General features: G+C 29.9%; 1 protein-coding gene across 6 annotated transcripts; it reads left to right on the top strand.

The window, feature by feature from the left end:
• The first annotated feature begins 1,050 nt into the window (after positions 1–1,050).
• LOC129917253 (H2.0-like homeobox protein) lies at positions 1,051–106,582 on the top strand. Of its 6 annotated transcripts, none has more exons than XM_055997674.1 (5): positions 1,052–1,203; positions 2,943–3,507; positions 57,315–58,392; positions 65,073–65,338; positions 105,911–106,581. In XM_055997674.1, exons 3-5 carry the CDS (start codon positions 57,333–57,335, stop codon positions 106,433–106,435), a joined length of 1,851 nt encoding a protein of 616 aa, XP_055853649.1. In that variant the 5' UTR covers positions 1,052–1,203; positions 2,943–3,507; positions 57,315–57,332; the 3' UTR covers positions 106,436–106,581. The 6 variants fall into 6 exon arrangements, with proteins under 6 accessions (XP_055853652.1, XP_055853649.1, XP_055853648.1 ...); XM_055997673.1 differs by having other exon boundaries at positions 2,682–3,507; XM_055997675.1 differs by lacking the exon at positions 1,052–1,203 and adding an exon at positions 2,263–2,377.
• Positions 106,583–116,027: the final 9,445 nt, after the last annotated feature.

The following is a 116,027-nucleotide window of genomic DNA, read 5'->3' as shown; positions in this document are numbered from 1 at the left end:
ACTATATTGTGTATGATGTCGGTTGACTCGTTTGGTTAAGTTCTTAAACGTTCGTTTGCCTTCGTCCCCTTTATTTTTTTTTAATGTCTTGTGTGGGTTCTCAATCTCTGTCTCAGCTACTAAATAATAAAAATCTTCTTTTCCACTTCGCTAAATTGCTCTCTTTTATAACTCTCACGCCAAAACCTCTCTCTTTTAAACATTTGCATTCCTCAATTTATATGCAGTTAAACAATAAAATACAACAAAATCAACAAAAGAATTAAATCCCTTAAATACTTAAACATGGCAATGCTCTCAACCAATTTTAAATTCTTCATTTTTCTGCCACTTCCCCCGCCCCCTTCCCTACACTCTCTCTAAAAACAACCAACTTAATAATAATAATTGTATCTAGATACATCATCCATCAAGGCAAAAGGCTATAGGGACACACAGCACAGGAATGGCAATGGCAAATGGAATAATACCCTCTGCTGTGTGTTATTATATATCAACATTCAACACACTAAGTATCTCGTTCCTCTCTTCTCTCTCTTGTGTGTCGAAGTTGGATTTCAATTATACCCAAAGAGGATATAAAGCAGGGCACAACGATGACGACGAAGACCAAAGACGATGAACGATTATGGGGCAACAATGATGATGAAGTTGTATATTCCGAGAGAAAGAGAAGGACGAAGGAAAGACGCACTATAAAACACAAAACGGAACGAAACCCCAAATATCAAATCCTGAGCTCTCGAAACAACGAAGCAACTATAAGACTCCTATAATGCTTCCAGCAGCATTCTTCAACTTGCGACAGTCACTTCTGCCACACAAATTCTTACTGCTTACTCTGATACTTCTTCTGCTGCTGCTTTCTGCTGTCTCACTGATATTCAACTTTGTATGAGTAATCAATTTATATACAGCGAGAGATGTCGACGAGATACAAATACACCCTTAAAATATGAATCCTATAAGATATTTTAACAGCAAGCAGAGAAGCAATAATAATAAAATAATAGGCCGTATATTATGTTTGCTTTCCGAATGAGCAGGCAAATCGTTTCAGTTGTAAATTGACGTTTGAGTTAGCTGCCAGTTCGGTTCATATTTATAGTCAATTCAGTCAAGATACTTTACAAGTCTCGGAGAAAATTTGCTATAAGAATCTCTCGCACACACAACAACAAAAACGATATAAGTGGATAAAAGGTAGAAGCAATAAACGACGACCTAAAGAAAAAGGAAATCAAAGCAAGAAGATTGTTTGAGAGAGTGGAGAAAACTATTAAAGAGGGTTTTCTCCACCCCCAACCGCACACACCATCATCATCACCATCATCATCCAACAACAACAACAACACAGAAAAACCCCCTCAACACACTTTTCAAATTCAAAAAGAGTATCTTTTTGCTTGATATGTGTTTTGTATGTTTTGTATCTTGTATCTGCCTGCTGCAATGCACATTTCAAATCACATGTGGGGAGAACAGACAACACTGAATCAGCTGTGTTGTGTGCTCTGCTCTTTCAAAAATTGAGTTAGTATTAGTGTGATTCACTCTGTGTAGTAAACAAAAAAAAGTATCTTCCAGATACATTTTATATTAGATGAATTTCCCATTCAGATTTTTGTTCGTTGGCTTGGCCCCGGTTGGTTCGGTATATCCAATTCGATAAGAGTGAATGAATCAGTGTTTGTAGTAGGTATAAATGTATCTTGTATCTCACTCGCAAAGAGATAGATACTTTATGATATTCGAATTTAATAGTCGTGCGCCAACATAATCGCTAATAGTCTGTCGCTTGGAGTAATTGGTGTAATAAGTGGACTGTGTTGTGTATCTAGTTGTTCTTCGGGGCTCGGGTTCGCGTCGTTGTGTGTATATTTTGTATCTATTAGATACTCTATCTATCATTCAGTTGTATTATTGTTATTATATTATATTATTACTATTTGAAAGGGGGGTTTTCTTCTTGTCTGGCAATACTGCATCAACATGTTGATAATAATGTAAAAAAAATGTTGCTAAGATATTTATAATGTTGATATGGTTAGTGTTTGTGTTTATGATGTTGTTGTTCGTTGATGTTGATGATGATGATGATGATTGTATAGCGATGATGATGATGTTGATGATTATATTTCGTTTTTATTATTATTACGGTTTTTGTGAGACGAAACAGCGGGTGTCAATTGTGTGCTAATTGCATGTGAGAGATTGTTTTTTGATCTCATTTCGTGTCTAGAGAGTGCGGTGGTGCTACCGTTGTTGGTCGTTTTTCGTTCATCATATTTATTTGGTCGGTCGTTCGGTTGGTTGGTTGGTTTGTTGGGTGGATTGGATATAAACGCGGATGACAGACAGACAAACAGACCAAACGGTTGTTGTTTGGTTTTAAGATAAATTTTTTCATCTTTTTTTTTGTTGCTGTTGTTGTTGGATGGTTGTTGGTTGAAGTTGAGAGTTCACTGATATTAGAGAGAGAGATAGTTAGTGTGTGGTTGGGGGTTCTATTTTTTTTTTTTTTTTTTTTTGTTTGTGGTGTTTTCTGTTGGTTCCTCGTCTCGTTTATTATTGTGCGTTCTTGTTCGTCATCATAATCATCATCGTCATCATTGTCGGAATCTTTATTCTGGAAAAAGATACAACAACAATAAAGTTTTTTTTTATTACGAACCACACAGAGAGTGTGAGGTTTTTGTCCCCTAGAATTTTTTTTTTTTGGATTTTGAAGAGAATATTGTGTGTGCTCAATTAATTTTGGGTTTTTTTTTTCTGTTTCGGATTCACACTTTTGTTGTGTGTCATTTTGAGTGATTCGTGTGTTTGTTAATCAACCCATCAAAAAAGTTGAGATACAATTTTTTGTGTGCCTATGCCTACATATGGATGGATTCAATGGATCGTTATAATTATTTTTTTTTTTTGTATTTATTCTTTAATAGAGAGTTGTTTGTACTATACAATAGCTATAGAAACAATGTGACGGCGGCGCCGGGAATTAATGAATAATTACATATAAATGTTATTTTTTCACGGATAATTGATTGTGCCAATAAAAATTGAAAAAAAAAAAAAAAAATTAAGTGGTTTAATAATAATAATAATATCTGTGGTGAGAAATTAATTTTTCAAAAATATTTAAAAAAAAAATACAGATAATTTAATAATAATTGTATTTGTGGTTGGGGAAAGAATTGTATTTTTTTCTTTTCTGATTGTTGTGTTGGATTTTTACCTACCTGCATAAAAAAAAATGAAACATTAAATTGATGCTCTCTCGGATATATTAATTTATAAAATCAATAAAACGATTTATATGTTTGCGCGCCCAAAAGAGGATTAATTTAAAAAAAAAGAAGCAAACATATTACCAACTCAATAATCAACGTTGGACAGAAATTAATAAAAAAAAAAAAATAAACAACATAATCGGATATTTAATTTTGTTGATTCCAGAGTGGTCTTTGACTGTGTGATTTATAATTTTTGTTTCTCGCAGTAATTAAGGTGAGTTTTTTTTTGTGATTGCTGATTTCTTTTTATTATAATCAGAGGTTTATGGACCTTTTTCATTTTTTTTTGTTGTTGTAAAATGTTTGTGGCAATTAATACGAAAGGAAATAAAAGTATGTTTTCAATGTTCCGACGGCAAAAGTTTGTTTTTGAAAATTGCTGGTTAAGGTTATCCCATACTATGTTATTATTAGCTCATGAACTATTTTCTATTTAAATTGGAATTGTTTAGTGAATAGAACCCAATTTTGAAAGTTTTTTTTGTGACATTCACCGATAGCAATCATTACCAATTATTGATAGATGCCATCAAAATATAAAGATCAGGCAATATTCTCGAAGATTTTAGCAGCTCATTTTAAAACTCTATTGTCGACCGAGTGAAATACCTACTTTCACATTCGTATTATACAGAAGACATACATTCATAACCTTGAGAAGTGAACTAAAAAAACTCAACACATCAGGAAGTGAACAATTTTAACCATTTATAAAACTACACCCCGGATCTACCCTTCAATTTTTACCAAAGCATTCATTTTCACAGTTTTTAAAAAAGTAGGTATTAGGTATAATCAAACTCAAAAACTTTAGTGAAAATAATATATTCTGAATTTCCAAAAAGAGATATTTGCTGGGATTCTCTGTGAAAGACTATAGGTACAACTGAATTAAAATAATTAATGTTCTGAGCGTTTTCCAAACCTTACATTTGTACCTACTAGATTCAATACAAATCAAAAGGCAATAATAAAAATTTAACATTGATAAAAAGATTTTTTGATTGTTTTGTTAATTTTAAATATGTATTTGATACAAGCCGTAACAAACAATAAAGGATTATTGATAAGAAGACATCGTTTGTTAACAGCATTAAATGTTTACTCAGTAATACGAGTACCAAAAATACATATAAACATAAACCATAAAAATACATTTGGGGGCCTCTGTTATTCGTTGTCTTTTTAGTTATGATACTTTTGATATCCTTTCATGCGCAATCTTTACGGAAACTCTTATTTAAACCGAAGACGCCTCAAGACTTTGTAACGAGCAAATTAACAATTTAAATGCTACAGTTATTCTATAACCTAATTTTTACTAAGTACGTTCAAAAAAGAATCGCAACGGCAAAGTTAATGATATAGAATTTGACAAGTGTATGTAATGTAGATGAAATTTTCTGAAAAGCAACTGATCAACACTGAATGAAAAAAAATCTTTTTTCTAAATCGTGCTTTAAAAAAAAAAGGAATTACTACTGTTGGATTAAAGAGCCCAATCCATAGAATCCGTTGCGTGCGGTACGTCGAAGTTTTCAACTGACAGCTCGATAAAATACACACCTTCTTATGGGAAGCGACCCATAAGCGACGGATCGGAATGATGCCGACGGATTCGACGGAAGAAGTAGCTCAACTTTCTACTTTTTCACCCGTCCTATCTTTTGACCTTGTTGGGTCACCCCTTTCTGTCCCATCCTTCAATTTCAACGTGTTGATTGATGCAACGCACGCAACGGATTCTATGGGTTTGGGCCTCAATTTTACTATATATTTTTTATCGTTTGAGCACTACAGGGAGAAAAAAGAGTACCTTAAAACATGATGTCCACTTTTAATCCCACCTTTTTAAAATAATATGATTTTCGCTTGAAATAAGCGGAATCCGCTCAAAGTGAACTTCATTTCATTTTAATAGGAATTTTCATCTTAAAACTTCAGCTTTGTTTTTTATCATACCAACTTTATACTGCGAAATACCCTGGTGGCAAAGCACTCGCCTAGTGACCTAAGAAATGTTGGATGGATAACCAGTGGCTGTCAGATTTTTTTTTTATTTATTAGAATGTCTGCACCCAAAAATGAGAGGATTTTTATCTTCAATTAACTGGATTTCATCCGCTTGTTTTTAGGTTGTCTTTTATCTCCATATACGAAAAACTGTTCAATAAAATTTGTTTTCCAAGTGTTCGAAATAAGGTAGGCCCTTATTGTTGTGCCCTGGGTTTGTCGTTTGTGTGAACTGTACGACATCTCCAGATATGCTATAAAAGATCATGCTATACAATAAAAAATGGTATTTCAAATCATGCTTTTCCTCAAACTAATAAGCTTTTGTGTTTCAAATCATTCTTCAAATTGATTTTTTTTATGTTCGTTAAGGATTAAAAAATCGTAGCTTTTTCAATCAAGTGTCGTAAAAGAATTTGAAATCAAATACATAAATGATAGATTAAATAAGTAATACTCATAAGTCTCTTCTGGATTCAATTAATTTCAACTGAAATATTGGTGATTTGTTTACTCGACTATCTTTTTTATTACCTATTTATGCTTAGAAAGTTTTACAAGCATTTCCATCTACCTTCGATGTACTTCGATGTCAATCTGAAAGTTTTCGTAGCATTTCCAGATTCAGGTGCTCAGAACTTGTTCGATAATAGGAATCAGGAACAATTTTTAAATCAATAATTTAAAAAACTCTATGCAATTTCAAGCACAAATAACACACTAATCGATCGGAAACCAGTAAAAGAATATGTTTTACAAAGTAGTCACACAAAAAACATTGAAATTTTCGTAGCTTTTTTCAAATTTTGAAAAAATTCCAAAGAAACATAATTTGGTTTCTTTGGAAATCTGGTTTCTAGAAGATAAAATTTTCTAGAACATAAACGCAGATGCAGTTGGGAAAACTTTGTGAAAATTGAGCCAAAGGCCTTCAGCTTGAGACTGGTGCCAAATCAAAGCTGAAGGCTACTGCATACACAGAATAAAGTGTGTGAAAAAAAGTTTTCCAAAACGAAGTAAAAGCAATTTCCCTGAATTGAACTTTCAAAGCATACATAGGTACAATAGTTTGAACTCGAAACTCTTGTTAATGCCATTATAGTTTCTTATAATGTTAACAAAAGCGTTACAAAATATTTGTATCATTTCGTTGTGATTAGTCGCTGAAATGAAAAACGTAGGCGTATACATATAATTGAGTGAATTATTTAACGATTGTTGCAATTTGACTAATAAGAATGTTCTATCTTGTTTTTGTATGAAATCTTTTCTGAAAACAAAAGTATTGGTGATACAAATTTAAGTACCTAAGGAAGCAAAAAAAAAACAAACAAGACAACTAAATTTAAAAAACTGACCACTTGATTAACATAGGAATTTACATCAATTCAATTTGTTGTTTGTTTGACGTTTTGAAGTATGCACTCATTTGTCATTATTGCGAAAAAATGTTGACAGTTGATTGCAATCTCAGTTATGAATTTCATCAGAAATTATGCTGGTAATAATTGAGTATTACGAGTTAGTACCAGTACCTATTAAAAAAAAAACCGCTGGCGGCATCATTCACAATTTGCAACAATTAGCAGTGAATAAATATTTTCCGTCGGCAAGTCATAGTTTACAGTGGAGTTTCTAAAAAAAAAATTCTCAAGACAAGCACAAAAATTAAATCAAAATCTTCAAAAAATTAATTTTAAATTTCGACCTAAAGAAAGGTAAAACTTTAAGAAAGCAAATGAAAAAATTCTATAATCTTACAAATGATACAACTTGCGTTTTGTCGCAAGACAATTATCATACGAAATACGGAGAAAGCACACACAAATTTAATTAACAGATTGAATAATCTGACTAAACCTCAAATAGCTGTAACCGATTTAGTGCGAGCGATTGTGAATGTGTGTGGGCAAATCCATCCATCTGCTGCGAAAATTCAACAACGGCATTGTTTTGGTTACACCGCAATGAATTCTCCTTATATGTAGCCTCAACATCACGCAGTCAGATTTAATAATTGATTCCATAGAAAATCCACCTCCTACTCCCCTCCTCTTATTCGATTGACTCCCCCCCCCCTCCCCCTTCAAATAGGTCCATATGAGATAATCACTCTGCACTCCCTCTAATCACATTCACGATATACAAAATTTACAACCTCAATTACTTCAGAGTAATCGAATTGACAAATGCCATTTATTTGTCAACCAACCACACAACCACAAAGGGTACCTACACGACAACACTCAATCCCCCACAATCGCAACGCATCTATATACTTTTTGCACACAAATTCAAGCGGCGAATTAATCCGAGACTCTTGAAAAAAAAAGTAGTATCTACGAACAACACAGCTCAGGAGCATATCCGTGTTGTTTCTCTCTCTTTCTCTATTTGCATGAGTATTGAGAAGAAAAAATACACGTGAAACGTAATCGGCCAACACAGCGATAGTCGTGGCGAGACGATGTCGAAGTGGAAGTTAAAGTCGAAGTCTCTTAAGTCGTCCCGCCGCCGCCATCCACCACCACCAAGGCTCTGCCAGCTGCCTGGCCTGTCAGTCTTTAAGAAGCTTCGCCGACAAAATGCAATGAGCAATCAACGGCGAACGACTTAAGAAGTCTTACGGCTTAAACGGTCAAAGACAAGACGCAAACCAAACGAGTACGAACGATCACGACAACGATAGCATTTGGAATCGCAGGCAGAACCTACATTCCCTGCCTCAGATATTATCTGCCTAGCTAACAAGATAACTAGTTCCAGTGCGCTCTTCTAGCCCGCACCTTTCTGCTTGCTGCCCGCCACCGCAGACATTTCGCTAAGTGACTTCATTCAGTATCAATTAACTTTTGCGGCAGAAATAGAAATCCTCGTTCCACACCGCGCCACACCGTGCGCCATGCCGCACAACGTGAATCGCATGCCTCATAATGCAAATCACGGGACGACACGGTGCGTGGGGCCGGGCGGTCGGTCGTTCAGTCGGCAAAGCGGACTTGGGTATAAATGCGGGGTGACAAGGGCACAAATAAATCAACATGCATATTTCATTAGGTAAATTGTCGGTCTGTTGGAATCCATTAAGCGAGAGCAACAAAAGCCAAAGCTAAAGCGAAAATAACAACAACAACAACAACAACAAACAAACTACCAACAACAACAACCAACAACAAATTGAAATAAAATCGAACGGCAAAGTTATATTACACGCCATCAATCAAAAGCGTTTTTATTGTGGGAATTTAAGCATTTTTTTTTCTCCTTCGTCCTTCCCTTTTTTTTTTGTACTGGGTTCGGTTGGTTTTCTGACTTTTTTCTTTGTTGCTCTTTTTTGTTTTCTCCTTTTTTGTCGGTTGTATCAGTCATAATGACGCGCTCTCTCTCCATTATACGACTCAATCCGGTGCAATTAATCTACGTGCTATAAACTATTCGTTTAAAAAAAAAAATTATATAAAATATATATAAAAGAGGTGGAACTCAAGACGTCCGGAGAATGGGCAGGGTTGTGGAAGCTGGAGATTGCAAGGCAAGGCAAGGCTGTCGCCTTTCTTGGGAGAATTGATTTTTTATTCAATGTTTTTTCTTTGTATTCAAAATGCCAGATTCCTTGGGAGAACAGTGGGGTGGTTGGAGGATATAAGTGGATTTGTTAATGGATTCGGAATGGAATAACTATACGGGATTGAATTCGAAGAACATTTGAAGAAAAGCCACAAATCCTAACCATTTGGCTAAATTATACATAAGGTGTAAATTTTTACCAGTTTAAAAGAGAAGCACAACACCAGGAGCAAATTCTGTATAATCTTTGTATCAAAGAACAAACTGATTAACATAATGTAAAGCGAACTCCAATTGCTTTTTTTTAAACCTGCCTGGTTTGATTGCCCTAGTCTAGTCTTTCTTTCTCTAGCCCACCCTTAGTTCTAAAATTATAAAGGAATTTTTTTTTTTTTTTTCACCTCAAAAGTAACAACAAATATTTTTTTTTACTCAGTGTAAAAATTGTTGGTTTTGCACTGTTGTTCGTTTGCTCAACATTAGCCTGGATAGTGCAACTTTTTGTTCTTTTTTTCACCATATATTTTTTTTTTCAAAAGATACAATAAAAAAATGAAAAATTATGATTTTTATTTCCTATGAAAAAATCGTTAGTTCAAAAACGTATTTTGGTTGCCCAAGCTTAGCCTAGGATAGCCAACTTTTATTTTCACCATCCTACCCTTAGATTTAAAATTATAGAAGCATTATTTTGTATACACCTCAAAAACTACAAAAAAAAAATGTGTTTGTTCAGTGTAAAAATTGTTGATTTATCACTATGGTTCGTTTGCCCAAGAATAGCTCAGGCAAAACCATCATTGCTTTTCGTCATCCCAACTATAGTTATAAAGGCCAACTATAGTTTCATTAATTTTTTCGAAAAAAGTACGCATACGCCACAGTGACCTTTTTTTTAAATTTATAATTTGGAAAAAGTAAATCCTCTGGTGTGAACACTTCCCCTCAAATGTTATTTAAAGTTTTTTATTTGACTTAGAATTCTTATTTGAGTGAATGTAGTCCATATAATATTCCTGTTCAGAAGCTTAAGTTGATTTGTTTTATTTCACCTTAAAGACAATTAAACAAAACACAAATATTTTTCAATTGTAAAAATCATTGATTTTTTTTTTTTTGTTTGCCATGCTTAGTATAATTAATGTATCTTAACTTTATTCAAAAATAACAACAAATATAAAATGGTGTGTGAGGTGATTTCTATTTCAGTAGGTACATAATAGTACTTTTTAAATCTTTCTCAACTTACCATGCTAATTCCAACAAATTCTATGACATGACAGTAAAAAATATGACAGTAAAAAAACATTTTTTCAAGTTATACTAACTTCTTAAAATCAATAGTTCCAACAACTAATATCACTATTTTTCGTTAGCTCACCCTTAGTTAATTGGAAAAAAGTGTAAATTTAAAAGTGATAATTTTTACACTGACAAAAAATTTGTTTTATTATTTTTAAAAGGTTACCTAATAAATTGGAAGTATGTTTTTTTTTGTCATAATTTTTGAACTAAGGATGGGCTTACTAAAATTACCATGGTTAATTGAGAAAAAGTGTAAAAAGACAATTGTTTGGGTAACTTTAAATCCAACTAATTTTGTAAGAGATAAAAATAAAAAAATAAAAAAATTGTGTTTTAGCATTTTTCTCAATATTTTTGAGATTATTTAAAAAACTGATTTTAGTAAAAGTTAGTAGCTAAGTAAATATTTGAATTACCTAAAGCTTTTGTATTGAACTGTTTTCAAATACCTACCATTTATCTAAAATTTTCCCACCATCATATGCTGCTAATAATTATTTTTTCAACTTTAACCTTTTGAAAACCGGATTGGCACTGGTCTATCAGTATTTTCCTTACAGTTAAAAATGTATCAATGTTAAAATTATGAAAGAAAAATAGCGAAAAAATACTTCAACTTAAGGGAGGAAATCCCTCTGGACGACAGCTTTTTCAATAATTTTTTTTGGAAAACCGAAAGTATTTATTGAAATTTGGAAAAGTATATGATATTATTCACATTATGAAGTATTGACACAATTTTTTGAAGTAAAAAAATACAAAATGGCGGCTCTACAGCTCTTTAAAGTTGACGCCTTGAGTTTGCGCCGTGCAATACCAAGGTTCAGAAAATTATTTATAATCAAAATCATTTATTTTTTCAATTAAATATATTTATACGCATTGCATGAACCTAAATTTAATAAAGAAAAGTGTAAAATAAAAATTAGAGACCATAAAAACGAAAAAACACAATGTTTTTTTTATAAACAAATTGTAAAAAAAAAATATTTATTGTAAAAAATTTATTGAACTTTTAGGTTCATGCAATGACCAATGAATTAACGAGTAATTTACAATTTATTTCAAGTCGATAGCTTCATTAGTTTTTGAGTTACGTTGCATGGAGCGGGAAAATGCGTTTAAAGTTTTCGTTTTTGTACCGTGGTAGGTTCGGAGCGCATGGGTTTAGGGAATATCTATAGACTTTTGAGGCTTCATTTAAGGCTAACACCACTGAAAATAGTTTCTTCGATTGTTAAATGATTTAATTAGGCGACAAAAAATAATGCAAAAATAAAAAATTTCAGAGGGATTTCCCCCCTTAACCAAAAAAAACGATGCTATTTAGCTTATATGTCACTTCCAAAACTATATCGCTCTTGTATTTGAACTGCTATTTAGAATCATACAAATGGTTATTCGAAAGTTATTTGAAATTTTGGTTTTGAAACTTTCGATGTGTTGGTAGTTTGGCCCTTAGTACATTGCAAAGGTGTAATGTGGATCCTAACTTAAAAAATATGTGGTTTTAGAATAAAATAAAAAATTTAAATGTAAGATCATCAAAAAAAAAAAGAAATCATGTGTGCAATTCACACGTGGTTGAAGTGAAACCTTAAAAATCATTTAAAAAAAATCGAAAAATATAACTTTTTTTTATTCCATCACTTCTTTTATATGACAACCTACAATAAATTTTATACCATCTGAAAGCTTATTGTTTCAAAATATTTATATCGAGATCGACCATGTCTATTAGACTGATTCAAAAAAAAAAATTTTTTTGTTCAAAGCATTACCGAAAATATTGTTGGAAATGACGAAAAAAAAATACTGTAAAAGTTTCAGCCCTTAATATTAACATTAAGTACCGCCGCATCGCAAATTTCTATTTCCCATATGATTTACATGGGAAAGATTGTGTTTTTGAGTTTAGAATTTTATAACTTTTTAACGGTTCATCGAAAAGGCTAGATTTAATCATTTTCTAAATTTTATAAATACAATTTTGTAGAGCGTTCAATTTTATACAAGAAAAAAACTCAAAAACACAATCTTTCCCATGTAAATCATATGGGAAATAGAAATTTGCGATGCGGCGGTACTTAATGTTAATATTAAGGGCTGAAAGTTTTACAGTATTTTTTTTTTGTCATTTCCAACAATATTTTCGGTAATGCTTTGAACGAAAAAAAAAAATTTTTTTTGAATCAGTTATGGTCAATTGATTTTTCGTGTCGCTTTTTCGTTTCATCTTGTTTCAAATCACTACGATACTAAAGAAGTTTTCACTTCAAAAACCTTAAAATGTCACTAATATTTATAACAGTGATTCATAGTGTTGTGGAGCACTCTATTCTCTAATAAAGTTCCGTTACCCTTAAACTAGTAAACCAAAAAAAACTTCTTTTATTCATTAGTAACAAAACCAACAACCAACTACTTTCAATTATAATTTATTCATCAAACAATGTATCTTGTTAATTGAAGTAATCTCTTTATGGTTAAAACATTCTGCAAAACAAAACAAAGCACAAACACACACACATATCCATATCTTACAATCTGTCAGAGCAGAGCACCTATAAAGACATGTACTTAGCAGTCAATTGTTGGCCCATTACCAATTATAACCTCCATCACCATCAGTCCCCACTGTTTCGCAAAAAAAATATATCAAGAAAGAGTGCTCCATAACAATAAAAACAACAACAACTGTTGCTAAAAAAAAAATCTTTTTACGCTAACGGGAACGGGTTCGCCTTCGCCAAACATCATGATTTTATTTTACGCTTTTGTAGAAGTCGGAGTCGAATATATCTGTATCTACTTTATATCTCTCTGTATCCATGGCGTCATCTCATCACGAGAGGAGGTTGAGGTTTTATTATGCATTTAACTCGAAAAGTGCCGGTGCCACCAATGGAATCGTATATATAAAAATGTAGGAAGGTAGAGAAGCACGTTTAGCGGCTTTTTTTTGTATTTTTAACCGTCAGATTGAATTGAATTGTGTTTTTTTGTTTGTTTAATATTTGTTTTAATACCTTCTTCGCCATTTAATTTTTTTTTAATTGTCCTTTTACATGCTCTTCTTTAGGTATTTAATGTTTTAATAAGGGCAAGTCGTGGATTTGTTAATAAAAAATACATTTCGGGATGTCTGTAGGTTCTCATTATTGATATAGAAAATCAAGTTTAATTTCCTTTTTCCTTATAATTATTCAATTTTATTTTAAATGATTTTCTACAAGAACTACTTTCACAGGAATTTCAAAATACTCGTCTGTTGTTCAACATTTTGGAGATATCAGCCTTACAAGTCCATATTTTTATATTTTATCAAACTTGATTAGTAAGTTACTTATATTAAAGGTAGTTGGTTTGGTACCTGTGATGAGAACAAAAATAAAAAAAGTTTATAAACAAAATGGAGACAACATTAAAAATTTAAAATCTTTAAAATTTAAATAGGACAACGAATGTAAAGAGGAAATAGATTTCAACATTTCTATGCATTTTGCAACTTTGAACTTTAATTTTGCAAATTTCATTTCACCAACCACAAATCTGCAAAGCACAAAGTAGATGGCGCAAAGATCTGCCAAATTTGTATAAAAAAATCTTTGATTTCGTTAGTTCAAACAAAAAGGAGCTTAGGAATGGTCAGAGGCGTACGTTGAGTTGCTGGGGCCACGGGGCAACACTAAATTTTGGGTCCCCTTTAATATTAATATTTGCCCCTTTGATATAAAAAAAAAAAAAATTAAAAAGTACGTATACGCCATACTTCTTTTTTTTTGTGAAGTATCATTTGTTAATCGCTAAGATTTTTAAAGTAATATTTGTTGGGGTCCTTATATAAAATTTAATTTTTCTTCAAAAATGCAATTTATTTTTTGGGGCCCCTGAGGTACCTATTAATTTTTTTGAGACGAAATATTATGTATTATACTAAAGAAAGTAATTTGTCTCTTTTTGCTTCGTTACTTTTATAATAAGTTGCCTTCTCTGCATTGGGTCCAGTCGGGGCCCTATCGTCGGTCGGGGGCCCCGGGGCACCGCCCCGCTTGCCCCAATAGCGTGTACGCCACTGGGAATTTTATTCAAATGTCGTATAGTTTTGTATTAAAGGGACGACCATAGTTACTTATTGTAACATAAGTCTCCTCTAGCGTTGAAAAGCAAACCACCTTATTCAAAATAAATTGTCATTCAAAATATGATAATGTTTATTAAAGTTATTTTAAATATATAATACAAAACAATTGCAATCACAATCGCAAGTTAAAAGAATGATTAATTTTAAAATTCGATTATTTTCTTCTTAAAAAAAATTGCAGCTTAGCTACATTTCAAATAACTATGACCAAAAAAATAACAAATGATAAAGTAGAGTACAAAAATTAACAATATTGTTATTAACTTCTTTAAACAATAAAAAGGAGCTGAAACAATGTAAATACATTGTTAACTATGCAACTTTTCAAACTACGGCTGAAAATAAAAGGTTCCATTATTCGTTGGTGAAACGCCCGCACTTTTAACTTTGAAAAAAAAAATATCAAAAAGCTGGGACTTTTAAATTTTGGTGAAACACTTTGCACTTTTACTTTTCATGAAAGTATTATTTTGTAAAGTTGCAAAGTGCAAAGTGGTTGGTGCAATTGGGCCTTGGATTAATTTGACATCAGATTTTTCTATGAAGTGCAATAATTTTCAAACTGAATTTTTTTTATTATTTATTTGTATCGAAATTAAATACAGCAACTTAAGATTTGCCTAACCCTCTACCGCATACTAACCCATATATGGTTTATTGATTTCATATCGATTTATTCTTGTTATATTGCACCAAATGTCAAAAAGAAAAAACTTTAATAAGACTATTTTTTTATAATTAACCGGTTTTTCAGTAAGAGAGTCGTGATTCTGAAATAAACTCATTGTTTCAAGAGCATGTCTAAAGTGCAAATCAGTGAATAAAAGTGTGAAATACGTAAGTTGCATCCAATTAAAAATAAGTTTCGTATGAATTTATTATACTTTTATATGTTTAAGAAGTTTGTTTTTTGTTTTTTTAATAATTTTTGTCTTTTTTTTGCGTTTTTTCCAAAACACCATATATGGGTTATCATGCGTTAGAGCTGGGCAAATCGTTAATTTCAAAAGATCGAATCGTTCAAACCAAAGATTCGGTCTTTTCTATCAATCGTTCTTTCGTTCATTTATTCGAAACCATTTCTTTTTCACTCATTTCGTTCTGAAAAATGAGAGAAGAAACAAGAAATCGCATATAACTTTACATATTAACATTTCAATGCAACCATATAAAACAATTTTTCGTTTATATTTTCTATGAGAGTTTTTTAAAAATTTAATTATCTCCACTTTTTTTTTGAAAATATATTTTTGGAAAATTTTAATGGTAACTTTGATTATCAGTAAGGCATTATGTCTCCGCCAAGTTCAAAACGTCGAAATAGATACATCAAAAATAAAAAGAGGTCAAGGTCAGATATTCGATAGAAATTCCCAATCGAATCCGATTCGATTCAAACTCTGAACCTGCTTATATAAACTTGTATCAGTTGTATGCATGGAATCGAAATGATGATTGAGAATGAATGGAATGAACGAAATCCGAGTTCTGAGAGATTTTTTAGATGACTTTTGATTGTGAACGATTTGGATGAACAAAACGTTCTTTTCCACTTCGTGGTTTTTGATTGTAAACGATTTGGATGAACGAAACGTTCTTTTCCACTTCGTGGTTTTTGATTGTGAACGATTTGGATGAACGAAACGTTCTTTTCCACTTCGTGGTTTTTGATTGTAAACAATTTGGATGAATGAAACGCACTTTTCTACTTCGTACTTTCTTATTTTATGAACGAGATTGATATAAGGATTGATTGATTTGGTTTATAGTGATTGCAATCACTCAGAATTTTCGGTGAACGGGTCAAAAAGACCGAATCAATCACGATTGACACAGCTCTATCATGCGTTGGCGACTTACATTACTGATTTTTGTGGGAATTTTTTTTTTTTTTTTTTGTAAAATAAATTGGAAGACTTTCTATGGAAAAAATAAGTGTGTTAATGCTAAAACTGGTGATGGCTTTCGAAGTGATGACGATCTAGCTTCAGATTCTGGCCCTTTTTAACATCAAACAAGCCATCTCCGAGCACTTTTGCAAATCTGTAACACCTAAAATGTCACGAAAAAGATGATGCCCTTCAGCTTTGGCATGTGATCAAAGCAGAGATGGAACAAAACAAAGCTGAGGGAGTTATATACAAGTCACGGAAGTCCAGCCCCATCTAATCCCGAAACTCCAATTCACTCACAACAACCAAGCGCAAAAGCCGTTGAATTCAGTACTAACTGAAAACATCGACCATATCCCTGAATGGCAAACAAAAACTCCAATATATCAAATTTCGGGACTGAAAACGTATTGTGTACATGTAGAAAATGGAAGGTGTTCTTCTGCAACAATGATAAAAGAAAGAGTTTGAATAAATTCCATGAATAAGGAAAGTCCAATGTAATAAAAACATATTTTACAAAACATACCTTGAATGCATACTAACCCATATATGGTTTATGTTTCTAAAAATTTATATATATGTAAAAAAATAAAAAAAATTATGTAATACCTTTTTTCAACCCCTAATAAAGCTAAAAAATTGTTTAAAAAATTTTTATATCGTTTCGTTCATAATTCATGCCATAGAGGGCTAAGGGTCTTTAATCTTGACTATTTTTACATGCTATATAGGTACTATTGGGAAAACAAGTTTTTGAAAACGGTTTGGTGAAACTGTTTTAAATGTTTTTAAAAATGTCACACTAACTTTTGTTGATATATTTTTTATATACCTACAATCTTTTTCTAAACGGCTCTTATGATTTTCAATTTTTTTTTTTTGCAAAAATTCCTTTTATATAAGAAATCAAAAGATATGCGACCTAGTTTTGTGATGAAAATCATTTGAAACATCGTTAAGTACTTAAAAAATAAATGTTTTTTTTTACATCTCTTATAAAATTCTTAAAAAAAAATAAAATTCTTTAAAAAAATCAAACTATACAAAGAATTATAGATTAGCTTTAACATTAGAGCTTCTTTTGCTAAAGTAGCAAATAAAGTGGTAGATACTTTTTTGATAAAAAATATAGTTTTTGAATCGTTATTAAATAAAAATATTTTTCTTAAGATTGTAACATTAACCATTTAATAATTGAAATTTTTAAGGTTGTAGAGTTTTAATTTTGAGTGTGTGGCTTACACAAAGTTGCATAGTGTATTTTCCTTTTCATACTTTTAGAATTTTGCAGTGCAAATTTTTGTATTTTGAATGTCTCCTAAACGTAGGGTGGAAAAAAAAAGAATTTTTGTTTTTATCCATTTCTCGGGGGGAATTACGATTTCCGCTTGAGTTTAAAAAAAAAAAAAAATAATAATAATTTTTGGGGATTTTAGAAAAATATGATATTTTATAGTAGTTGCTATAAAAAAATTGTTTTTTTTTCTAATCAAGGGACACGGTAGTGCCCAGCCAAGTTCTCTAGCAACTTTGGCACTACACCCTTATTTACAGGAAACAACTCAGGCCATTGTCGACCACCCTCTAACTTCCACACCAAAGATGCTAGAAATTTCAAACTCGCTACATTTATTGAGCTTGTCAAAACCAAACTCTTCACAAAATTTCAGCCTTTTACGATGAGTAGTTTCTGAGATATAGGGCTTCAAAAATCGCAAAAACCGTAACTGACTGACTGACTCACTCACTCACTCACTCACTGACAGATCATCAAAATTATGGAGAACTTCCCGTCAACGTAGAAACACGGTGATAGGGCTTGTGGTCTATACAAAGTTAAAAATCGAAAATTTGAGATTTTCAATTCAGGGGGCGTGGCATCCGCCCATTTCCGCTGAATTTTCATTAAATATAATAGAGCACTTCTGACTATCGTAGAATCTTGAAATTTGATAGAATGGTAGAGATGGTAGTTTATACAAAGGAAAAAATTTAAAATTTGAAAATTTCAGCCAGGGGGCGTGGCAACCGCCCATTTTCACTGAATTTTCATCAAATATAGAGATTTTCAATTCTACAGCCATACCTTGCAAAAAGTAGTTAAATCACAACAAAAACATTACTGTTAAAAAAGGAGCCAAGTTCTCCTATGTTGAAATTATGCTGGCACAAAAAGTACTGAGATGTTAAAGTGTACCAAGTTCTAAAGCTTGGGTTCAAATTCGTATCAATAAAATTTTGATTGTTTACTTGGCAATTTTTGAAATAACTTTAAAAATCGATGGTTAAGAAAAATTGTCAAGAGAACAATCAAAATTTTATTGATACGAATTTGAACCCAAACTTTAGAACTTGGTACACTTTTACATCTCAGTACTTTTTGTGCCAGCATAATTTCAACATAGGATAACTTGGCTCTTTTTTTAACAGTAATGTTTTTGTTGTGATATTTATTTACCTGATAATTATTCAAATGATCTTAGAAACAAGTGGCAAAAGCTAACAGATAATAAAGGTTATTTCTTCTTCTAAAACAGAAAGATCACAAAATCTATGGTCTTGGGCCTTGTCAACTTCCTTCAAAGCTTATTTTTCATTGACCTTAGCGCAAGAACGTTCAACACAGTCATGGACTTAATTTTATTTGCATTTGCGAATTTTTTATCAAATCGAGATTGCCTGTTTAATTAATCGTTATTTAATAATGTTTTAAATACTCGCATATTATGTGGGTTTTATTTTTTTATTTTTTGCATTAATGGAAATCTCTTTCCAGCAACTGGATTTATTAGTTGCAATCAGGATTGCTGAGTGTTGTTGTGTTGCGATGAAGTATCACGAAGTTGCACTATGATGAATGCTATAGGAAAATATTTTTTAAAAAATACATACCTACTTCCACTGCGGTGACGATTGACGGCTGGTTGCTAATATGTCGATTAATTCTCAGATAAAAAAGATACATTGCTTTAACGTTCATATAAACAGAAAATAATATTGAACAAAAAAAAAAAAAAACTCTATTAGAGTGCAGCAAAACAAAATTGTCGAGACTGATGATGCTATAGAGTTTGTGTTGTGATGTAAAATGGATGCGGTGGGTTTGACTATATTGAAAGTATATTGGAAGCTAATGGGACAACGCAACGCGAGACGCGACATATTATAACGTGCTGACACTTGGATGCTCCTGTGATACATCAATTGATTGATGCTTGTAGTTTTGCGGCATTCTTGGTTATACCCAGACACAGTCTATAAAAGTGGACTTGTTATTAACAAGGCCTACCTACCTACTACACAACTTCTACCCCACTATAGTATGCGTGTTTGTGATGGCTGTGATGGCGTGGCTTGTTTTAACTATGAGTTAATTAATTTATTGGGATTTTTCATCTTCTTCTTGTTTTATTTTTATCGATGATGTCAATTTTGATTGACAGATTGGAGAGATGAAAATTAGTTGGAGATTTAGAGATTTTTGTTTTTATTCTAAAAAAAGGATTTCTAAAAATAGAAGAAATTTATTGACTCCTAGAAAGACTAAGGACTACTTTTAGGAAAATTGATTTGTTCTGTTCGGCTTATTGAAAGGGAAAATCAGTTTTTCCATTAAAAATTTCAATGAATCAGGCTATTTAATCCAACATATTAGGCAGTGTGCGAATTGCGTTAAAATGTTGGGTAAAGTTTGACGTTTGGTGAATAAAATGGGTTAAAATTTACGGAGCAGGGTAAAATTTGACACTAGTGGTTAAAATTTGACGTTTCTCTAGATAGAAAAATCAAGATAGAACTGAAATTGTTTTTGTAAGAATGCGTTGATTTTTTAAGAAATGTAAAAGTATTAATTAATTATTAATTAACACAAAGTACTTTCTCAAATTATTATTCATCTTGAAAAATTGAAAATAAAAAAAAGTATGTGAAACTGAGAATTTCTTACATTTTCATACTACAATATTTAACTTTATATATTTTCAGCTGGGTTTTATTATAAAAAATAATTAATTGAATATAAGAAAAAATATTTTTGAGGGTAATTTTGTTTTATCTTGAGGGAATTAATTTAAATCAAAGCAGTGCCAAAAAAAGTCCCATTTAACACATTTGTAATCAATTCGCACAGCAAAAAAATAAATTTGATCCCTTTTTCAACCAAACGTCAAAATTTAATCGTGGTAAAAAATTTAACCAACATTTTAACGCAATTTGCACACGGCCTTAGTTAAGCGGCGGCGGAGTACAGTTGGCCGGTATGACTTTTTTACTTGCAAAAATTACCTATATTTTCTAAACGAATAAAGATATCGCCACAACTTTTTTCTACTCTGAAGAGAATTTTCACGGTATAGACAAAAAATTAACAGGGTGTTTCTGAAAGTTCAAGTAAGAAGTTTGAATTAAGGTGATAAACATAATATACATATACATATAATCTGCAAAAATCAATTTCTAAAGTAATTTGAGTAAAGTGACGTAATGAGGAAGTAACGAAACGAACTAATTCGAGAGAAACAGTGGACAAAAAAGTATTTTTTTTATTTTTTCTTATTTTTAAAGCGATTTATATTTTTTTTATTTTTCAATATACAAGAGTACCTACATTTATAATGTATTTTAGTGATATTTATAACAAGTTGAACAGTGGAAAAACATAAAGGAAAAGGTAATACAAAATAACATTGGTATGTTTAAACACTTGCTTTCTTGAAAACTACACGGAGATTAAAAGGGCCCATCTTTAATCTCACTTGCTTAAAACAATAAGATTTCCGCTTAAAATAAGTGGAATCCCTTTAAATTAAAAAATTTTTTTTTTTAGTTGCAGTTTATCGTGCTTATTTCCAAAAGTGATATATGTAGGCTGATTATTCCACAAAAAAATAACATAATTTTCCACTTAAACTAAGTGGATTAAAAAAAAAAATTGTCCGCTTAATTTAAGACAGAAGTCATCTTGGCCATGGAAAACCATGGAAAAATCCGCATAATTTAATACGGAATCCCCTTGTTTTAAGGTGGTCTTTTTTCTCCGTGTGGGAAATTTATTACTTATTTTTCTTTTTTATTAAATTTTCATTCAAATTAATGACGTTCTCAAGTAAAAGCGCATGAAAAATAATTTGGTATTATACCAAATTTATAAAACTGAAAAAAAAAAAGAATTTTTTTTCCACCCTTTTATTTATTCCAATAAATTTACATTAATTTTGTATCTGCAAAGCCTTTAAGGCTTGTCTGCAGAAAACTGTACACATTTTAAAATTCATTTAGAACAATTAAAAATTTTAAACAAATAGCTAATTTTTTTTTACCGCAATATCGTTTCATTTTGACGTGAATTAAGAAAGAACTGCTATATTATATGGTTTTGACAATTTTGATCATTATCAAAAAAAAAATCAATTTTGAAATAAAAGTCCCTGTTTCGTTAATTTATCACTGGTTATAAACATCTCGAATCATTCTCTCCCACAAAATAAATCGATTTTCGTGATCTTATTCAAAAATTCTGAATTTGAACGAAATTTTGCTTAATTTAATTAATTTTATAAAAATTCTAAAATGTGTATCGCTAGTAGGTACTTAAAGATACAGTAAAGAACAGATGCACAAAAGAACAAATGATCGATAAGAAATTCAACTGTCTATATATTAGTTTTTATTTAGGTTCTTATTAGTTTTTATTTCTGTCTTAAACATGCTTAATTTCTCAGGAAGTATATTTATTTACCTAAACAATAAAAAACTTTGAAGCGTAATAAATTATCTATTTCTAAAAGATGTTTACTCTACAATAATCTATTATACCTTATAGCTTTAGGAAATGAAACACAATCAACTCAATTAATTTTCCATTTCAAAAAGTTCAATGGATTATAATTTTTTGAAAGAAAAATCCCTTTTTGTAAAAAAAAAACTTTACAAAATAACAATTCAAAACTCAAATAAAAAAAAAAACCCATTGACATAATGACATATAAAAAGATAAAACCCCATAATTCCCCATTAAAAAATATCAAGTTCAATCAAGTGGATAATAAATCCTGACATAAAATATATATATATACTCTCAACTCACCTACATACAAAATTATAATTCTCCGGATATTCCTTATTTCTTCTTCTTCTTTCAACAAAAAAATTTAAGTATCCTGGTATTGGTATGGAATGGTATTTGTGTATGCCTGTGTGCATAGTCATTCATCCTTCTTTTCTATCTCATTCAAGTATCTCAATTTTGTTCCAAATAAAACGATTAAATGCGACAGCAAAATTTTGTATATAAATTCATTTCCAATTTCAAGAAATGTAGGAATGCCGATGCCAACTGCTGAAATACCAACTTGAAACTTTTTCCTTTAAAAAATATATCAGGACATCAGGAACTTGGTATCTATTTTATTTGTATTTTTTTTTTTTTGTTGTGATGAGTGAGCATTCGTTTGTACGGTTATCTGACTTACAACCCTTACGTATTTTATACCCTCCCCAACATCTCCCCTATCCTCATCATCATCTTCGTTTTTGTCTGCTTTTGAAAACGTTTTACCAATTAGGTTATGTCTAAATCTTTATATAGAGAGATGCTTAATGTACCTACTCTAAGTTGATTCATTGCTTCAGTAAGGTCCTTATCAGGGTTCCTCTTCTCTTTCTTCCTCGCTCTCCCTTTTTGCCGATAGGAAACGCAATTTCATTCTAATTTGATTCTAAATCCTTCTGCAGATCACCCTTATTTCCCCCCCCAACTCCCTTCTCAATCTCCTATAACTGAGAAGATAGATATCAGAAGTTTGTGTTTCCTCAAAATTCAAAACCAATTAATGTCAGATACACACGAATATATTTTGTGAAATATCTCATCCGACAAGGAAGAATCTCATAGAAATCATTTTCGAATTCATTTCAAAACGTTTCAAATGTGTATAGAAGAGAGTTAAGAGATAAAAGATACAAAATGTCAATTGAGTGTTAATTGTTTTGGATTCGTTGTGGCAGTAATTTCCTTCTGGTGTCATTATTATTATGTTCATTATGATGATGATAATGATGAACCACTTGGATGTGATTACGATTTATCGATTTCATTCATAAGGACACACAAGATAAAATCCTTTTTCCATCTAAAGATATATGTATTGCCATTTCAGGTCGAGATATAATGAAAGAAAGAGATAGCGAGATATAAGTTTATCCTGAGTTAGAAGAGAGGGATGGAAAGAAATAAACATGAAATTGTGTTGATGTGGCAAAGTGATGATGGCAAAATGTTATCATATAGAATAACGATACTTAATCTTTTCCTGATTCCATAGAAATGCTTTTTCCTTCTTTTTGTTTTTTTTTTGTTGGGCTGCTGCTGCTTGTTTGGGATAAAGGTTAAATGGTTATTTTGTCGTTGAACTTTAATTAGAGTTTCTCCATTTTAATATCTTTTTTTTTCCTTATTTTTCTTCTCCCATTAGATTGGTTTCTTCAATTTGTTGGAGAATATTATCTTATCCATCTTCTAGATTATACAAGAGTGTTTAAGGAACAGTGTCGTGTAAAATATTTTGTATAAACCTTAATACATTTTTGAAAATTAAGATAAAAAAGTATACAATACAATAGAATGGGATGTTGCTCTGAACTGCATTCAATCAAAAACCGTAAAAATTCGGGTTGAAAAAGTTACTGAGTTCGGGAAAATGGTCTTTCACAATTTTAGGTTTATAACATTACTTTTGGGCCAAATAAACAAAGTTTTCAAGCAATTTTCAAAAAAAAAAATTGGTGTGTCATTAAAAAAAAAGTAGTGATCGGAAAAAAATATATTTTTTTAAGAAATTTTTAAAGGTTTCTATTACTGTTACTTTAACGCTTCTGTATAAATATTTTATTAAAAAAAACTCGTTCTATGGAAGATACAATTGATAACAGTTCAAAGAATACTTTTTTATTTAAAGATATTGCATAAACAAAAAAAAATCATCAAAGTCATTGGAGCCGATTTTAAAAAATAAAGCTTTTTATTGCACCAAAGAGAAATCCCTTATGGAGAGAAATAGTCAACATTGTAAGCAATTCGACGAATATAAAAAAAAAATTATTAGAATTTTTTTTTTCAATGCAGAAAATATTTTATTTGAAATAAAAATTTTTTTAATGCAAATATTTTTCAGCAGCAATAAAATTTTTTTTTAATGCAAAATATTTGTAGGTGCAATAAATATTTTATTTTTAAATGCAAATATTTTTCAATTGTAATAAATATTTTTTTTTCAAATGCAATTTATTTTTATTTGCAGCAAATATTTTTTTTTTTCTGAATTTCAAATGCATTTTTTTTAATTGGTATTTTTACAACCCTGATTATAACATAACATGGGAAACGGTTAAAAAAAACGAGTTGTCTGATTTTCTAATCGTAATATTTCAAAAATTTGATGTGATTAAATATTTTTGATTAGATTCGAGTTTAGAATATCAAAAACTTTGTGTAGCAATATAAAAAGTTTAATTATGTTGACCAGTGTAAATAATATATTTTTGTCCTTTACAGTTGCATCCCATGAACAATTTTTTGGAATTGTGATCTTAACGATTTGAAAAGACAAGGAAGGTCATTATAGTTTTATTTAAGTGATTAAATAAATCAATAATAAAATAAATTAAAATAATTTTCAATAAAAAAAGTTACACATACACCCCAGTGACCCACTAAATACTTTAAATTGCAAAAATGTATGAACAAAATTGTATTTCTGAAATTATGAGTAATTCCAGTTGACTTTGGCTCATCATTCAATGAGTGTCAAACTGCAGTTGCTTTAGTTCACCATTCACCATTGTAGTTGTTCAGATGATATTGTAAATGCGGCCGGGCGTGCCGGTCGGTCGTTAATTCTTAAGATCTCGAAAACCTTAAGTAAAAAGACGGAGATATTCGAATTCTTTTTTTTTTTTTTTTTCATTTGAGTTATCAATGTAAGGGGTCGTTCCGAAACTCTACAAAAAAAATGACAAGAATGTTTGCTATTTTCAACTGATTTCAGAACGCATCAAAACTACTACAACACTACTTTATATATTTTTATTTTGCAAAAGAATTGCTAAAAAGAATTCCTTATCTCATTTATAAGCTTATAATTCAATTTAAGCTTATAATTCAATTTTGGATTAAGAAATAATAAAACTTTTTTTGAAGAATCAATTATTGAAAACGGGGTGATGATTTTTAAATGTTGTTCTAAATTGTTGATTTATATTTTCTTAAAAATGCCACAACGATTTTTTTTTTGTCTCTTAAATTAGAAATTTTTATAATAATTCCTATCTTCGTGACCTTATTTTTGAATACAAATTCAATCCTAAGTGGGCTTTAGGTCTGGTTTATAATTTTTTTCTATTTTGTCTCCGACGTTTCGACCGTGTTTACAGTCTTCTCCAGGGAGATTATTCTATCTTCTAATTTTAAGAATTTAATCTTAAAAATTTTAAAGGTTTTGTTTGTTTTGTTTTTGTTTTTAAATATTTTAAAATTCAAAAAATTCGAAGTCTTGAAAAAGACGTTTCAAATCATTGAAATTTCCACAGCCTAAACGGGTGGACGGATTTTCTTCAAATTTGGTACAGATGATTTTTATGAAATTCTGAAAGTTGTTTTTTTTTGTTTTTTTATATCTCGATTAGAAAGTGTACCTCCCATACAAATTTTTCAATTCAAACCAAATAACTCGAAAATGGCTCTAACGATTTTGAATAAACATTTACAAACGTAATATTCAAAGCAGTTGCAATAAAACTGCATTTTTATTTTTTTTTTTTTCAAAAAAAAGTCAAATAAAAACACTTTTTTTCATTTAACAAAATTTTGCCCTAAATGTCGGCTCTTCCCCAACATCAACAAAATTCTTTAATTTTATATAGAGGCAGCCCTTAAAATCTACAAGTAAACTAATATAAAAGTGTTTTAAACTGCAAGAGCAAGTACGTGCGACCCCAGTCGTGCATTTTATTTATATAGGAAATCAATTGGGCATACTTCGTTTTGTGGTAAAAAACATTTAAATATGTGTTAAATGGCATAGTTACTATACACACCAATTTTATATATTTTTTTTAAATCAAATCATAATTTCATATTATGAAATTTTGAAATGGTCACATCACCTAAGGTATTTTGAAAATGTCCAGAAAATGAAAAAAAAAATTATTATTTGAAATTAATTTTAATTTTTATTATTAGCTGAGTTTTATTTTCCACGTGATCCAGATCAGATCAATGTTTGTATTAGCTTTAAAACAAAAGCAGGATTTTGTTTTGTTATTGTTTCGCAAGTAAATACAATGATCTGATCTGGATCACGAGGAAAATAAAACACAGCTATTATGAAATTTAAATTAATTGAAAGTACAATACCTATTATAAAAAAGATTTTTAAGTATGTAGGTATTGGAATCAATTTCTAAACAATGGAGAACATAAATATTCTGATAAGCATATACATTTCTATGAAAATTGCATATTTAATTATATTAAAAATATTTTTCATTATTTGAGCAAAGCAACGTTAGCCGCCTAAAGAGTATTTTTACTTACATCAGCAAGCAATATCGCTTAGTATGTTCTAAAAACTCTAAAGTTCACTGAAGTCAAAATGTCCACTAAAAACCATCTCTTTTTGGCATTCCGAATTAAATCAAATCAAAGTATTAAAATTTGAAGTGAAAATTCCCTTTTTAGTATGGATAATGGCATGTTTTCATACCACAGATTAAAAAGCTCAGACATTTTGTTTTCATTTAAGTCAAATTTCAAAATTTTAATTTTCGAAATGGAAGCTGAAATTACACTGGTCAACAAGGTTTTTGTTACAGACACCACGATATACTTTTTTATAGATTTTTTGGGTGCTGAGCTCGAATCCGAAGTCAGAACAATTCACGTGTCAAAATTTGAAAGCTATTATCAAAAGCAAATAAAAAGCAAATAAAAGCAAATAAATAAACAACTTAAGATTTCTCAAAGAAGAAAGAGATATTTAAAAGATTTAAACTGATTAAGAAAGACAAGATTTAGTTCGTTACAAATTTATTTATAACAAATAACCAAACGCTAAGAAATAACCTCGAAAACTAGCAAAAAGTGGCATTTTCGATTTTCTAATTTTTTCGACTTCGGATTCAAGCTCAACACACCAAAAAACCTATAGAAAAGTATACCTTGGTTTCTGTAACAAAAAAAAAAAGGTTTAATTTTGGTGACAAGTAGTGTTATTTTTTGAAAAATAATAAATATTTTACCACAGTATACTATATCTAAACACATGACCCATAGATTTATAATAGCTTTCTTCAAGAGTTCTCTCATATACTCATATTATCCCCTCAGAATAAACATTAGTCCCTATAACGTATGTCGAATAAACAGAGCGAAAACATAAAAATGTTAGAAAAGGAAAAAAAAAAAAAAAGAAGGATGAATCCTGTCTTATGCAATCATTTTCTTTCTTTCTTTCTTTTTTTTTTTTTTTTTTCTTTTTTTTTTGAAAGTTACATATGCGATACCATAAATCGGTCCTCTTTTGTAACACAGTGTGACCGTACAGATGATTGTGACACATTTTATGAAATTTCATCACGTTGACTGTTGCGTGAGTTAAGGACCTTTCCATTACCTGCTCTGTACAAATACTTTATGTAACTTAAAATAAGAAAAAAAAAATAAAATCTTACACAGCAGGAAGCATATTTTTTCTTATTCTATTAATATCTTTGTGTGTATGGATAACTAAGTGAGTAGGTGTCCTCGTGTAGATTTAAATATTGCTTGAATTTCTTAAGGATTTGATATAGTTAATAGGTATGTATCTAATATTATATAGGTCACGTTGTATTTGAATTTCCTTGAAGATATAACATATATACAAGGAGGTACTTAAAAAGTATGCAATACTTATTATTTATCACGTGGCGTTGAAATTGAAGATTTTCTCCTATTCTTAAAAAATATTTAGGTACGTCAGAAACAGATACGTATCCATACGGAAGATGATATTTTTTCTTTAAGGACAGAGAGAATAGGAGATTTATAAAAGATTATGGAAATGGAAGGTAAAATATCAGAATAATAAAAAAGGAAGGGTTGATAAATATTTCTTGGAGAGACGTAAACAGTTGAAAAATATAAACTGCACGAATGGGCCGGAAGATGTAATAGTTTAAGTGTACTGTGTTTGAATTGTAAAGGCTTAAGAGCTTACTATTGTGCAGATTTCAGATTTTAAAGACTCTCTGTCGGCACACGGCTGCGAATTATTTAGCAGGACAAAATTTTAAAATTAACGATTCTCCAAAAAAGGTGGTCGCAAAGCAGTCTGACTAGAAATTGTGACTACTTACTACTTAATCTGATTTAAGTAATCTCGGAATTTTATCAACATTAAAAAAAAAACGTGAAACCTTAAAATTTGTAAAAATTTTGGATTAAAATTTAAAAAAAAAATAATCGATTTCGATGAAATTGACAAAAGTTGAAAAGCAATATCTTGGAAACCATTAGTCGCACAGTGAAGATTGAAGGCCCAAATTTTTAGAAAATATGAGCTCTTGGGGATTTTTATGAGCTAAAATCAACAAAGATTGAACAATTTGGGTATTTTAAAATTTTTAATTTTTGCATTTTTGACAATTTTGTGTTAGATAATCGTGTACAAAAAAACTTAAAATATCTTACTATTACTATATACAATGTACAACGCACATAAATGTACGAAGTACAGACATTTAACAGCACGGGCAACTGAGACCATTTGGCTGAGACAACACAAGACAATGACACAAGAAAGAGACAGATAGACACTAAGAAAGAACATATAACATAGAATTACGTGGCACAGAGGAGGAGACATAGTTGAAAATTGTCTCATATTATCGCACAGGTGGCTTCAGTTAAGCTGGCGATTTAGAAAAAACTTCTGAGCCGACCGTTGGGATTGAACCCACGATGTCTGGCTCTGAAGTCATCTACCTATTCCTCTGTGCCAAGGCCACCTGCTAAAATATCTTATTACCTTACCAATAGTAAAATGATAGTAAAATCCTGTGCTCCCATCGGGCGACCAACTAACTCCTACAATTTTTAACCGATTGGGCTGAAATTTTGTGTGGAGCTTAAAAATACTATTCTCTAGTGAAGTACGTACGATTTTGAAATTTAAAGATTTTATGGTCTTTTTTCAACGAATTTTGTTTTTTGGAATGAAATAATTTTTTTCAAACTAATGCCATTTCTTTAAAAATTAATATAATAAAATTTCAGCCCAATCGGTTAAAAATTATAGGAGTTAGTTGGTCGCCCGATGGGAGCACAGGATTTTACTATCATCCTGGACTACACCGCCATTTAAAAAAATTCACATCATTAAAAAATTTTACATTAGCCTATTCTGTTACCTATTAATATACTTAATTAAACTGAACAAACACCAAAAGAAAATAATATTTCTTCTTTGTTTTATACGCTAATAAAAATGACGCTCGATTTCATGGTTTACAAGGTGATATTACCCCTTAAAGACGTAATCAATTCACAAATTTTGAAAATATCTCGAAAATCTGATACGTTGAAGAATATACATTGTTTTCTCAGAATTCCACGGAATATTATCTACAGCCTTGTAACGACAAAAAAAAATCATGTGTGCAATTCACACGTGGTTTATGTGAATCCTTAAAAATCATTTAAAAAAAATCGAAAAATTATAACTTTTTTTTATTCCATCACTTTTTTTTATATGACAACCTACAATGAATTTTATACCATCTGAAAGCTTATTGTTTCAGCTCAAAATATTTATATCGATCATGTCTATACAACATCAACAAAAAGAGCTAGAATTTTTTTAACCCAATTAGTTTTCTCTTCTAACGTCATTAAATCCATTTTTTTAAAAGACAACCTATAATACATTTTATATCATTATTATTTCACCTTTATGACGCTTCAATCATATTTCTACCATGCCTACAAAAAAAGTAAGAATTTTTTAAAGCCAACCATATCGAAATTTCAAACTGAAATTACGGTACTTCCTCTACTGCTGGCTGGTCATCGGCAACAAATCTTCACAGGTGTTTTGAGGTATTTTTCAAGTTTTTCAATTAAAGATTATATAACTTGTAGAGTACGTACCGTTATGTGTGATATATTAAATGAAAGGTAATATTATCAGCATGCGTACTAAAGTTAAATAAATTTGTTATGTGCTCTAGATCAAAAGATATAACGTGTTTAGAAAAAGAACATCTTTTCACGGTTATCTCAAAATTTTGAATATGAAATCAATTGAAATTTTGCACAACCATAATTTATTTAATTACCTATCTACTGTATAAATTTCATTCATCTATCTATAAAAAAGTTATGATCAATTGATTTTTCGTGTCGCTTTTTCGTTTCATCTTATTTGAAATCACTACGATACTAAAGAAGTTTTCACTTCATCAAATTCCTTTAAATTGATTCTTGTCAAGATATTATTAAGCATTTACCCAACATCTATACAAACATTTCCGAAATCCATGTTAAACTTTATAAAATCGATTAACAGGGGTCCCTTTCTTTTTCTACTAATTAAATAGAGACAGAAATAGTCAAAACGTTAACGTATGATCGTAATCGTATGCCGTGATTCGACCCCTCAGGTTGTACCGATTTTGCAATCCTAGAAAAAGAAACTCATAGACTTTTAAGAGATTTTAATTTGCTTATTTGTCTATCCATCCTTAATACTCTTTTTTCGCTATCGCGAAGCGATTAAAAATTTTTGGTTCAGGTCTAAGAATCCGCAAATGTGTTTAACATACACCTGTGAAGATTTATCTACTTTTCCGTTGAAATAATTTTAAGTGATGTCCCAAATCACCAATTTAATTAAAACAAAATTGAATTGAAAAAAGAACATGGCAATGTCCTACAATTAATTGCCCTCATTCATCAATTTTTCTATGAATTACTTACTTCCCTTACTCATGTCAAAATTCTAAAAATAATGTTACACTGTCACTATAGGTGACGTCACAGTCAAATAGGTCAATTAGGCTGAATATTGAAAAGTTCACTTCAACAATAAATTTACCACCCACATTCCCCACTTCATTGGTCAAAATGTTGAAAAAAAATACAAACAAAAAAAAAATTGTAACTTTTCTTGTAAAATAGAATATCCAACTCAAAATGTCATTTTGTCGTTTTTATTTTTTATTTTAGGTTTTCTCTGTTTCCTCCCATCAATGACAACATTTTACTCAGAATCAAAAATAAAAAAAAAAAAAAATGTTTTTATCATCCGTCGTTCATTTTGTTGTTTTTCATCGTCCTCGTTCTCGTTGTAGTTTGATTCAATTGAATTTAAAAGACATCACATCCAAAAGAGCTAGATACACAGAAGTAGTCCAACAACAACTTTGAGTATTTTCCTCCAACAGAGTTGCCATATTTTTTTGTAAAATATACAGGACGTTCAGGATTATATCCAAAGTATTTGTATCCTACGATAAAAGTTGAGTTCAAAGTTTTGAAAACTTATTTTCCTTAAATATTCTCGCAGAGGAGTTCTTAATTCCAATTTGAATTTTCCTGAAGACCAGATAGAAGATACCTCTTTGGGAATTTCCATGAAGACTTAAAAAGTCTCCCTAGGGGCATCAACATTCTATCTTCAATAAGTTGGAAATATTTTCAAAATGACGAAGGGTTTGAGTGCGTCGTTGACTTTGTATCCAATGACAAGAGTTCAAAAAGGGCAGACTTTCGAAAACAAACATCTAAAAATGGCAACACTGCTTGGAGCTGAAAATGTATAAATAGATCGAGGAAGCTCTCCATCTTCCATTGCATTTGCCTTATTATTTTCAATTTTCATTTCATTGGGGTGGTGTTTGGGTTGTGTGTCCTGTCCAGGAGCATTAGTCTGCAAGGATTACGAGGAAATGAACGAATTGGCAAGATGTAACTTTAGCAACGATTTATAATGATTCTTCGTTGGAAACCTATATATCTCGGAGAGCACGTTTTCATTTCTATTGTTACTTTGTCCCCTTTCTCCCTCTTCCATTTTTGTCTCTCTTTTTCTTTCCTTTTGTATCTCTTGAATTATGAACAAAATGCAATTTGATCCAAAAGGATTAATAAATTAAAAACGCAAAAAAAAATGTGGAATCCTTGGAATTGAAAAGAGTCGTTATTATCCAATGTTCATACAAACACACAAATCGAATCGAAAGTTCTCTCTGGGTGAGAAAATGAGGGAATAAGTTTAACACCATCGTTTTGTGCTGAGTAAATATAGACAGGTCCGCATTATGGAGGACGAGTCGAGAATGAGAAATCTGTTCGAGGAAGTGAGCTTCCATTGAATGGAGTTCGATGTCAATCGTATATGCCAGTAATGTCTGGAGAAGAAATACAATGCACCGTGCCATTTTTTTTTTTTTTTTTTTACTTCTGTCGATATTCATATAGAAAACATGAATATAGATAGATATACCGAATCGTCGTCGGTTGTTGTAATATAAATTCGATCGACAATGTGCGAGTTACTTGAAGAGTCAGGTGTTCGTGACATGAATTGGCAAAGCTAATGCTTGCAACACTCACTACACAATCACAGACTCAACCCCTTTGCTTTGAATTGACTGTAGACCATGGTCCGTTTGGATTCGGTTCGGACAGACAATTTGCCTGAAACTACCAAGTATCCGCATAATACACTCCATGACCTTCGATTGAGGCTGTGTTGTGTATTTTGTTTTTTTTTTTTTTTTTGTACTTGCCTATCAAGGTTGCAATAATTTTTTTTATGGAAAATTAATTTGAATGTAATTATGTGGAAGTTTAAATTTTTTACTTGGTTGCATGTAATTGTTCATAAAACTGAATTTTATTAAAATTTATATAATTTGTTCTATTCCAACATAATTACACCCAGATAAAATCAAAAAACACCCTTTAGCTATTCAAATGGACTCTTTTGTCTCTTGATTCTCTTGATAAATGAAACACTCATGTCAAAATTTCAATTCCATGGCATTATTTTGAAAGATTTTTTTGAATTTTCTTGTTGCATTTGAAATTCAAAATTTGTACCTACAACTAAAAAATTTGATTTAGTGAAAAAACTTTCAAAAACTATATCACGATATTATAAGTGGTGGTATTTTTATTTTTAAATTTTAATTCAATTTTGTTTAAAGAAATTTGTCTCTCTTACCTAAACGGAGGTAGATGTAGGTACGATTGACTCCGTTTCATAAGATGTTTTTGTTTCTAGTACTAGACAACCTACAGGATCTTAGTTACTCTCGAATGTTTAGCAAATTATTATGTACCTACAATAAACAATTTTTATTTTAGTTTTATCACATTTGCCAAGAAAAAATATGTCCTAAAACATTAGATTTTTAAAAAAATAAAATGCACTTACTTGCTTGTATGGTAACAAATGTTTTGAATGTAAAAATTTGGTAGATAAAATCAATTAAGGAATAATTTTGATTTTGTTTTGAAAAGAAATTTTAAAAGAAATAATAATAATATAATAATTATCCTCCGAACGAAACTTTCATGTTAAACAAAAAAATTTTAATAAGTTTTTTTTTTGAAAATTAATAGAGAAATTTTTTATTCTACACTAAGGTCCAATTTATTCACACTCCATTAAATTTAAAGTCGCCATTAAAAAAGGGAAATTTTAAAATTTGTGTGCGATTTGACAGTTTTATAATTTTTAATGGAGCCTTTAAAAATAATGGAGAGTGAATAAATTGGGCCTAAGGGCCAATTTATTGAGCCTCCATTAAATTTTGAAATTTATCGTTTTAGTTAACAGCGTTGTTAACTATTGACGCCTTTTAGGCCCAATTTATTCACACTCCATTAAATTTAAAGTCTCCATTAAAAACGGGAAATTTTAAAATTTGTATGTGATTTGACAGATTTTTTATTTTTAATGGGGCCTTTAAATATAATGGAGAGTGAATAAATTGGACCTTAGAATACTTCATTAAAAAACTCATTTAAATAACTCTACTTTAGTTAAAGTCTTTACTTTTAATGGAAACTTTAAATTTAAAACTCCATTAAAAATATCCTAGGGATTTTTTAGTTTTGGAAAAATAAAACTGTCAAAAGCAGAACTTTGTCTAATCAATTTTTTTTTAATTTGAAGATTTGAAGGAATAAATACCTACTGAATTTGGAGAAGGAAAGAATTATTTACGTAAGATTTCATATTTCAATAACTGTCAAAAGCAACGATTTTGTCAAATTGAATTTGAAGATTTTAATTATAAACAATATGAAAAAAACATAAAAACTAAGGCGCGTAATTATTTTGTCGCGATATACAAAAGTGTTCTGAAATGTTTTGAGATGATTATATAATGCAGCACCTCAACACGGATTAGTTTTACTAGTAGTTTTTTTTTTTTAAGTGGAGAAGATAAATCTAGTAGATCTAGTTCTATGTATATGTGCCTTTTTGAGCTAAGAAATGCATTTTCTTTGAATCTTGTGTCTATTAAAAATCTAAAATGAAGTGTTGTCTCTCCCCTCTAAATAAAAATTAAAGAATTTCTGGTGAGTTGCAGTCATTTTATAAACATATGCATAACTTATTTATGGAATAAATACATTTACATAATGTATATGTATGTACGTACAAAAAAATTCGCGCCTGGACTTTATTCATAATTGTTTTGTTGTTTTAATATGTTTTTAAAAATTCTTTAGCTCATTTGACGTTTTTCAAATAAATTAATAAAATTAAATAATAAAGAAATGACATTTGACTCTAATGGAGAGTAAATAAATAGAAATCCTGTTTAAAACCTCAATTTGCTCTAAAAATCCCTTTTAAAGGGTCGAATTTTTCATTTTAACTAAAAGGGCTTTAAAATTTAATGCTCAATTAATTAATGATGTGAAACTTCAAAAAAATCCTTAAAAGTGACTGAATTAAACGATTTTTGTTTTTTAATTAAAAATTCCCATTTTTAATGGAGATTTAAGTTTAATGGAGAGTCAATAAATTGGGCCTAAGAGCAAAGTTTTAAAAATTCGTCAACCCGTTTCAAACTGTTTGAATAAATCATATTTTTAAAATTTTGTAAAAATTTAAATTTAATACAACTACTCAAAGTCTTCTTTATAAGAATTGTTGTTAAAATCGGTTTGGAAAGTCAAATATGTAAATGAAAATCGTTAAAGCCGAAGACAACGTTAAAGCTTGTTTCGGCTAGTGTAAATGAGATAATAATCCTACAAATTTTAAACTAAAAAAAAGATAATTTTTTACTCATTTTTCAGAAATGAACCAGAAAACTTGATGACTGAAGTGGTGTGACCTATGCTATAAATTTTGGTACCTACTTAAAAAACATTTCTACTTTCCCTCCAAAAACACTAAATTGCATAGTTTAAACCAAATCGCTCTATTGGTTTGGGATGTAGCTCGACATAATTTCGGGATCCACTTTTTTCGCTTTTTTATGATTGTAATATCATGGATGATTGTTATTACGAAATAATTTTTTTTTTCGAATCCTTAAATTTGTCATTGTAAATTAGAAACTTATTGAAATAAATGAAATGAAAATGAGTAGCCGTAAAATTAAAAATAGTAAACATTTTTTTTTCTATGATTTTGTTATTTTTTTAAATGTATTTACATTTTTTTTTCTTCAAAAATAGATTTTTTGGTTTTTTGTTTTTATATTTTGTTTGATATTCTTCTTTTTAATGGCATTTAATTTTTTAAATTATTTTTTTTAATAGATTAAGGATTTAATTTTTTTTTTTAATTCTTCTTTTTGAATGGCATACTATAAAATAAAATAAAAAGGTAAATTAAATAATTAAAAAATAAATTAAATAAATAAAATAAAATATTCTATCATAAACTTCAACATAAAAAATTCAATAATATTTAAAACTGTTTAAAAAATTTGTGACACGTTTATTTTTAATGTACACGGTGAAAAAAGACCACATCAAATTAAGCGGATCGTACCTAAAATTAAGCGGATCGTACCTAAAATTAAGCGAATCGTACCTAAAATTAAGCGGATTTCTGCATGGTTTCTCCACCTTCTCCTTAAATTAAGGTGACAAATCACATCAATTTCTTGAATGCGCAAAATAAAACGCCACTGGCGATCGAACCTACAACTGTTGGGTTACTAGGCGAGGGCCTTACCATCGTGCTATCTAACTGTTGAAAATGAGTATGATAAACTGCAACCAAAGCTAAAGTGTGACTATAATTTAAAAAATGTATTTTTGCTCGTTTTTTTTAAGATGAACATTCACATGAAAATAAGATGAAGTTCACATTAAATTTAAATGAGTTTAAGTGGAATCAAGTTATTTTAGCGGATATTATCTTATCTTAATATGGTAAACTTTAAGGTGCGCATCATCTTATTTGTCTCCGTGTATGATGAGAATAGGACCCTGTGGTTTCTAAAATGTTAATAACATTTTTCGATAATCAACAATGAGTTAAGTTTCAAAACTGATTATAGATATAATTGTTAAAATATATTTTTATAAATTCATCCTTATTTTGAAAATATTTTAAACTTAATGTTTAAAAAAATACTTTTTTATATTTTGGTGTATTTTTAAACTTTTTAAATCGTTTTACATACTATTTCCTTAAGATCAATGTTAGTGATATGTAGTGTAAAATATGTTTAAACATTAAAAAAATAACATGTAATCGGTTGTACGAGGGCGCACGCCATAGTATTATACCAACTGGTAGGTTGGTACCTCATATATGTCGTACTTTGTATATATATATAACTTACTTACGAAGCACAAACCAAGGCGATTTACGGCGAATAAACTGATGCGAATTGATAAACAAATAAACCTGTCCACGCGTATATCAGAGCGTATATCTACTACTCCGTAAATGTTGACACTTATTAATAAATATTATTTTTATCTAGAATCAAATGTATAAAATGCTGTTAATAAATGCAACGTGCAGTGTCCATTATAATAGACAATTTTATTGCGAACTCATTATTGTTACATTTTGAATTCTATTCTCTATTTTATACGTTTTAATAGTATTTTAGCATAGCAAAGGTAACAATATGGTGCTGGTTGAAATTATATTCTTATAATATAATTGGATTTTGATTGTTTTTGTGGAAGGTGAGATTACATAAAAATTGTAAATAATTGTGTGTGAACTGCGACGGATTTGAAATTAATTCAAAGCAGAAAAAACGTTACTTAATCGTGACGTTATCATTTCATGGCAAAAGGATCAAGAAAAATCATTTACTATTACCAAGGGCCGATGAGTAATTTTATGAAATTCTTAACAACAAAAATAAAAGACATTGTCACTTTGATTATCTCAACATTTTTCACACTTAATTCAAAATTGATATTGCGTGCAATATAATTCATCTTAATGATTTCAGTGCAAAAAGAATCCCTGACATGGAAAAAAAAAATCATCCTCAGACAAACTTTCTTACAAACTCAATTGAAATTAATGATTCAAAGAGAAAAACGGACTGAATGAAAATATTCATTGGAAAAGGATTTTACTGTTTACAGAGAAAGATATATTATGCACACAGTTGTATTCTGTACCTACCCCACAAATCCCCCTCCCCACTTTGACATTTACTATGAACTTGCACAGAGACACAGACTTGGAAAAAGAAAATTCTGTATTTTTTTTTTTTTTTTTTTTGTAACAATTTGTCATAAATCACTTTTTGACGCAAGCATTTAATAATGCTATCGATTCGTGTTCTTGTTGTTGACCCAATAAACTAGGTCATCAATATATCTGCTTTGTAGAATTATATTCTAAAATTTTTCAATCAATACAATTTATGTTTATAAATAGGATTTTGTATTTTATTTATTTGAAAATAGATTTTGCATGTTAAGCTGTCATAAGTGAATTGATTTTTTGTAATTTTTTTTTTTAAATGTTTGTCTACTGTGACATCAATAAATAAATATTGCAATATTAAAAATCATAATGAAGAATTGGAGGGTGCAGAACATGATATAAGTTAGTCCTTCAAGTATATTGAACATTATAGGTTTAATATATAAGCCGTTGTATTTTTGAAAGTGGTATAAGTCCATTTTTTCATGATTCGAGATATTTAAGAGTTTGGGTTTTTAAGTTTTAAAAATAAAGCTAAATGATGATGATTATCTTTCTTAATTGATCATTAACTCATGTTTTTTTCAAAAGTGGAATTTAAAAAAAAAAAACGATTCATATATGAACATTTTTTTTACCAGGGGCCCAATTCCGCAAGAGTGAGTTTTTCTGTGTGAGTTTTTCTCTGCCTTGTTTCTAAGGCAATTTACACGTTTTTTCGTGTACACAGAGGAATTCACTCTTCCGGAATCGGGCCCCAGGCTCCATGTTTTAGTTATGTAGACGACAAGGGCAGTTTTTTAGTGCAATGAGTTACTCTGGCAATATTCTTATTATATGAAAAGCATGGCATTTGGACCCACGAAACATTAAACTTTAAAATTTAGCACTTTAAAAACAAAAAATTCCCTAGACATATAAACAGAGATAACAAATTTCCTTACATTTTTCGTTTTCATTAAAAATTTATTTTAACGCCCGCCAATGAGTATAAAAACCAAAATTTAAAGCTGAAAACAAATAATTATGCAGGTACTTGAAGTCTGATAAACCAAACATATCTGAAAATAAAAAAAAAATTCATATCAAAAAAGAAAATTGCATGAGATTTTCAAATTCGGCTTCTTGTCTCTAATATGTATATTCTGTGCCCATGTTCTGTAACTTTTATCACTGGCGATAAAATATTTGAATGACTTTAAAATCCATTTTATCTCATCAAAATAAAAGAAATTTCGTTTAAAATCATAATTTCTCAATTCATAAATTCTGAATTTGAAAGAAATTTTGCTTTATTTATGGAGGAAAATTGATTTTACAGACGTTGAAAACCGTTTATCGCCAGTGATAAAGTTACAGAACAGAGGCCCTGGTAACAATACTTGCACTTACTTTGCTGGTCCTTATTCGTCACCATCTACAAATATCTTTCAACAGGTATTGTTTAGCAGTATAGGCTATTATTTCTGAAGGTGTTTTCATAATTTTGATAAAAATTGCTCAAAACTTTTAAAACTCTTTTTTATCGTTTTTGTTCCCCCTTTTTCGGTTTGTTACTTTTTTAATATTCGGAATATCAAAAAAGTGTTTTTAACAAAATTTAATTGTTTACGTTTTTAGTAAAAACAAAACTTTTACCTATGATGAAGAAAAGTCGAGATATTTAATAAAAACTAAAACATAAGATAGCTGCCAAAAGGTGAATTTCACAAGTGCAAAAAATCAGGGTTATGATAAACATCCAATTCTCTATCGAATGAGCAAAAAAATTTGGGGGTCAAATTATAAAAGCACTGGACAACAATTGGAATTTGAAAAACAGAAATCATAGAATTCCAGATTATGAACAAATGTTGACATTTCATTTTTAGTTTTTCACAATTTGACATTTAGAATAATCGAATAATCCACACTTTTCTTCATAAGTTACACTAAACTATTTAAGTACACAAACCGAAATTGAAGTCCCTTAGCTATCAATTAATTACTTCGAATAAAGTCGTTAATGTATTCCTAATCTTTTTGTATATATGTTTTTATTTTTCTATTTTTATTTTACTTTTATCGCATAAATCGCTTTTTGCTAATTCAAGCCAATTAAGCGAAAAGATATTAAATCCACACAACATTTTTATTCACATTCACATTATCTCCAAAATTGGAATGGGGTGTATAAAAGTCAAGCCCCCTTTTTGCCATCATTTCATCGTCGTAGATGTCTTTCGTATAGTATATTCATACATATAAAGTCATCGTTAAATGCTAAAATACGCCCTCGAATTCCCCATATCCCTTAGCGGCGAATAATTTCAAATATTAATTATGCAATAATGTGTGAAATTTCAATTTCCATTGCAGCATATATGGAATATTCCGACTATGGCGACGATGGTTTCAAAACGACACAACGACGTAGTTGATCACGACGAACAAACGACACACATACACAGACTAACAAATATCTCGTCATCGTATATTCCGTAGGTATAATATCGAGTTTGCAGAATGTAATCCTCGGAATCAGACCCCCGCACTCACTCGCACCCTCTAGACCTTCTTCCCCCGAACGAACAACCGACGACGACGAACGGAAGGAAAATTACATTATTAATGGAAAATGACAGAGTGGAAAATGTTTCCAATCCGTAATTAGAATACTTTCCTAAATACTTTGGCAAGGCACAGTGGCACTGGCACTGAATGATGGTGGTTGAAATAATGTTTAAATATGCTGTGCGTGCATTATGGTTCATGGCAGTCATCAGTGATGGTGACACGATATCGATGGCTTTGGTATGCTTTAAGGAAGAACTCATACCTCCTTGGCTATAGGTAAATATAGAGGAAGCAGCAGAAATAGCACGTGCATAAGGGCTGATACCTCCTGATGTGTAGGCAGACGCCACTGTGTACTCTTAATGATATCCTCTCCTTTCGAAAAAAAAACGAGGAAGAACCAGGATCCGGGTAGAATGGAGTACAAAAAAAAAACCATCAATGAAATGCCTTTTTAATTTCTGTTCTGTTTTTGAAATTCCTGAAATCCGAAACATTTGTACTAAAGTTGAGCTCTTAAAACGATGTATAGTATTTCCAACAAGTAAGGGAAACACAGAAATAAATGTAATGAAAAAATAAGTTAGCTATGGTAAAAGGATACATTCACCATTTATTTGATTAGGAAATACTTAATATGCCTAAACCGTCAAAAATTAATTAAATGATTTAAGAAATGTAAGCCTTAAAATATGGTAACCCTATTCAAATAAAAAAGAAAAAAACAGTTAAAAAAATTTTGTTTTTTGTTTTTTTTTTAGTAAGATTGTTTTTTACAAGAAAGGGCTAAAATATACAAAAAAAAACATAAGCTGAGTTATTGCTTCTACCTTAAAAAATGTCCGTTTCCATCTCTTAAATACGAACAAGTATTCGGCAACCCTACTTGAAGCAAAGTAACTTTTTTTAAATTTAAACAAGGTACCGCGTCTCTAAAATCAGATTTCTACTTTAGCCCTTAACTTTATCAAATAACATACATTTTGGCTGAAAAATAAGTTCTTTTCAGTTTATTTAATCATTCGAGTAGGGTTGCCGACTGACTATTTGCTTTATTTTGAAAAACTTTTCAAATACGGTTACTAGGGTGCACAGTGGGTACCCTCCCATACAAAGTGCGGTCAAAAATATAATGACCATTTTTTTTTAATGAAACGCCTGTATTATCATTTAATATGATTTATTAATGTAAAAAAATGCATCAAGTCAGTTTTTTTAAATTTTTGCTATTTTGAAGAAAAATAAAAAAGTTAAAGAATTTTTTTTTTTTAATTTAAAAAAAATGGTTAATTCCGGAAATGGAACCTGACTGTCAGTCGAGCACCTTACCCTTACCCTCTAGTTCAGTCTTTTATAAAAATAATAGTGCCAAAAGTTTTTCGTTGTAATTTTTTTTTTCTCCGTGTATCGTCATTTAAACTCGTATTACTCGAAAAGGGAAAAAAAGGGGAAAAAACTGCGCTATTATTTCGAAAGGTAGGACAGTATTCTTCATTTGGGAACTTAAATTGTAGAGGGCACTCAAAGGCAAACCAACTAAATCTTCAATTTAATGAAAATTAAGCTAAATTAAAATTATTAAAATTGCTTCGCTAACGAGCCCCACTACAGTTAGCCTTAATGTTATTTAACAATATAATTAATGTATTAACCCTCTCGTTCAATATCCATAACAATTTAATACTGTTCACAATTTTTTAACACCCGCTATCACTATCGCAAGTTCACACCTTATAACTGCAGCGATATGAAAACTGTACTTTTTTTTATATACCGACTTTGAATGGCTATTAAGAAATGAAAAAATGTGTAACCGTCAAAATTTTTTTGATTTTGGTTCGATGAGAGATTGTAGAACGTTGTTTAATCATTGGATTTAAAAAAAACTGACATTTACTTTTTTTATTTTTGACCTATGGCGGTACCCACTGTGGGGTGGAGTGAAAAACAAAGTTGACTTATTTTTGGATATACATAGCCAGGATAGGTGCCATTTGGAACTTAAATAACGGCAAAAAAGTTTCAGATCGATCAAAGAAATTTAGGGTTCACCAGTGCCGGATTAGCCTCAAGGCAAACTAGGCAGCTGCCTAGGGGCCCCACTTCAGCTAGGGGCCCCTCGCCCCGACTACGAACAAACAAAATTTCTTGGAGTTGTACCTTCAATAAAAAACAGCATTACATTTGTATTTGTAAAAATAAGAAAAAAGAAGAATAAAAAAACGTTTGCAAATCATTAAACATTAGCCCCGTTCCATTGGAGGTGGTAGTTTACTCATGAGTTGATCTAGTACTATAATTACCACATGATCTTCTACTTCTATCACTGATCTTCTATTTTTTTTTTTTTTTTTTTTTTATAATGAGCGCGCACTAAAGGGGTTTTGGGTACCCTTAATATACATGTGTTTATAATGAATTATGACTCCCATCCCATCCTGAAGGGCCCAACCCAGCGATGCCAGATTGAGGGATTTTTTCCTGTTTTTTTTTCGGTATTTTTGATTAGGAAAAAATGGAAAATCAACCCAGAACAGTCAGCTCAAAATATATCACGTTTAAATACCAAGACAAATACTGGTCTATTCGAATATTATTCCAACGACATCGAACCAGAGTTTAGTAACGAGATGGTGCCATTAAGGCTCTTCATGTTGCAATCAGATAATATGTCAGAAAAATCTGAGATTGTGCATTCAGAGAAGTTAGAAGTTAATATAGGCACCGTAACAAATTTATTCATAATGAATTACCCCAAATAAAAACATAACTTCGAAAACAGCCAAAATGACGTTTTTTGGCATTTTCTAACGGTAATATTTCAAAAACGGATGCCAATAAATTTTGACTTCAGATTCGAGTTCAACACATCCAACACTACTTGGAAAGTATATTTTGGTTCTTGTGGCAAAAACCTTGTTGACCAGTGTTATCAATTAAAAAAAAAAACTAAACCACCCACACGCGTTTTGAACGCGTTTCAAACGCGTTTAGGACGCATTTTGGATGCGTTTTGGACGCGTTTCGGACGCGTTTCAGATGTGTTTTCCCAGCAAACGCAGAACTACAGAAAAAACCGGTGAAATATGTACGTAAAAGAAGTACTTCTTTTCCACTGAAAAAAGATAGGAGCTCGGGAAAAAAATCAGTTGTATACTTTCTGTATATAAGAATACGTGAAGCAGCTATCTCTTTCTTGCATGCAAGATGAAATAAATTTCCCCTCCATTAATAGTACAGACAAATGTACTTCAAAAGTGCATCAGCGAAGCACTTCTGGAAGTGGTCCTGATGTACATTTTCCAGTACTTTTTTACCTACAGAAAAAGCACTGAAACTTGTACTTTTAAAGTACTTATTTGGAGCACTTTCATGGGTTTATATCCGTACTGCTAAAATCCATATTTTAATTTCATCTGAAAATAAAAAAATCTTCAAAACAAACAAACAATTCTTTTAAACAACTATTATTTAATATTTTATTGGAAAAACACAAAATAGTTTTTTTTTTTGAAAACAAAATACATAAAAAAAAATCCTTTCTTGAAAAAGAAAAAAATACTCTGCGTCTGCAGTCTGCACTTTGTTTGTAGTTTTTGTATCTTGTTTTGATTTTTTTTTTTCTAAATGCTCAAGGCTGAAGCTGCTGTAAACTCAGTCAATGATGTCTGGAATTAATCGCAACTAAAAGACAGAAAAATCAACAACTTTATAATTTATCAATTTTATAATCAGCATACCTTTATTTTCCAAATCAATTGGTGGTTGTTTTTGTATCATTTTTGTAATACTTTTTTTTCTAAATGCACAAGGCTGAGGCTGTGCATTTTGATGGTGGAAATAAATTTTTGTGGCGTGCCGAAGAATTTGTGTGGTAGATATTGTTAAGAGAAAATAGTTTTCACAAATAACAAATAGCGTTTCGGATACGTTTCGGACGCGTTTCGGACGCGTTTCAGATGTGTTTTGCAAGCGTTTCGGACGCGTTTTGGACGCGTTTCCGACGCGTTTTGGACGCGTTTCGGACGCGTTTCAGACGCGTTTTGGACGCGTTTATGACGCGTTTTGGGCGCGTTTCAGATGCGTTTTGGACGCGTTTCAGACGCGTTTTGGACGCGTTTCTGACGCGTTTCAGATGCGTTTTGGACGCGTTTCAGACGTGTTTCAGACGCGTTTTGGACGCGTTTTGGACGCGTTTCAGACGCGTTTTGGACGCGTTTCAGACGTGTTTCAGACGCGTTTCAGACGCGTTTTGGACGCGTTTTGGACGCGTTTCAGACGCGTTTTGGACGCGTTTCAGACGTGTTTCAGACGCGTTTCAGGCGCGTTTTGGACGCGTTTCAGACGCGTTTTGGACGCGTTTCAGACGCGTTTTGGACGCGTTTCAAATGCGTTTTGGACGCGTTTAGACGCGTTTCAAACGCGTTTCGGACGCGTTTTGGACGCGTTTCAGATGCGTTTTGGAAGCGTTTCAGATGCGTTTTGGACGCGTTTAGACGCGTTTCAAACGCGTTTCGGGCGCGTTTTGGACGCGTTTCGGACGCGTTTCAGACGCGTTTCAGACTAGTGATGGATAGTTCCGGAGCCAAATAGTTCCTGGAACTAGTTCCTCACTCGGAACTAGTTCCACTAGTTCCCCAAAATTAATTTAAACAGTTCCATCGTTCAGACACAGCCACACCCAAAAGAAAGAAAGAAGAAGAGGAACAAGAAACAAAACGAATGCGAATATATCTCTGTCTCTGTTTGAAATACACGATACACACACGCATGTCATAGAATTCTCATCCAAAGCCAACACACATGGATGCGAACGAGTTGAGCGCCAAAAATTCACAAACCAAAACCACAACTACTTTCTTATGAATCATGCTCACGGACATGGAACTACATTAATAGTTCCAGTTCCAGGATCAGGAAAAAATATTCAAATTCATACTATTTCTTATTTTGATGCATTTTATTGAAAAAAAAAACTTAAATTCTAGATAGTTCCGCGGAACTAGTTCCAGGAACTAGTAGGTAGATTAAGTTTGTGTCAACCGACATACGTTTTTCTGGCCGCTTTAAAAGGTAGATTAAGTTTGTTTCAACTGACATAAGTTTTTCAGGCCGCTTTAAACGGCCATCAGGAAAAAATATTCAATATCATACTATTTCTAGATAGTTCCGCGGAACTAGTTCCAGGAACTTGTTCCGACCGAAAAAAGAACTGTTCCATGTTCGTTCCGGCTTTGGAACTGTTTTGCGGATCTCTGTTTTGTGTAATTTGCCTTGTCTATAATAATAATAAAATCAAAATTGAAACTTTTTCGTATGATTTCTCTTTCCAGTTTTATAATGAAACCGTAATGCCGACTTATAACGAGTCGATTTTCGCCGTGCGGCGAAGCTTTTTGAATCTAATATATTTTCTAATAACTTATCGTTAATAAAAATTATCTGTGATTGCTTAAATTTTTTTGTTGAGATATCACTACAATATTTATTATAGTTATTTCAAAACTTTTAGTTTACATTTATAAAATGTCATGATAGGACACCAGATTATATCCGATTAGTCTCTAGTAAGTTACCTGCACAAATTTCTAACCTAACTTAAAAATAGCTTATGATATTGAAAAAGCATAGGAAAAGGGCCCAAGAATTATTTTGCCTAGAGGCCCATGACATGGTTAATCCGGCACTGGGGTTCACAAGTCACTTGAAAAAAATCAAAAAACCCTAAAGGTCAATGTATGAAGTTTTTTGAGTTTTTATTGTTTTACTCAGTTTTTTTTATTCGAAAAACATGTTCATTATTATTTGTTGTTCAATTTTCATTAAAAAAATTGCTATTTTATTGACTTAAGGCCCTTACTAAAATAAACCATGGACACCCCCAACCCCCATGATCCAGCCAAGTAAAAACAAAAAAAAAAAAATTTTTTAGACAAAAATAGTTTTGGGTTTTTGTTAATTTCTCGAAAATGACAAGATGTTTTTGGATACGGTTTTCTGTTTTTGTTCAAAAACAAATAAGAGCATCGAATTTTAAAAACTTTATTAGTACTTTATTATTAATTACGCATTTTGACAAATGGGGACCGATTCTATTAAGAATTGGTTATTCTGCAATGAATGGCTGCGGAGTCTTTTTCTGGCACCTGTGAGTTTTTCGTGGAGAAAGTTTTTAGTTCATGAAGTTTAAGTTCTTCCAAAATGTTGCTGGGGTTGTAGAAACCGCTTTAAATCCAGAAACGTCGTTCTATTCTATTTTTTTTTGCAAATTTTTCATTTTGTAGTCAAAAGTTATTTCTCTTCATGACGTTGAGTATTATCAGAAAGAGTATCACCGATTGAGGAAGTTATTTTAAGAATAAAATAGTTTTTTTGTTTGATCCTACTGACTTCTTCGGGGAGTTTCTGTAAATGTTATCTCAGACTTCTTCATACATATGTAGTGAACTCTCTGTTGTTTACTTAGTCACTCACTGGATTGGCGATTAACCTTGTATTCTCCTGATACGATTCAACTTATTAAGTAGATGAACCTAGTAAATTCTTCCTTTGTTTGCTGTAAAATTTGTTTTAAAAATAGTCGCAAAGGTGTCCGCATAGGCTTGGGCCATGTTCTCGCTTAATTTAAGCTCACCGTTTTGATTAGGACCATTGTTGGCACAGAAGGTCTATACCGATAAAGCTTCTTATTTTCCTAAATACAGTTCTTATCACAAATTTAAGATACTTATTATTGTTGATAGTAAAATCTCTTCGGTAACTTCTTGTAGCTGTTTTTTTAGCATCTGTCACTCTGACATTCTGGATTTATAACGGAGAATGTTGATATCGGTCCCGTAAAGTATTCCAAATCTACTGGCTAAATTATCAAAAGCACTTTTATATACTCGATGCCGGTGCTTAGTCCGAGTAACTGATTAAGATCGTTTGGACAATTCTTGTAGGAAAAAAACCTGGTTTAAAGTTTCCAGAAAGCAATCCAGTTTTAATATGGTTCTTCTGATGGTTGACGTTGGTTGGGATATGATTAACGGAAAATAATTACTTTGGTTGACAAACTAAAGACTTTATTGTAAGGATAGAGAACCGTTCCCTATTTATCCTCTCTTCTGAAAGCCTAAAAGTTGATGAAGTCGATGTTGTTCGTCTTGTCGACAATTTGCGTTTATGTCCCTAAAGTAAGCAGAACATAAGTTTTGTTATTGGATCTTTAAGCGCTAATTAAGAGTTAGTTAAGTTAATACCTCAAAAATTAAACTAAGTGCTCCACTACTTTTGGAAAAAATTCATGCTCTGCTAAGTTGATGTAAAGTTAGCAAAGCCTTTACCAGAAAATGCCTTAAATTGTTAGTATAAGAATCGGGTTTGGTATAATATTTAGAGGCTAATAAAGTGCTTTACTAATTAAAAAAAAAGTTTAAACTAATTTTTGTTTGTCTTGAATAATTCAGCGCTTCACTAATTTGAATTAAGGTCTTCATCTTCCGAAGAATATTCGGAGATTCTCCATACAAATTCATGCTCCTTCATTTTCGTTTTTCTTCGAAAAATAAAGAGTGGTATAATTAATCATACATATATTCAACTCTAATTTTTTCCAGTTTTTCTGGCAGATCCTCCACAAAATAGTTGTTTATTTCCGAAAAAGTTGCGCTTTTTTTGAAAACATAAACTAGGAAATTTTTACAGTCTTTTACAGACTTTTAATGCCAGTCGTGGAATGTCTTCCGCTAAATAATAAAAAAAATATTTTTTATTCACATAGAAAAGGAATAAACTGCACTATTTTCCTTGACATTTACATATTGTTTATTCTTACTGACCTATAAATCCCTCTACAAATATCAAAATTTAACCTTTTTCAAAACAATATTTCAATAAGAACATTAAATTTATTGATCTACAGCACCTGAAAAGTGTAATCTTTTCTGCAATACACACTGCAAAAACCACTAATACTCTAATTAACCCAACTCCCCCAAAAATCATATAATTCCTCCATCTATTTACCAGCTTAAACAGCAGCAATGACGTTTTACCAGCCCCATAGAATGAAATTTTCAAACAATGAAAATGTCTAAATAACATTTCATTGTATAAAAAGATATAGGTACCTACTTAAATTGTTATATTCGACTTTCAGTTGTGAAATCCCTGCTAGCATAAGAGGCAAGAGGAGGCAAGAGTCATACTTCGAACACAGAAAACGAAGTAGAACGATGAAAAAGAGGAAAATTGTATTTTATCCTTGTGTCGAATTTTATACGAGAAAGAGGAAACGTTTAATGATGAATTCCAAGAAGATATATATCCTCCTCCCCCCAAACCCACTATTTCTTCTTCTTCTCTCTGCCTTGCTATTCTATACACATTGAGGTCTTCTATACTTTAGTTTCATATTCACCTCCCTTAGTCTAGAGGTTATTTTATAGATACATAACTTCATTGTAGCAAAACTTTTACTCAACTCAACTACATCATCTCTCTTTCTGTGTGCTGTGCTGCTTCTTCTTGCCTTGTTTTCGACTTCGACTCGAACCCAGAGATCCTTAGCACATAATAAATTTTCTAAAGGACACTTCGTGTCGTTTCCGAGGTTGCGAATAAGGGATATATAGAAGAAACTATGTTTCTCTGTATGCAGCAACTTTTCATTGCGATGATGTTACAAATACCTTTAAACGATTATTATTCTCTCAATTATACATGAACTTCGAAGTGGATAGATATACTATACATGATGATGTATAGTACCTTTTATAGTCTGTCTATAGGTAGCTTGTTGGAAATGAAACCATGGATATGGAATTGTTTTCAACTGTGTTAGTGGGAAATCCAAAAATATTTCTTAGATTAAATACACTCCCACATTGAAGTAGAGAGAAGAATTTCAGCAGTCTTCAGTGAGGGTGGAAGTATTTAGAAGTGTTGCATAGCGTTAGCAATACTTAAAACAGCGATGTCATACGAAAAGTTTATTTTTTTTCAAAACTTGATAGTCCACATTGGGCGCCAGTTAAGAATTCAGACATTAAAATCTAGGTATTAGAACTTTTTGCAATGTGTCCAACTTCAATTAATTGAACAGCGTCAGATTATTAGCGATTACTTGTATGAACTTGGAGCTAGGCGAATTCGTCGAAGCGGATAAGGTTGTCTCTATTAATTGCTTCTCTAACGAAGGAGTGTTAAAGGCCAAAGTATAACATATAATATCACACATTTTGGCAGTAAAAAAGAAATATTTTTAGTGTTTTATAGCATTTGCATAGATATGCTTACTTACTTTCCCGTATTTTGAGGTGGAACCCGAAATTTTTAAGAAAGAAAAGAATGTCAACAAAAGTTTGTACTCTTTTGCTCAAAAAAAGATGTTTTTTTATTTTGTAGGCTCTTGTTTGACGTTTCAAAAATTTTCTTATTTGATCATACTACAAAGATATGTAATGCCATTTTTTCTTTTTAAATAGGGTTGCCACATAGAAGTTCCAATTTTAAAAGAGGTAACCCTATTTTTTTATTTTGTCTATCAACTTATCTTTCATTTGACATCAATTTTACTAACCCTTTCACTAACCCCTTATTCTTACCAAACAAATAATTGATCTACGCAAAAATACCTTTTCAATGACATATGACTCATTATTATTGGTCTCAGGGCCAAAACTACCATTGTCCTTTAAAAATTAAAGTCAGACTTCCACTTTGATGCAGTTGAGATGCAGATTTTAAACAACAAAATAGATTACTAAAATGTGTTCGCATAAGCTCTCATTCCATTCAGAATTATTAAATAGCTACTTTAAAATAATGTGTCCATATCGCCAGATAACATGAACCTTAAATTTCTAGCTTGATAAACCGTCTTATCTTCCCCTAATCTTTCAAAACATGCAGGTAAAAAAAATAATTATAAATACAAAAAAATAGCATGTATACGCCACAGTACACGTGGATAACGTGCAAATATTGTGAATTACAACTTTGCCTTAGGTGCCAACACATCCAAATCGATATTAAATAATACTTGCAGTCAATAAATTGGACAACTACTTCAACTTATTTTTAATAAACCGAAAAAGAAAATTCACAAAAATTTAACACAAAACAAAACAAATAAAATGTAATAAGAATTTTGTATTACATCTCTGGTAACTAAGTAACCAAAATTTACCTTTCAGGGATTTTTTTGGCAATCGAATACACACTCTTGTAAGGCACAAATTTTCATTCATAGCGGATTTTTTCACAATGTCACTTCTTTTCAATAATAGCACCTAAAAAGACCTTATAGCCAGGTACTTTGGCTACCAGGTCATTCTTGGCTAATAATATGGTGCATACGACCTTCAATAACATCACATTCGTCCACTTAGCATTCTTATCATAGAAGACGGCATTTTTTTTTTTTCTTATGTTTTGAATTGACCTCTATTATGGTGTGGGGAAGAATTTTGTTTTTATTGGAGAGATATCCGTTCTCTCTTTTATTTTGTCCTGACTTACTCTCTTGATTTTCGATAAGCAGCCGGTGCAGGTCCTTATTTCAAATATTCCTTATTTCGATGCAAGGTTTGTCATCAGTAAATCCGTAAATCCGTCCGTATCCGAGGCTTACCGGTGCACAGTGTGGCCAATCACGAATCTAGCTGGACAAAATTAATAACTCGCGTTAAATCGACTTTTTTTCTAAACAGTTTTAAACAAATGAATGTGAATAGATAAAATTCTATAAAAAAGAAAGATTTTTTAAAAAGAAATCTATAATTTCTGCAAAAAGTGGGTCAAAATAGTGACGAAGAAAATGCATTTTTGAATTTATGTTTCCGTTAACATATTCTATGATTGGATATACTTAATTATTTTAAAAAACGCTTGAAAAATCTCAATAAATAAAAACTCTATTGCTATTCACGAAAAAAGAGAGGCAGAATAATTAATTTTTATTAAGAAATAGAACTTTTACACACGTTTTTGACAGGTGACATACATGATTTATTTTCTCAATATCATGCTTTAAATTAAAATTTTAGCAATGATTTTAATTAATTATGCTTCACAATCATAAAAAATGGCATCACCTTTAAAAATATCTGCAGATAATTTAAAAAAAGTAACTCCTTTTTGTGCGATGCAAGCTTGAAACATAAGGGCCTATTAAAAACAGCTGTGTTTATATTACCTTCGATGTTTTTCAAGCTAATAATTCTCTAAATTTCTTCGTGACCCTATTTCTGGCCTTTTACACTTGCTTGCTTTTTGCATTGAACTTCTTTAAAATGTACCGACAGAAAAGCATCATTCATCAATGATAATGCCTCATTAGTTGAAAATTCGAGTGGCTTAGTGGTTCCAGAGGATCAGAACTTAATCTTTTATACATTTTGATCCTTCACTCAAAAAATATTTCGATAAATACTTTCCGGTATTATTGGAGTATGCTTTTTCAATTTTGCGGAGAGCGATTCTGCTGATTTTAACTATTTTCTAATGGAAAGGTGCACTTAGGAGACTTTTAACCATCCGTTTGTTATATTTTTCCCGTTTTTTTAGTTTTTAAAAATTCTTTTTTACTTTTGTTTCACTATCTACTGTTTTTGTTTATTTAGTTATCAATCACATACCTAATATTGGTCAAGCAAAATAAAATTCATGTTTAAAGAGCGGTCCAAAGTGTCTTCCACCTTTTTTGTCTTTATTTCGCTTAACTTGAAGCACAAAACTTTTATATATGTTTTTAATTTTTATTTATTGTCAAAAATGTTCCAAAGATGATACCTGCTTATTAAAAGATCAAAAAAACTGTCTTTTCGATCTTATTTGGCGGTTTTGACACATTTTTCGAAAATTTGTTTTTTTTTTGAAAATCTTGACTTCATTTTGAAAAGTGAAAAAACTTGTATGGCGGTCGAGAAAACGAGAGACATGTAAATAGCTAATCTTAATGACAACACTCCACAATACATTAATTAATTAATTTCAGACCGGAAAAATGCGGAAAAATTAACTTTACCTCTAATTGAAAAACGAAGATATTTTTTATTTGCACTTCCTAGCCTTCTTACAGAATTTATTTTTTTACCTCCAAATGTAGATTAACAATTAAAAAAAACAATTGCAACAAAAAAACTACCACAGCGTTTTTATCGTCAACCAAACTCAAGCGAAAAATAGAATACTTTGTATTATCTCCATCCAACTGTTGACAAGAACCAACTTTCAAGCTTAGCTTACGCTAATCCGAGATGAAAACAAAAAAACCAAACATGTATTACAGTTACCCATTGTATTGAGAAGCTCAACTCATGATTTAAAATCATGTGGCTAAACTTTTTTTTTTCTATTTTGTCCAGTCAGATTGGCGAATTACCACACTGTGCGGTGTTGCAAAACTTCCTCCTAATCTTGGAAGTAAGAAAGCCGGAATAGTTAAGTGCAATGGCTAGTGAAATGGACATGATGCCAGAGATCTGGGTTCGAATCCCAGTCTCCACCACCTAAAACATTTTTTTTTTTCAGGGATACTGCTCCTTGCGAGGAATTGATATAGAGTCAGAGTCATAGTGCCAGGCTTAAATAAATAGCCTTATTACCTGGCCATTCTTAGGTAGGTCTTTAGATGAATTTTTTATACACGATTGAAACCTCAAAGCTTCCTAATAACTTCCGAAAGATTTCTCGTACTTAAGCTTTATTTTTTATGAATATCATCCCTGCATCGCTGGAATAAGTGATTTTCCAAAGCCCCCACATCCCCGTTCTCCACAGTCTTATTTTTTTTATTATTTATTTTGCTTCAACAAAACGACACGAGACACAACTTATGGCAAAAGCAACAATGTTTAAATGACGACAAATCTTCCAGAAGCCAAGCTAGAGCCAGCCAGTAAAACCCATAAGGGATGATAATAATGATGAAATAAAGGTTGTTGGATGATCAAGTGGTGTGGGCTTTGGTTTCTCTACTGCTGCTTCTGCTACTGTTGCTGGAGCACAGGAGACACGAGTATGGGGGTGAAATATACTATTACCGTGCCGCTGCTGTTTGTATGCTTATGAAGCACGATTCCGTGAATATTCCATCCATCCGGGTGGCTTCTGTGTGCTACAAATGTCAGTTTAGTTGTGCACGTTTGTTCGCTTATTCAAGGAGCAAGCAACACACACAGGACCGACAACGACGACGACCGATGTAGACGAGAGAAGAATGAGGCAGAAGACCGACCACCCACATTCCTGGTAGTGTGTGCCTTAGGGCATTGTGAGAGGATTGGGAGCTGAAAGAACTCTCCTTGCGTATCATCATCCCCTTTGCCACCATCTTCATCATCATCATCGTCGTCGGTCGTTAGGTTGAATTGAAACGACTGCCAAGTTGTATAGAAAATTGAGTTAAATTGTTGTCAGTTGGTAAAGCTGATGGAGTCGAAATGGGAGCGTTTAATATGGGAAGAGGGGAGCTTACTACTGCTTCTACTTCTCCATCTTCTTCTGGGTTAAGGGTGAGTTTGAAATGTAATGTTATTAATATTATTGTAGCGAAGGGCAAAATCGATGAAGCGACAGCATTGCCAGACGTGCTCAATCTCAGTTGGAGAGTAGTTGTTTTATTGTGTATTTTGCATTTAAGGGTGACACATGTGTGTTAGTTAATCACTTGGAATTGAAGTGATTTGTGGCCCAGGAAGAATTAAATGTGTTTGTGTGTCTGTCATCGACGTCGTTTCTGTGTGTGTATGTTTTGTATGTCTCTTTTCTAGTCTATTCGCTTTACTTTGTATGTTTTTTTGTCAGGATCCGGATCCGGAGGCTGTAATTTGAAAACATCAAACAATGGGGTGTAGATTAAGCACGAAATAGTTATTGTATGTTGCCTTGGGGTGACAAATTCTCTGATTTGCTTTTAACTTTGAAAAGCGATGGTGTCATGTTTCATTGTAATTGTGATTGTGTGTGTGTGAGTTAGTGTATATGTGAGTTGATATAAGATAGAAGGGTAGATTTGTGCATATTATAATTTATGTATATTTGTGGTTAAATGGTTTTTAAGTATCTTCAATGATGATGATGTTGTTGATGACTTAGTTGTATACTTTGGCATTCAGTTTAAGTATTTAAGTAATTGATCTTTTAAAATTAGTATTCTATTGAAGTAAATGATGATATGAACTTTGTCATTTTTTGTTTCTTTAATGAGACTTTGAAATCTTTTAAAGGTGATGATTTATTTGCTTAGAGATGAAACTTTTGAATAAAAGATGATTTTATTTGGAAAATTACAAGTATTTAGAATATGATATTCTTTTTTTTTGATTAAACCTTATACCTACATTATGTTAATATTTCGTAAAATAATGAAAATGCACTTTTATTCAATTTCTTGTTAATTTGCAAGATATTCTGAAAAGCTTACTGGTGTGTTTAAAAATAAACTATGAAAACAATAATTTTTGAAGTTAAAAAAAAAAAAAAAAAAATCATGTGTGCAATTCACACGTGGTAGAAGTGAAACCTTAAAAAAATCATTTTTCTTGCAAAAAAAAATCGAAAAAGTCTACCTTTTTAAATCCACCCAAATATAATAAATTTTATATCACCCAAAAGCTTATTGTTTCAGCTCAAAATATTTATATCGACCATATGTCTATACAACATCTACAAAAAGAGGCTGGTCATCGGCAACAGATCTTTACAGGTGTTTTGAGGTGTTATTAATTTTTTTTCAATTTAAGATTGTGTAACTTTTAGAGCACCTACCGTAATGTGTGATATATCAAATAAAAGGTTATGCGTATTAAAGTTAAATCAAATTTGTATGTGCACTAGATCAAAAGATATAACGTGTGTAGAAATAGAACATCTTTGTACCGTTATCTCAGAATTTTGAATATGAAATTAATTGAAATTTTGTACAATTATAGTTTATTTAATTACCTATCTACAGTTCATTCATCTATCTATTAAAACAAAAAAGTTATAACAAGTTGAAGTCGTGTCGCGTTTTCGTTTCATCTTGTTTCAAATCACTACGATACTAAAGAAGTTTTCACTTCAAAAATATTTTTTTTTTAAATCTATCAATTCACTGCCCAACACACAAAAATTTTGCAGACCGTTGTTTATCATTTCTTACTAAATTTGGGGTGCTGATTCCGAAAACAACATTAGTTTTTTTCTAGCATCTCTAGTTTTTAAATTATTCATACATCAAAGATCAAAGAAATTCATAAATTTTTTTTTATTTAAAATTTTTTGTTTGTATTTTTATTTTACTTACTGAACCAAAATACATTCGATTCGAAATAAGTTTTTCCAGCCAAGCTTTAAAAACGCTTGTAATAATTAAATTTAAAAAAAATAGTATGAAATTAGGTACCCCCAAAATGGTAAAAATGAAAATATCTAAAAAAAAAAAAAATGAAGCTCCTAGAAAGCACCGAGTGTGATTTTTAGACTTAGTGAACCCAAATATATTAGTTCAATATAAGTTCAATCACTCCACTTAAAATTAAAATAATCTTAATAATTTTTTATTATTTTGCTATTTTTTCTTCGTTACCAAAAAAAAGGTTCGATAAAATGTTTTCTGGAAAATGTTAACTACTTACTTAAAATTAGTATACGAAATTACCCCCAAAATGTGGAAAACTCAAATATTTCACAAAAAAAATCTCCTAGGTAGAATAATTGAATGTGATTTTAGGTTTACTGATCCTAAATACATTAAGTTCAATATAAATTTTTCTGGAAAATTTTAATAAACGCTCAAAATAAGGAAAACTTAAAAATGAGTATGGTTGAAAAATTTTAGCAATAAAAAACATTTTTTTAAACGGGATTTTCATGAAATTCTAAAAAAATCTTTGTTTAACAAGAAATATGGTAAAAATGTTTTCGAGGTCAAAACCACTAAGTCCCAATTTATGCACACTCCATTAAATTTTAAGTCGCCATTTAAAAAGGGGAAATTTTAAAATTTATATGGAATTCCACAGATTTCTCATTTTTAATGGCTACTTAAAAATTAACGGAGTGTGAATAAATTGGGTGTCATAGCGTTTTTTTATTTTTGTAAAAAAATAGATATAATATACATATACCAGAATCGAAATATCGTTTTTGCCTATTATTATAAAACGTTGAATGTTATGATTTTTTAGGATTTTGTAGATTGTGTTTTGTGTCTCTCTCTCACATTTTTAATGGCGAATTAAAGGCTTTTGTTTGAAATACATTCAGTAAAATGTATCTTTTAAGATAAAAAAAAAGTATTAAATAAACAAAATATAAACAAAAAACTTAAGCCAAACTATTGGTTTAAATAAAATTTTCGAAATCGGTTACTATGGAAGTGAGAGTCACCTAATTCTACTTTGAACTTCCTCTAAATCCAGTTTGTTTCCAACTCAGATTTGTTCAGTACAATATGGAATTCTTTTTCTTTTTGAAAAATATCCTTTAAGAAAAACATTCTATAAGAAATTCGATGCCCTTCTTAGTGGAAATTCCTATCGTACCAAATTTCGTAAATGATGTTTTGATATTGAATTTGAAAGATGAAACTGGACTCCAAATTAAAACTTATGAAACCAAAACCAAATAATTGTTAAATAATAACATTTCCCCAGATTATTTATCCATACACTCAAAGCACTAATTTGTTGTTTTTTTTTTTTTTTTCTTAGCTAAAATTAAGTATTAAGCCCTTCATTTGAGTTCGTATTCAGGGATTGTTTTTATTCAAGAAACTTAAAAACTGAATAATTTAAAATTTTTTTACATCCTTAATTCTTTATGATACTTCAGAACTAACCTATTTTTTTTTTTATTATCTTTTCAGTCAATGTCAATAATTTAGATGATGCCCGAAGTGGATAAAGACAGTGTTGCCGATGTGGTGAGTGGAGCACATGCACCAATTTTCGATTCTGAAGCTTTATACAAAGAAAACAAAATATTCTCCACCGAAAGGCTTACAAACGGAAGGACAAGCGGTGGTGGTGGTATTGGCGCTAGTGGAGGCAGCACAGACGGTGACAATCCAGATTCCGAATCAATGGTTCATCCATTTGTTTATAAAAGTCCTCTAACAATACCACCCGCAAAATATATCAATAATGCTCTGTCCAATTTTGGTGCTCAATCATTGGCATTACCAGTGCCAAGTAAAGACACACTAACAAGTTTATTAAATGCTGAACGACCACAAACAGCTCCGCTAACTTTTCAAATGCGAAATAGTGCCAGATCAATAGCTTCTTCAGAGCCTGATGCTTATGTTGGATCTGCAACGAACAATTTTCCACAGATACCAACAGCAGTTGATAGAAAAAGAGAAAAGTATAGAAATCTTAAACGCAATGGTCAACTTAGCGTCGATGATATATTACCGCCAAAGCCTAAAGCTGTAAGTTTTCAACCCTCAAGACCGTCGAGTACTACGATATTAAAACCATCACCAGAACCAAGTGATTTGAGTGCTATGTCGTCGATAAGTTCCACATGGCATCCACATGTCTATGCGAAACCACCAAACCGGCCAACACCATACGCCATAGCTGATATCATGGGTTGGCGAAAGGCGACAAAGCTGTCTAACGACTTGGATCCTAGAACACCGTTCATTTCTGAAGCCTTTGGAATAAAATCAGATACTCCATCGGAAGTGGATGCAAGTCGAATGAAATCCCCACGGACTATATTGAAAACTTTTCAGCAACAATATTCTCAGCAGATAAGTCGCTTTGAAGAAAGGTGCAACAGTCATACGCGAAGCACTTCCCTCAGTGAGACAAGTGAGGACGATAGTGGAAGCATTGCTAATGATCAACCGCTTAACCTGTGCGTTCCGAAACAAAGTGATTCGAACGATAGTAGCAGCGTTACGGCGAAGTCTGTTGCCAAAATTCACAAAAAAGGTGAGTACTTATTCATTTTCTAAATTTTTCTTATTTCAAGCGGATTTTTCCGCCAAAAACAGCTTTAACAGTAATCTAACTTAATAGTTCAAAAGCCTACTTCGTACAAAAAGAAAAAAAGGGCACTTCAAAATAAGATGATGCGCAGCTTAAATCCTAGCACCTTAAAACAATACGAAGTCCGCTTAAAATAAGTGGAATCCACTTTATTTCCAACAGTGAGATGAGCTGTGTGTAAGGCACTCGTCTAGTGACCCCACTGTTGTAGATTCGATCCCCAGTGGCTGCCAGTTTTTTTTTTTTAATTAAAATGTTTCCATATAAAAATTAAATGATTTTCGGCTTAAATTAAGCGGATTTCTTTTAAATTCGGCATTAAAAAAAAATAAAAGATTTGTCCGCTTAATTTAAGACAGAAGTCATCTTGGTCTATGGTCAAAAAACCATACAGAAAACCGCTTAATTTAATGTGGAGTCCGCTTGTTTTAAGGTGTTTTTTTTTTCTCCGTCTAAACAAAGTAATTCTATAGGCATCTTTATTTGCAAGATTAAAAATGCTCCACTTAAAACTTATACATTCTGGTTCCACTTTTCTACTTCCGCCGTCATCTGGTTTACATTTTAATAAAATAATCCACAGATTTCCTCACACAAACAAACACACACCAAGCCCCAGAATAGAATTCCTCACAAAAAAATAAAAAAAAAACATTTGTCATATTTCAAACCATCAATTAGCATATCATTTCGATTTGTCATTTATATATGAACCAAGTTGTACGAGTATTATTATTGGAATTATCATGAGTGCTCCTATTTGTATTGCTGATGAACTCAATCTTGCCAATCTACATTATTGCTGTTCTTAATGACATCGTCAAAGCAATTTTCCACGAATGAATATTTCAACAAAACGATGAAGAAAAAGAAAAAAAAAACACAACTTTCATATTGCGAACAATGACTCAATTTACACAAATCGACTTGCAAGTTCCCCAACAATTCCAATGCTATATAGCTTAAGCAACTTTTATACTATACACATTCATGTTTACACCAATAAACGTCAAAAGAAAACATCAAAATAGAATCCAAACTGTCAATTTAAGTGGCAATGCATCATCGTTTAACCCGGCGGTCGCCGTACTACTTGGTTATACATACTTTGGCTGTTGTTGTTGTTGATGCCATTTTGTGACTCATATGCATCAGAAAATTGTGAAGTATACTCTTTATCATTCAGTTTCAGAGCTAAAACGAGTAAATATGAACTAAAGACAGGAGCGTAGTAGGGTTTAAGGCCTCTGGAAATATTCGTCTTCGTCGAAATTGTTGTTTTAAATGTTTTAAATAAAACTACTTTGTTTTGGAGGTTTTAATCAAATCAAAATTTTTTCAACATATTAAATTTTTGAGACATTACTTTAAGATTCCAAAATATTTCAATAGCCGAGTAAGTGATTTTTTTTTTCAAAAATTTCAGTTTTTCTTACTTAAAAGTCAATTTTTAAAAACGGTATTATAATTTTTTTTAAATTTCGTTTTTTAAGTAATGATTAATATTATCTTATAATAACTTAACGTTTTCAATACAATGTTTTTTTCATTTTTAAACAACATGAAGCAATGTCATTTCATTGTCTTAAAAATATAAAATGGGAAAAGTTCTATAGAAGGATTTTAGTTCCACGGATCAAAAATTGAAAAAGAAAAAACCTTATTAGTTATTACCTATAAACAACTTTAATTTAAGGACTTTTTTTTTAATCTTACGTCGCACAGTGGGCCCATATGGCCTTAGGCGTCTCAAAAATCTGTAACTTTGTTGTCTTTTGTGATAATTGCTTCAAATTTGGAACATAATGCCTTTGATATATAACGAATCATTCAACTTACTTTTTTTTGAAATTAAAATTATTTTTAAGCTTTTAAAAATTAGTCAAAGTTCAAAAAGTACGATTTTCGCTTGATTTGGGTATTTAAAAACATCTGTAACTTTTTTGTCTCCTGAAATAATTAAACCAAATTTGGAACATATAATCTTTAATGTATCAGAAATCATTGAGCGTAGCTTTTTTTAAATGCAAATTATTTTTGAGCTTTGAAAAGCTAGGCAAAGTTCAAAAAGTACAATTTTGGCTCGACTATGGCGTTCCAAAAATCTGTCATTTCTTCGCGTCTGAAAATAATTAAACCAAATTAGGAATATATTACCTGAAATGTTTAATAATTAATTTGACACACTGTTTTTTTAGCTAATATTTTTTATTTAAGTTTTAAACGTTTATTCAAAGCTAAAAAAACTACGATTTTGACTAGGCTAGAACGTCTCAAAAATCTGTAACTTTTGTATCTTAAAAGATTATTTTCTCAAATTTTGCAAAATAAGATAAAACTGGTGTATGAGTATAAAATAAAGAAAAAATACATATAGTTTGTTTGTGTTACGTTATTTGAAATTAAAGCTATTTTATTGAAAAATTATAAGAAAAATATTGATTATACTCATTTTAAATAAAGTCGTTTGTAAGGCAAAGTGAAATAGTAGAAAAACTACGCTTTTGAGAAAAGAGCAAAAAAAAAGAAATCACAAAAAAAAAATGGTTCACGAAAATCCTTCTTAATTATATACTTTAAACGGCTCTTTTGAAAATCTTCGAGTAAAATCAAAGTCAGTAAATAAAATCTCTATCTTACTTTTTCCATAGATGAAATTTTTTTCAACAATTTCAATATTAAATTCTAACATTTTTCTGCTACCTTAGACTTTTTCTAATAGTACAATGACTGAATTGTTCAAAATACAAATATCTTCAATTTCGGGTGCATATACTAAGTCTAAGAGCCACAGCAAATTTTGGGAGTTGAGGTATAGCGTAAAACCAAGATGTGAGAATGCAGTTTTATAGCCTTATGCGTTCTTGTAACGAACTCAAAAGTCTGGCAGCTTTAAATCGCGGCTTTATATGGTTTCCGAGAGGTTAAATATCGCGAGTTTTCCAATTAATGTGAGTAGGCTAAAATATCACAAAATCACATTCTGAATATAAGGACTGATGCTCTGTCATTTCCCCAAGGCCTGAAGACATCAATCTTGACAGTGCGATCAATAGAACTCAAGATATGTATTGAAACAGGTCAGGATGCACCAAAATACGTTTTTTTGTACTATCTCTTTCGACAGATATATCGTTCTCTATCAAAAAAAAAAGCAGATAAAAGCAGCCAATTCTTTTTGTATCTTTTAGTACATAAACCAAAGAACAAATTTGTGAAAAAAAGTAGACAGCGGAAACATTTAAAACTCAATTCGAAATTAAAAAACTGCAAATAAAAGCTTATTGTGTGAAAAAAGTAATATTAATTAAAAATATATTTTAAAAAATTTTTATTTTCAGCAATATAAATAGCAGTTAAAATAAGGTTTCCAACGACATACAACACTTATATAGTTTATTTAAATATAGTTTTGAAAACGTATCGTGAAGATTTGGTTTATTTTGTTACTCAAACAAAGTATTTTCAAGTGGAGACTTCAGATACAATTTTGTAATAGAGGAACTCATTTTAAAAATCAATTTTTAATGAAAACATATAGATTGACTTTCCCTTGATTCATTTCCGTAAAGAAATTACCAAAAATTAAAATTTCATAAAAACCATTTTTGAGACGCAAATGGTCCTTTGGGCCCATTGTGCGTCGCTTTACTTTGGTTTTTGAATACTATAGTTTTCAACGCAAAATCATTCTGAAAAATACAAAGAAATTTTCATAGATTTGAAGTTGTTTGATCAATAAAATGTTTTTCATTTTTCAATGCAGCACACACTTTTTATCTGTGATTTTTGTTTTTAACAAATAGGAAATTTAAAAATTGAAAAGTTTTTTTTGAAGGTGTTTTTGTTCTATTTTTGAATTTCGATTTTGATATCTTAAGGATTTTGGGGAATTTCTAGTTAGTAATTTTGTTTAAATTCTTTTTTTCAAACGACACAATTCTGCCTGCCTTATCTAAAACTCAAATCACTGAAGTGATTTCGTTCAAACTTGATAGTTATGTTTATGTGCTTTGAAAAATTCCCTAAAGGGCAAATTGAAATTTAAATTTTATTATAGGCACTAAAACTAATGAACCTACCATGTGACCAAAATGGAAAGATAAATTTAGTACAAAACGTCTATAACAATTTTGATTTAAAAAAATCTGAAGGCTTCAGCTGGTCCAACTTTTGAAATAAAACACCATATTTCTTGCACGCAAGTTTTTTACAAAAATATTTTAGTAATTCGAGTTTAAAAATTTAAAAAAAAAAGTTGTTTTCGGTTTACCGACGATAATTTTATGTGATAACGTCATAAGAAAACAGGTTGTGTATTGTAAAAAAAAATGATCTGAAAATTATTTATTTGTCAACTTTATTGTAAAAAATGTGTAAGATAATAAATCTTACAGTAAATTACTTAAGCTAAAAATAAGGACCTTACATATTAACATATATCTGTATCAGAGAAAAAAGGAATAACTTTTTGAATTCAACTCGTCTGTATTTTTTTATGTTTGTTACCTGGACGGAGTGAACCAATTTTGATTCTTTTTGTATTGGAAAGCTGGTGCCTGCAGTATGGTCCCATTTCGTTGATTTTTTAAACCATAGGAACTATGAGAAAAAAAATTTAATCTAGTTTTGGTCCATGGAGGTCGGTTTTGTTTTTTTTTTTTTTGATAAAAATGATTATTTTCTTTCTTATTACATATGTATATGAATTTTTTATATCAAAAGCTCACAAAAAAATTACACCGTTAAAAATTTTAATATTTTTTCTAAAGAATAAAGCCATATTCAAATTTTTTTAATATCCAAAAGGTATAAAAATAATTTATTAAAAACAATAATTTTTCATGAAAAAAGTGAAAAAGTCAATCTTTTTTATCTTCATACACCATTAAATCCATTTTTAATATGACAATTTAAATTAATAAAACATCATCTGAAATCTTATGATTTCACTTTTTATATGACGCTTCAATCATATTTCTACCATGCCTACAAAAAAAATTTGAATTTTTTAAAGCCAACCATGTCGATATTTCAAAATGGTTTGAAAGAATAAATAAACTGGCTCGTAAGTCAGTTTAGGTAATTTACAATTATGTCCTTTCGGGTTTCGTTAAAATACGGCTGGATCACTGATTGAAATTTGATGAGGAACCGAATAGCCTGGAAAATATCGTGTTTAAATTCTCAAAAATGTAATGTTAATTTTCACCATAATTCAACCCTGAACTGATGATGAATCTGAATCAACATTGTCTTGAGACTACTACTTTTTGTTTTTCAGTTTAATCGTTGTCTTATTGTTTCGACATATTGTCATGGACACAGTCATTATTTTATCATTTAAAGAAGTTAGGGAGACTCTAAAAATCGCAGTGGTAACAAATAAATTTTTGAAATTTACACGGTCACTATGGCGTATGCGTAACTTTTTTTCATTTTTTGTTTGTTAATAAAAACATAAAAGTATTTGGTCATCCGTTGCTACTGTACAAAGAAATTTCTGGGCTATGCATGCATTCAGGCATGCCGCTTACTGAATAGTTACACCCCTGGTTTGTGTATGATTCGTCTCGGTGTTTCCAATAATGATGATGATTGTTGATGTTGGTTTGGTTAGTATATTTAATTTGTGAACTTGTTCAATGTTATTTTTATTGGTTGTGGCCGACGAGCGAGCTATAACGAACAACAACGGCAGCGTGGCGTTGCAACAATTTAAATTGGAACGAATGCGCTTCGCATATGAAATGCTTTTTATTTATTAAGTTATTTGTTTTGTTTTGTATTATTTTTTTTCCTTCTCCTTCTTCTTCTTAAACTCACTAAATGAGAGGTTTATTTTTAAAATTTATACCTCCATCATCATCGTCAACATCATACACAGACCACAATTTAGCTTCGCAAAGATGATCATAGCTCGAACCGAAACCAACCCCAGCTAAATACTCGTTCCTTTTTATAAATAGTTAAGTTAAGTGCTGATGCTCTTCTATACGTATAATATTATTAAGTGTTATTTTTAGAATCATCATCGTTGTTTTGTACTCGTTCATATATAAAAATGTATATCGTTGCACGCGCTGGAGTCAATTAAACGATTGGCGTTTTCCGGACTTGCAAAGCCATACTCGTCGCTTTTAATGCATTCGTTCGGTTAATAATTGCAATCGACCGCAGTATGTTAATGATGCTGATTGCCAATGAATAAAATACTTATCGGGATTTAATAGGCTTTTGTTTTTATTTCTATTTAAATAATAGTAATATATTTTTGTTTTATGGGCAGTTAAGCCATTTAGGAATTTGTTTCAAGAGTATTGAATGATATTGCGCATTCATCGACTTTATTATTGTTATTATTGCATTGCAAATAGTTGGTATGCAAGTTTGTAAAACAAATGGAATATTTTTGCAAGGTTAGATACTGACTGAGTATCGGATTGACGCCCCAGATCTTGTAGATATATTTTCTGAACAATCTCTAAGTAAGCCTTAAGAGGATGAATATTCGTGGGAAAATCTTGCAATTTTCTTGTCTTAGAATTTCTTAACTATAATCTTTTGCAAAAATAGGATAAATTCAATTTCAAAATATTTTGATAACATTAATTTAATTTCAGACCTGCCTTCTAAACCGCATGTGAAAAAGAAGAAACTCTCTACCGATTCTATTCCTGCTGCTGAAGTAATAAAAGAAAAACAAATTGAGACGACTGAAGATGACTCGGATTCAGGATCGACAGATAATCGACGGAAAAAGAAGGCTCGTACTACATTTACTGGAAGACAAATATTCGAATTAGAGAAACAATTTGAAATTAAAAAGTACCTTAGTTCGAGTGAAAGGACTGATATGGCGAAATTATTAAATGTCACAGAAACTCAGGTAAGAAAAATGGAATCAATTGAATATTTTTATATTAGAATTAATAATTTAGAAAACTACACCAATTTTTTAGTATTTGTTGACTAATAAATTAAAGCACAAGCAACCTTTTCATTTGTTGTAGTATCGCGTGGAGAAATGGTTAGTGCGATATCCAATTTTTGTACAATTTGTTTGGATGTTGATTTTTCGACATCGAAGATAGTCTCGAAGCACAAAAGTGCATTTTCTCAAATAAGTCATGAAAATTTATAATTTGTGGGAATTTTTTTAGAAAATAAACTAAACATTTTAGGATCAAAAGTACATTTTTTAGGGATAATAAGAAGGTAAGTATGAATGCCCGAAAATCTTTCATCTTACATCAAGATAATATTCGAATGTTTTTTAATTTTATTCTCCTCTGTCTCATCAAGTTTTTTTAAACAATAACAAAATATGTTGGCCAGTTTACAATGAGTAGTTAAGTTGTAAATTCACATGAATTGTTATTTTCGTACCACAAAATTAATTTTCCGTCGGCAAATTTTTTTTCTGCTTTTTCGCAAATCACGCAAGCCTTGCGATTTCGAACTTTATTACTTGCTCTATAGGGCAAGTATTGGTTTCGTGTAGAAAAAAAAATTCGAGGTTATAATCAATACCGACATTACGATGATGGAGAAGATCAAAAAAGTGGTTTTCGTCATGCCGTCCGTCGCGTCGGTCTGTGCGTCTGTGCGTATGTGCGTCTGTGCGTCCATCTGTACATCGAGCTAGGGCCTAAACGGATGGACGGATTTGCTTGAAACTTGGTACACACGATTTTTCATAATTCCCTAGACCCGTTTTTTTTATTTTTCTAATATCTCCTTTTAAACGCATATCTCCCATATAAAGTTTTCGAGGTATTGCAAATTTCTCGAAAACGGCTCTAACGATTTTGATTAAATTTGGTGTAGGTAATACTCCCATTGATTCTTACAAAACTGCGTTTTTAGTTTTTCTCAAAAAATGCGGAGAACGGAAATATGACGTTGCCGTTTTTCAAAAATTAACATATTTTTTAAGTTCATATATTTCATCAAAACATGAGTTAATTTTATTCAAAAGGAGATGGGGCAAAATTATATGGGACTTGGGCCATGAGCGTACATTAATGAGACTAGTCTCGAATTGAAGCTGGAGCTTAGTATATTCAATATATGAAGTTTTTTTTTAAATCGAAAGTCAGGGTCCTGAGATATAAGGCTCCAAAGTTCGTTCTGATAACCATTTTCTGTCCCTTTTATATGCAAATATCATTAGAACTATAAGAGCTATATGTAAGTTTTTGATGTCAAATGAAAGGTTTTTTTTGTGCCTTTTCAACAATATATAACACATATTACACATAAAAAAGAAACGGCGAAAAAATAAAGAAAAAGTAAAATATTTATGAAAAAGAGAGTAATCCTGAACAAGTTTAAGGTTGACCTGAAAAAACGACAAAAACTAAGGATGAGGCTTTGTTCCTGAAAGCCTCTGCAATAATAATCCGCTTTTACCAAAATCGGATTAGATATTTTTTCGAGATATCCCCGTAAAAGGGTTTTTTTTTTGTGAAAAATTCATACCAAAGCAAGGCACGAGTACGATAACTTAGGCGCCGAGAATTGACAACGGCTATTTCTAGAGGTGTTCAAAACAAATATTTTTTCTTACGGGAGGGGGGGGGGGTCAATGTCCCTCCCTTTAGGCGGGAGGGGCAATTTTCAAAAGAAATACTTGAAATCATAAAAAAATTATTAAAAAACAACGGCAACACTTACAGTTATCAATTATACTTTTTTCAAAAGCTAGAGTTATACACTTGATTTTAATTTTTAAATCAAGATATTTCAATCAATCGTTTTTGAAATAATCGATTTCAAAATCAACATTTGGGAAAAATAAGATTAAAAAAATACATTGGATACTATTTTTGTCAAGTTTTTCAATGAGAAATTGATTGATGAGTAAATTGTCTCAATAATTTCCTAATCAAACACTGAAAACCATATCTTCTTATGCCTTGCTTCTAGTTTTTGAGAAAAATGAAAAATAGAAAAACTAATTTCTTAATCAGATTTTTATTTTCTTGGCTGTTTACCATTATCAAAAATCAGAAAAGATCGATATTCATACATAGAGTCAGTAAAGAGCTTTGTTCTTCTTAAAAAAAAAAACTAGATTCCCATTGTACGCTCACCACAGGCGAGCCCTGATGGTGCAGAGAATAGTCCCCAAAAACTTAATCCACTGAAGGATTTGAAAAAAGTTTTCTTATTTTACAATTTTCTCAAAAACTAGAAAGCATAAGAAGATATGGTTTTCAGTATTTGATTAGGAAATTATTGAGACAATTTACTCATCAATCAATTTCTCATTGAAAAACTTGACAAAAATAGTATCCAATGTATTTTTTTAATCTTATTTTTCCCAAATGTTGATTTTGAAATCGATTATTTCAAAAACGATTGATTGAAATATCTTGATTTAAAAATTAAAATCAAGTGTATAACTCTAGCTTTTGAAAAAAGTATAATTGATAACTGTAAGTGTTGCCGTTGTTTTTTAATAATTTTTTTATGATTTCAAGTATTTCTTTTGAAAATTGCCCCTCCCGCCTAAAGGGAGGGACATTGACCCCCCCCCCTCCCGTAAGAAAAAATATTTGTTTTGAACACCTCTAGAAATAGCCGTTGTCAATTCTCGGCGCCTAAGTTATCGTACTCGTGCCTTGCTTTGGTATGAATTTTTCACAAAAAAAAAACCCTTTTACGGGGATATCTCGAAAAAATATCTAATCCGATTTTGGTAAAAGCGGATTATTATTGCAGAGGCTTTCAGGAACAAAGCCTCATCCTTAGTTTTTGTCGTTTTTTCAGGTCAACCTTAAACTTGTTCAGGATTACTCTCTTTTTCATAAATATTTTACTTTTTCTTTATTTTTTCGCCGTTTCTTTTTTATGTGTAATATGTGTTATATATTGTTGAAAAGGCACAAAAAAAACCTTTCATTTGACATCAAAAACTTACATATAGCTCTTATAGTTCTAATGATATTTGCATATAAAAGGGACAGAAAATGGTTATCAGAACGAACTTTGGAGCCTTATATCTCAGGACCCTGACTTTCGATTTAAAAAAAAACTTCATATATTGAATATACTAAGCTCCAGCTTCAATTCGAGACTAGTCTCATTAATGTACGCTCATGGCCCAAAAACGCCCCATCTCCTTTACAGACATAATTTTGAAGTGTCAAAAATAAAAAAAAAAAAATTAAAAAAGTTTTTGAAAAAAATTTTTTTTAAGTTTTTGAAAAAAAAATTTTAATTTTTTTAACTTGCAAAATCTTTCGAACAAAAGATCAACTAAGGTCAATTTCTCTAATAGTGAAATAAGGCCAACTGTTAAAAATTAGTTTTATAACCCCAAATTTTTAAAAGTTGACCTTAATTCTAGCCATGTTATACTTAAATATTAAAGTTTCATTTTAGCAAATGGTTTTTCATGTTTTACAGGCTTATATGTATAACAATTGTGGTATTTGATAGAACCTAATACCTGCATTGGAAAATGTCATTAAAAAAATACTTTAACCTTGAGTGGCAAAAAAACGCAGCGTAAAATTTTTAATGACCAACATTGATTTAACGTTCAAAAAAAATTACATTAAACATCTTTGAGTTAAAGACTTTAGCTAGGTTGCAGTTTTTTCAAGTGTGTTTTTTTTTTTCTTTATTTTTAAATTTGAAACAATTTTTACTGAACTAATTGTAAGCTTTTTTGTTTAAGATCTTCTTTATTTTAAAATGTTTGTATTCAATGCAAAATCATTTCCAAAAATAGCTAAATCAAAGTGGTTTTCGTTGATTTCAAGTTTGAAGGTGACTGTTAATACTAACTTTAATTCTTTTAAAATCTGTTTTAAAATATTTAAATGTAAGAGCCTCTAAAAAAAGAAAACCATTTTAACAGTTATCATGTTTATACACTGAGGGAAAAGCGACCTTAAAAAAAAAACCAAAACCACATTAATTTAAAAATTATTTCGAACGGTTTATCATTGAAGATTTTAAAAACAATAAGCAAAATACATTTTTAGTTGTTTTCCTTCTTTAAAGCAATGTTAATCAAAGAATGTAGTTTATCTTTGAAACAAACACGTTTCAAATTCTATTTGTTTATTTTTTTCCTCAGTGAACCAAACATGAATTGAATAATGAAGGCCCGGAAAAACAAATAATTACATATTTAAATTTTGGCTAATGAAACTAATGCATCTTAAGCTTCGCGCAACTTAAAACAGTTTTAAATGTCAAATTTGCCAAATATTTTTGTTCTCTATTAAAATTATGAACAAATTTGCCTCTGTGAATAGAAAAACTTGGAATATTCAAGCTCTTCTTAGTGTCATAACTCATAACTGATCAAATTTAGTTGTATGCCACTTTTTGAAAGCCCATAAACCCCAAAAATCTGACTTAACTAGAGAGTTGGATGAAAATAGTAAAAATCGAAATCCTGAAAATCCTAGAATCCCCCAAACCCAGAATCCTGAAAATCCATATTTCCCAAAGTTAAAAAATCTCGAAATCCAAAAATTGAAATCCTGAAAAATTATAATAGTTTGCGCATTTTTTTTTATTTTATATAATTTTTCCATTTTAGAAATATAATCCGAAGTGTAAAGTTTAGAAATAATGTAGTAAACAACGGACGTTTGAAAATCATTTAAATTTGTGCTTTGTTGTGTTTAGCCAATTATGAAAAGTTTGGTTTTTTTCTTTTTCGATCTTATTTTCGGAGTTTGGCCTCTTAATTTTATTTTTTCGAGGGATTTTGAATTATCTGGATTTAAGGTTTTAGAAATTCTGATGGTTTTCGGAATTCTGATTTCTCAGAATTTTCGGGATTGTTTCACTCTTCTGCAATTTGTCATTTTGGTGTGTTTCTTGAGTTTTTCATCACAGTAAAGTTGTAGTTTTTCTCAATAGTAAGGGAGAAAAGGTATTTGTCATCAACTGATTTGAGATAAATAAATAGAAAAAATAGATACCTAGCAAATTTAAAAATTATTTCACAACATTTTTCTAAACCTAAATTTAACCATGATGAATTTTTTGAAAATGACTGTTTTGTTCATTGGTTTAAGCATGCGTTTGCAAAGTTGTTCAAAGTTGTCTTCATTTTTATTGATTTATTTGGAATTATTGCTCTTAATTGAAAATTGTAAACTTAATTTTCTGATTGAAATTAATCTATAAACTAATGTGTTATTATTGAGTTATAAAGATAACTACATTATTTGCTATTTCTAGCATTATGAAATGAATTTCTCAATTAATCAAACAAAATGTGGTTTCAAAGTAACTAAAAATAGATAATACAAACTCTGTACATTGTAACTAATCAAAATTGTTTCCCCAAAAAAAAATCAATAAAAACTCATACCTATAACATCGTATAATAAGCCATCAGTAATTTCATAATAATTAAAATGGAGTGCATTACAGAAACTACATTCGCCAATTAGGGAAATGGTATACAGCTAATACGTATCGACATCCAATTTATCCAAAATCATATTTCGCGCAACATGAAATTTCTATCCCCATCCCCGCTATCGTGCCTACTACCGCTATCAAAATTATCTGACTATCAATTAACCACTTTACCATCAGCTCTCTCTAGCATCAACATGCAATTGGATTTTTAAGCTTCTAAACAGCTAACCGATGGCATATTTCCAAAAGCAACAACAACAACAAACATATGCATGTGTTGTGTGTAAGTATGTGTATATACCTTCCGTTCTCATTAGGTTATCTAATCTGCTTGCATTAGCATGAAACTATTATTATTAAAACCATAAAGATTCAATTTTCTAGATAATATTTATGGCCAATTTGGTTATTAATGCGACCCTTCCTAAAAGCTCCAAGCTGGGGGGGTGGAGAAGTGGGCGTTTGATTGGGTTGTACATGCGGGAATATAGCATAAATAGCAATTATACGTGCCGAGCCGGGCAATCTGTGTTACACGACGACGAAGTAGATGATGATGATGATGACAACCCCTGGCTATCTCTGGCCACCTTCAAACTAAATTGTATATCGGCAACAACAATAGGTAACCCCCTTTTGAACACTATTACAACGATTTTAACGTAAAGAGGTGCTAATCAATATCGATAGTTGGCATCATCACATTAATGGGCAGCAACCCTTCTGGCGCGAATATAATCGGTGTTCGCATGTATCAACAGCACCAGAGTACCACCACCAATTTAGATAGCCATTTGTATCGCATTATAATGTGTACATCCTTTCCTACCCCAATGTCCCCTATATTATCCATTCGATACTCATATACATAAACGTCCTTATATATATATGTAGTAAAGTGCAACAGCAATAACAATAACAATCCATTCAATATGCACAGATTGTTGCAATGTTAATTTATTCTAATTAGTCAATAAATCTCAATTAATATCATGCTCACAATGTGGACAAGACCCCCATATGACCGGACCGCGCCAATGCTACAAATTCTTCTTGCCCATCAGCGAGCGAGCGACCCCTACACTCCTAATCGTGTATAGTATATATGCGCTTCACCGCCCCCTGTTTAGTAATGATGGTAGAGATTGTATAGAATGAAGTACTTACTATAACCAGAGTAGATAGATACTAATGCAAATTGAAGAGGGTATAGTTAGATGGGAAGGGGTAGATTTAATAATTTCAGAGCATTTAGCGCAGCAGTTATGTGTGCATTGAATACGAAAAATATTCATAGTGGGCGACATTAAATTAGACACATTTTTTGCACACCAAGTGCCGTTATACTTTTTGTATAGATTTAAACCCTAAAATCTTGAAATTCTTATCTAAAAAAAATTCGAGATATGATTTTTCAAAGTTTTTTTTCGTCGTTTTTAAAAGCAAACTAAGTTAGGACTATATTTTAAGAATAAATGATCTATCGTAATAAAAGAATCGGCACCTCGAAGCTGAATAAATAATCAGGAAACACTAGAATAGGTAGCTTTTTCTGTTTCACTTCAGATGTTAATGATCAATGTATCAAAACGGAAATTTTTCAAAAAAAAAATTACTTACTGAAACAAATTTTGAAAATTTTTCAAATCATTGCAGTTTTAAATTTTGTATGTGCAGTAGACTTCTTGGCAAAAATACATTTCTTCAAAATCTATGGATAATTTATAAAGATAAAAATATTCGAATCTTTTTGTTACTTTTCGAATTTCTGTCTATAACTTGAAAAGCCGGCCGAATTTGAAAACTTGTATTAAGAATCTTTTTGTAGATAATTAAATTTCCTACCGATATACAGGGTGTCCGGTAGAAAATGCATAATCCTGAAATAGAAGATAGGTGCACTTTTGACTGTTCTGAAACCGAATAGAAAAAGTTTCTATCATACTTTAAATTTCATCATCTTACGTTTTCTTTAACCACAACCACGAATGAATGAATTTTATAAATTTCTTATTTTTATAATTTTCTACAATAATTGGCTCACTACATAAGAAGTCAAAAGTTTTTATAACTGTTGCATCTTTTCTTTAAAAAAAATTCGAAATTTGTTTTTCGATGCAAAATGTGAAAAAAAAATTTTTATGAAAATTTTCAAACACCTGTGTTATAAAAAATATCGATAGAAACGTAGGTGGCCAACTTTTTTAAAAATATGCGAGTCCAAAGGAGATTGCAGAATGGTAAAAGTTTTTATCAAATACACAGAGAAAAATAGACCACATAAAATAGAACAAAAACAATAAGATTTCTCTATGGTTTTCATCCAAGAAGGAAACCTTATTAAAACAATCGGGTTTTCCTTATTGTTTTAAAATCTGCAAAAAAATAAAAAAAAAAACCATCACCAGGCTGGGAATCGAACTGGAGACTTCAAATCATTAGTCGCCCACCTTACCACCTGAGCCAATCTGCCATGAAAATATTGATCGCGATTTTTGTTCTAGTGCTTAGTTGCAAAAAAAATCAACTTTTCAGTCAAATTTTAATAAGATTTTCTCTATAAAAATAATAAGAAATCTCCTTAAAAAAACCTTATTAATCGTTGATTTTAATAAGATTTCCTTATGAAATGTATGGACGGTAAAACAATATGGCAATCTGTTAGTTTTTAGCGGGTCATATTTTTCTCTGTGTAGTGCTAAGTTGCAAAAAAAATCAACTTTTCAGTCAAATTTTAATAAGATTTTCTCTATAAAAATAATAAGAAATCTCCTTAAAAAAACCTTATTAATCGTTGATTTTAATAAGATTTCCTTATGAAATGTATGGACGGTAAAACAATATGGCAATCTGTTAGTTTTTAGCGGGTCATATTTTTCTCTGTGTAGTGCTAAGTTGCAAAAAAAATCAACTTTTCAGTCAAATTTTAATAAGATTTTCTCTATAAAAATAATAAGAAATCTCCTTAAAAAAACCTTATTAATCGTTGATTTTAATAAGATTTCCTTATGAAATGTATGGACGGTAAAACAATATGGCAATCTGTTAGTTTTTAGCGGGTCATATTTTTCTCTGTGTAGCTACTAGGAAGTTATTGGTACCAAAGTTCAAAAAAAGCCTATTAATTTAATAAATTATTTTAACTGTGAAATCTTAAGTTTTTCACATTGCTGCCACAAATGCATGGATTCCATCAGTTTTTTTAATCAGTCATATTTTACAATAATTCTTCTTACGCATAGCTATTAAAAAAGCGTTATAACCGTTGAACAATGGCTATACACAAAAATAATTTAATTTTTTTTTTCATGCAAAGTAGAAAAAAAAAAATATTTGATAAAATTGTGACCAAATTGGAATTGGTTGAGGTAACAAAAGAATTGACCTGATGTTAGAGCCAGATTGGGGAAAAAATCCCGAAAACCGAAAACCCAAAATCCCGAAAACCCAAAATCCCGAAAACCCAAAATCCCGAAAACCCAAAATCCCGAAAACCCAGAATCCCAAAAACCCAAAGTCCCAAAAACCCAAAATCCCGAAAACTCAGAATCCCGAAAACCCTTTTCTGGATTTTGGTCTTTCTGGATTTTGGATTTCGGGATTCTGTCCGTCTCCCGTTAGAGCCTAGCCTTTTAACCTTTTAAGGCAATAGAGAGTCAAAGATGAAAAATTTGAAAACATTTGGATGTCAGCAAAATTTGGATGTAGTTTTGAATAGGCATACAAATTTTAATTTACGTAATGGTCTTATGGAGTAATGAATTTCAAAAAAAAAACTCTTCCGGGTAAACCACATTACCGATCCTTTCTAACAAACTCCCGAGCCCAAACACGCAAATCACCGAATTTATTCATCATCAATGTTTATTTTGTAAATTACCTTAACCAATATGTCCAAGTTTTTCACCAATTTTTCGATATTTATCTAAGCCTTATTCCTTTTAAAAACTAAAAATTTAAAATGTACCAAAGTTTATAAATGTAACTGTTTAATTGCATCACATCAGGTGAACACAAAACGTCCCCCTTGGGAATGCAATCAAATAGACATCTCGCAATGTGTATTAAATTTCTTGTACATACATACATATATAAATTCGCACTGGGGTTGTCCACATATTATAATATGTCTATTTGTATCTGCATACAAACCTACAACATATAGAATAGATATTTCGCGTTTAATTGACCCCGAATGCACTGAATTGGCCTGCCATTTATATATCTAATATACGAGCAGATGTTATATGGCTAGGGTATAGGTCGAGGGGCCAACGGGCATATTCAAATTCCCATCTAATCGATTGTACACGGCATTTGTTTTATTATAAAATGTTATATTTGCCACCGCGCACTCAATCACATTCCAAATGTGGCTGAGAGAGTGGGTTGGCTTTGTTTGGTGTTTTTCTTCTATTTTAATTTTATTCAATTCAATTGCACGACTATATTCTCGGTCGATATAACTATTTGCCACCATTTATAGAGGTTAGATACAGTTAAGCGAATTCAAAAATTAGCCCATACTATCTATCTATAAAATGGCAAATGGTGGCAATAAAATAAATATTTTATTGGCACTTGGCCAAATAATACAAAATAATTTCATTAAATTGTCTGACACACTGATCTGTTCTTCTTCGGCTTCGTATAGTCCGTATAACTCATATATGCAAGAACTTGATGTTGATGGTCATTTAAATCGGCCATATGCCACCTGATTACGGGGAGGGGGTGAAATTTGGTGAAGAAAAATTAAGAAAAAAAAAAAAGTTGTACTCTTTTAACCTGCCTACCTTTGCGCCCACCCACACCAGACAACCACACATTGCCAACCGACTAGCCAGCACGCCTTACCTTCCCTTTGCGACTCTTGCACACGTTAAGCGTGCTGCTGCTGCGTCTACCAAGATACAAGCTGTTTTGTTAGTAGTACCTACACACATTTTGGCGTGTTCTATTCCCAGAAGCATTGTGTCATAAAAGCGCCACTAGTGTGGCGGTGGTGGCACGGCACTAGCGACTATAGCTCCGCCTCCCCTACGGTCTCGTTGGTTGGCTGCTGATTTTTCCCGCCACCGCACTCTACCGCTCATTGTGTACTAATTGATTTATAAATAATTACACAAAAAAAAAATACAACAAATTGTACATTTATTAACTGGGAATGTTTTTTTTTTTTTGCAAGAGTATCGGTGTGCAATGTAGAGCTGCCAACCAATACTTTTATAAATCAATTGGGGATAGATTTTTTGCTATTTTATAAGTTTTTTTTTGTATTTGCACCTTAGTGGAAATAAGGCTGTGAGTCCTCAGTTGTTATCTTAAAAACAAATTCGACTTTTATGCACCAAAAGAAGTGCGAAAACAAATATTGTTCAGAAGCATTGAAAGATTTATCTACCTTTCTAACAATTCCTTTCGATATCACAATTACTAAGAAAACTGCACTGTTATTGCACTTTAATTTGCGATCAACAATATCAATCAGTTTATGCTATCACCCATATCTTATAGTTGAATTCCACTCTAAGTGACAGAATTTCTACATTAGACGAAACTTTAAAATAGGGTAATTATTGCTAAAGTACAGAACACAACTTGAGTATTTTTATATAAACTTGAAAATTTCTTGGCATTACAAGCGTATAAGTCAATTTTTTTTGCAAAATTCCACTAATTCATGGTGAAACTAACGCATGCACTAAATTATAAGATCTTTCTGTACGTACTTTTTTGTCAAGTCCAGGTGGCGGCTATGGCTCAAGTTCTAATTTCTCGAAAAATTGCTCCCTTATACCTTCCCAGACGATTGATTTTTTTTCCATTTCAGAATTAGTTTTTAAACAAGGCGACGTACTTTATAATTACAATCATTTATCGAAATGAAAAATTTCAATTTTGTCCATTTTGATTTTTTTTTGTAAAACCCACAAAAAGGATGATTTTATTTGTTCTTATCAATTAAAATCTTGATTGATAGATACTTTGGTATAATAATTATAATGTTTGCATTTAAATTAAAGATCAAACTTCTTCAATAGAGAAATGATGTTGCCAGAAACTTTTTTTGAGCAAATGTACTTATAATGTTTTGAAAATAAACGATCCAATAAAATTTAAGATGTTTGTGAACAAAAATATGCGGATATGCGGGAGTAAAAGCCAATATTTTTCATCGTTTAAGCTGTAGAATCTATTTTTTCAAAAAAATGACTTTCAACATAAAAAAATATTTGAACATATTAAGATGAACCTTTTAAAAAGTTTTCTTTTATTCCTATATGTATATAAGTTTAAAAATAAAGTAAATTGATTAAAGTATTTAAAAGAAAACTGAACATAAAACTTGATTACTTAGAACTTTAAAGAAAATCAAACTTGTCTTTTTTTCAATTTTAATAAAATATAAAAAAAAATTATTAAAAGTATGTATTTCATGATCAAAGATTTTTTTGAAAAAAAATTTTAAGGATTATTTTTTTATTTTTTTTTCAAAATATGACTTTATAAAGTTAGTTTTTTTTTTCTTGCAGGTTTAAATGCAAAAATTTTGAAGTGGTAGTGTCTTAAAGTTTATGAAAATAACAACATTTTGTGTAAAAAAAATCTGGTTTTATTTAGAGAATTCAATGAAAATTAATTATTTTTTTTAAGTTTTCTATTCAAAAAATATGTCAAATAGGAACTTATAGATAAATTTATATTTTACTACAAAAAATTTTGAAAAAAAAAAGTATATAAGTTATTTTTTTTTAAGTTTTAAATTTGAGAACCAGTTTCTGTTCATTTCCATTATTCATAGATTTGTCCTGATTTTTACTTGCGATATAGGTAGGTACTATATATCAAGTTATGCATTCGTACAAAAAAAAAAAGTTGAGATAACATTTTTCCATGACATTACGATGGTAGACAATGCCAAAAAAGTGGGTCCCGGAAGTCCGTCTGTCTGTCTGTCTGTCTGTCTGTCTGTCTGTCTTTCTGTATAAGGAGCTACAGCCTAAACGGATGGACCGATTGATGTCGAACCTGGTATGCAGCGTTATTTGGCGACTCTCCAGAGGGGTTTTTGGAATTAATTTTTTTGGACCAAAAATAACGGTACTTGTCATATACCGATTTTAGTAAAATGGAAATATCTCGAAAACGGCTCCAACGATTTTGTTTAAAAAATTCAAGTGTTAGTTTAAAGTTTAGGTCTATCTTCTAATGAAAAATTTTTTTTTTGAAAATCATTATTAACGGTACCTGCCATAGAACCGTTTTTTTCAAATCCGATTATCTCCAAAACTGCTTATTCGATTTCAACGAAACTTTTTGTGAAGAAGCATTTATATAATTTAAATATAAGCCAAAAATAAAATTTTGGAAAAAACAATTTTTGGATTTTAAAAAAAATTTTGAAATTTTTTTTTTTGAAAAATCAAATTTTCGAAAACGGTACATTTAATTCTTTTGAAATTTTGTTTTTAGATGTTGATTAGTGATTTCTACAAAATGGCATACCAATTTTGTTTTTAAACTTTTTTTCCAAAAAATTATTTATAAAAAATTAGTTTTTTTAAAAACGGCTCTAACGATTTTGAAATTTTTTTTTCTAAAAATGCATGTTAGTATATCAGTCAAAACTGCATACTTGTTTTGGGGGGCAATTTGATTTCAGATTTTATATTTTTTTAAAAAACGAATTTCCTTTTTTTTTCTTTTCCATATATTTAGATTTTCCAAATTTCTATATAAAAAGTCTTTAAAATTTAAGCAACTTGAACTCTAAGAGCAAGTACGTGCGACCCCAGTCGTGCAATTTATTTTTATCTGAATTTATCGTCGACGACAACAGAATCGTTAGCAGCCGTATCAAATATTGTTCAAAAAAACGTTTATTTTTGGATTTAAAAAAAATCAATTTCTGAAAGCTGTCAAGAATTTTTTTCTAAATTTCGTTTTTAAGTCTTGATTAATAAAAATTACATATAGGGTGCTTCTTAAAAATCAATTTTCGAAATTTTAATGGGACACCCTTTCATTTTGTTCTTCCTGCCTTAAATATAAATTGGGTAAAATTTGGTCCAGTTTAAACATACGTTCTAGGGGGTCGTTCAACACGTTCAAAGTTTTGAAAAATACACCAAATTTTGTTTTTTTTTTCTCAGAAAATTTTAAAATTTGTAATCAGAATTAAGTACTTTATATTAAATTTCTAACTGTTTTGAAAGAAATTTTGATAAAAATACAGCGGAATAAAAATGAAGTTTAATTTTTAATATTCTTGAATTTGACATTTTTTTTTTTTTGTGTTATTCTGTAGAATAGCTAACTGAATGATCTTCCTTAATTGAAAAATTCAATGATTTTATCTGATTGTTTATGAGCCTAATATCTTTATTCGACAGACAGTTAACTGACTGTTTATTAGAAGATTGAAAAATCGGGTCTTAAGCGTACTTTGTATTGTAACAAAAAAATATGGTTGAAATTTATCTTTTTTTTTTTACTTAAATCTTTAGTAAATGGTAGCAACCCCTAAATTTTAATATTAAAATCGGAAAAAAATACCATATACTATGCTTATATGGTAGAACATAATGCAGGGGTGTCCCATTAAAAAATCGAAAAAAAAGATTTTTTTCGACCATATAAGAAGCACCCTATTACATACCAAACCAATTTTTTTGTTTGGAAAAATGTTAAAAACTTTTCATATACCTAACATCAAAAAAATTATTTACGATTTGAAATTTTTCTTTTAAAAAAAAATAAAAATAAAAAAATATTTCATATTATTTTTTTTTTTTAACTTTAACCTTAGAGCTACTTTGACACGTGCATTTTTTTTCATGAAATCGTTAACTCTTATGAGATAAATAATTTGTACTTTTGAAAGTTGATTAGTTCATTTTAACCTGCTAATATTTAAGTATTACAAAAAACGTGACGTGCCAGTGAAATTTTGACTTCAGATTCGGACTCAGCACACAAAAATCCTTTAGAAAAGTAGGGTTTGGTTTAAGCTCCATTTTCTTCTCTGGAAAAAAAATTCTATTTTTACAGAAAGAAATGGTTTTACTAACAACAGAATTTGATAGGGCGGTCTTACCCCCAGTTAGGGGCAAGGCCGTTTCTGTTAGATAATTTTTTGAAACGTGTTAACATTGTTCAGTATTTTTTATTTTTATTTTAATAATGAGAGTTTCAGCAAAAAATATTAAACTTAGTCCTGATTTTTAAATCGTCAGTTAGACTATCTGAAGAATAAATGTCAATATAACAAAAAACTTTTATTCCTAGGAATAAGCCTTAACTGGGGTTTATCTGGCTATTGAAAAATTGGCTCTTAATGAAAAAAGACTTTATTTTAAATTAATTATGTTTTTATTTGTTTTCAAGGCAGTTCTTAAAAACTTAAAGAGGTGGTCTTGCCCCCTCTTTTCCCCTACAATTTTATTTTTTTGTAGGTTCTTATAGTAATTTGTCTCCACATAATAGCCTTTGAAATATACTGAGTTAAAATAATTCATTTATAAAATAAAAATTTAAGTACAAATTTTAAAATAAAAATAATAAATTAAAGCCTGTGTTATTATCTCACCTGATCGTCTTCACACTCTGCTAAGTTCAGTCCATCTGGTAAAAGCAGCAACTTGCTTACCAGAATATTAAATAATATTCAATTTAATTGGCAACCCTGTTCATTTGAACGATTAAATAGACGATATACGATTTAAAATTCGAAAGGGAAATTTGTAATGTTCGCAGACAGCTAGAAAGCGGTTATGAGACGAAAAGAACGCGGTTGGCTGCATATTGGCGGGAAGAGCTAAAGTGGTCGTTGTAAATTAATGGGGCTGCACTCTCGACATCGCACTCAATTTCAATTCCGTATACATATATATTATTGTGTAGGTACCTTCCTATTTCTATAACAAATATTCATAATAAGTTTTTGGTCCAAACGGATTAAAATATTTAAACAAATTGCACAAATTATTTCAATGAGAAATATTTGTATCTAAAATGCGGTTAAATTGTTATGTTTTTTTTTTTATTTTTTGGCTTCAAGCAGAACGAATCTTTCACAGGCATTTGAATTCGATTTGTTTTATTCGAGTTTTAGTTTGGTTTGGTTGGTTGATTGTTTTGCATAGTGAGAGGATCAAAGGGAGGTTATCATCATCATCATCGTTGGTAGTTGTCGGAATTGCACTTGTTTTAAATAGCGAGAGATATACATTTCGAGGTATTAATGTTCAATTAAATTGGGGTATTTTATTAGTAATCCCTTAATTCGTCGAATTAGTTGTTTGAAAATTTTGGCATTTGCGACCGAATGATGTAGGCGTAAATGCAGTAGATTTTTATGCAATAATATGCATAATTTTGTTGTTTTTTTTTTTGTGGGGGGAAATTAAAATTTGATGCGAATAATATTTTGGCCACCGAATACATCGGAAGTATTTAATAATTCAAGAGGGTTTAAGTAAATATTAGATTTTGAATTATGTTTTGATACATATTTGTAATTTAATTGATACAATTAAATTACGATAATAATATTTATGTAAGAGTTTGGTATGCCATTAAAAATGATTAATATTTTCGGTAATATGGATTTAGAATTTTAAATTTATTGTAATTCTATTGGGATATACGATGCACATGGGTATAACGTTGTATGTAAATTAAGAGTCTAAATAAATACATAACTTTAAAAAACGTTGAAGTAGAATTTTGAAGTATAATAGGTTCGAGATTATAATAAAGCCTATTATGTACGTTTTTTACACCAAACTATTATCTCGGATTACAGTAATAAGATTAAAAAAAAAGTACGCTGAAATCTGGTTTGATGGCTCTTTTGAAATTTAAGATTTTTGCGATGATTGACCTGCCAACATACCTAATCAAATGAAAATTATAAAATTGAATGATCTTTTGAAATGAGTTTGTCTGGTCGAAAAGCATGTTTCATTCAGAAACATGCGCTCATGAGAAAATCTAATTGCCAAGCTTACGTTTAAAAATGCTCTTATAAGTAATTATGCCTACTCCATGAATTAAATTTCTAGCCATAAAAGTATATAATAAAGGATTTTTTCTTGCTACTTTCATAAAGAGTTGCCGTTTCTAAATAGTCATTTTAGATTAGATTAGAGATTAGATTAGAGATTAGATTAGAGATTAGATTAGAGATTAGATTAGAGATTAGATTAGAGATTAGATTAGATTAGACTAGATTCTTCCTTTATTCATTAGATAAATTACAATTTTTACTTGCTCAATAGGGCAAGTATTGGTTTCGTGTCAAAAAAATAATTCGAGGTTTTAATCAAAACTAACATTACGATGATGGAGAAGTCCGAAAAAGTAGTTTTCGTCATGACGTCCGTCGGTCTGTGCGTCGGTGCGTCGGTGCGTCGTCAAGAAAAGCTGTACATGAAGCTGCAGGCTAAACGGGTGGACGGATTTTCTTGAAATTTGGTACAGATGATTTTTTCGTAATTTCCAAGGTTGGTTTTTTTTTGTTTTTTAATATCTCGCTTAGAACATATACCTCCCATACAAAATTTTCGAGTTATTGCAAATTTCTCGAAAACGGCTCTAACGATTTTGATTAAATTTAACACACGTAATGCTGTACGTAGTTCTAACATAACTGCGTTTTTAGTTTTTCTCAAAAAATGCGGATAGTGAAAATATGACACTAACTTTTTTTTTTAATCGCGAATGTCGGCTCTTCCCGTACATCGTTAATAAGTTGATTATAATTTTCTCGAAAACGGGTCTAACGATTTACTTAGACTAAGCCCCGATTTGTTCACACTCGATTATCTTTTAATCAAGAATTTTTGTATGGAATAATCCTAGATTAAAAGATAATCAAGTGTGAACAAACCGGCCCTAAATCTGACATACATAATGCTTTAAGTGATTTTATTATAGCTAATAGCGTAAGAAATACCATGCAAAAAATGTACATATTTTTGCATTTCTTATGAAAATAGTTAAAAAATCAAATTTGACTACCTAATTGAAAATATTTTTCTTAAAAAGCTTTGACATAAAAGCTACTTTTACCATAAGAGCAAGTACGTGCGGCTCCAGTCGTGCATTTTATTTTTATATGGTTTGATTTTTTGAGGGTTTGAAATTTTGGTTACAAGTTTTATCTAAAATTCTACCTTTATAAGGTAGAAGTTTACCAAGTTCGAAATTTGTAGGTATAGGTAACAGCCAGTCAGAATTAGATCAAAAGTATATGGCATATGTTGGGAATGAAAGGTATGCTGATTTATGTTGGAGAAAATCAAGTATTTTGTATATTACGATGAATAGAATTCGTACAAATTGAGTCTCGCAATTCTGTCTGTCTGTCTCTATTTCGAGCTGCAGCCTAAACCAAAAAATCGATTTACTTCAAAAATCCTAGCTTAGAATTTTTGGTAATATATTTAGGACCAAAATTAACGGTAATTATACTTGCCAAATGACCAAAATGGAAACCGTGTTTTTTCTCAAAAATGACTCAAACGATTTTTATTTAAAAAAAACATGACTGTGGCAAATAAGATCCTACTTTTGAAGTGAAAAAAAAAAAAATATTTCTTGTTATCTGACTTTCATGTAAACGACGTTATCTATTTTAGCGAAAAAAAAACTTTTTAGTAATTTCGAAGTTAAAATTAAGAAAATTTTCCAAAAAAAATTTAGTATCCTATGGCATATAGGTATTTTTTTTTTTAATTTTTTGAAAAAAACTGTTTATTTTAAAATCGCCTCGAACGATTTACTTACAAGAAGTAAATGGCATATTTAATAAAAAAATCATGTGTGCAACTCACACGTGGTAGAAGTGAAACCTTAAAAAATCATTTTTCTTGCAAACAAAATCCAAAAAATCTACCTTTTTACTTGCGATATAGGTACTATAGGGCAAGTTTAGGATTCGTAAAAAAAATCGAACTCGAGATAACAATTTTACATGACATTACGATGATGGAGAATGCCAAAAAAGTGGGTCCGACAATTCTGTCTGTCTGTCTGTCTGTCTGTCTGTCTGTCTGTCTGTCTGTCTATCGTCTGTCTGTCCGTCTGTCTCTATCTGGAGCTGCAGCCTAAACGAGTGAAGTGATTTTCTTCAAACTTGGTAGTTAGCAGTTTTTGGTGATTCTCTAGAGGGGAAATTGAAATTTTTTTTTTATGACCAAAACTAACGGTACCTGCCATATAACGGAAATAGAAAAGTTAATTTTTTTCAAAACGATTTTGATTAAAAATTTTGTGTATAGTACTACACATAAGAGCCAACTTTTTAAATAAAAAAAATATTTTTTGTACCGTTATTAACGGTACCTGTCATAGAACGGTTTTTTTCGTTTCTGAATATCTCGTACAACATTAACCCGATTTAAATGAAAATTTTTATACAAAAGTGTGTAAGTAAATATAATATGAAAATTTTAGAAAATTTTGAAAAAACGCATTTTTGGTTTTTTAAAAAATATTTCAAAATTTTTTTTTGAAAAATCAATTTTTTGAAAACGGATCAATGAAAAATTTTGAAATTTAGTTTTTATGTGTAAATTAATTATTTCTTCAAAATGGCATACCAACTTTTTTTTTGAAAAATGTTAAAAAAATTTTATACATACAAAATTATTTTTTTTAAAAAACGGCTCCTACAATTTTCGAAAAATTTTTTCTAAAAATACCTTTTTATACAAGAAATAAAATGGCATATTTTTTTTTTTTTAAGATAATTTAAAACGGAGTTTAATTAATTATGAAAACAGATTTAATTTTTTTATACCACTTATGAAATTTCTTCAAAGTATCAAATTTTAAATTTCTTGAATAAAAAGCTTTAACATTATAGTTACTTTAAGCATAAGAGCAAGTACGTGCGACCCCAGTCGTGCAATTTATTTCTATTGGAAATGCATACAATGCTGCCGTCTGCCGGAAATGACATTTCAGTAAAATAAATAAAATTATATTAAGAGAAGATGTATCAAAAAGATTTACAATAAATTTGAAATAATAAATTACAAAAATAAATATTATGCAAAATATTAGACAAAAGTTTATATTAACATAGATATGAGGAATAAATTTATATATTATTTTAAATTTTAAATATTAAATATTAAATTTTTAATTTTGAAATTTCAAATTTTTTAAATTTTCAATTATTTTAAATTTTTAATTAATTTTTTTTTTTAATTTTTAAATTTTTTAAGTTTTTTTTTTTATTTTTTTTTTTTTTAATGGGAGAGCGAGAAACGTTTGAGCAATTTTAATGATTTGCAACATAAAAACTAGTAATTTTAATGATTTAAAACATAAAAAAAAAGAATATCAATTTTAATGATTTGAAACATAAAGATTTGATTTAAAAGCAATAATTTGCAGCCCTTGAATTGAATAGAGACTTGTTGTTGTAATTTATCAAAAAACTATTACGATAAGTCATAGCATGATTGCAATATTTATACATTATTTATAAAGACTATTTACGGACAGAAAACTTTCTTGGAGATGTAATCTTCGGATTTCTTGTAGAATTGGGCATACAGCAATGAAGTGGTCATTTGCTATTCGAAAAAGTAACAAAGCCTGCATGATTTGTTCTCATTTCGTGTCCCCTTTTTCATGGAATTATCTATGGCGAGTTTGAAATCAATTGAAAGGTGGCGTTGAGCTTGCTGTGTGTGTGAAATATTTTCAAAATTGTGGTATCAAATGAAAGTTATTTTTTTCTGTAAAATTTTTCTTTATTTAACAAAATGGGAGATATCGAAGGTTAAAGTGCAAAACCTCGTAAGTCGTTTTTGACTCTTTGCTTAGAATCGAAAAAAAAACCTCTTAAAACAATTAAAAAAATGAAGAAAATAAAAAAATTGTTTATTTAATAACTTTAAAATTTAAAATTGTTTAAGAGGTTTTTTTTCGATTTCTAAACAAAGAGTCAAAAACGACTTACGAGGTTTTGCAGTTTAACCGTCGATATGTAGTATAAGGCATTTACTTCTAAAAAAAGTGATTTTTTTAGCAAGGCGCTTCGAAATACTTACCAAATTTATTCAATCATGACATATACTTTTCTTATAATTATTAGATTTATTAGTGTGTTCTATATGTTCTATATGTATATAGTAAAATAGTAAAAATATAATAAAGTAATAAAAAAAAAAAACTAAATACACAAAAAAAAGCGTTGAAATATGCATATAAACTAATAAAGAAAGATTCTAGGGTAAACAATAGTAGTTCATTTACACCCAAATACAGTGTTTATTTGTCCTTATCTAGTTTTATGTTTGGTTGTATTTATGTTCATATCTTCCATGATAACTTATAAAATAATTATCGCAATTTATCAAATGGATATCGCTAGAAGCGTCTTGCTTATTGCCAGTTGGTTATTAAATTGGTTGAGACGTCTAATTTCATGGAATATGCTGACATTTAGAGTCAAAACTCATGAACTACAGCTCTGCAAATATGAAATGATATCCAACTAAGATTGTTAACATTCATGCATCTGCTTTTCATTACAAATTAATATATAAATTATTTCCATTAAAGAAATTTAACTGCAAACAAAAATATTTTGCATAAAAAAATGTTTTTGCAAATAAATAAAAGTGAATTCAAAATAATATTTTTTTTGGCAAATAAGAATATCTAGCTTTATTTTGCTGAAAAAAATGTTGTTGGATATAAAAAAATTTTCTGCATTAAAAAAAAAAATACAATATAAAATGTGTGCAGTATAATTTGAATTAAAAATTTGCGGACCTTTACTGGTCACGGTGGTCTTGAAAACGCGGCAAATTTTATAAAAATGGACCCCAAAAGTAATGATGCAGATTTGTTCGAAATGATCTCAGGATTCCAAATTTGTAAATTTCAAAATCGTACCTGATCCCTTTTTTGAGTTACAGGCATTTTACATATCGACGGTTAATCTGCAAAACCTCGTAAGTCGTTTTTGACTCTTTGTTTAGAAATCGAAAAAAACCTCTTAAAACAATTGAAAAAATGAAGAAAATAAAAAAATTGTTTATTTAATAACTCAAATCAACTTTTTCTTTAGTTCTTTAATTTTTTTTAAAATTGTTTAAGAGGTTTTTTTCGATTTCAAAACGGAGAGATAAAAACGACTTACGAGGTTTTGTAGTTTAACCGTCGATATATACACGTGGGAGGGCATTTGGTAAAAAAATGTAAACAAAAAACAAAAGCACATTATAATGTCCTATACCTTTTTGGAAAGCTAAAATATACTCCTTGAATTTGATGATTATTTGAAGTTGATTGAGTAAATCGTCGGTGAAACCAGAAAAGTGTGTAACTCCAAATTTTCTGAAAATTAGATTTGAATGCCATCTGTTAGACAAACCAAATATCTACCGTTCCTTAAACTCAGAATCCCCTTAAAATTCATAGTTTTTATTTTATTAGCAAGTTAGAAAATTAAAACTCATAGAAATGCCTTAAAAACGATTTTGTTTTTTTGCTCTCCTATAAAATTTGCTAAAATGGAGTTACACACTTTTCTGGTTTCACCGACGAAATAGTTTTTGAGAAATTTAATTTCAAAGTCAAAATTAAAAAAAAAATAATTTTTTGTATTTAAGTTAATTTTTTTTAAATTTGAACTACAAGGTATAAGTTTTTTTTCAAAATTGAATGTTCTATTTAGTTCTTAGTCAAATCCTTAAAAATAGATGCAAAAAACTATTCTAGTTTTTCAAAAATGGGAAAAAAGATAGGCACTTTTATATTTGTTTTATTTGTTTCTAAGGAAAAATTTGTATAATGGTTATTTAATGAACAGATTTGTAAGATCTAATCACACTTAGTGTAACTCAGAATCAACCCAAAGCACGAAGTTGTATTTTGGCTCCTTTTTTAAGGTTTTTTGTTCATTTTTGCTGTTTTTTTTAATGTTTTTTTGCCAATTTTTGAGTTATGTATTTTTTTTTTTTTTCATTTTTATATTTTTTTAAGTTATTTTTATTACGTTCTGAGTATTTCAGGACTTTTTTTGAAAGCTAAGAGTTATAATGTTACGTATAACCGAAAAATATCCCACATTACATAGATTTCAGGACAGCTAAGGTCCTCAGGGACCACAAAACCTTTTCTCGATTTTCATCGTGAGAGCTATTTTTCATGAATCCATGTTGACTTTTCGCGTTAGTTTTAAAAAAAGAAGACTTTCTGAACAGCATCGTGTTACAGTGACCATTTTCCATTTTATTTGAGGCTAATTTTTTTTTTTTTTTTGAAAAAAAAAATTTAAAAAAAATTTGGAGAAAAGATACATTTTTCCTTAAATCTCGAAAACTAAGATACTTTTAAACATCCGGTTTTTTGTTTTTGACTTAAAATCAATGAGAGCATTGATTTGTATAAAAAAATGTTTACCCTTTATTAAAAACAGAACATAGTGTAGCAGCAAGGAGCAAACAGCTGTGGTATCCATTTGTTTCTAAGAAAAGGAGATTTGATTCATCGCGATGTGCAACAAATCTCTCTTTAGGTCTTATTAAAAAAGTTTCTAAAATATCCAAAGCAACGCAAGCACGTACCTGCTAGTATATATCATTCAAAATATAAAAGCACTAATGAATGTTATTATGTTGGTTATTACTCTTATTTGTATTTGTGCTTATTTAAGAATTGTCAACTTGTTTTTGTTATATATAAATGTGGTCACTGAGGTGTATACGTAATTTTTTTTTTAATTAAGAGAAACAAACTTTCTAAACCTGAGCAAACAGCAAAGCCAATCGAATTTTCAGGAGAATCTTCCGATTTCATAAAGAACGCTGATCAATATGCACCACCTCAATTGTCTCAAAAATATTTAAAAGTTTTTCCTTCACCATTTCTCAGAAATATATATACAGCTTTTTTTTTTAATTTGTTGTACCTACCTTCATAAAAAGTTTTTAAATAGTTCCTTATAAATATAAAACGAAAGTCATTAGTCTCAAACGTTTCCCTCAACAAATTTAGCAATTTTTCTCAAAATTCACTTACACTTACCTAATCTGAAGAAAAAATAACGACAAAAATAAATTCAAATCTCTTCAGGTTGTTTAAATTAATTTGATTAAATTTAATTAACAATTTAGCACATCAGCCAAACCAATGCCAACTTATTTGCATGAAATAAATTTTTCCCTCTGACAGGATACAATTTTTCAAAATTAATTTCCCGCATTAATGACATCGTTAAACTGCGGTACAAAACAATTTGTCTGACCTGGGTTTACACGGCTACACTCAAAAACCGCCACCCTCAAACCTCCAACCAACCACACTATATTATTTCCCGCCGCAAAAAAAATACTTAAGAAGAGAACTTTTAAACATTTAAAGAAAAATGACACATAATTGCAAATTGAGATCTAAAAATGCAAAACACTTCAAGTCTGCCATCAGCTCATTATTCTTAATTCTATTTTATCAATTCTATCTCATTAAATATCAACATGCGATCCCTCATTTTTTCTTCCCCTCCCCTCAATCTTCATGCTTAGCTATAAAATTCAAAAACTTGGCTAGAACGTCAAAAAAAATATATTCAAAAGATCTAGAAATAGAATGACAGTTTTTAATGTGATGGTAAATGTGTGAAGTACGACGACCGAACGACGGAATAACGTGACACTCTTGCTCCTGTATCCAACAACAACAACGACAACACATAAAACGAATCGAAAGGAGTGAGATTGGATGTTTTTAGCATTTATGCGGCACAGCTATGCCATTACAACGTGATCCATTCTCAGATGTCACCACTCATTAATTGCATTTCGCTAAGCGAATCTGAATCCGAATAGACTTAAGTTGCTTTTTGCGTATACCTATGACATGGGTTTGAGAGGGTAGTGAGAAGAAAGGGTATAGGTGGTAGGTATTGCGCGACTTATCCTTCGTACATGGCATTCTTTTAATGTGCGAGCTTCAAACCAATTAAAATCCACGGAAGCGTGAAGCAGGTCTAAGCAATTTAGCTGCAATGTTGAATGCGCACTGTAAATCTATGGGTGTCAACCTTAATGCGCGTCCCTTGTATACTATGTAGCCCCTTTTAAAGTTGCAGGGTACCTTTCAGCCACGGTGTGTGGTGCGGCAAGAGTTGGGCGAGTTACCAAACCAGCTTGTGTTTTTGCTTATGAGGTTGTCAAGTGAAAAGCCTGTTTAAATTAGCTTCGTTTATCTGCGAGCAATACACCTTATGATGTGGTTTTGAAGAATGAGGGGGGGAGGAGGTGCTATAACCACACAGAGTGCCAGAGTGCGAGAGTTTATAATCGAAAAACTATTTTACACTCTGCATCATTCAACTGAACTCGTTTTTTTTTTTTTTAATAAGCAGAGAAATTGTTAAAGGATTTTCTTGTCAATTAATTTATGAATTCTTCAATTAATGTAAGTCAATATTTTTGACAGATTGATGAGTGATCTTTCATAAAGGGAACAAAAATCCATCGCTTCCAAGGGCTTAGTTTCGGACAGCAGCAGATATAGATCTAAATTTTTGACAAAACTTTGAATTTCAAGAGTAAAGCCTGAACTACATCAAAACACAAAGTCAGAAAAGTACAAAAAAGTAAACACGATGTGTTTTCTTGTTCCCCCTAGTAACTTATTTGTATATCTCTCTTTCATTTTTAAAAAGTATTCGATTCAAAAAGCTTGAACAAGACCAAGCTTTCAATGTTCACAAAGTTTTAAAAAACAAATACACTCAAACAATATTTTATATCCTTTCCGTAAGCAAAGTTCCTGTCATTTTGCGAAAAAAAAGCTCTTTTGACAAACAATTGAAATTTCAAATACAGTCGATTCCCTATAAGTCGTACTTCCTTTAGGTCAAATTTTCCTCTTATTCAAATTTTTTTAACCGCAGCAAAAAGATTAAATAGATTCCTCTTAGTCGAATTTCCCTCTAACTCCTACCAATTTTCGTGTCCTGTGACAATTCGACTTAGATGGAGTTGACTGTAATTTGTTTACTTTTTCATTTTTTTTTTTTTTGTATTTGAAATTTCAAAACTTAAAAAACAAAAGAGCTTTTTTAGTTAATTTTTTTTCCAATAGTGATGTCCAAGTAAAAATACATGTGATTTTTATATTTTGAGCTTTGTTTACTCTTTTGTACTTTTTTGACTTTGTGTTTTGATGTAGTTCAGGCTTAACACAATTTTTCTGGGTCATTTAAGCATTTCAACATTTTTTCTTTACAAGATTAAATCTACTTTTTTAAATAACCCTAGCGACACAGAGTGTAGTAGGCGCTAAGAGGTAGACAACAGCTCTTACCTCAGGTGTATCTCTAACTTATGCGTACCTATACACATATTAATACTTTAAGTGAATGTGGCGGTTTCAATTGGATTGAATGTTTTTAGAAATTACTTTGGAATATTGAACTATTAAAAGCAATTATAAACTTAGAAGTGTTACACTCTTTATTTAATGTTAATGTTCATTGCTGGAGTTATTAGTTTTGAACAATGTACACTAAAATACATTCAATCAGTTCATATTCCATCCGAGACATTTTTGCAAACATAAATTTGTGTACTCAGTAAGTGAAGATTGTGTCTGATGTGATTGAAATTGCATGCACATAGAACATATTTAGTACATTTTTTTATAAAAATAAAAATTGATCTAAATTTTCTAGTGTATCACAAGAAAGAGACTAACTTTACTTTGTACACGAAATAGCTGTGAGTACATACATACGGTATTCACCACAAAATGCTTTAAAATGTGGCTTACATATACATATTAGGGTGGGTCAAAAAAATCGAAATTCTTTTTTTTGATTTGGTACTCCGAAAAATCGATTTCTAGACCCGTCTAGAATATACACACCAAATATGAGCTCTTTATATTAATGGGAAGGTCCTCCGCTTTGCGATTTTCCATTTTTACATCAAGCTTCTACTAAAAAAAATAATTTTTTTATTAATTGACTTTTGAGCAAATTTCTTTTCATATTCTTGTAGGAAATTGTACGTTCTACAAAAAAGGCCTTATACACTTTTTTCGTTTATCTAACCGTTTAATAGATATTTGAGGTCCAAAAATCGAGAAAATCTTTAAAAATTCGTTTTTTGTTCTTAATTTTGTAACAAATTGAAAAATTATAATAATTAAACGCGCAAGACATATTCTTGTTGGAAATTGATTGCTCCACAAAAACGGTCTTGTTAACTTTTTTCATTAATCTAACCATTCTAAAGATATTAGAGGTCAAAGTTAAAAAAAATTATAAAAACATTTTATTTTTTTTTTAAATTTCCAATTCACTGAAACTTCATTATTTTCAAATTAACAAGATATATTCTTGTAGGGGCTTAAACGTTCTACAAAAAATTCCTTGGCATCAAATTGATTGCTTTAACCGTTTAGAAGATATTCGTATCCAAATCGCAATGCATACGGGTCATAAGAAAACTATTGAAATCAGTGAGCATTGGTTTGGATACGAATATCTTCCAAACGGTTAAAGCAATCAATTTGATTCTAAGGAATTTTTTGTAGAACGTTTAAGCCCCTACAAGAATATATCTTGTTAATTTGAAAATAATGAAGTTTCAGTGAATTGGAAATTTTTTAAAAATATAAAATGTTTTTATACTTTTGTTTAACTTTGACCTAGAATATCTTTAAATTGGTTAGATTAATGAAAAAAGTTAACAATACCTTTTTTGTGGAGCAATCAATTTTCAACAAGAATATGTCTTGCGCGTTTGATTATTATAATTTTTCAATTTGTTACAAAATTCAGAACAAAAAACGAATTTTTAAAGATTTTCTCGATTTTTGGACCTCAAATATCTATTCAACGGTTAGATAAACGAAAAAAGTGTATAAGGCCTTTTTTGTAGACCGTTTAATTTCCTACAAGAATATGAAAAGAAATTTGCTAAAAAGTCAATTAACAAAAAAATTATTTTTTTTTAGTAGAAGCTTGATGTAAAAATGGAAAATCGCAAAGCGGAGGACCTTCCCATTAATATAAAGAGCTCATATTTGGTGTGTATATTCTAGAAGTGTTTATCAATCGATTTTTCGGAGTACCAAATCAAAAAAAAGAATTTCGATTTTTTTGACCCACCCTAATACATATGTAGGTACTACCTACTACGTACTTATTTATGTACTGATCACATGCTTACGAACTCAGTGTAGGTAGGTTTTTATGTACGACTTTAATGTTCTTAGAGCTGTTTGCTCAAAATAAACTTAAGAATTTAAGTTCTACATAAAATCTTATGTGACAGTTTACGCAGAGAAAAAAGTAGGGAATAAGATTTTATGTTCTACTTTCATATTTAAGTTCCATTTCAGCAAGTGGCCCTTAATGTACTACTTAATGTATCAAATTAATGTACTGAGTTTAGATTTGCCAGATACTCAGTTCACAATTATATTTAGTCAGTCAAAACTTGCAAGTACATACTCTGCACATTTGTGTTCATTTGAACATAACGAATAGTACTTTTACTGCTTACATCTGATTCTCTTGTTCTAAGCTGCATATATAATCTATGCACCTAAATTAAATGATATCTTTCGTATTGTGCCTCTTCATTTATGTAACGAATAAAGTTTCTTGTTCATTGATTGTGATTCAACACTATCCTAAGCTTCTTAAAGACTTTATTCTAAAATTTTGATTTTTTACAAATTAATTTAATTTTTTTTATTCTACTCTTATTTATTTGAACTCGAATCAGGAGGAGAAAAATGAACCAGATATGTTAAAATATTCTATGACAAATAAGAATGTACTCATTAATGATGTAATTTTATCTTGTTTGGGCACGCTGCTTAAATTTATCAGAAAACTTGCTGTGATCGATTTGAGCTTCTGTATTCCGGGTTTAATCTGCCACATTAATTAGAATGCAATCAGTACACGATTACTGATAAATTAAATTAACATATTAGAGTTGGTGTTATGCTCATAAAGCCTCAACTCATGATCTTTTAAGTATGAATTTAAAGCTTTAAATCTATACGCAGTGTATTCAATCTGTACTGTGTACATAAAAGTCTGTACGCGCTGTACAAAACATTGAATTGAGTACATATTTTTTCTCCTCGGGTTGTAGTTATCTATTAAAAAAGTTAATAATGAATCTATATGTATCTAAATTAATAACACGTTTTATCAAAACAAATTATTAAATGAGTGTATGTAAATCAGTCATTGAAAGTGATTTATAAAGTGATGTGTGTTAAGAAACCAATAAATAGTACATGTACCTATTCAGTACAAATACATTTGAGATTATCATAATTTCAAGTTGTAAAATTGATATGTAAACTAATGGCGTTTTCGATTGGCAGTCCGGAAGCGTCCGGAATCATTCTGAAAAAAATTTATTCACACAAAACTGTCAGTTTTGTACGAATAAAACGCTTCAGAATGATTCCGGACGCTTCCGGACTGCCAATCGAAAACGCCATAAGTGAATTAAATTTTTAGACTGTATTTTTTTTTTTTTTCAGTATTATAATGTACATTTAAAAATGAAAAGAGTACCTAGACATTTAAGTAGCTATTACTTTGTATAAAAGAACAATTTTTAGCGATAAAGTCAAAAATGTATCCTAATTGCTTTGTACCAAAACTGCATTTTTATCCAATTTATCCGTACACTTTCTAATTAAGTATATTTTTTCTATCAAATTACACGATTTCATTTTCATTTAATTACATAAAATATTTACCAAAATAAAACTCTTAAATAAACATAATGGGAAGAAAAATGTCTGCATATTGTAAATCGTCGGTGAAACCAGAAAAGTGTGTAACTCCAAATTTTCTGAAAATTAGATTTGAATGCCATCTATTAGACAAACCTAATATCTACCGTTCCTTAAACTCAGAATCCCCTTAAAGTTCATAGTTTTTATTTTATTAGAAAATTAGAAAATGAAAACTCATACAAATGCCTTCAAAACGATTTTGTTTTTTTGCTCTCCTATAAAATTTGCCAAAATGGAGTTACACACTTTTCTGGTTTCACCGACGAAATGCCAAAGAATTCGTTTAGGTATGTACATCATTTATTAAGAATAAGTTCTTAAGCTCTTAAGTGTTTATTGATCTTAAACGCACTCAATTTTACACAAAGCACATTTTCATTTTCTAAAAATACTTTATTATGTTTATGAGTTGAATGATGTTCGCCTATCTCTGTATTTTATTAGATTTAAGATGATTTGCTTAAGCATTATTTAAATTCTACCCCCCACTTCTCGAAGGCCTATTGCATTATTATTTCTTTGTTGAAAAATGAACAATGATTATAGAAGTGCAGTATATTTTTAGCCGAGTCATTTGTTGCATTTGTCTGGCAGATTATAGAGAAATAAAGTGTAGGTATTTGTGCATACATTGGACTACGTTAGATGCAATTTAATATTTTGTTTTTGGATTCCTTAAAACATTTCCCTTATTCAAAAAGTCTTTTTTTATAAACATTTATAACGTAATAACAATTTTACAAAAATTGTGTTTTTATGACCCAAAAACATTTGTTCTATTTTCTATATTGCCAATAATAATTTAAATGATGTATTTATGAAATAACTCACTCAATACTTCATAATTTGATGCAAAGCAATTAGCTTTATGGATTGTTAAGCTTTCTCATACCCCTGCTCTTGCCTTTCTATCATAAAAGTGTATTTATTCAACACATTTTTTCAAGACAAGAACACAAAAAAAAAATAAACATACCATATGCAAACTACCCGCAGTTTAATGTATTAATTCACAGTCTGGGTAAACACAATCTAATGTGAAATAAATTGTTTAAGTGCAGGCTGATGGCCGACCAGACCGGCCAGAGGCACTTGTGAAATTTTATTTACCGCACCAGAATCTGAATGCTCGACTTATAATCTCTTTTAAGAGTATTTATAAGCAAAGCAAACAACCAATTTAAATTGCTAGCAATAACAATTAGATCATTTTAATTTTATAATATAGCGGCGGGCGGGCGCTAGTGATGGTCGGCAGTGGCGTAGCTACCGCTGTATCAGCTGTATCCATGTAACAGGGCCCCCGGGATGTAGGGGCCCCAAAAGATACAGAGGACAAAACTCGTGCAAAAACATTCACTATAATCTTAAAATTATTTATTATTAAAATTGTTATGATAATTGTTTTTTGTACACACGTCTATGTTTCTTCGCGTCGATAGTTTTTTTTCCCCTACTTCAACTTCAACATGTAATCACTTTTTATAATTCGAAGACACGTAAATCAGGACAAAAGTAGGTCTCGCATGTTCGTCTGTCTGTCTGTATAAGGAACTAAAGTTGAAAAAAATTATTATCAGGGTGTAAGGAACATTTTGGATAAATGGTAGGTATATGAAAAGGAAAAAATAAATTGCCCACAAACAAACATAATAAAAAGATCTAAAACGTTTAGCTTTTTTAAAATACCTCAGAAACACTGAGAAAAATGCAAAAAAAAATGAGATTTATTGGGTTTTGATTCTTATCTTTTACAAAAATGGTTTAATTTTAACAAAATGAGGCTTAAGATTAGGTACTTTATGTTTTTAGCATATATTTATCAAAATATTATTTTTCAATCAAAAAAGTTACCGACAAAATTTTTGGTTTTTGAAATGTTTGGAATTCCATTATTTAGATTGAAATATTGAGAAAAATTGAAAAAAACATAAATACGATTTTTAAGATCGAGTTTTCCATAAATGACAGTAATATTGTCGAGAAATATGTTTTCACAGAAACTCAATTATACTTTTCTAATTTTCTTTGACATTCTGAATTTGAATCTAGCACAAGAATGCCTCTATCGTGCCAAGTTTTTGAGATATCGAATTTTCCAACCACCCATATGCTGCTAATATTTTTTTTTTATTATTTTCACTGGTCTACAAGCCACTGATTCAATTTCATTGAAGTTTTTATTACAAAAGAATTTGCTAGAAAGCTTTAATATAGATTATAAATAAAATTCTGAAAAAATAAAATTTTGGAATAAAAAAAAAAAAAATTAAACTGAAATTTTTGAAAATGGGATATTTATTTTTTTTTTAGATGTTGATTTACACTTGCTGAAAAATTCCAGCTTTCAACTTTTTTTTTCCAAAAAATTATATAAAGAAGGGAGGGGCCCCCAAAATAATTTGGATACAGGGCCCCCACAGGGATAGCTACGCCACTGATGGTCGGTATAGCATTCGGCCATGTCCATGTGCAGTGCATATATGTATACCGTCAAATGGATAGGAAATTTCACTCAGAAAATATAAATTCACAAACAAAACATAAAATCGAATTGAAATCTAAATATTTTTATTATTAAACGTTTTTCCTCTGCAAATAAAGCAAAAATAAAATTTCCATCAAGATCACGTATCCATTAAAAATATATTGGATTGGATCTCTTATGGGATAGCCACAAAATGATTTGCCATTAATTTTGTGTGAATCTTTCATTTAAATTGCCAACTTTATAGCAAAATAGATCTAAACAAAAATACACAAATGAAATGTTTTTTTTTTTTTTTTTCTTGGTTTAATTAATTTTATTATAAACATTTTGGTTAATGATCTTGGCGTGATGAGTTTGAGGAATAATTTTTTTTTTATATGGTTTGATTCTTTGAGGGTTTGAAATTTTGGTTACAAGTTTTATCTAAAATTCTACCTTTATAAAGTAGAAGTTTACCAAGTTCGAAATTTGTAGGTATAGGTAACAGCCAGTCAGAATTAGATCAAAAGTATATGGCATATGTTGGGAATGAAAGGTATGCTGATTTATACTGTAGAAAATCAAGTATTTTGTAAATTACTATGAATAGAATGCGTACAAAGTGAGTCTCGCAATTCTGTCTGTCTGTCTCTAAATCGATTTACTTCAAACCTCCTAGCTTAGAATTTTTGGTAATATATTTAGGACCAAAATTAACGGTAGGTACTTGCCAAATGACCAAAATGGAAACCGTGTTTTTTCTCAAAAATGACTCAAACGATTTTCATTTAAAAAAAACATGACTGTGGCAAATAAGATCCCACTTTTGAAGTGAAAAAAAAAAATTTCTTGTTATCTGACTTTCATGTAAACGAAGTTATCTATTTTAGCGAAAAAAAAAACTTTTTAGTAATTTCGAAGTTAAAATTAAGAAAATTTTCCAAGTATTTATGGCATAGGGGAGAGTGGGGCACATTTGAACACTTTTTGCTTTCGCCACTGCTTGAACAAAATATGTTCGTTTTCTTGATCTGTAAAGTTTACTAACATTGAACAGTAACATTGAACTTCGATTTCAAAGAACATTTGGTTAGTTAAACAAATTATTTATATTGAATTTTGATGTTTTAAAAATATAGGCTCTTATGTTCAAAAGTGCCCCATGTATGGGGCAGTTTTGAACATGGAAGGGGCACTTTTGAACAGCAGTATTAGTTTCGTTGTAATGAATAAATAATACTTAACTTTTTATTAGTTTTTTAATAAGAACATACAAAAACTCCAAATTGATTATTATATCATATTCAATTAACCAACAAATAATAAAAACTCTGAAAAAATAACATTAAAATTTAAACTATAGTTATCAGTTTATCACATTTATAAGTTCAAAAGAAAAACAAAAACCAAGAAAAATTCATTTAAAATATATCTTAGAAAAATGGTATTTATACCTACATTTTATGCTTCTCAGAGTAAAATAGATTTATTTTCAATATATATAGATATATTTCTAGACATTAAATCCAAATGTTAACAAAGCGGATGTTCTTCATGTACCAGGAGCATTAATTTTTGGTAGCTTGACTTTAGTTTCTATAACGCTTAAGCGATATATAATCGAGTTCTCATCGGGAACATTCTAGCAGAACTTGAAGAATTCAGGCATTTTTTTAAATCTTCAATTATGTTGTACATATTCCCATTTTTTCTTTAATTTTGCCCACAAATGCAAGTTTCATTATTTTTTTTATAAGAACATTACGATTTATTAAATAAAACACATTCAAGTGTCCTTAAAATGTCGGATACAAACTGCTCGGGCGGTTTTGAACATGTTCAAAACTGCCCCAACTGTGTCAACGACATAAAATGTTGAATAAATATTTAACATTAATATATTCATTCAAAAATTCACCGTCAATTAGTTTAAAATTCATTAACCATTAACAAAAATTGTATTGCGTTTTGAAATCACGTACTAATTTTTTTTTAAACTCTTACAACTAAAAAACTGAAATAATGCAAAACCACTATAAAAATCACCTTCCACCTATAAATCTGAAAGTCAGCCGAGATAACGATGGAAAGTCATTGACATTTATGGATATCGTGTTGACGGGTTCAAATATCGAAATACTTCTAAAAAAGATTGATATACTAAAATTTTATATGCAGTGTTCAAATGTGCCCCGTGTTCAAAACTGCCCCACTCTCCCCTATAGGTGTTTTTTTTAAATTTTTTTAAAAACTGTTTTTTTTTTTAAATCGCCTCGAACGATTTACTCACAAAAAATAAATGGCATATTTAAAAAAAAAATCATGTGTGCAACTCACACGTGGTAGAAGTGAAACCTTAAAAAATCATTTTTCTTGCAAACAAAATCCAAAAAATCTACCTTTTTCTAATTCCATCAACTTTAAATCCATTTTTATTTTATATGACTTCCTGTAATAAATTTTATATCATCTGAAAACTTATTACTTCACCTTTTATATGACGCTTCAATGATATTTTTACCATGCCTAAAAAAAAGTAAGAATTTTTAAAGGCCAACCATGTCGAAATTTCAAACTGAGATTACGGTACTTCCTACACTGGCGCGCCATGGCGGCTGGTCATCGGCAACAGATCTCACAGGTGTTTTTCTATTTAATACTGTGTAACTTTTAGTTGTAGGGCACATACTGTTATGTGTGATATATAAAATGAAAGGTAATATTAACAACATTCGTATTAAAGTTAAATAAAATTTGTATGTGCTCTAGATCAAAAGATATAACATGTTTACAAAAAGAACATCTTTTCACCGTTATCTCAGGATTTTGAATATGAAATTATTTGAAATTTTACACAATAATAGTTTATTTAATTACCTATCTGCAGTATAAATTTCATTTATGTATCTATTAAAACGCTTTTTCGTTTCATCGTGTTTCAAATCACTACGATACTAAAGAAGTTTTCACTTCCAAAAAAAGTTGTTACATTAAATTTTTATTAAATTTCACAAAAAATTAAATAAATAATACTCTCTTATAAACTTTTATAAAACTTTAATATTCTCAAAACACTGCCAAAAATCTATAAATAGAAGGTTTTGAGTTTTGAGTTTTTGTTTTTTTTTTATGTAAAAAGTAGTTAGTTAAAAGTTTTTACACACATTGTGAGACAAATTCTAAATATTAAAGTTGTTATTTCCCAAAATTTAAACTTTAGAAAATTTGAAGAGTTCCAAAAAAGTAGTTTCCGTTATACAGACCGAGTCGATTTTTGAATGCACTTTTTTCAAATGAAATTTACAATAAATTAAACTTGGGTTAAATAATTTAAAAAAAAATAATCTTAAATACTTATTCAGAAGGATTAAGAGTTGATGTAGACTTGAAAATAGTTTTCAAAAATACCCATAACCATTCTCATGTTGCCATTTGCTAACAAAATTTGCATTTACACATTCTCAGAAACGTAAATGAGGTCAAATATTATTATTAGATTTTTTTTTCTCATTTCACTCCCCCAAAGACTAGTAGGTAATAAGGTCGAACTTTTTACTTGGAAATTTCAATTAGTTTAAAGGGATCCAACCATATCCGATCATCAAAGCTTTCGGATGCAAACAAAAATAAAAAAAAAAAATATGAAAAAAACATCCAACCGGAGATTACAACATGTTTCTTATGAAAATAACCATAAAATATAATTTCACGAGTCAATTAAGTTGTTTCTAAGAACACTCAAATATAATTTACTAAAATTAAAAATAAAAAAAAACTTAAAATACCAAACAAAAATTAATTTAAAAAAATCCAATTGAAAGATAAAAATTGCACAATTTTTCAATCAAAGTTTTTTAGTTTTTTCTTAAAAGTCTCTCAAAAATCTGAAGGAGGGAAATTCACTTTGCGATTAATTGAATTTTCATAATTAGGCAATTAGCGCTGAAAGATGATTTCCCCATCGATCAAATCTATAAACATCCCAAAAACATCATCTCGTTTCCGTGCTGCTGTTAGTTCTTCAAAATCTCATATATAACTCGAACACTCTCTTGGCGTGTTGGCACAAACATAAACTTCCTGTGCGAATGACACCGCATGTCTTAAGATATACATCGTCATCGTAGTTGTAGTCTTCATCATCTTCGTCGTCGTTGTTGTATATAGATGTAAATTTCTCAAGAAATTTAAGCTAAATAAACAGCCTACAAAAATCACAACCAATCTTTACATCCACCCAAAAACCAACAACCAAACACTCATTGGCATAAAATTAGACTTCATATAGGCTTATTATATGCCAAATGCAAAAAATGTAAATCTACAAAGTGTTAATTTATTATTGAGTTTTCCATTTTCACTTGAAAATTTACTGTGGCAAGAAGGGAGAGGATGTGGCAGTGATGGCAGCTGGAAAAACGGAAAACGATGCTGTAGGCTGTCTATGAGAGGAGAAGTTAGACGTAATCTGTCTACTTATCGTTTTGCAACATCATAAAAGGCTCAGGATCATCTCATGCGTTATATTATTTGACACTAATTGCTGTGATAACATTGGGGCCAGGCCAAGTGATGTGCTTTGCTCCTGGTGGTGTTCTGTTTGGTGTTGCTTTACATAATATATTGAGCATTCGGTTCGAATCAGAGAACTTTAGACAAGAAGCCTATTATAAACATGCGGTTATGTCTCCATAGTCATCACCGCCCCTCAGCTAAAATAGCACCAAGATTTAATCAACTTGGGAGCAAAGGGACAGGAGGATCTTTTGAAGTGGGAAATTGAGCGATGTATTTAGTTCAGTGCACTTCGAGTAATTCTATAATGTCAAAACAATCAACATCAACAAGGCATGTAAATTACATAATAAATTACTTACAACAATGAAGAAATAGAAACAAAATCGAATTAAAATAAAAACATACAAAAAGTTAGCAGTTCAATTATATTGATTTTGATATAAATGCTATAAATGGGGTTCTAAGTATTGGAAGTTTTAAGTTCACGTTAATATATTACCACAAATTTTCAAACATTTAAAACCTACTTTATATACAGGGTGTCCCACAGTCATCGCCCCAAATGAAAACCATGGATTCCTGAGGTAATTTTAAGTCGAAAAACTTTAGAGGTAATTCTCTCGTTTTCGTCCCGTTTTTAATTTTGTTTGTTTGTTTATTTTTTTTTTATTACTTTCAGTAGCCTTTTTTATGAAATAAAACTTATTTTTTTTATGAAAATAAGCTGGGCTTTAATAAAAAGCACAAAAAATTAATACTCATTAACGTGTTTTTTTGACTTAAATGATATGAAAGTGTAAAAAACAACTTAAAAAACGAAGAAAATTGTGTTTGATGCAAAATTGTAGTAAAACGGTTGTCCGCAGAAAAAAAAGTTTTGAGACAAACTTAAACTGTAATAAATTCTTGATTGGTTGTAAAAAAAATCTTTCAAATCAAACTTAGTGTGGCAAAGACAAGGACAAGAGAGCAAAAATCATAAAAACCGTGGTAACTCGAAAAAGGGACGAAAACGAGAAAATTACCTCTTAAGTTTTTCGACTCAAAATGATTTCAGGAATCCATGGTTTTCATTTGGGGCGGTGACTGTGGGACACCCTGTATATACAGGGTGTCCCAAAAGTTAACGTCGAAACGAAAACGGTAGATAGGGTAGGTGGTGACAGTTATCAGAAAAATAATAAAAAAAAATCGCAGCCATATATTTTGTGAGTTATGAGCATTTGAAAAAAAGTCGAAAAAATGGTCACCCTGTGACGGTTTTTCATGTGCCGTGACTACAAATCTTAATTTTTCTCACTTTTTTCTTTTGTTACGAAACCTTGAATAACCCTGCTACCAAATGCATTCAAAAATTTTAACTCAGCTGCATCAGTTTTAAAGCAAATAATACTTTTTTGCCCAACTAAGTACTAAACAATTTTACATGACTCTAATTCAATGGACCGTAGTGTAAAAAAAATGCACGTTTCGGCAAGTTACCTTAAAAGTTGGTGTGTTCAATTCTCTTTTCAAAATGGTATAACATTGTTGAGAATATTCCATAAATAACCGAGATAAAATTTATTTTCTTAAAAAATCCGACTTTTTTATTAGGTAATTTTTCCATATTATTTAAGTTTTTGTATCCTGAAAGGTTCTTAAGGTTATGAAGAAATCTTATTAAAAGCAACGATTAATAAGGTTTTTTTTATAAAGATTTCTTATTATTTTTATAGAGAAAATCTTATTAACTAGAATAAAAATCGCGATCAATATTTTCATAGCGGGTTGGTTCAGGTGGTAAAGTGGTCGACTAATGATTTGAAGTCTCCAGTTCAATTCCTGGCCTGGTCGTCGTTTTTTTTTTTTTTTAAACCCTAGAAGTGGAGATTTTAAAACAATAAGGAAAACCCGATTGTTTTAATAAGGTTTCTTTCTTGGATGAACACCATAGAGAAATCTTTGACGCCTTTTTTTTACAAATTTTTTTTATTTTTTATAAGTTTCCAAAACAAAATTTATTTTGAAGAAATAAATTATGATTCAAATTGAGTTTCGGAAAACTAATTTTAACTAAAATGGCATTTTATTTATTTTTGAAAAATATTCCTCATATACATAAGTTCATATATTTCGAATACCGTTTACCAACAAAAACGTTATTATTAGGATTGGACATTTTTCTGAGCAGCTTTTTTTTTTTTAGTTTCACTATGAAAAATCAATTCTGTTATGAAATTTGTTTAACTGTTTTTTTTTAACCCTTTCGGACCCAGCGTTACTCTCATGTAACATTTTTTTAAAAATTCGTAAAAAATATTAAATTAAACAATTTTTTAGGTTTTGATGGCTTAATTGGAAGATAATAATGCCTAGTTACTGGATTATTACAAAAATTTAGTTGAATATCATACCTTTAATTTTTTTTCTATCGAAAAAGGGAATGAAATTCACATTTTTTTTTTTGCAAAAAATTTTTTTTTTTAAATATGGTCATAATTTTGAAAAAAAGATATAAAAAATCTTAATGCAGAAAGTGTTTTGTTTTTTTGCTTAGAAGAAGTAGCATACATTATAGTTTCATAAAAAGTTATTTTCTCAGTTCTCCGACTTTTTTTGGTGGTCATAGGCAGTGCATGTAACTTACATGTAACATGAGAAAAACACATTAGTTTTGCTATTTATTATTTTGGAAAATAACTTTTTGCTATTCATATTTCTTAGCTGTGATGTTTTTGACCCGATAATACCGAAAAAACATTTTTTAGTATTGATTTTCATACCTTGGGTTCGAATGGGTTAATAGCGCCAGAAAAATTGATTATAAAAGCCCCCCCCCCCCCCCCCGCACACTACAAACTTTCTATCGAGATTTTTGTTTATAATCAAAAAAATTAAAATTTAATTTAGAATCACATTCGTAGAAGACGTTCTTAAGAAAGATATGATTTTTTTTTTTATAAATATACAATATACATACATGATTCTTTGGACCTAGAAAATTAGTACCTTAACCTTAAACCCCTCTTGAGAAAGCGAAAAGCGGAATCCTTTTTTTTTAGCCATCTTATTCATCATAATGTCATAATAATTTTTTAACAAATGCATAACTTGATTCATAGTACTTATTTTAAGTAAAAATTTAAGGTTTAATCTCTAAAATAGAAGCTAAGACATAGTGGCAACCCTGTTTAAATGAAAAAAAAAAAACTAATTAAAATAAAAGCAACAATTTCTATACCTACATAGTTAGTGAGTTTAACATTAACAATGATTGTGATTTTTTTTTTAATATGACTTGTGTAACTTAAACTTTTTTTTAATTAAATGTCAAATTTACAGGATTTCAGGTATTCAGCATTGATTTTTATTTACTAGCTACTTGCATTTAATCATTGATAAGTATATATGTATACCTATACCTATCTATTTATAACCAATATTATGCATACGTGTAATTTTGCATATAATTCGTCACCAATATGTAATTGCAATTGGTGGTAAGTTGAATTAATTTTCAATTAAGCTGACAATTAGTCGTGATATCTAATTTATTTATTACAACATTTCATTGCTTTTGTGATATCTATTTGTCTGTGTGTGTGTGTAATGTGTTTGTGTATTTAGTTACATCAAATTCACATAGATTTATTATAGTGATAGAATTAGAGAAAATCACTATGAAACTGCATCATTGCAAATCGCAATGTAACTCGGATCCGGAGAATCGAGAATGCAAATTAATAGATCAAATCAATAATGGATATTGAATTGCTTCTGTGTAGAGTAACAACTATCTATGTATTTATTGTTTTGCGTGGTGTACATAGATATAAAGGTACTTGATTAATATGCTTTTGGATAATAGATTGGTTGATTGCTAATCAATGATTGAGTGGATTGTGTTTTGTGTGGCTTTATTTGAATGAATCGTTTATGGTGTCATGGTTATATATTGGCTTATATCATTTCTATAAAAGGCTTGATTTTAGCTTTTGAGTATAGGTATGTATTTGAGAGTAGGTGCATCAATACACTTTTAGTTTCATAAAATGATCTAATTGTTTTTGATAAGTTTATTTAATTGTTACTAGTTGTAAATTAGTCCTGAATAATGGTTGAGAAGGGTTTTAAATTCAAATAAAAAATAACATTTTAATTTAAAAAAAAAAATAAAAGTTTGTATTCATAAACTAAAGATAATCCTTAGTTAAGTAAGGAACAGTTAAATTACGCATTTTTCAAACTTTGTTTTCTTCTCTTTCATTCCAGGTCAAAATATGGTTTCAAAATCGTCGAACAAAATGGAAAAAACAAGACAATGTCACCAATACAGAAGCAGCAGAGCATAAGACTGTTACATCAAAGAATCCCGAAAATCCCAAAGGTGGCGGCAATACCCCACAAAATGACTCATCCACACAACCCAGTTCTAAAAAATCCTCACAAACAATATCTTCGACAGCTTCAACTAATGCTGCTGTTGTTGGATCAACAGAAAAATCAAGACCAATTTCTGTTGAATTAAGTGCGAAAATCTCAGCAAAACATTCAACAAAAATGAAAAATAAACTTTCACTTCTTAATAATACATCATCAAATGGCGAAAAATCAAGACCGCCATCTGAAAATAGCTCCTCAAATGGTAATAAACGTAAATCAATAGATATAAATCCACCTCCGTCATCGATATTAGATTTCGAATCGAAACTTTCGGTATCGAAAATTTCAACTCTCAAAACAGCTTCACATGACGAGGATACTCATATGGCTGATGATCAACTATCAGAAATTTAAAATCTTTGTAAATATTAAAAATTTTAAATAAATGTCAATTTACAAAAATGCGACAACCTAAATATCGATCTTCCATTTTATAATCCAAAACAAACAAAAGAAAAAATATGTAGGTAATTTAAGAAAAAAAAAAATCCTGATTTTTGTGCCAAGATGTAAAATTAAATAAAAAAAAATATATTACTATAATATTTATGTATAAAATATCTATTAATATATGCACCAATAAAAATTAATTATTTATTAAAACAAAAAAAAAATAATTTCGATATCAAAATTGTTGATCTATTTTTCTGAGCCAATACAAAAAAAAATCGAACAAAATTTAACAATTTATTATATCAATACAAATTTTTGTTTTTTATTTTTAATAAAAATACAAAAAAAAACTATAAATATACATAATTATAAAATATTTAAATATTAAGAGTCAATGCGTTAATTTAAGTATTTCGTTGTTTAGATAGTTATCATTAAGAAAACATAAAAATACAAAGCAAAATATAATCAAGAAGATTTGTAAAAGAAATGCCATTATAAGAGATTTTTTTGTTAGAGTTTTTTTTTTTTTTTTTTTTGTTAAACAAAATATCAGCTTCTTTTTTTGTACACAAACAATTTAATGTACCTGTTGATCAGTTCTGAAATAGTTTATAATTATGAATCTATGAATCGCCTAAAGCTTAAAAGATGGAATTTATGTAGTAAAATTCTGCAGTTTTATCCAATGTTATTTTAAACAAGGTAAACTATCTTAACTCTATTAAATAATTCCCAAAGGAAGTCAAAAAACTATCAAATATGATTTGAGCTTAGAGTGGGCCGCAGCTCCCTTTTGAACTTTTTTTCCGATGATTTTTGATCGGATCTTGAATTTTTTTTTTTACTTTAAACAACAATTAAATTCACTCTAACCAAAAACAGTTTTGTTTCTTTTGTATAAAATGTATTCTAATTTGAACTCTTCAAAATTGCAAATCCATCGAAAAGCTATGTATTATACATTATTCAGTTCGTTTTGGTTTCTTATTTAGTCCATTCTTTAGTTAAATCTAGTCATTTGACCTCAGTCAAAACAGGAAGAAAATTTGAAGGAAAAAAAAAACTTTGTACCATTCGGCTATAACAAAAGAAAAAACAGGTACAATTTGAGATTAAAATAAATACAACTCAACTCAGCTCAACAGAAATCTTATAATGTTTCATTAATTTAAAGAAATTAATAAAAAAATAAAAACAAAAACTAAGTCATTATTATAATAAAAAAGTAGATAAATCAAATCTCAATAAAACATATCTACATAAATTTTTGCTTGTCAGTTATTATTTTTGTATTTAAATTATATTATATTTGTGTATGTATACCATTATTAGTAGTTAAGTGAATATAATATAATGCATAAATGTGTTAAGGATGACAAAATTAAAAAAAAAAGAAAAAATAAACTGAATGTGCAAATAATCGTATAGCTAAATGCTAAGTCTATATTATTAAGAAAAGATTTAATTATAAAACAAAGATAAAATAAAACAAAAAAGATAAAATTAAAAATGATCTAATGTATTTATTTATTTCATTCATATCTGCAGTTTTAATTTTCAATTACGGACAAGTTTAATAGGTTTGCTATACGCACGCAGTCACAAAAGTAAGTAGATTAATACCCCGCACAGTCACAACTTGTGAGAACTTTGAGAATTTTTGTGACTGTAATAATTTGTGACTGTGGGGGAGAATAGGGGTGTAAAATTGGTAAATTATTTTAATGTTCTTTAGAATGTAGAAAAACCAAGAAGTCTTAGAAGTTTCAAAACATGTAGAGTGCCCCATAGTCACCACCTCAGTCGAAAACCACCGGTTTCTGAGGTAATTCTTAGTCGAAAAACTTATTAGGCCAGTTTTCTCGTTTTCAGTTCATTCTCAAGTTATAACGTTTTTATGTTTTCCAGTGTTGTTTTATTTAAAAAGCTATATTTTGTCAAAACTTCAATTGATTTTTAAAACTTAAAATTAATATCGATTTAAACTTGTCTCATAACATTTCCCTGTTCATTTAACGGAATTTTTATCAAGGAGGATTTTATTCATTTTTAAGTATTTTTTACTACTTTTTCATTTATGAAAAATTCGTTCTTGAATAGCATGTTTTTGAATGTAATATCATGTTGCTTTACTTCTGTCTACAAAATAGTAATATATAAATTTTTAATATACATACATAGGTAAGATAAAATAAAAATTAAAAAAAAAAAACAAAATTTAAATTTAAAAAAAATAAGAATAACATTCATGTTCTTAACATTTCTTCTACATTTTTTAAAAATAACAGCTCAGAAATTGATCTTTCATTATCAGAACAAAACAATACATGATACATTTTTTTTCACTCTGCAAGAGAATGTTATTATGTATAATAAGATGATATTACTAAATTAAAAAAAAAATTGAGTTACAACAGTATTGTAATATAGTAGAGTAACTAAAGCAAATTATGAGGGAACCCGGCCGAACAGCTCTGATTTTGACGATTTTTTTTTTTTCAAACGTAGGTAATTAAAAATACTTTAAAGTCTATAGATTAAAAATTGCCGGTGTTGCCGTATTGTTTTTTAAAATTAAAATTAAATTTTTTTTAACAAAACCATTTTTTTTGCTTAAATTTCATAAAACAAATGATAGCAAAATATTCTCTAGGTAATTTAGGGAAAATATACATATAAAAGGCAGTAAGGGACAATCTTCCATCGTTTAAGCGATAAATGCAATTTTCTAACATTCTGACCTCAAACACAAAAAAAAATATTTTGAAAACAACGGCAACACCTACAATATTTTAAAATATATTTTTAAAAAGCCAGAAGCTCATTCTTATCTCTTAAATTTAAACCCACTAAATTTAATCAAGACTTTTTGAAAAAATGGTCCTCAAACTCAGAATTAAAAAAAAAAAATGTTATTAGAAAAATTTAAAATGACTTTTTTCCAAACTTTTTCTAATAAAATATGATATTATTTAAAAAAAATTTTTGGCCATAAATATTATCAGTTCAATTGCGAAGCAAAAAAGGTAAAATATATCACACTTTTGAAAAAAAAAATGAAAAATTACTTCAATTTCAATGGTTTTTTTTAATTAAAACTGAATTTTTGCATTGAAATAATTAATTTTCTCAAAGACTGTGGTAAATAGGAACTTTAAATTTTTGCTATTTAACTTTCAACAGTAAGGGTTATTAAATGAATAAAAAATAATTTTATGTTTAGATGTTGAACTTTAAAAAAAAAATAAGTTACATTTTTTTTTCAAAACTTTTATTAAAAACAGTTCTTCGAAAATGAAATACTTTTTAATTTTTTTCATAAACCGTAATACATATTGACATTTCCTTTCATAATTTGAAATCATAATAAATGTGGCCAAAAAAATTTGAAAATAGATGCATTTTATATTACTACCAAGTTTAAAAAACGACATGTTAAAATTTTTTCAATAATTTTTTTTTTTTAAATCTGAGTTCAATTACCATTCTTTCAAAAGCCGTTCATTCTATTAACTTATTTTTAATTTTACATATATGACTAAGCTTCTAGCTTTTAAAAAATGTATAATTGAATATTGTAGGTGTTGCCGTTGTGTTCAAATATTTTTTTTTGTGTTTGAAGTCAATTAATAAGAAAATTGCATCTATCGCTTGAACTATGGAAGATTGTCCCTCACTCCCATATATTTTTTTTCCTTGAATTTCCTAGGCAATCTTTTGGCATCAATTAATTTATGAAATTTAAGAAAAAATTTTGAAAAAAATTTGTTTTTGTTCACAAAAATCTTCAATTAAATTTAAAAAATCAAAACGGCAACACCGGCAATTTTTAATCTATAGACTTTAAAGTATTTTTAATTACCGACGTTTGAAAAAAAAGATCATCAAAATCTAAGCTGTTCGGCCGGGTTCCCTAATATTGCCAATTTTTGAGCTTTAGTTACTCCACTAATATATGTGCGATATTTTGAATTTAACTGTTATCTGATATCGAACAATTTAGGGTAAAAGCGGGTGATATGGCGCGGCGGGTGAGATGGCGCACTTTAAATATCTTTTACATTTATTGCTCTAAAAATGTACGAAAAATATTTTTAGCTTTCTTTAAATATTTTAAATCGAAGTAGCCAGTAATCGTTTCTTTATCTGTGATACAAAAAATAAAAAAAAATTTCAAAGCAAATCATGTGATGATTTTTTTCGAATTTATTTGTGAGTCGTTGGGATCTTAGATGCCCTTGATACACCAATACATACAAGAGAGTATAAGTTATGCATTGTGTGTGAAATCTGAGCTCTAGTTCTATCTGCTTTTTATAGGTGATTACGAATATAAGTTATGCGCAAAAAGGTGAGATGGCGCAGTTTTTTGCAGGTAAAATGGCGCATTCCCTACTAGAATTTTTTAATTGAGTATAGTTTTAGCATGTGCCATATCACCCTCAACATATTTTTTTTAAGTAATTCAGCCAAGTTCAAATTTTATAAAAAAGACGACTAGTTGCAATCTATTATACAGCATGCATTGGTGCTTGACTCCTTCACATCGTTTAACCATTTGTGCAATGAATTTGGCAATAGAAACCTAAAACAAACTCATGCGCCATCTCACCCACCCTATAGGGGGAGATGGTTTTTTTTTAACTTTTTTTCTATATTAATTTAAAAATATAAATTTAAAATATAAAATTCTTTAAAACAAACAATACGTTGGATATTGAATATAGAACATTTTTGCATTGTTAGAAATATGAAATGAGGTTTACTTTGAAAAATATGACAAAAACAAAAAAGGTATGCCATCTCACCCGCTTTTACCCTATGTCATTAAAATAAAAATTAAATCCGTTTTGCATTTAATAACAAAATATAAAAAATGGAAGCCGAATTCTCAACTACATCTTCTTAAGTAAAAATTGGTCACTGTTGCGTATACATAATCTTTTTTTTCTAATTTTCTTGGGAAACATTTTTTTTACAAATTTAACAAATTAAAATAATCCCATTTCTAATAAATAGTTATCAAGAAAAAACTAAATTTTTTTAAATAGTGTAGGTAAAATACAAAGAACCAAACTAAATACCTACAATAAAAAAAAATGCTCCCATGAAACTTGGCAAAGTAAAAGGTTTCATTTGCAATTGAGATGAAAGATCATTTTTTATTGCTTTTGAGGTTAGAAACGATTTGTTATTAAAACCAAATTAAACTTCTCTGAAGGTTTCCGGTGTGCTACACTCGATTCTGAAGTCAGAAACATTCCATCAGCTCCTATTTCGGACTTCAGATCTCAAAAACGGGAACTGATGAAATTTTTCTGACTTCGAATTCAAGTGGGTTGGGGTCGAAATTCTGTATGTGCCAAAATTCGGATTCCAAAATTCTATATTTTGTTTAATTCTGTAAATTCAAAATTCTATTTTTTGAAATTCTGTAAATTCAAAATTCTGTATTCCAAAATTCTGTAATGATAAAAGATAAATTGTTTTGATAGTGAAAAAAAGTGCGCACATTTTTTTATTATCAAAAAAAAAATTTTGTATCATGTACAGAATTTTGGAGTAAAGATTTTTGGTATTTCTTTGCCTTGAAGTAAAATATCTCCCCAATTGATATATGGCTTACAGCTTTATTGGATTGAATTTGAGTGGCATACCTTGAATACCAAAATACGAGTTATCTTTCGTCAAGAATATTAATACACCTACATATTTTATCATTTTGTTTTTTGTTATTTTTTTTTTTCTCTTTTTTTGAAAGGTGTTTTAGAGCCATTTTTGAAACGATACTTAAATATTTATGTAGAACATAAACTCTAACTCCCTAATTTTTCTTCTGCGTAAACTGTCACATAGGGTTTTAAGTAGAACATAAATCCTTAAGTTTTGTTTTAGCAAACGGCTTATACACTGTTTTACCTAATTTGTTAACTGAATACAAATTGTTCAACAGGCAAAATAAAAATGTATAGGTTGGGAATATATACAGAATTCCAAAAAGCAGAATAATGAATTTGTAGAATTTTGAAAACAGAATTTTGGATTTACAGAATTTTGAAACACAGACTAAAAAAAACATAATGGAATACAGAATTATTCTGATACAGTATTTTTTATTCAGATACAGAATTTTGGTCTTACAGAATTTTAGAATACGGAATAACGACCCTTTTTCAATTCGAGTTCAGCACACCGAAAGACTTTGCAAAAGTATATCTTAGTCTCGGCAACAAAAAAGTATAGTTTTGTTGTCAACTAATGTAACTACTATCAGAAATCCTTATTATACAGATTCCTATAGCGATCCGCCTTAAAAGCTACCTTGAAGCTTATAGGTTAAGACTTACCTAATAATCTCATCCAAATCCAGCAAATAGTCTTTTGCTGGTCCAACAATTCAATTAGATAATTCACAATTTGTCGAGAAATTAAAAAAAAAAAACCTTCAAACAATTTTTTTTTCAAATTTTGAGCTTAGAAATAGTGCTTTTTTTATTTAATGCTTTTTTTTATTATTATTACATTAATAATATAATCCTTACCCTACCAGAATTTTTGTATTTATTAAATTATAACGATTGTTGTTTTAATTTTTTTTTTTTTAAATATTTTTATTTATTTGTTTTTTTATTATTTATATATATATATATTCTTCTTTATTCTCAAAGTACCATCAGCTTACTTTTTTAGATTTCATTTCTTAAAATATAAGTTTTATGTTTTTGAATTTTATATTTATATTCATTTTTAATTGTTTTTGTTTTATTATTATTATTATTATTATTTTGCTCTAATATTACACGGTAAAATAATAATGTAAAAATATTCTTATATAAAATGTTTAATCGTCGCAATAAAAGATTTGTTATTTGTATGTTTTTAATTTACTTATTTAAACTTTCATCGCGGTTTACATTTTTCTTTTTTGTTTTGCTTAATTTCTGTTTTCTTCACTTATTTTTAAACGGATATTTTTTTTGTTTTGTTTTGTAAAGAAAATGGTTAATGGAAGGATGATCTTTTTTTTTTAATATGAAAAGATATTTAATTTAATTATTTATTTTTCAACAACGAGACTTAAGATATTAATTATGTAGCTATCGTTTCAATTTGTATTCAATTGGTTATGTGGTAAGGTTACAAAAATTAAAATCCGCTTTTTATACAAAATGGAAATAAAACATATTTGCGAAGGACAAGTGATTGATTTTGATTGATCTTTAAAAGGCGATTCTTGAATGAGAAAAAATTGGAGTTTAAATCATAGTAAAGAAATTTCTAAAAAAGAAATATAGTTTACTTTATGTAATATCCAGTAACTTAATTATTTATTTATAGCATTCTCAAGAACAATTTTGTCGATACGTAAGAAATTTTTAATATAATTAAAAGACGGTGAGTCTCGTTTTCAAAAATTATGACGAATTGAAAGATAATAATATAATTGAAATAGTTTTTCAATTGCAATGCATTTTCACTTCAATTAGGTCTATGATTTTATTAATGCTTTGAAAAGTAATAATCAGAAAATCTATTTTTTTAAAGTTTCGCACTTCAAAGTTTTTCTTGTTTAAGAAGTATTTTCAAATTCCAGCAAACAAGCCTGAGAAAAAAATCACAGTACGTATTTAATTGCTTTTACTTTGGAAGATGCCGCCTGCAGCATTATCACAAGTGGAAAACAAGGATAAAACTAGAAATGATTTGGAAAAAGGAACTACAAGTGTAGTACCTACATACCTTTGTCAAAAAATAGTAACTGACCATAAGACGGTACTGCATAGTAGCTTGTGTTATACAAAATCCAAGTTTTTCTAAGTACACATACACTTTATCAAAATGCTTTTTTAAATTTTTATTTTGCTGCGCGATAATATCGCAATATAAGATGTAACTGGTGAGATTTATTTGTGTCACACCCGCTACATCTTTCTCCACACATTTAATATTAAAGAAACATTTCATAATAATATGTACCCTTACCCTATCGTCTAATTACAATAGAAAAAATATCTAGAAATGTTTTAAATATTAGTATGTAGAAAAGTTAATTTGCAAACATAAATGAATGGCACACATACACTTACCATATCGTGTCAAAAACTCAAACTATATGATTGGATTTCGAATACTTTCGCCTATTTGGGCCGTTTACACCAGCTAAACTTGATTTTGTTTGAAATTTCCCCTTTTCGAATAGGTATTGGGTACTGAAAAAAAATCTGGAAAAAAGAACCATTTCCAAGCAGCTTAAATTCCATTTTTATCTTTTACGTTCCTTAAATTCAACAAAAGTTCCGATCTGACCAAGACTACATTTCTTACCTTTCTTTTTAAACGTTCCTGAAACAGATTTTGTAAACAATTAGGTAGTTTGCCTGAAAAATCTCAAAACATTACACAAAAATCTCGAAAGCAATTGGAAAACGACATTAAAGGAAGCACAACAACTTTAATGTTTGAAAAACATCAGTCGACATTTTTATTCTAAGATTTTTTCCAACGTCGATTTTCCTTCGTTATAATTTTACTTGGAAAATCAAAGTTTTCGAGTTGAACGAAATTTCCCGTGTCTACAAAAATTGAGAAAAATTATTACTTTTAAAATCTTCGAATGAAAATCCTGACTTGTTGAGCAGTTACAGCTTCATTCAAATGCACTCAAATTTAACCAGGTCCCAGAGCCTAATAAATTTTTAACCGCTGAAAATTTTTTATTCACCTCAATAGTGTCAAAAATTTTAAACGGTGTTAACTATTTAACGCAATTCATACACGGCCTTGAAAACATCTTCACTAATATGTTTCAATGATGGAATTGAATGAAAGCTACGAGTATAAGTGGTCCTTGACCTTATGAGTGAAAACCAAAAAAAAAAAAATAACGTTTCAATGGCAGAAAATCCACTTGAAAGTCCTAAACTCAAAGCTTTTTTCAATTCAACGGAAATTTGAGATTGGAAATTATGAAAAAAAATAAATTTCCTTCTAACACTAAACTCGGTGGTCAAAGGAAGAAACCACATATTCAATTTTTGTTTAGTTTTTATTTCAATTATTAAAACACTAAAATCTCAGAAAAAAATGAGTCCTTAAAAAACTTAATATGTATCTAATTATGAATTCCAGCATTTGTGACGAAATTCTAAATTTTTTAAGTATCCTTTCAGCTTAGAAAGAAAATAATTGTAATTGTTGCTCATCTATGGAATATAGAAACATATTTTCAGAGACAAGGTTTGCTTTCCTAGATTAACATTTAATTTAATAATTTTTTTTTTAAACATTGATTTTTAATCGCATTTTTGTATTTCATTTTTTTTAGTAATTTATTTTTTCTCAAAGATTTTTTTTTTCTTTTTTTTTGAAAAAAAAAAACAATAAGAAAAAAGTAGTTGCAATAAAAGGTTTCAAACTAAACTCCTCAACTGTTTTATTTGAAGGCATTACCGACAGATAAGTCAAACCTACATAGATAACTGCAATGGTTCGATTAAATAAATTTATTCACCCTGGAATGGTAATAGTTGGTAACCCAAATGAGGAATTT

The sequence above is a fragment of the Episyrphus balteatus genome, chromosome 3, assembly GCF_945859705.1.
Source record: "Episyrphus balteatus chromosome 3, idEpiBalt1.1, whole genome shotgun sequence".
NCBI classification, from domain to species: domain Eukaryota; kingdom Metazoa; phylum Arthropoda; class Insecta; order Diptera; family Syrphidae; genus Episyrphus; species Episyrphus balteatus.
Note: the sequence above shows the minus strand (reverse complement) of the source record. Positions and strands in the feature narration are given on the sequence as shown.

What these genes read in the sequence shown, in the direction of transcription:
- LOC129917253 (XM_055997677.1), top strand. Translation starts at nt 57,333, where the DNA reads ATGATGCCCGAAGTGGATAAAGACAGTGTTGCCGATGTGGTGAGTGGA. An exon ending in TGCCAAAATTCACAAAAAAG is followed by an intron (nt 58,393 to 65,072) that starts GTGAGTACTTAT and finishes ATTTAATTTCAG; the next exon opens with ACCTGCCTTCTAAACCGCAT. An exon ending in TAAATGTCACAGAAACTCAG is followed by an intron (nt 65,339 to 105,910) that starts GTAAGAAAAATG and finishes CTTTCATTCCAG; the next exon opens with GTCAAAATATGGTTTCAAAA.